Source organism: Taudactylus pleione, unplaced genomic scaffold (genome assembly GCF_031769625.1).
Source record: "Taudactylus pleione unplaced genomic scaffold, aTauple2 ptg000148l, whole genome shotgun sequence".
Taxonomy (NCBI): Eukaryota; Metazoa; Chordata; class Amphibia; order Anura; family Myobatrachidae; genus Taudactylus; species Taudactylus pleione.
In genome coordinates this window covers 2909181-3053359 of record NW_028284550.1, presented here as the reverse complement: position 1 = coordinate 3053359, position 144179 = coordinate 2909181, and the positions used below count along the sequence as shown (strand labels likewise).

Sequence of the window (144179 nt, the reverse complement as noted above, 5' to 3'; positions counted from 1 at the left end):
TCACCAAGTGTGTAGGCACCTTAACTGGCGATCTGCCTGGTTCTCCATTACATGTGTAGCAATATCCTTTCTTGGCTATAATTTCACTGTAGCAAAACTCTCTCAACTAGTTAACAGTATTGATTCCAGGTACAGTATGCTGGCTGTTTTTCTCACTCTCAGATTACTGTAAGTGCAGCTGACTGTCTCTACTGTTTAATAATTTGACCCAAGTCACTTGCCCGGAGAGGTTTTAAAGCAATAGTTAATCAGGCAAACAAAGTAGGCTTTATACCCAAGTATTATTCAGGAGAGATATTCCTGTAATGCCTGTCTGTAATCACAGTGACATTAGGTAATCAAAGTGTTTCCTTCTGACTGTACTGTAATTGGCTGCTTCTAATAACTAGTATCTGGTGCAACACTCAAGGGACCTGTCCATTACCTGACTTTGTGAACAATCCGACCAAAACTAGGAGGTTTTGGTCGCATTGTTCACAAAGTCGGGTAATGGATAGCCGGCAAGGACCAGCGATGCGCGTGCACGCTGGGTCCTTACTGTCTCCGACTGTCTACTGAACATGCCCGTCAACCATTATCACATATTTCATGTGACCCAATAAACTAAAACATCTTGTAATCATACATTAGTTATATATTAACCTTACTTAACACAAATAAAAATTTGGGGGTATCACATTTGACTTCTTGAAGATCTCTAGTACCTAGGCAGATTGTAGCTAGGTGAGGAACACTTGATGGACTCTGGAATACTTTTCTGTAGTCAGCGTACGCTGTATCCCAGATAGTTGTATGGATCCAGCTGAAAGTGCACCAGTCTGAACATAATAAGATCAGGAGACATAGACAAGCTCAGGGAAATATTGGGTTTTATCTCATAGTGCTACCCCTATATCCGAGACTTCTCCACCATTGCTCTGTGAATTATAATCAGTAGAGCCAGTACTTGCTCTGGCTATTATACAGTGTAACCCAGAGCCATATTAAGGGCCACATGGGCCTGGGACTGAAAATAATCAAGAGCCTATTATGAGGAGCAGAGGAGGTGTTATCAGAGCTGTGTGGGTGTGGCCAGTACCATGTGGGTGTGACAAGTGTTGTGTGGGTGTGGCCAGAGCTGTGTGGACAGTACCATGTGGGTGTGGCCAGTGCTGTGTGGGTATACATCACATATCTTTCAATAAACCATCCTACTGGGCAGTCTGTAGTGATCATGCATCCGCTGGTGTGTACATAACTTTTCCATACACACGCATTCCCAACGCACTCCACTCCAAAGCATCGATAGTCTCTCCTTCACTGCACGCACAGGCTGAGCAGGTAAGTACATCTCTGCTCCTTGGCAGCCTATCTCTGCTTCCTCCAATACAAGTTACCATGACACTGCCAGTCATGTCACGCTGTCCAGGCTTTCTCTCTCCCAGACTGCTCCATAGCTCAGACCACTGCACATGCTAAATTGCTATATCGGAGATGTACTCTGTAATGGAATAGTTGGATCGTCCATAATGCCAGGGGCGTCTTGTGAGGGGCGGGATCCCATGTGCAGTGTTTAAGGAAGCCCCCCCATCATGCTGACATATGTGCATGGTACACTCTGGCACTGTGGTAGAGTCTACCGCGCATGCCCATACCTTCTGGAAAGTGGCACTGGTGCCAATATCCTGGTGTTTTTTCTTTAGCTCATGGGCATTTATCCAGCGCCATTTCACTGGAGGATACTACCAAGGCAGCCACAGGCGGCGGACAAGATAAGTATACGGATTGGGTGCAGGGTGTTGGTACCACACACCCTGCACCCATTAGAGGTACGCCACTGTCCGTAGTGAAGTTGCACTGTGAGTAATGAAATCCAGTCAGTGAAGTTGTTCTGTGCACAGTCAAATTGCATGCAGGTGAGTTGTACTGTGTGCACTGAAACTGTGGTGGGAGATATTGTAGTCAGTGAAGTTGTACTGTGCACAGTAGTATTTTGGAAGCATGAGTATCAGATGAGAAAAGAAAAAAAAATGGAAATTACATATGGGAAGATTTGTAGTGAATAAATATCTGCGTATGTACTGTAATAATGTAATGATGTATTACTTATACATGGGAATAGTACAAATACACTTGGCAAAGAGAATCTAATAGGCGACACAATATGAAGACATTACACTTCCTGGAGATGACGTATCTTACTAAGGGAAAATGGGCAACTTGTGTCAGGCTGGGGGGCATCTAAATACATACCGCGAACGCACGGCAAGATATAGTGGGCGTGCTAATGTCTTGCTATGGATTTGCATAATTTGGCTTCCTAGCGAACGTGTCTGAATCAGGCCCTGGGCGCAATGTTTAGGAGTGCCTCTGTTTCAGGTTCAGATTACAGTAAGGTAAGTAGTCACCAATGTGTGGACTGATCAATGGGAAAAATGGAGCATGTGCAGATGGTAGCTAAGTCTCTGGCACTGCGTCAGCCTCTCACAGCTTCTGTGCATGCACCCTATTCCAGCGGGGAAAAGGGGTCTCAAACATTTCCACACAGGCCTCCTCAGGTCTTAAAATGCCCTTGGTAGACAGACGAGGAGCACCTAGTTTTGCCGATTGATGCAGAAAAAATATTATTAAGATAAGGGGTAGGAACTGCACGTTGTTCTGGGCATTGCATGCTTTGTGGAAGGACACATCAATTTTCACCATGCAAAAAATTTTGATCGTACTTTAGGGTAAAATGTCTGAAGAATATCTGAAAAAAATAAATGTTTAAGCGCGCGCAGGTGCAATGAAGACTCGCTGTCCCCTCCTCATCCTCATGCAGTTTCGGATGGGACATAAAGGGCCCTCTGGGAAAATAGGGGCTCATACTTAGGTATATATATATATATATATATATAATGTTCCAGATTAATAACATCAATGCATTGCAGAAAATACACCATAGTCCTGTGCAGTGTAATGTAACATATGTATAATGTATAATTCCAGTCTGTAACCTGATCCCTAGAGGAAGGGGTGGGCCCTCAGGCAGTGGGCCCACTGGGGTTTTTCCCTGTACCCCTGCGGGCCAGTCCATCCTGTCCTCATGATTCATTTAAGTAATCAATGAGAACAAACAAAGCGGTGTGATGTAAGACAAAAATGGAAATGTTTCTATGTTAGTGCAAGTGATGATTGTATGGTCTTTGATGTGTCATTTACACTTCCCATTATGTGCCTCTTGTGAATTTTCCATCTCTTCAGAGACCGGACAGTGGGTGTGCACTGTGAAACGCGCTGTGGATTCCATATAGCTACATACAAAGCCATGTGTGGTGTGGAACCAGCACGCTTTGTAACTGAATATCTAAAACAGAAATAGCTCTGCGCTCTGCTCTCATCTGTACTCATATAATTAGCTGCAGCAACTTCACCGCACAGAGGACAATAATTAGTCACATAAAGCTACAGGTACGTGGCCTACAGAGCAGATGACCATACACATTCGTGCAAAGTGCTGTCTGGTGCATATGGTAAAACCCACAACACTGTGTTACTTAGAAGAGGGCTACAATGTATTTTCTCTGTATGTGGGCTGTGGAACCCATATATACACTTACTGGTAACCAGTTCTGGTGAGTGTATCACACCAGTTTCATAAAATAGTTTATGTACAATCCCTGTGCATAGCTAAGTCTTTTGGGCCTCGGTGCTATAATATTAGTTGTATAATAATATATAGTAATAACAGCATGATTTATATATAATACTATTTACAGAGACACCCACTCAGTAGTGGTATGTATGTAGTTATCTATATGTAGTGTTGTTTTATCTCTATTACATGTCCTAGACACAATGACTCTACCAAGTAAGAACGTGCAGGGAGATTTCATGTATTGTATATAATTATTTGCGTTAGGTGTGCTATGTTGATTTCCACAATGCCAGCAATGACATAATGTCGACATGTCAGAATGTCGACAGCCACAGTGTCAAGAGTAATGTTTATGATAAAATGAACCCTAATATGCCTAAATATAACCCAACCCACAGCCTAACTCTAACCACTCCCTAGCCCTACTGGTTGCCTAACCCTTACCCTAATTCCATACGCTGACATTCACGATGTCGATATCATCATTGTGGATGTAGACATAGTATATGTCATCACCCTGTCAACAATCAAAACACGTCGACAAGCTGGTGTCGACATTTTGATGGTCGACATTCTGAAAGTTGACTGGATGCCTAGTTATTCATAGCCGTGAGGAGGATATGGTATATGTTTTGGCTCTTTTTGCCCGAAGATGTTGTATCTGCCATCTGAGCGTGTCAGTTACCTGTGTGAGCTCGGAATCATTTAGGAAAACAAACTGACAAGATATGTCCCTAGTATCCCCATTCTATCTCCTTCAGGGCCTATTTCACATATGGTCACCTCGTGTTTCCCAGCCCAGTATTCTGCATGCAAGCATCATGTGCAGGAACACCAAGGACTGTAGAAGTGGCTGCAGTAGCATCTGCTAATGTGGGCAGTTACCAAGAGGCCTTTGCACACCAGAGGAGACAGACTGGGTCAGTGTTCTAAGTAAGCAATACAGTATTTCCTTCCACACTCAGCATTGCCCTCATGGAAAACCGAGGCCTAACTGCAATGGTCAGTACCCAATAAGCAGGAAGATAAATCTGGTTCTGTACAGGTTACGTCCACAACCTTCCTTCCGGACTCACCCCTTCTGAATCCATTGCTTAAGTACCAAGAAGTATAAGAAGATGGTGTTTGGATTTTTGTCTATCTTCTTTATCTCATCCAAATGTCCAGTATTCAATTTCTTTGTTTCCCGGTGCAGATCCATAGGTACAGAGTGTAACCCCTAATGTGACATGATATTGCTATTGGAGATGAGCGGTTAGGTTTTGGCTCGGATCTTCCTGACAAGTTTGGATCTCAGAATGGGGGCAATTGAATTCAACGCGAATTGAATAGCGCCGGGAGCGATCTCCCGGAGCTATTCAATTCAGAGCGGCATGTGGTCGGAGAATGTCAGTCCTGGCGCCTTAACAAGGGTGTTAAGGCGCGGTAACCGGCATTCTCTGACCAAAGTGCTGGGCGCGCGGCTGTTAGCGCCGCGCTATGCAGAATAACAGCTGTGCGCCTGGCACTTTGGTCATATTTCTCCTCCGCTCCCCAGCGGGGTGCGAGAAGAAATCCTTAGCCCGCCCCAAACAGCGCAGTGTATTAAATAGCTTCGGGAGCTCCCTCCAGCGGCTGTTCAATATCGCACTGAATTGGAGTCAAAACATCATCTTTCATGGGCAAAGATGATGTTTTGTCCGTGAAAGATGACATGTTGCCTTGGTTCAGGGTTTTCCGTTTGGTTTTGTTATCTGCAGATTTACTAAAGCCCAAACAGATGGGAAACCGCAGACATACCACACTTTAGAATGGAATTGAACATCGGTTCACCATCAGTGGTTTTAACATTACAGTACAAGTATAGAAATGACGAGGGCAACATTAATTATTTTATGGCTATATAAATGGTGCGCAGCATTGCTTATAAATGTCCTTGTCCTGCATTGTTTTGTACTGTAAGTCGCTGTTTTCTTATTTGCCCATTTGTTTATGTACTTTGTGAGGTGCTGCTGAACCCTTTTGGCACCATATAAATTAAGGATAATAATAATAAATAATAATAATGGTAACTACATCACTAAACAATAAATGCATCCTTCATCATTAAAAACATTTTTAAACACCTTTTAACAATTAATTAATATTACCCCTTTAATATAATTAATAAATAATATTGCTCTTGTAATAAAATTAAACAATAATGTTCCCACTAATATACTGTATTAATGGGAATGAGATAGTGTTCCCCTATAATTGCCATCATTGTAAAGTGTATTGTGATTCCTCTGCTTCTGATTGGCCAGTTACATGTTGTAAAGGGTTGTAAAACAGATGGAAATTAATGGTGGTTTATAAAACTCCATCAAAATTGCTGTAAAGTAGATACAGTGGTTTGGTGCTTTAATTTGCCCACCATGTGCAGGAGTTTCAAGACCTAAGCAAAACTGACAATTAGTAAATTTACCCCACAGTGTAAGGGCTGTCTTAATTGCATTGTAGGCCCTGGGCAAAGCAAGGCACTGGGCATACTTGCCGACTTTAGATGCCTGGGACATCTTTAGGGGATGGGGACATCATTAGGCCACACCCCTGTCACAGGAAAATGCTGCGATTCGCTGTTTGCGAGGAGGGGGCAGGGCTAAATTACAAGATTTGCATAATTTTATCCTCGCCCCCTCCATATGGACCCGACCCGCTAATTACCTGTACAATCTACCTATCGTCACAGACAAATCAACAAAACCTGTCTTGTCATCACTGAATATTTAATGTAAGGCTTTTTTTAGTTGTAGCTAAAATGGCGTTTTGTGACCAGTCGCAAAATGGCGTCTTGCAGATCTTGGTTTTAAACAGATTCTGTCTCAGCCAATCATCCGGCTTCGACATAACAAATAAGAAGTTTGTTTTCACTTAGCATTTTACTTAATCCCCAACCTTCCAAACAGTAGATACTTTGATGACCTAACATTTACAAATAGCCAGGACCTCTGCTTTCTCCAGATCCGGCGGATTGGCTCTTAAACCCAAATGTAATAGCCTCCGATTTGCTGATCCCGGTGCAATGCCAGTGATATAGCTGCTAGATTTAAAGCTAAATACAACACAGGGTGGGCATTACAGAGCAGGGACCCTCTGCAACGCGCTATTACTTGTGCTATTAAGTGGGCAAGATGTGGGAGGCCCACCTACTCTTCCAGGGGGTGCAGGGTCTACCCGAAAAATTATGAGCCTCCCACAACTTCCCAGAGAGTAGGCAAGGAAGGAGGTGATTATTTGGGAGGGGGGGCTCTTCTCATCATTAGGTCACACGCCCCTTCACACCGTAATGCAGAAAATTGACAGTCAATGAAGTGGGGGTGAGGCCAAAATGTCTAGTCCGTTGGAATTTTGTAAGACCTCTGGATGTTCTGGGGGAGTAGGTAAGCCTGAAGTACGAGGGGAGTTGTGGTAATGCATTTTGTGTCATCTTAGATGTATGAGAGTCACTAGATAAGTTATAGAAATAAACTTACCTATGAAGCAATGAATCAAAGTATAAATAAAGCAATAAAATCCTTAGCTTCACGTATTTTTGTAACGTGTATAAAAGAACATGATCCTGTACATGCCCTTGTTCTCATCTACAATGCCTAATTGCTAGGACCACGGCTCGCTTGTTAAACAGATCCAAAGGTGTAGCATTAGCTATTGCAGATAAAATTAAATGAAAGGGTTACATTAGAGAGGTCAGAAAGACAGATTTGTTTATTTTTTTTTATTTTTTTTATGCAAGTGAAATTTTATTAGAAAATTTTCAGTGCACCAGAAAATATCAAACAACAGTACGCCATAGCAAAAGTATAAAATAGAAAGTGCAAACAACACAATCAAATACATCAGTAGAAACTAAAATACCTAAAATAGTATAAAACATAAAAAAGCCATGGCATAATAATCAGATTAATAGAAAAAAACATAATACACATCTAGAAAAATATAATAGAAAATATCAATATTAAAAAGAAGAACATAAAAGAAAGCAGAGAGAAAAAAAACAGTTGTGAAAGAAAGGGTAGGGGGAGGCAGAGGGGGCAGGAGAGGGGAGGGGAATTATCACCTGGATCTAGGAAATAGGAGACTGAATCACAACAGAGAGTTAGGACTTAAGTTACACGTGTTAGGGATTTATACTTTTCTGATTCGCAGAATTCCAACCAGCTATACCAAATCGTGAAGTAGATATGAAATTTAACGGGAGATGATATAATAATATCATCCATGAACCTATACATTTCAATTATTTGAAACCAGTCCACAAGGGTTTGGGGTGAAGTAGATTTCCAGCGCACGGGGATTACAGCCTTAGCTGCACTATTAAGGTACTTCAATAGTGATTTTTTTTTTGTACACAGGTAACAGTGAGTTATGTAAGTTTAGAAGCTAAAAATTCTGGTCCATCCGGTATGTCTGAACACGATATCTCACGTGTCACCGAAATTACCTCATCCCAAAACACCTTCAGAACAGGGCAGGATCACCATATGTGGAGGGGGGTTCCTGAGTCCGCCCCAAATCTCCAGTAACAAGCCGACACACCAGAGTACATTTTGGTCAAGATGGATGGACATCGGTAACCTCCTTAAGATGGGTCTCAAGGGTAAGGATACTGGTGGAACTACTCCAAGATTTCTCAAATATAAACTTCCACTGGGGCAGGCTGATATCCATGCCAAGATCCCACTCCCAGTTTTTAGTAAACTTTGGTAATGAAGAAAAAAGGTTCTCAATTAAAAATGTATATATTATTGATAGTATATGCGAGGAAGAGGTCTGAGACACCACCAAAAATGGAAGGAAGAGGTCTGAGACACCAGCAACGACTCAAAAGGTGTCAAGTCCCGGGTACCTGCTGAACGGAGATCTTTTGTCATAAGAAAATGTTTAATCTGAAGATAGCGCAATATCTCATTATTTGAGAGACCACTTAGTCTGGATGTCAGAAAATGGCAAAACACCAGAGGAGTCGTATAACTGCACAATCCGAGAGATGCCAGCTCGTGACCAAAGAGTAAAGGCCTGGCTCGAGATCCCTGGAGGGAATATGGGATTGTTGAGCAGTGTGAGGGTCGGCCCAATGGTTGGACGTGAGATCCCAGGTGGCCTGGAAAACCAAGGCAAAGCATTTAATGGACACTTTATAAAAGGAGCCCTCAATAGATACCCATTGTTTCACAGAGTTTGGCCTTGACCAATCATACACTCTACTCAACATAACTACATCATGGTAGATGCCAAAAATTGGGAAGTTGGAGACCACCCAAATGTCTCCTCCTAAACAGAATTATTATTCATATTTATCCATATACCCAAGGTCAATACACAAATGTGTTTAATGATTTGTTCATACAGATGTGCCCTCATACACAGTGGTCGCAGTTGCCCCCGTGTTACTCGGTCGTGCCAAGCATCTTACCCGCTCAAAATATGCATCTTATTCACACTATGAAAGTGGAAGTGACACAACTACATTGCTAGACTACACTGATCAATTTGATGAGCGACACCTGTACATCTGTGTGTGAATAATGCTGAATCTGCATACAAAGTGCTACGGTGCGGCGGCCGCGACAAGTTTCATTGTGCTTCATCTGTGACTTTGTACGCGTCATTTTTGTGCGGTTATAAGTCACAGCCCCTCATCTCCTAGAACAGACTGAGTGGTGATTGGCTGCAACTGTGATGAAAATAAGCAGCAGAATGGAAAGAAAATATCACTACGTTACACCGATCGGTGCGTCTTAGTCGTGCCGGGCATCTTGCGCCATATGGTGTACTGAGGCTGGAGTATGAGGAAACATCTGTACCAAATACCATGCAGTAGACAAGGCGCTATCGGTTGCAAATGGAAGGAAGGCGATGTCAAGGCTACAGAAGGCATTTTATTATATACCTGTTGTAATTAAACCTTGGGTGAGCCGCGGGGGTCTGTAATTGCGCACACGTACAGGATCTCAATCCCGCGCATGTGCACACATTAATAAGCCAAACAGCTGCTAGGGACTGCACCAGCTGCAGCCCCTAGAGGCCAGGTAGGGCTGCTGCAGTAGCATGGCTATCACCAGAGCTGGATTAAGACCTCATGGGGGCCTAGGCAGGATACCAGTTTGGGGTCTCACTCCTTCAAACTACGCCTCAATCCCCCTCATTATAGTCACCTCCATCACAGCTCCTCATATCCCCTCTTCACAGCGGACCTTCATCCTAGCTCACTCATTCCCCCCCCATGGAGCCTCTCACAGCCCAGCACCCCTCATCACAGCCCCTCACCACAGCCCCCCCTCACTCCCCTTATCACAGCCCCTCCATCACAGCCTCTCCTCATAGCCCCCTCCATCAGTCCCTCCTCATAGCCCCCTCCATCACAGCCACCTCATAGCCCCCTCCATCACAGCCATCTCATAGCCCCCTCCTTCACAGCCCCCTCCTTTGCAGCCCCTCCTCATAGCCCCCTCCATCACAGCCCCCTCCTTTGCAGCCCCTCCTCATAGCCTCTCCATCACACCCTCTCCTCATAGCACCCTCCATCACAGCCTCACCTCATAGCCCCCTCCTTCACAGCCCCTCCTCATAGCCCCCTCCATCACAGCCTCTCCTCATAGCCCCCTCCATCACAGCCCCTCCTCATAGCACCCTCCATCACACCCTCTCCTCATAGCACCCTCCATCACAGCCCCTCCTCATAGCCCCCTCCATCACAGCCCCTCACTTAGACTAACCTGGTCGTGGTGGCTCAAACAGCGGCAGTAGAAGACTGGCAGCGGGGGACAGGTCTCGCAGCGACGCCGGCGGGAACCCTCCTGAGCGCTGCGGCGCACCTGCGCAGGCAGCTGTATCACAGTGATACAGTCTGCCCGAAGGCTCTCTGGGAGTGGAGGCGGGACCGTGGGGTGGGACCGTGGGTTGGGGAGTTTGACTTGGGCGGTACACCTGTCAAACCCGTAACGCAGAGTCCTAAGGCGAGCTCCGGGAGGACAGAAACCTCCCGTGGATCAGAAGGGCACGTCACATGGTACTCGCGCAGTGCTCCTCTGGGAGCGCTGTGAACATGTAATTTCTTCGGGCAAAGTGGCCCGTCCACGGGCCCCTTAGGTCCCGCCGGGCCCTAGGCGAGTGCCTAGGATGCATAACGGGAAATCGGGCCCTGGCTATCACAGTCTGGACTGGCAGTCCCAGGGGGAAAAACACCTTCCCCAGGGATTGACTATCCAGCATGTAACTAGCAGGGAGGGCTTCCAGTGGGAAATCCCTGCCACTGCTAGACAGTGCCTGAGGGTGATGGATTTTACTGGGCGGGGGGGGGGGGGGGGGTGCTTGCCCTACTTTCCCTTTGTAAAATCCAACAAAGGGGTTAAATTACTGTAGGGGTTGTGTATTTAGTGATGTGTTTAGGGTATTGTCCTATCAGGAATTTGTGTGTGTTTCGTTGGCGTGTTTAGTATATTCTATTATGGTTTCTGTTGCTGGGGAGGGGGGGGTCTCTTGCATCTTGAACATGTCCCACCCTCCCATCCTGATATTTTTTAGTTGGTTTCAGCTTTGTTTGCAGGAAAGACTGGTAGTTGTGGAAGTCTTCATTTATATCCTGAGGTGCTCTCCCCAGACATAAATGAGTTAGGCACCAAGTGGGCTTCTTGTGCCATAGGGAGGAGAGTTTGGATACTTTACAGTAAGTTGTATGTGATGGGCTGACAGTTAGCCCCCATCTAAAGCTGGGTACACTCTATACCAGGCATGTCAAACTCAATATAACCACAGGACCGAAAATTCAAGGTGTACATGTGTGTGGGCTTCAACAAAAAAAAAAATTCTTATATGCAATTTTGACCGTTTTATTAATAAAAACCAATGCAGTGCCCCCTGTAGTAGTGCCCCTTATGCAATTCCATGCTGTATTAGAGCCCCTTTTACAATGCCCGCTGAATTTGTGCCCATTTTGCAATGCCCCTTATGCAGTGCCCTAATAGCGCAAATTATGCAGTGCTCCAGCAGTGCCACTTATGCAGTGCCCCCAGTAATGTCCCTTATGCAGTGCCCCCAGTAATGTCCCTTATGCAGAGGCCCCAGTAATGTCCTTAGTAGTGCCCCTTATGCAGAGCCCCCAGTAATGTCCTTAGTAGTGCCCCTTATGCACAGCCCCCAGTAATACCCCTTATGCAGAGCCCCCAGTAATGCCCCTTATGCAGAGCGCCCAGTAATGCCCCTTATGTTGTGCCCCCAGCAATGCCTCTTATGTTGTACCCCCAGTAAAGTCCTTAGTAGTGCCCCGAGTAATGCCCCTTATGTTGAGCCCCCAGTAATGCCCCTTATGCAGAGCGCCCAGTAATGCCCCTTATGCAAAGCCCCCAGTAATGCCCCTTATGTTGTGCCCCCAGTAATGTCCTTAGATGTGTCCCTTATGCAGAGCCCCCAGTAATGCCCCTTTATGCAGAGCCCCCAGTAATGCCCTTAGTTGTGCCCCCAGTAATGCCCCTTATGTTGTGCCCCCAGTAATGCCTCTTATGTTGTGCCCCCAGTAATGTCCTTAGACGTGCCCCTTATGCAGAGCCCCTAGTAATGCCCCTTATGCAGAGCCCCCAGTAATGTCCTTAATAGTGCCCCTTATGCAGAGCCCCCAGTAATGTCCTTAGTAGTGCCCCTTATGCAGAGCCCCCAGTAATACCCCTTATGCAGAGCCCCCAGTAATGCTATTAGTAGTGCCCCCCATAATGCCCCTTATGCAGAGCCCCCAGTAATGCCCCTTATGTTGTGCCCCCAGTAATGCCTCTTATGTTGTGCCACCAGTAATGTCCTTAGTAGTGCCCCTTATGCAGAACCCCGAGTAATGCCCTTATGTTGAGCCCGCAGTAATGCCCCTTATGCAGAGCCCCCAATAATGCCCCTTTATGCAAAGCCCCCAGTAATGCCCCTTATGTTGTGCCCCCAGTAATGTCCTTAGATGTGTCCCTTATGCAGAGCCCCCAGTAATGCCCCTTTATGCAGAGCCCCCAGTAATGCCCTTAGTTGTGCCCCCAGTAATGCCCCTTATGTTGTGCCCCCAGTAATGTTTCTTATGTTGTGCCCCCAGTAATGTCCTTAGACGTGCCCCTTATGCAGAGCCCCTAGTAATGCCCCTTATGCAGAGCCCCCAGTAATGTCCTTAATAGTGCCCCTTATGCAGAGCCCCCAGTAATATCCTTAGTAGTGCCCCTTATGCAGAGCCCCCAGTAATACCCCTTATGCAGAGCCCCCAGTAATGCCATTAGTAGTGCCCCCCGTAATGCCCCTTATGCAGAGCCCCCAGTAATGCCACTTATGTTGTGCCCCCAGTAATGCCTCTTATGTTGTGCCACCAGTAATGTCCTTAGTAGTGCCCCTTATGCAGAACCCCGAGTAATGCCCTTATGTTGAGCCCGCAGTAATGCCCCTTATGCAGAGCCCCCAGTAATGCCCCTTTATGCAGAGCCCCCAGTAATGCCCCTTATGCAGAGCCCCCAGTAATGCCCCTTATGCAAAGCCCCCAGTAATGCCCCTTATGTTGTGCCCCCAGTAATGTCCTTAGACGTGCCCCTTATGCAGAGCCCCCATTAATGCCCCTTATGCAGAACCCCCAGTAATGCCCCTTATGTTGTGCCCCCAGTATAGAACAGACCCTACTCACCTGTCTATGCAGTATCAACCTTTCTTCACGATGGCCGCTGGGCACCACTCCAGTCCACGCCGTCCCGCGTAGACGCTGCTGCTGACTAGATCTAATTAGATCCAGAGCGGCAGGCGTAGACTCCGCTCGTCCCAGGCGACGCAGGTGACATCATGACGTCACCCACGAAGCACTGGGAACGCTGGCCTCTGAAGCGATCATAGGCTTCTGATCGCTTCAGAGACCACTGTTGCCAGCTTGTAATAGTAAACATTGCCCGATCAGAGCTGTGCTCCGATCGGGGCAGGGGTGTGGGCCGCACAGTGGCGTAACTAGGGTATTTGGAGCCCAGGGCCAATTTGAAAAGGGAGCCCCCCCCCGATGTGCGCGCGTCGAAGGCGTGCGCTGCAAAAAAATGGGCGTGGTCACTTAAAAATGGGGCGTGTCAACATGACACACCCCTTTATTTTCACACTGAACAATCCTATCCATATGCACCTTAACCCCAGTAGTACCCCTTATACAGTATGCAGTTGTGGTCCCTCTTATGCAGGCCCATAGTAGTGCCCCGTATACAGTATCCCCAGTAGTGGTCCCCCTTATACAGCCCCCAATTAGTTCCCCTTACTCAGTACCCCCAGTAGTGGCCCCCCCAAATGCAGTGCCCCATGTAGTGTTCCCCCTTATGCAGTGCCCCCAGTAGCAGTCCCCACAATGCAGTGCGCCCAGTAGCGGTATCCCCTTATGCAGTGCCCTTTATATGGTGCCCCCAGTAGTAGTCCCCCACCCTATGCAGTGCCCTTTACATAGTGACCCCAGCAGTAGTCCCCCCCATGCAGTTTTCCCAGTAGTGGTCCCCTTATGCAGGCACCCAGTAGTGATCCCCCCTATCCAGTGCCCCCTGTAGTGGCCCTTCCTATTATTGCCCCCAGTAGTGGCCCTTCTTATTATTGCCCCCAGTAGTAGTCCCCCGAGTGCAGTGCCTCTAGTAGTAGGCCCCTTTTATAATGCCCCCAGTGGTTGTTCCCCCCCAAGTAGTAGTCCCCAGTAGAGGTTCCCCCTCCCGATTAAGTGCCCCCAGTAGTAGCCCCCCCCAGTAGAGGTCCTCCCAATAATGGTGCCCCCAGTAGTAGCCACCCCTCCCCCGTTGTACCCCCACCCCCAGTAGAGGTCCCCCCAGTAGTAGCCACCCCCCTCCCCCGTTGTGCAGATAGGTTAAAAAAAAAATGTATATATAAAAATATACTTACCTGAATCCATGCTGCTCCTGTGGTCCGCGACGCCGCTCCCGCCGCCGCCGCCCGCCAGTCCTCCCGGGCTGGCGCGCTCAGCATTATGGGACAGACGTCCCATTACCCACTGCAGGAGCCGGACGGAAGTCCGGCTTTTGCAGTGGGTGCTGCAGCAGTCAATGAGAGTCTATCTGACTCTCATTGGCTGCTGTTTAACACACGCATCGCTGCCAGCGCTGGCGGCGATGCGTGTGTTATGCACAGCCTGAGCCTGCCTCCTAGCGCTATTGGGCAAGCGCTCAGGGGGAGGGAGCGGGCTCAGGTGTGCAGCACAGGACCGGCGTTGGAAGCCTAGCGCCGGTCCTGTGTAAATGTGTAGCGCTGACCGCACTCACTGCGGTCGGTGCTACACTGGCTAACTAGGGCGGGTGGGCCGGTACCGTGACCGGCAGTACCCCCCCGCGCCGCCGGTCCAACGGCGCCCAGGGCACGCACCCTGCCCGATCCCCCCTAGTTACGCCACTGGGGCCGCATGTTATATATATCTGAGCCAGAACTCTGGGGCCGCAAATGTTTATTCGGGACGCATAATTGACATGCCTGGTCTGTACGATGGATCGTACAATATATCGTTCTGACGTGGATCGGAACAATATTCTATAAACATCATATACAGTAGCGTGTACTCCTGATCCGTCATTCTTCGAATTGTCCAATCTGTTGTTCATTGCATCATTGTACAGCTGGGTGGCACAGTCATATGGTGTGTACCCAGCTTAAGTTCTGTAGCTGTAACTAATAGAGAACATTTTTGGAACATTGTACTTCTCCCACTTATCAGACTTTCTACACTGTATATCACAGACAGGACTCATTAATATCAGAGCAGATCTTTGCCCTAGAGGTGTGTACAGTGCCATGTCCTTCAGTAACAGAACATCTCCGCGAGTGATATATATATATATCCCTCGTTATATAGAAGCCATAAATCAGTAGCACACCCCTGTATGCAGTACCGGAATGCTGGGAGGGTTTCGGTGTGCACTGCTGCTTGTCCTGTATACTCTGCCCCTTCTCAGCCCTTCAGTAACCAATGACATAATGCATTGGGCTCAGCTGGGAGAGAATGATTAGTGGAGCGCAGGACGAGTGCATCTCCAGAACCTCCAGCACATCTCTGGCGTACCGCAGTGTATCTTTACTAGCAATGGCGGAGATGTACCAAACCTTCTAAAGATGACAGGTGGTGTTGCTTATTGTAACCACTCAAATTATAGCTATTATTTTATAGAATGTACTAGCAGTATCTGCAGGACTTCCCTGCGACCAGCACTGTCCTGTGCTTAACTGCCATGCCTCTTCCCTCCCACTGAGCGTTTACCCAATAACTCCAGCGGAAGGGCGGGGGGCGGGCTTTCCCCAGGAGCCAGCCAATGGTGAGCTCAGGCAGGCGCTCCAGGCGACAGCCCTGCTAGCTCATGCCTAGAACCTCCACTGAGTATCTGATTGGTTGCTATGGTCAACACCTCCAGTTGTCCTCTTTAGAATGATTGATACATCTCCCCCTAGGTCTCATATACCTATAAGGGGGAGATTTATCAAATCTTGGAGAGAGATAAAACGGTTGTCCATACCAACCAATCAGCTTCTAGCTGTTATATTACAGGCTGTGCTTGACAAATGACAGTTAGAAGTTGATCGGTTGCTAACAGCAACCTTTCACTATGGGCAGGCTGTACTAAGCATCGCATCCGTGAAGCCGTACATACCGCCCATTATCGGGTACATACCGGCAAATATATCACTTGTATGTATCTAGAATATCGCAATGGACAGCTGTCTTGGTAAGCGCTGTCCTTTGCGATAAGAGATACTTTAAGGTTTATGACTTAGAAGTTCCTCTGTTGTCCATCTGCGCATGAGCAGAAGGACACGTGCACTGCGGGGTGGGTTGAGAACACTGGCATCACAAGGGGGGTGCGGGCCGCACTGGGTGACACCATCCGAAGGGAGTGACACCAAAATAGCAGAGCTGCTCTGCTATTTTGGTGTCACCCCATCGGATGGTGTCACCATGACGCCAGGACGTGGAGAGAGGCAGGGAGAGACTGCGGGCTGCCCCAGCAGCTGCAGGAGCACTGGAGAAGCCCACTGTGTGCCTAGAACGGCAGGCGGTAACGCCCACAAGATCAGCACACATAAGGGGCGTGGCTTTGCTGGCGAGACCATGCCCCCTTACAGCAAAACCATGCCCCCTTTCAGGAGCGTGGGCCTACGGTACGCAGAAGGACTCAGAGCGCCCGCACCAGGTGTCACCAAGGTAGGTGACACCTCTGGTTGAGAAGGACCCATTTGGACGGTCCCCTTTTAGAGGGAATCCCAAAAAGAAACCCATAGGCTTTTATTGGGTAATGCCATCTAAATATTGCTTCACACACAGGAGGAAGTGATGCATTCCAGTGCTTAGCACATATGTTTGGGGGTTTTACCGCATTTCTGCCCTTAGTACATCCCGCCCTATTGCCCAGATTTATCAATGAGTGATATTCTTGTTATCACAAAGGGAACACGACAGTTAGGAGCTGATTGGTGGAGCACCATTTAAGATTATTTACAAGCGATAACAAGAATATCACTCTTTGATAAATCTAGGCCTATATCTTTCTCCAGGATCTGATCAATCTCCCCCTAAGATACACTTATACTATGAAATGAATAATAAGGACTAGAGAGAGATTTTAAATGTATTTCATTCTATACACATACAATACATATAGTAGGTCACTCATTCTCTACAAGTAACATGAGGAGGAAACAAGACAACCACATTGGGGAGAAGCGTTAACCAATTCACATGTGCAATTGCTTCAGACAGGCTCTCACACCGCCCTTTGGATCCCAAAAAGCAGAACTGCTACACAATGTTTTTCTCTGCTTCTCATGCTATAATACTTGTCACGGGAACAAGCTGATAAGATTACATGAAATATAATTTATCATTATAACAGTCTGTCACTGTAATGAGTGAACTGAGAAAGGCTGTAATAATCTGGAAAACAGCAGAGGCTCAAGATCAACGCAAAGGACCGCTCTGTCCAGGTGCGTTTCTAGAGAGGAGGGGGCCCGTGTGCAGTCTCCAACATGGGCCCCCTCCTCTCTGTCCGGCGGCCGGCAGCGCACTGAGCTGTGCGCGGCCAGCGCCGGAGTTACAGAGTGCGCCCAGAGTCTATAGAGTATGCGCTGGTCACCGGTAAAATTGGCGCGGCGGCCATTTTCCCTGTACTGCGCATGCGCAAACGATGGGAAAATGGCCGCTGTGGGTATTTTCCAGTCATTTTTACAGCGCCGACCCCCTGGCTAACGAGGTAAGTCATTCTATGGGTGCAGGGTGTGCGGTGCGGGGCCCCCCTGGATCCCGCACACCCTGCACCCATTATAGATGTGCCCCTGGCAAGAGCTTCCCTTTGCTGTGGAGGGGCTTCCGGGTCTATGACCCAGAAGTCCCTCCGGTGTCCTTCTGCGCATGCCGCAGGGAGTGCTGGGAGGGATCTGATTGGAACCCTCATTCAGCACTCTGTGGAAAGAAGCCCATAGGCTTCTATGGGTAATGCCATCAGGAAGATGGCGTTACCCACCACAACCAAGACCCAGAATGCATCGCACTCTGGAGCTTGGTACATATGAGAAATGTGCTCAAACCCGTACTTTCGGGGTTTGACCGCATTTCTCGGCTTGGTGCATCCCGCCCCAGGGCTGTAACTAGGGGTGTGAGAGCAGTGCAGCCGCACAGAGCCCTGTGGGCGGCACCGCTGCTCACCCACGGCTCCTGTATCTGGCTAGCAGGGTGCCTGGAACGGCACCCTGCAGCCAGAATCTATGCAGCAGTGCCGCCTGGAGCGTCCCTAAGACGCTTCAGACATGCACATTGCTGCCCTAACAGAGGATGCTCCGGGCATTGCTCAGTGTTCGTAGCCCCGCCCCCTCCACGTGACGTCACATGGATGGGGCGTGGCCTGCATCGGGCGAAGGGAGCCGTAGTTACGCCTCTGCTCAAGATAACAACGCAGTTCAGCCAGGAATGTTTGCTAGTCCTAACTTGTGGAATGCAGAGGCCTCATTAATCATGTGGTATGTTATGTCCACAGTTATCATATCGACATGAGAATGACAACATGATAAAAATGTTGGCATGCTTAGGATGTCGACAATGACCATGTTACGTTTCATCATGTCCACACGAATGACATGTCGACATGATAGAATGTCAATCTAAAGTCCATACTGACCCGGCGGTCATTTACTTGGTCTCGACGCCTGCAGCGCAGTTTCCAGTGGCCATGTGACCGGCACTTCCGGCGCAGACCTCTGATGGTGTACTCAGGGCAGTAGGGATCCAGGCCCAGGTAATGACAGGGGGTGTGGCCTAATGTAAAGAGATGTGGCCATGCCCCCTGCAAAAAATGCTAAAATATTATCTATGGTGATAACGCGCTAATAGTTCTGGATTACTTACAAACCTTACTTGTAACAAAGAGCACTGAAATAATTCCACACAAATACAGATTCTAATATAAATGACAATGCTTTTACTTAAAGACAGCTTAATCATACATACATTTTGCCACAGCAGACTTACAACAAAAAACATAGGTTATACCAACAGCAGCAGGGAATACTTCTAAAATAAATGTATGACACCCAGTACAGAATAGCAGGATAGCAGTCAGTCAATACTTCATACTTACGTAACGGCACCCCCGACCCTCGTTCTGCGCTCTCCTCTGTTCTCCGACTGCTTCCCCCCTCCCTCTTTCTCAGCTCATATTTATACCTTAATTTTGTTTATACCTTCAATTAATCTAATTAATATTTGTACGTACTAGGTCTTCATTAGTCATCTGTGCTTTAGACATAATATTGACATAATTCCGTATTATCTTTTTGTTACCATGTAGAAATCTGACATGGTCACCCACTTAGCCTTCATTTCTGCTTATTGCAGTTAAATGCTATCTCAGTTAATACTTCATTTGAGATCTGCTACTGTCAGCTGTTCTGTGTGTGTTAAAACGTATACATTTTAAACCTATTATTCTTATTGCTAAAACAATATATATAGCAGTTCAGGCTATGCATTTCTCCGCAGTTAATCACACCTGTAGAGAAATAAATCAATAATCTCTACACACTTTTTAATATATAATTTAACATGCTTTTAGCTAAGACATAAAAAACAAAATGGCTGCCCCATCAGACACTCACTTGCCTACTTTAGAGAGGAAAGGGAAGGCCTTATCCTCTCTAGGCCTTTGTCGAATGCAAATGTGGCCTTCCGGAACGCGCACTATATGTACTAAATTGCAGTGCAGGAAAATAAAGTAACATGAGCATGCACATATTTATGAGTTGCTGAATGAATATGTACGTCCATATAGTCCGGTTTTATCAGTGGCGTCGCATAGCCACACACTCCCTAGGGGGGCGCCATTTTGCCTATCAACCAGGGTCAGATTCAGGAGGGGGGGGTGCGATCAGTGGGAGCTGGCAGATGGGGAATGTGCCCCGAGTGACGGACAGGCAGAGACACCAGCAGGAGATCCTGGGCCATGATCTAGCTCCCAGAGCCGGATAGGATAGATGATAAAGAGAACGTCTGCCTGGAGCAAGGGGAGGTAGTTGGCACTATGCTCTTATCCCCTAACAGGCGGTACCGTGGGTCAGGATGGCATCTGTCCACTGTTTGTACAATTATAATGCTCTGGGGCCAGCTGTCGGCTGGCTGCCTGCATGATGGTGGCTGGCAGGCAAAAGGCAGGAAAAAGACCCAAGCAGCTTCCTCTGCTATACTGTTCCCTCCTCTTATATCATTGGCCAGTGCTTCTATCCAGTCTGTCTCCTGGTGATTGGCATGTTTTGAGATAGCCTGCAGTAGGCTTGCCCATTGGTCACCGATGATTAACAATGGTTAACCACCGATAGTTTTGTCTTCGATGGCGTTAATCCAATGGTTCACCGCTATCGATGGGGCCGAGCCAAATTATGTATTTTTCTTTTACCCTCCATGTGCCAGGACATGGAGCTTAGCCCCACCCCACTCCCTGATTGGCCTGCTGCCAAGCCAGTATTAAAACAGGGATGATCATTGGTGGATGAAACCATCGATGGTTCACAATCTATTGTTTCATGCAATCAATGTATTTTACCAATGGTACCATCGATGGGTAACCTACCGATGACCATCCCTAGCCTGAAGACGATTGGTCTGTAGTTTTCTGCTCAGCTACTGGCCACAGGAAGCGTAACAGGATGAAGTAACGTGTCCTGGAGGCTACCGCCCTCTGCTGTCAACCAGAGCCTCTCGCCTCATGACCCCGGCAAATGGCCCCCTCCACAGCGAGTGTGACAGGTAGGCAGACTGTAGTAGCATAAAGGTAGATAAGCATGTATTTATTTATAAGCGCATGTGCACCAGATATTTTTTTATTGGGACTCATATCAATATTATTGTAGAGATTTATATAAAGCAAGAAAGAATCCTGAACATCAGCCTATTTTCCACCCCCGTCTTTCAGTATCCCCGGCCGAGCAGAGAGCTCAGAGGCCGGGGCTTGAGACCAGAAGTGCCAGATGGAGGGCTTGCTTCAGAGGTGCACGCAATAGAGTGAGCGCACGTTATGTGCTATAATCAGTACAATACACATGCAACGAAAATGAAAAGGCCGCAATGCACACACGAGCAAAGTATCCTCACATGTTCATGGCCGCAGCACTGTGAAGCCGGAACACGCAGTAGAGGATCGGAAGGTGGAAAGTGGGTGTGCAGCGGGCGTGAGCTAAGGGGGCGCATGCTAAATGTCCAGACTGTGAGCGTGTTATGGGTGGGACATGAACATGTGCACGGAACACAGTGGAGCTGCAACCAGTGCAGACTCTCTTCTATCTCGGCTTCTTAGACATTTTGCTGCACCTAGGTCAGGGCTGGTGCCATGCATGATATTAATGATGCCGGATCTTCCGGTCCATCGATAATCGGACCTCAGCAAGCTCCATCTGTGCCAGGTACAGACCCACCAACATGACCCCTTCCATCAGGTGCAAAATGCTCTGCACCCGGACTTCCCTCTCAATTCCTGATTGCCGTCACCTGTGCTGAGCTAGTTAATTGATAAAAAAAGATGTCTCACCACAGGTGTCTGCAATCATACATTAGGAGGGAAGTCCAGGAGCAGAGCATTATGTACCTGACGGAAGGGGTCATGTTAGAGGCTCTGCAGGTGAGATCATTCCTAATGCTATTATTAGCTCTTTAGCAGTTTCTGCATCATTTTATGAATTGTTCGGTACTTCCTCATCTTTGCGGCCCCCTGCTGGAGACGCTGGTTACGCCACTTACGTATCTTCACTAGTCAGTGAACATACGTAAGTAGTGTAAAGATCAGCCAGTGTCCAACGTCATTCCCTACCATCCAAGAGGACATGGAGGGGGAATATAGCCTTGTGGCGAATGAAGCGAGCCACCGTGCCAGCAGCATGGCGAGCGAAGCGAGCCCGCAATGGGCCGAATGGTATTTCCTCATCTTTACGCTACTTACGTATCTTCACTGACTAGTGAAGATACGTAAGTAGTATAACCAGTGCCTCCAGCAGGGGACCGCAAAGATGAGGAAGTACCCATTGTTGCTATGTACAGACATCCCCTGCAGGGTGCTAACCACAGTCCTCATTATTAATGGGGACTACAGTCTGGTCCCTATGTACCAAACTAATACAAATACATAGGCCCCTAATATATTAACATTAATATAACGGAGGTTAGGAATAGAGCCGACGGCACATAAACTTCTAGTCAGGGATAGAGGGGTTAATAAAGTTAAAAATGTTTGTTGACAGTAGTAGGCAGATGTGATAGGACGTTAGGTTAGGGGCGGGGTGAGTGAGAGGGTGTAGTGAATCTACTGTGGAAAATCTGCCTCTTTGAATTGATCTGCGACCAGGAAAGTACAGTTCCTTTATTAACAGATCTGTCTGTTGGGATAATCGTTTTTATTCATCCCTACTTTCTCTTTCCCTACTTTATATCTTTCCCTACTCTATTCTCTATACTTTCCCTTTATATACACTCTCTCTTTTCTTATCTAACTTTTCTTTCTCTTTCTTTACCTGTCCTATCTTGCTTCCCTGCACTATGAGCCGCCCCCAGCGCGCGCGCTCGGTACCCGCCCGTCTGTCAGACGGTGTCGGGCCCGGCGCGCTTTATCCCCCTCAGGTCCTACCCTCCCGGCGTTCGGGAGGGTCAGGTACAGCGGCCCCCTTCTCTGGCGACGCTGCGGTCCCGCGCACGCGGACGCGGCGGTCCCGCGAAACGCCGCGGTTGCTGCCTCCGCCTGCCCCTGGTTCCCCGCTGGTCGCCAGTACTAGTGCGACGGGGGACCAGGGCAGGCGGGGATCGGCGGCCGGGCATAATACAGCGCCCGCGCATGTAGCGGGTGCGCGCTCCGGCCGTTCACGCGGCCAGCAGCGGGCAGTTACACCGCCCGGCCCTTCTCCCCCAATGGCCGCTCGGAGTGAGCCGGCTGAAGTCTGGGGGGAAGGGCGGCGGAAGCGGCCACATAAGCGTGCAGGCCGGATGCCTGTCATGGCGCCGGCTTGCACGCAGGCCAATATTCCTACAGGCGGGGGGCGGAGATGAAGGGGGCGGAGCCAACACCTGCATAGTGACAGGCAGGTTAATCCGCCCCCTCTTCTGCTGCCCTCTGTTCATGATGATGCAGACATGGGGTCCCCCATGTCTGCAGTTGCCAGCTCCCCCAGGCCTACGGGGGTGGCAGCTGCTCAGGCGCCTGCTATGCCTGCAGGGCCTGCGACACCAGGGAATGCTCCGTTGCTGGATGCTGGTGCCATAGCCGGACTGCTGGTGTCTGTGGTGGGTGCACTGACACCGCTTTTGACCCAGCAGCCTGGAAACGCTGACACTGGAGGCCCTTCTGCGTCAGCGGTGTCCGCCGTGCAGACGCAGCTTGGCCCTCTGGTGCAGCAATTAGGCAGGATTTGCGGTCTTCCCCTCGCTCCCATGCCCGCAGCTCCTTCCGTTTCTTTCTCTCCCTCTGCCATCTCCCTTCCACAGCCCAATCAGGCTACGGACACAGACAATGCGCACGATGCCGCCTCAGTCTCTTCTTTTACAGACGACAGTCTGGAGGAGTTAACAGTGGTCGCAGCCCCGACCAGAAGCGCGACGGCGGAAGTCGGAGCTAACGCAGGCGCTGGAGTTACCAATGCCCTTGCCAGTGCTTCTGGTGAGTGTGACAGTACATCTGACTGCGGGTCTACTTCCATTTCCTCCTCCTCTTCAAGCGATAGTTCGCGGAAGGCTAGGCGTAAAAGGGCAAGGAGGTCTCGCAGACGTCGCTCACGTCGTCACAGGCATTCTAGCGAACGGTCCTCTGGCAGTAGTACCAGTGTAGATCGCGGAGCGGGTTCGGAGGATGTTGTACACTGCGCTAATACAGCTGTCACTCGAGGTATGCGTACCAGGGTTAAGCAGCGGATCAAAAAAGGGCGCTACGTAGATATGTTCACCCTTACAGCTACGGCGAAGAAAGCTGCTGCGACCGCAAAGGAAAAAGGGGGTATTGGTCTGGAGGCCTTTAAGTCTTACACGAATTGGTTATCTGGGTTCTGCGTGTTCTCAACTTGCTATCTCAAAACCAGGCCTTCCGAGTACCTTAATGTGATAAGATATTTACACCTGATACATGGCCTATTCAAGGCCTCACGCAGTACGGCGTGGCGCCAATACGACGAAGAGTTTCGTCGAAAGCAAGATCGGGTTAAGGTCATGGAATTGGGTTGTAAAGATGTTGAAGTGTGGATGGAGGTGACTCAGCCTACACACGTCCTTGTTGATCAGTCCCCTGGGCGGCCAGTTCAGCCCTCGTCCCCCTCGGCACCAAGGACAGTCAATGGATGGCAAAACAAGCGGAAGTGTTACGCATACAACAATGGGAATTGTACCCTTGGTAACAGGTGTCGCTTTCGACACCAGTGCCTCCGCTGCGGCGCGGCACACCCCAGTAAGGACTGCTCCCGCGGTCCAGGGGGAGCTCAGGCCTCCTCTGCAGCACCCTCTGCCAAACGGTCGGGGGCTGGGACTTCGAAGTAAAGCGTCGACTCCCATTCGTCTGGATGCCATGGCAAAATGGTTAGACTGGTATCCTGTGCGGGACAACGCCGCCTTTTTGCGTAAGTGTTTTTGCAGAGGGATTTTCGCTTCCAATAATACGGCCTGTCGGTTCCGGGTCCCCTAGGAATTTACGCTCGGCCTGCGATTTACCTCACGTGCTAAAGGATAAGGTTATGAAGGAGGTCGGGCTGGGTCGCATGATGGGACCTTTCCCGCAGCCTCCGATACCCGATCTGGTCCTTTCCCCGGTGGGTGTTGTCCCCAAGAAGGCCCCCGGGAGTTACCGTTTAATTCAGCACCTGTCACATCCGTCAGGCACGTCGGTTAACGACGCCATAGATGTTGAGGTCTGCCGCGTACAGTACCAGTCATTCGAATCTGCGTTAGCATTGGTTCGCGCAGCGGGTCCGGGTTCTTTCATGGCGAAAGTGGACATTGAGTCCGCCTTCAGATTGTTGCCCCTGCATCCTGAATCATTTCGCTTCATGGGGTTTCGGTTGACGGATGGCTATTACCTGGACAAAATGTCTTCCGATGGGCTGTTCTATTTCCTGCGCGTTCTTCGAGCGTTTCAGTCCCTTTCTCCATTGGTGTGTCGCGGTGGGGTCTGGGGAGACGATCATAGCCCATTACTTGGATGACTTCTTGTGCGTAGGTCCAGCTGGTTCGCGTCGCTGCAATCGTCTCCTTTTTTCATTGCAAGCACTCTTCTCGGAATTTGGAGTACCTATCGCGCACAATAAAACTGAGGGCCAGTCACTAAGCTGGTTTTCTTGGGTATTGAAATTGATACCTTGGAGGGTCTTTGCCGGCTGCCGCCGGACAAGATTCGTCATTTGCAGGATACTATACTCCTAGCGGTGGCAGGAGGAAAGGTAACTCTTCGTCAAGGTCAATCCCTGCTCGGGCTGTTTAACTTCGCGTGTCGAGTTATCCCGATGGGGAAGATTTTCTGTCGGAAGCTACAGAGGGCTTTGGTAGGGCTGCGTCACCCGCACCATTTTCTGCGACTGTCGTCTGAACTAAAGCTGGACCTGGCGGTTTGGAACGCATTTTTGGTCGATTTTAATGGAGTGCGCGTCTGGCCTGCGGATCCTCAGCCTAATGCTTGCCTGCAGCTCTTCACGGATGCTGCTGGATCATCAGGTTTCGGATCCTTTTTGGGAGGAGATTGGTGTTTTTTCAGTTTGGCCGGCTGAATGGGTACAGGCAGGATTGACCAAGAACTTGCTCCTACTGGAGCTGTTTCCCATAGTGGTGGCATTAGAGCTATGGTGTCAGCGGTTGCGCGACCGTTCCATAGTTTTTTGGTGCGATAACCTGGGGGTAGTACATGCGATCAATAACCAAAGATCGTCGTCGCTGCCAGTGTTGCGGCTGCTTGCTTGGCTGGTTCTGCGCGCTTTGCAGTTTAACATATTGTTCACAGCTCGTCATGTGCCGGGTACTGATAATTCCATTGCTGATGCGCTCTCCAGACAGGATTGGCGAAGGTTCCGTGAATTGGACCCGTACGCGGCATTAAAAGGTGAGCTTTGTCCATTTCATTGTTGGCAGATCATCAAACCAGAATGGAAGATCTCGCACGCCGGTCCGTGGCCCCACGGCCGTTGACGGCCTACCAGACATCTTGGCAACAGTGGGAGAAGTTTTTGCAAGGACGGAGTTCGTCAGGTAACTCTCGTGATACTAATATGGTTGCTTTTGTTGTTTCTTGTTCGATTCCGGCAGGTCGCGGGCTTATGTTGCCCAGAGGCTTGCTGGGATTTTCGTTCTTTTTGCGCCTAGCGGGGCGGAGGGACATAACTAAGGGTTTTTTAATACAAAGGGCCCTTAGGGGTTGGTCTCGCGTCAGGCCTGCCGCGGATGACCAGCGTCGTCCTATTGGTCCTGATTTGTTAGCGCGTCTAGGTGAAAGTTTGACGGGCATTTGTTCTTCGCAATTCGAGGTTCTGTTATTCCGCCTCGCTTTTGCGATGGCCTTTCATGGCTTTTCGCATCAGCGAGCTGGTAGCGTCTTCACGCCGCGCTCAGCCCCCTCTGCTTCGTTGTCACATTTTGCTGCGTGATACGCGGTGGTGCCGTGTTCAGCGTTCCAAGACCGATCAGTTGGGTAGAGGTCGCGGGGTTTTCCTGAAGTCCTGTCCTGATGACGGGATTTGTCCGGTTCACTTGGCCTCCCAATATACTCTTTGCAGGCCAATGCGGCCGGGGGCTTGGCTTATGCACGAGGACGGAAGTCCTTTGACTAAATTCCAATTTAGATCGGTCTTCCATCGCGGCATACGGCACCTCGGGCTTTCCCCTTCGGATTACGGCACCCATTCTTTTAGAATGGGTGCCGCCACTTTTGCGGCCTCCTCGGGTCTTTCTTCACAGGAGATCCAGGCTCTCGGAAGATGGAAGTCCAATGCCTACAGAAATTATGTTCGTCTGGAATCATAAATTGTTATACTTTATTCGTTTGGACTTGAGTGCCTTGGCCAACTCGCTGCCTTTCCGGTGGGTGTCCCGAGAGATTTTGCCCTGTTTTTTTGCCCTGCTCTGGACATTGATCGTTTAGCTTAATATAATATTAATGTGAACGAATGAAATATAGAAAAGATCCAGCAGGTTTTTTTTGTAGGTTTTCACCTCGGGTCAAGTCTTCCTCCCCCCCTCCCATCCTCCCACTCCTCCTTTGTGATTTACATGCTGCATATATGCTTATCTATTTTATTTCTGTATATTTGCAGGTGTCCAGTACGCTAGGCCCATTTGGCTCATTGGTCACTCTTTTTTTTTTTTTTTTGGGAAGCTTTGTTGCGCAACTTGCACAGGTCAGTGGCTGAATTTGGTTCCCCTTTAGTGTTAATTATACATCTCGGGGGCAATGATTTGGGCCAGCAAACTTCCTTAGAGTTGCGCCATGCGATTGTTCGTGACTTGAGAAAGGTGGTTCGGTTATTGCCTAACTGCCTTTTGGTGTGGTCCCCTATCATCGCCAGGCTTTCATGGCGATATTGCTATAATAGTGTGGCTTGGGACAGGCAAATGGGTGGCTAGGCACGTGCTGGAAGTGGGAGGGTTGGTGGTGCACCATCCTTTAATTCGGATTCAGGATGCCCACCTTTTCCGCAGGGATGGAGTTCATCTTACTGAGGAGGGTAATTTTTTGTTTCTAGAAGATATTTTTGCAGTTTTTAAGGGTTTGGTTTGTTAGCATGGTGGCGGGCTGCTTCTCTCCTGAGAGCCGCTGTGGCGGGAAAGACCGGCAATATTGAAGTGTCCATCTTGCAGCAGTAATAGCGGTGCGCACCCCTTCAATGCACTGATAGGCTGATTTCACCCTATTGGGGTCAGCGGCACCTCTCGACCGAGCAGGATGTATGGTGCATTGGCATGGGTGTTGGGGCCGCATCACTTGCTCTGAAAGGGATAGTTGGCCCTTGCAAGTTTTAAGATCACCCTACCCTTGTCTGGGATAGTTGGCCCTCACAAGTTGTGATCTACTTCCGGCCTAAGACAAGTGGACGCTGGTTAGTTGCCGTTCTTTCTCCTGCCACCATGTCTACCTTGTAACCAAATAAAGCTGACCAATTAATTTAAAGGCATAACTTGGTCTCCTGTGTTTATTTTAGTTAAGTTTAGTTTAAGTTTATGGGTCACATCTATCATCTGACGATAGAAAGTTTATTCAATGCATTTATAAAACACATCAGTTACATTTAGATTAAATGAAGCATCATGTATCATGCTAATTGTTACAATTATTACTTACTTTTCACTCTATTCCAGGTTCTCAAACTCGGTGTTCAGGACCCCAAACAGTGCATGTTTTCCAGGTCTCACAGAATCACAAATGAGATAATTAACTGCCCCTGTGGATCATTTAAAATGTGTCAGCGAGTAAAGACTACACCTGTGCACTTGCTGGGTGACCTGTGTCAGTGAGTAATGACTACACCTGTGCATCTGCTGGGTGACCTGTGTCAGTGAGTAATGACTACACCTGTGCACCTGCTGGGTGACCTGTGTCAGTGAGTAATGACTACACCTGTGCACCTGCTGGGTGATCTGTGTCAGTGAGTAATGACTACACTTGTGCACCTGCTGGGTGACCCGTGTCAGTGAGTAATGACTACACCTGTGCACCTGCTGGGTGACCTGTGTCAGTGAGTAATGACTACACCTGTGCACCTGCTGGGTGACCTGTGTCAGTAATGACTACACCTGTGCAGCTGCTGGGTGACCCGTGTCAGTGAGTAATGACTACACCTGTGCACCTGCTGGGTGACCTGTGTCAGTAATGACTACACCTGTGCACCTGCTGGGTGACCTGTGTCAGTGAGTAATGACTACACCTGTGCACCTGCTGGGTGACCTGTGTCAGTGAGTAATGACTACACCTGTGCACCTGCTGGGTGACCCGTGTCAGTGAGTAATGACTACACCTGTGCACCTGCTGGGTGACCTGTGTCAGTGAGTAATGACTACACCTGTGCACCTGCTGGGTGACCTGTGTCAGTGAGTAATGACTACACCTGTGCACCTGCTGGGTGACCTGTGTCAGTGAGTAATGACTACACCTGTGCACCTGCTGGGTGACCTGTGTCAGTGAGTAATGATTACACCTGTACACCTGCTGGGTGATCTGTGTCAGTGAGTAATGACTACACTTGTGCACCTGCTGGGTGACCCGTGTCAGTGAGTAGTGACTACACCTGTGCACCTGCTGGGTGACCTGTGTCAGTAATGACTACACCTGTGCACCTGCTGGGTGACCCGTGTCAGTGAGTAATGACTACACCTGTGCACCTGCTGGGTGACCTGTGTCAGTAATGACTACACCTGTGCACCTGCTGGGTGACCTGTGTCAGTGAGTAATGACTACACCTGTGCACCTGCTGGGTGACCTGTGTCAGTGAGTAATGACTACACCTGTGCACCTGCTGGGTGACCCGTGTCAGTGAGTAATGACTACACCTGTGCACCTGCTGGGTCACCTGTGTCAGTAATGACTACACATGTGCACCTGCTGGGTGACCTGTGTCAGTGAGTAATGACTAAACCTGTGCACCTGCTGGGTGACCTGTGTCAGTGAGTAATGACTACACCTGTGCACCTGCTGGTTGTCCAGGAAAATGGGAACTGTTTGACATCCTGAGGACAGAGATTGAAAAGCACTGCGCTATTCACAAGTTTAAATAACACTCCTACTCCTTGCAGCAACAATACTTAATTTGCTCAGGTTGCTGTAATTATCCCTCAATTACTTTTTACTCTGTATGAAACTATTTTCACCTTTTTTTCTCTAAAACCTTGCCAATATGAAGCAGGGCTGATGGTCTCTGGGTTGGTTTGAAGGAGGACGGAAGCACCCGATGCCGCGAGGACAGGTCCCCATGACTCGTGGCACATCCCCTTTAAACTAAACCACACCCCTTTCGTGAGAGTGCGCGCGTACACAGGGCGGACTGCCAGGGCTGATGTACAACCCCAGTCCGTCCCTGATATGAAGTAAGGATTCACATTTCATATACATTTTGGATGGTTTATATTTATTTGTCTTGATCATGTACAAGTACACAAATGCAGTTTCACATTAACTTTTTTTATTTTTAAATAAAAAAAGGTTTATTTGTTTGTGAGCAAGGTGTTGCAAACATAAATATACAATACAAATACATTACTTTACATCAATTAAGAAGTAAAACAATTACATAATAAAAAAATACATAATAAAAAAAATTTGAAAAATATTAATCTGTGTATACACTCTGGGGGAAATGTAATAGAGTGCGCCAAAAAACATGCGACTTTGCATTCGCCGGATGTAATAGATTGTGAGAAGTCGCATGAAACTTGCATCAAGCCTTCTCGTTTCGTACAAAGTCGCATCCAGATGTTTTCCCATTCCAAGTATATAACTCGCACAATGTAATAGGGTGTGAGCTGTAAACTCGCATAGAACTAGTAAAAATAATCAACCAGCTTCAGGCTAGCAAGTTTAGCCTGAGCAGCAGTAAGTATAGCAGAAGCTTACACGGATCAGTGAGATCTGTGCAGGCTTCTGTGTGTTAAAAGGAATTTAAAGTGTTAAAAATGTTATTAAAAAAAAAAAATGATGTGAGGTCCCCCCAAAAGCATAACCAGCCCCAGGCTCTGTGCTCCGTTCCTGGTTGTGAAAATATGGGGGACATAATAAAAGGGGTAGTATCCACAACCAGCACCAGGCTTCACGGTGTCCTCCAGCCACAGCATTAATCACCCCACACTTGTCAGTCCAGGCCAGGGATCCCTGGGAAGACGGGGACCCTCCATTAAAATAATGACATGACACGCACACCACGGTAGATTCTAATATTTTATTACACATACACTCACCGCAATTCACACTACATAATTACCTTGTCCCTTGCACTGGTCTGTCCCCATGTCCAATAGAATCCCCGTTCCTTGTAAAAAAAAAAACATACTCGCCCACCCTTTGGTTCTGCACTTCTTTGGTCTATGTAGGCATCTATGGTTTTGGTAAAATATAAAAAATTAAACGTGGAGCTCACGGACACAGTACTGTCCTCTAAGGTCAGTACTTACCGAATGATGAGTCAGCCGCCATAGGGCCGTATTCAATTAGGCTGCGAAAACGGGTTATCGGCGATAATTTTTTGCCGATGACGTCATTTTCACCATTTTCACTTGTCCCCATATCCATTTTCAAAGACTTTTCGCAGGTGCGAAAAGTTTTTTGTCAAAAACCGGGGATAAGTTTTCACCACTGAATAGGTGGCGAAAAAAAGTGCAGAATTGGGGTTTCGGGGTGCAGACTTAAAAAAAGTACCCTGTACCCCTTGGAATGTCCCTCAAAGGTATTCTGTGTCAAAAAATATATAAAAAGTTGCTCAGGACACCCCAAAAAAGGTACTTTCATTTTGGGTAGCGAAAAAAAAATATTGGGGGACAAACTTCTAAACTAGCAAAATCGATCCGGGGGGGCTCCCAAGTATGCGGCAGGTGTTTTCTAGAATGTGGGTGGTTGCGGCAGCTGGATTTTTGAAGAATTTTTGAAGTTCAATTTTAAAAAAATGAAGCTAAATGCTAGTCTTCACCACTCTTCTAAACACGCATAAAAGCACCTAGCGCTGCCATTTAAAACCCCCAAATTGCAGACCAATTCGGGGGTACCCATAGTGATCCCCCACGTCACACCATCTTTTGCGGGGGGTGACAGGCTGATTTCCCGAAAAGTGACAGAAATTTTCGATACTTATATTCCTAATTCAATACGGGAATAAGCGGGCACGCGCCCGATACCTTATCCCCAGGAGAAACCTTCGATGACGGCGAAAAGTCCGACCTCAGACTTTTCACCTCAAAATGAATATGGACCATAGAATAGTATGGCCTGACCACTCATAACTGCGGGGCTGTTCTAGTCCATTCAGGTTGTTGCCAAAACATCTGATTTGCCACAAGGTAATTCAGACATCATGAGCTGGACACATATTTATTTTCATAGAACATATTTGTTTTGTATACATGTGAAAAATAAACATTAAACTCTGACCGCTCCCAGTCTAATACTTAGCAAATATGTGCTAATTATATTTGTACATAATGTAGAAGATTGCTTACTAGAACAGAAAGGTTATTTATACTATAATGTGTTTGATCTATTTTCTAAGTTGTATATAATTTTTCAATCAGAATACTGAAATAAGATGGTACACTGTAATGTTGAGTGTTGTTGTAAAGAACCGTATAGTGTTCAATTTATGTACCCAGCATATTCTACACATATTCTCCATTTTTAGGAAGATCAGAGTTCCGTACCAGGGGGAGGTCTCCTGCGTCTGTGTCAGCCAATAACAGTGCAGCAGTCCCTTTATGTACCACTGTGGAAACCAATAGACATGAATCACTGTTATGAAAGCTGTCAGCTTTAGCCACCAGCAGCTGCGAGTCCTCCTTGAGGCTATGGATAGTAGGCTGGGGCTGGCGGTCCCGTATGTCACAAATGCTGTGAAAATCGTGGCATACAGAGAAGTCCGCAGACAGCTCCGCCAGGATCCCAGTTAGAGCGACGCTGGAGCGACCTCCGGCGCAGGCAGTCACAAGTCCTCGCTAGGCTTCCGTTAATCTGCTATAAGAGTATTATTTGTGTGTAATCTAACAATGGCCCTGATTCAGAGCCGGACGCTCTGAAAGAGCGCTCGCTCTGAATCAGGGCGTTTGTTTTTTGTGCGGCCTCCTGGCCGCTCGCATAGCTGTGGGTGACCACCCACAGCTATAGCGAGCGGCCAGGTTGATGGTCACGATGGTCAAGACCATCGGGCTTGCGACGAGACCCTTGTGGTAGGGTCTCGTGGCCGCAAGCCCCAGAGAGATTTCGGCTCTAACAGAGCCGGAATCTCTCCACTGACATCACTGGTGATGTCAGTGGGGCCGACCCAAATGGCAGGCGTTCTCATGGGAACGCCTCCGTTTGGGCAGCCACCCCCCGGCCCGCCCACCAAAGGGGGCGAGCTGTCACTAACAGTTAGATAACAGAGAAATCAAAAATTCAACAAAACCACTGCACTTGTCCAGCCCACTAATTACACTCATATTAGATGCAACTGCACCCAAGAGTCTGGTTATATAGAACAAGGCAGGAAAATGAAGGAACAGTTCATAGCCAAACAGTATGACCCCACACTGGTGGAAACTGCTTTCCAGAAAGCACTCACATTAGATAGAGAACCCCTACTGATCCCAAAACAGAATAAACAAAAATAAAAATTGGATAGTAAATACCTTACTTGTATGGTCACTCAATACAGCAAGGGCTCAAACTCATTAAGGAAAACACTACAGAGACATTGGCATGTCCTCTTGCAGGACGAACAATTAAAGGACCTCCTTCCCAATAAACCGAACCTTGTATTCCGGAAGGCACACAATCTCAATCGCACACTCAACAAGAACCATATCCCACAGAAAATACAAGTACAGAAAACCTTGACTAACTCACAGCCACAGGGGGGATTCTTCCCCTGTGGACATTGTCAAACATGTAAAACTTGTCCAATGACTACAAAACGTATAACTCCCTTCACATCAGCAACAACAAAGAAAAGCATTCAGTATCAGGGAACACATCACATGTGACAGTGTAATGGTCACCTACCTGGTGGAGTACCCCTGCGGTCTCCAATATGTAGGGAGGACCACCAGGAAATTATGGGTGAGGAGTGCTGAACACATTAGGAACATCCACAGTTTGTCGAACCACTTAAGAGTGGCACATAGTAATAATCCTGTAGGTCGAAGAATAATAAGCAATAAAACAATCACACCGCATTGGAGGGGGGGGTGACCTAGAATCCAGTTTAAATAAAGAAGAGTTAAATTGGATTTTCACACAGAGCCCGTGGGGCCTCAACATCGACAATGAGGTCAAGTCTATTATCACCCAATAAACAACATAAAAACATCGGACTTATGTAATACTGACCATACGATTATCTTGGCATAGTAACTTAATATTAGTTATCATTCTGTCCATTAGATGAAGGGTACTTATATACATATTGTAACAAGAACTACACTGTACTAATTACATTTGCTTCATTTATGCACAGCACTAACTTGAACGTGGCTGACTTAGGACGCAGCCAATTAAGGATTACACCATACTTCCCATGTTACTTCCAAAATACCAAGCTCTAATACAGCGTTCATGCAATCTGCAACTATAAAGAATAAGATAAATAAACAGTAACCTGGGTTACTAATCACTCCTACGGGCATCACGTGACATCGAGTCCCCCTATGCGAGCCTGTGCAATCCCATACACACACGCCTGAGTGTTGATACATCACTTATGACCATCCTATATAAAACATCCCCAGCAGACCCGTGCATGTCCCTATGTCCCTGAAGAAAACAGAGAAGCCGATACGCGTCAGACACATAAGGACTTAATTTCCCAGCATACCCTTTGATTTCCGCTTCCGCTCCTACTGCATGCGTCTTACCACTCTCAGCCAACACTGAGCATCCGTACGGAGGGCGTAACAAGGCAGCACACGGATCAGTCTCCTCATTCAGTGTAGGCACTACAGGGGATGGGGAACGACGGTACGATTACGATGTCGTAATCATACTGTCGTGCCGCTATCTACTAGTGGATACATGGCTTTACCTCAAGCCCAGTGACCCCATGTCCCATCTCACAAACCTCACCCATCCCAGTGTCTCCCCCTTCTCCAGCCCAGTATCCCCCATCTCAATGACCCACTCATCCTAGTGTCTCCCACCCAGTCCAGTGTCTTCCCCATTCACTCCTTAACCAGCCCACTGCCCCATCTCGCTGCCTGTGCCCCCCCACCTAGAACCTCCCTACCAGCCCAGTCAGTGCCCCCCCATTCAGCCCTGTATCCCCCCTTCCCATTAGCCCAGGGCCCACTCCATCCAGCTCAGTCCCCCTCATATATCACCTCCAGCTTTCCCCCCTCATCCAACCCAGCACCCCCCCACCAATGGCACTGCTTCATTAACTGGGAGCAATGCAACCACCACTTAACCCTCTTCATCATTATGGAAACTGGGGACACAGGAGATGGCGCAGGGTGAGAGGAGATGGCACTGGGAAATATAAGATGGATCTGGGAGCACAGGTGATGGGGGTAGGGGGGCACAGGAGATGGGGCTGGGGAGACACAGGAGATGGGGCTGGGGGGACACAGGAGATGGGGCTGGGGGGCACAGGAGATGGGGCTGGGGGGACAGAGGAGATGGGGCTGGGGGGACACAGGAGATGGGCCTGGGGGGACACAGGAGATGGGCTGTGTCCCCCCCAGGTGTACAGGTACAGGTGTACCTGTAAGCAAATCACTACGTTAAAGTGTTATAGTCGCTATTAGTGTAACGTAACGTTTCGCGTGTAGATACACCGAACCAGCTCACTGAATATAGGCATGCTGCATGTCATTTTAATCAGCAGAAGCTGCTTGTGCTATCAATTTAATTCCCTGTATAATTCAGAGGGATTTGAAGGTAACAAGTCACATAAAAGATGCTTGCGCTGGGAAATATAAGATGGATCTGGGAGCACAGGTGATGGGGGTAGGGGGGCACAGGAGATGGGGCTGGGGAGACACAGGAGATGGGGCTGGGGGGACACAGGAGATGGGGCTGGGGGGCACAGGAGATGGGGCTGGGGGGACACAGGAGATGGCGCTGGGGGGACACAGGAGATGGGGCTGGGGGGCACAGGAGATGGGTCTGGGGAGACACAGGAGATGGGGCTGGGGGGACACAGGAGATGGGGCTGGGGGGACACAGGAGATGGGGCTGGGGGGCACAGGCGATGGGGCTGGGGGGACACAGGAGATGGGGCTAGGGGGACACAGGAGATGGGGCTGGGGGACACAGGCGATGAGGCTGGGGGGACACAGGAGATGGGGCTGGGGGGACACAGGAGATGGGCCTGGGAGGACACAGGAGATGGGCTGGGGGGACACAGGAGATGGGGCTGGGCGGACACAGGAGATGGGGCTGGGGGACACAGGAGATGGGGCTGGGGGGACACAGGAGATGGGGCTGGGGGGACACAGGCGATGGGGCTGGTGGGACACAGGAGATGGGGCTGGGGGGACACAGGAGATGGGCTGGGGGGACACAGGAGATGGGGCTGGGCGGACACAGGGGATGGGGCTGGGGGGACACAGGTGATGGGGCTGGGGGGACACAGGAGATGGGGCTGGGGGGCACAGGAGATGGGTCTGGGGAGACACAGGAGATGGGGCTGGGGGGACACAGGTGATGGGGCTGGGGGGACACAGGAGATGGGGCTGGGGGGCACAGGAGATGGGTCTGGGGAGACACAGGAGATGGGGCTGGGGGGACACAGGAGATGGGCTGGGGGGACACAGGAGATGGGGCTGGGGGGACACAGGAGATGGGGCTGGGGGGACACAGGCGATGGGGCTGGGGGGACACAGGAGATGGGACTGGGCGGACACAGGAGATGGGGCTGGGCGGACACAGGGGATGGGGCTGGGGGGACACAGGAGATGGCACTAGAGGGAATCGTGAATACTGACTGACCCAAGACACTGCCTGTCCAGGGTGGATCAATTTCTTTAGAGTTCCCCATTGCAGAAAAGACTCATTCACATGCACGTGGCTATTCATAAGAGAGAGGGACTGGGGGCATGTCCAGCAGCTCCCAGAGCGCTGGGAATGCACCCAGCTTGATGGAAATGGGGGAAAGTTGCTTGCGGGCATGGCATTTCCTGGCAGGCACAAAGGTCCCAGTCTCCCCAAAGAGAAAGTATACAGTGTACAACATAGCGCAGCCCTCCCTGACATGCTCCTCTACTGGGTTCATCTACAGCTGTGCCCAGCTAGTTTGTTGCTCATAGCGCGCCATTCAGGCCTCCTGTGTCGCGCCATGGAACGTTACGTGATGGCTGCACTGTGGCGTACCGTGGTATTCTACAACGAAAAATAAGCCATTGCATGTAATACACTGCTTAACCTCTAGGTGGTGAGTGTATGTACTGCGGTGGGATGTTGAGAGAAATGCTTTCAGCTCAGTAGAGTTCTTTAAAATAACTGAACTTCAGTTGCTCTGTCATTATGTAATGCTTAGTGTGCGTCTTCTGGTCAATGTTAGCTACTATACGGCTGCTTTATTGGGACTCGGTATAGTAATATGCATCTACATCTATCCTTTGTGCACTACAAGTTGCTCCACACATACTGCAGGAGTGCTGTGTGACTTGGTAGCGCCGAACATCTTTTATGCGTCTTTTAACCCTAAACTGCGTCCTATTAGTACAAGCAGCTTCTGCTGATTAAAATGATATGCAGCATGCCTATGTTCTGTGAGCCAGTACAGGTGTACCTGTAAGCAAATCACTACGTTAAAGTGTTATAGTCGCTATTAGTGTAACGTAACGTTTCGCGTGTAGATACACCGAACCAGCTCACTGAATATAGGCATGCTGCATGTCATTTTAATCAGCAGAAGCTGCTTGTGCTATCAATTTAATTCCCTGTATAATTCAGAGGGATTTGAAGGTAACAAGTCACATAAAAGATGCTTGCGCTACCGAGTCACGCCATGCCATAACAATTCACAAACACCACCAAGTGATTTATTTTTAATCTAGTAATGAAGATTCAAAAGAAGAAAAAAAAAATACTCTTCCATGATTCGAACCCTGGATGCCAAAGTGCAAGGCGCAGACTTTACCGACTAACCTACACACTCTAGCCTTGTTGAGAGGTGCACCTGTCATTTATGTGATGTGAAGTGTGCAAATTAAAGCAGGCAATGTGTACAATGTCAATAGCGGGCTCAGCATGTGGCAGCCTTGAATAGAAGCGAATGATGGTGAGGGGGGGTGAGCCATACAATGAGCTCAATGGAGTTGAATAGTAATTGTTCGATGGTGGGGGGAGGTGGTAAGGAACTTGGGTGGCCATACACAGAGAGGAAGGGAGAAGAGAAGTGCAAAGTAGTGTATTTTAAAAGTATTGAACCCGACATCTCTCTTAACGAAAAACTTGCCCCCCTGTTATGTGTACAATACAATGTCTACTGTATAGCAGAAATGCCAAGTGGTGGGATGTCGAGAGAAATGTTTTGAGTCTAAAGGGACAGGAGTGCTGTGTGACTCGGTAGCGCCGATCGTCTTTTATGCATAATTTTACACTAAATGCGTCTTATTAGCACAAGCAGCTTCTGCTGATTAAAATGATATGTAGCATGCCTATGTTCTGTGAGCCAGTACGGGTGTATCTGCAAGCAAATCACTACGTTAAAGTGTTATAGTCACTATTAGTGTAACGTAACGTTTCGCGTGCAGATACACCCGAACTGGCTTATATAATATAGGCATACTGCATATAATTTTAATCAGCAGAAGCTGCTTGTGCTATCAATTCGATTCGCTGTATAATTCAGATGCATTTGAAGGTAAAAAGTCGCATAAAAGACGCTTGCACTACCGAGTCACCATGTCTTAGTGAAAGCTGTGCATGCCTGAGACCCCTGTCTGAGCCCATGAGACAAATATATATATATATATATATATATATTTTTTTTTAAAGTACAGGACTCACACACATACTGTACTGTTATTGTTTAATACTTTATTACACATTCTTCTACAGCCCTGACTCCATGACCAAAGTGCTATACTATAGTGTACCCAATCACATCTTCTGTCAGCCAATCATCGGGCGGTGATACAGAAAATGCATCGGAACTCTGGGTCTGATTCAGAGCCAGACGCTATTTGCGGTCGTTCGTTCTGGAAAAAGGGGTGGCTATTCAAATGAACCGTTTGCTCTTTGCGGTCTGTTCACGCCTCTGAGTCTGAACAAGCGAACAAAACTTGCGGTCGTAATTTTGAAAAAAACGCCCCCCCCTGGCCGCTCGCACCATACGTCATGTCCGCTATTTAATAGATTAATCGAGTACATTGAACAGCGTATGAACTGCTCGCTATTCTTGTGGTTGGTTTTTCCTACCGCTATTTTGCGAGCAGTTCTGACTATAAAACAACCAAGTGACGTGGTCAATGACGCTGCTGTATTAATTATGCACACCCTTAAAATGCCCGTTTTTACCTTTAAGCACGCCTGCGTTCTGAATTCCACTCCCCATTTTCAAACACCTTCCCCTGTTACCACCCACATATGCCTCCTCCTGTCACTCAAAATAGCAGGCATTCGCTATTTAGCGAACAAACGATTTTCAGCCGCACTGACTGGTTCGCGCATGCGTATTAAAATCCGTACGCATGCGCAGATGAGCGAACATCACTCATAACGAACGAGCGGCCGCTTACGAGCGGCTCTGAATGAGGGCCTCTGACGCATGCGCTGTGTAGTTTAGGAAAAGTGACACCTGGTGAACAAAAAGTTGTATTACACGATATTACTTTTTTCCAGTGTTACGCTTGATGAAGTCCCCAAGTAGATGAAACGCATTGGGAAACTGCCTTTTATGACTGAATGAACTATTACAGATAAGTATCTCATTTTGTAGAAACTTCCTATATATTTTTAAAACAAGTTTTGAACCATTTTTAAAAAATACCTTTTTACTTGTTCTTATCCACTGATCCCTTTGTGTAACTGGCTTTTTTAAATATTTAAACATATGAACTCCATTCGTTTTTAAGATGTATTTAAATGTATGAATTGCATTTTTAATGTCATCTTAAATATTTATTAGCACTATTTGCACACTGGGAAATTCAATCAATTTATTTGTATTATGTGTGCTTGTATGCACAGGACTTAGATATATCTATACCTTTTTTAAATATTAAATTGTGATTTTTATTTTTTACACTTTGTATAATATATTTGTTGGTTTATGTTTACACATTCCACAACCATTGTAGAATATACGTAAGTCGCTGATCACCTAACATATTTGCAATATATATATATATATATATATATATATATATTTATTTTAAAAGTACAGGACTCACACACATACTGTACTGTTATTAATTAATACTTTATTACACATTCTTCTACAGCCCTGATTCCATGACCAAAATGCTATACTATAGTGTACCCAATCACACCTTCTGTCAGCCAATCATCGGGCGGTGACACAGAAAATGCATCGGAACTCTGACGCATGCGCTGTGTAGTTTAGGAAAAGTGACACCTGGTGGACAAAAAGTTGTATTACACGATATTACTTTTTTCCAGTGCTACGCTACGTTCTGTTAAAAAACATTCTGTGTGGCGCGACTCAAGGCTTCTGTGTGGCACGAGATGCATGGCGTGCTACATGTCTGTATGGAGCAACAAACTAGCTGGGCACATCTGTATGTGTGTGTGTAACTCTGGCTCTAATACTAGCCAGCGCCTCTTCAGTCATTGACCTCACTGCACGTCACTGCCTTTAAGGATTCTTAATATTTGGGGGCTTGCCGCAATTTATGATAAATGTGCCCCTATATGCCTTGTTTTTACATTCACTTCATAAGTATCGCTGGTGCACAGTGAGAAGGGCGTGGTTTGCGTAGTGAAGAGGGAGACACAGATGGGAGGGGATGTTGTGGAATAGAGTATGCAGCAGCTGTTCTGCAGTTACAGTCTCACTTGCAGGCTGTAAGAACAAAGGAAGTTCATGTAACATGGGACATTGCTGTGTTAGGTTTAGCACCTGAAATGGACACAGATCATATTACTCATATAACAATGAAGGAGGAGAAAAGAAAGAACGTGCTGGGTTCAGGATTAGTGTAAAAGACCAGCACTTGGGAGAATTAATTTCCTGAAATAACTTGGAGATAGACCCGATTCCTAACATGCTGAGGCTCATCGCTCTTCAGTCTGTTTTCCTAACGGCAAAGCTTCTCCTCTCAGAAGGTGCGTATACTCTTACTGTAAGGCGCAAGTTTATTTGCTGCTGAAGTACCTGTTTTATTCACAGTGTGTTCTAGAGGTCTGTTCGTTAAGCAGTGAAAAATCCTGTTTAGCTAAAAACAGGGGCTGTCACATGTTCTCATGTTTCCAGTTAGATATCTGCATTGCATTGATTTAGGGCAGCGTTTCCCAACCTCGGTCCTCAAGGCACACTAGCAGTCCAGGTTTTAGTGATATCCATGCTTGAATACAGATGGACAAATTAAAATAACTGCAGTACTAATTAAAACACTATTGCTCAAGTATGGCTATCCTTAAAACCTGGCCTTGAGGACCGTGGTTGGGAACCCCTGATTTAGGGTGTTGGGGTTTTGGGAAAACGGTGGGTTACATTGTGTTATTAGAGATATACAGTATAAGGAAATTGGATTACAAACTAAACTAAGTGATTTTATAATCTGTTATTGGGGCAGGTTTACCAAGGGGCACACCTGCTAAATCTCGCAGAAGGTCCGGGAGAGAGTCACAAATGTAGGGGGGGCTCTCCCGGCCTCCTGGCAGAGTTGTCCAGTCTCCCTCTGCCGTTCGCTTCGCAACTGAAGTGCACGTCCCAGAGGTTGGATGATTCAAACTGAATTGCATTGAAAACAGGAGAGTATCTCTGGCGATGAGAAGGGTGCTTTATAGATCAAACCTTCATTGTGACACTTCTGCTTTGCAAAACTAGTCCCTTACTAGTTCTTATAAATGGGAGCCGAGCATTACAGAACTGTTACAGGCAGTGTCAGCATATAAGTGGTCAAACAAAATATAGATAGACAATAATCAAATGATTTATTAGTTAAATTAATATCATCATAATACAACATACTATTGTCATGGATAAACTAAATATAACAATAACAATCATGTTTCACAATTGTAGACAATGGTTAAAGGAATAATTAAAATACAAATAATTTAAGAATAATGTAAAAACTCGAATCACAGGTTAAAAATCAGGCTTAAAAAAATAAAGCATAAAAAAAAAATGAAATTTTCACATAAACTTGCAATTTAACTAATAAATCATTTGATTATTGTTCATCTATTTTTTTTTTTGTTGGGTCATCCCTTAATTGCCAATAGCAGCCCATGTTTCAGGGTGTTTGTCCACTTATATCTGAAGTGCGGACACTACCTGTATCAGCCCTATATTGCTAGGTCCCGTTTATGGAGAGTAAGGGACTAATTTTGCCGTCCCTACATTCATTTTAACACCGCACTGAATTCCACCCCACCCCGGTTTTACAAGACTTCGAATCGTGGCTTTGAACAGACAGGGGGCATATCTATAATGGGTGCGGGGCACAAGGGCCCCTGGGGTGCCCCGCACCGCACACCCTGCACCCATAGTATTACTTACTTCTCCGGAGTCCCACGTCGGCCCCTGGACAGAGCTGGGTGGGGTCATGATAACGTTTAGCCCTGCCCCTGCTATAAATGCATAGCTGGGGGCGGGGCATGATAAAGCTAGCACTACTCTATGCCCTTCATACCTTGCCCAACGGAGTGCTGTTGCCCCCCCCCCCTTGATTCTCCTGGAGGGGGTTCTAAAAAAAAGTCGGTAAGCATGCCCAGGGACAAAAAGCTCCCATTTTTGCCAGTGGTAGGGTTGTTGCATTTGTGCATGAGTTTCCTGGACACTATATACCGGGTGCAGAGTTACATGGAGGTGGCCTGCAGCCGATGCAGCATTCAGGGGCCTATTAATCAATTATTATATACAGGATATCCCCTCAAACACACATTTTTGGGGCGTACCCACAAATAATAAGTATACCCAGATTATATTATCTACTGGGGACCGCAGCAGATATTGAAGGTATACTACACAAAAGGGATCTGGAAGTGAATAATGCACCTGTATCACTGTACGTAAGCCACACTTGCCTACTTTTGAAAAAGCATTTCAGGGAGATTGTAACAGCACCACCTATGAGCGCGACGGTAAAGTGGGCGTGTACTGCTACATCTGAGAGGCGTATCATAAAATGGACTTGCATCCAAATGTAAATGAGCCCCAAAGCCGCAGTGGCAGGGCCGCCGGGGCTCTGCCCTGGGCGGCGTGGGACCGGCAGCATGGGGGGGTTCCGCCAACCACGGTACAGGCCCGTCCTAGTTAGCCAGTGTAGTGCAGACCGCATTGGGGACCCGATTCAGACCCGGTCGATAGGCTGCGTTCGCTCATAGCCTGATTTTTCTTTTCTGCACATGTATCGCGCGTGTGCGATCCAGTCATAGAGATCAGCACACAGACTGCCCGCTACTTTGAATGACAGATAGTGCCGTTTGTGGGTGGTGACAGGGGCTGGTCTTTGAAAACGGGGGTGTGGATGTGTGAACGCAGTCGTGTCTGTGCATTCTAACGGCGTTTAATAGGCGTGCATAATTAACATGGAAGCATCATGGTACACGTCACCTGGTTGTATTTCAGACTGCAGTGATCGCAGTGCTTGCGGCAGGGTAGGGTCTACCTCAAGGGCTGCGAGCATATCCGATGGCTCTCGATGTTACTGATATTGCATACACTTCCTGGAGATGACGTGTACTGCGAAGCTAAAGGTGGCGTCTTTAGACTGGTGTGCGTTCGCTCTGCCGTCGCTCTTTAAGACATAGAGGACGTTTTTATGCTTTGCCGTGCGGTCGCCTGCCTTGCCGTCACTTAGCCGAATTTGCATACTCTGAGAACGTGCGTTCACATCTAGCGAGTGGGTCTGAATCGAGCCCTGAGTGCGGTCAGCACTACACATTTACACACACATCGGCGGCACCTGCAGTGGGTGATGACATCTCTCCCCAAGCGCGAGGACGAAGATGGAGGAGCATCGGCAGGCACGGGGATTCAGGTAAGTGTTTTTGTTTTGTGTGTGTGTGATCACTACCGGGGGCCTGCATAAGGGGACCACTACTGGGGGCACTATGTAAGGGGCACTAATGGGGGCCTGCATAACGGGGGGCCACCACTTGGGGGGCACTGTGTAAGGGGCACTAATGGAGGCCTGCTTAACAGGGACCACTACTTGGGGGCACTGTGTAAGGGGCACTAGTGGGGGCCTGCATAAGCGGGACCACTACCAGAGGCGCCGAGAGGGGGGGGAGTGGGTACAATTTACCCGGGCTTCCAGAGGGGCCCGGTGGGGGCCCTGGTCCAGTGCCGCCCCCCCTCCCTTCCTCTCTCGCAGCAGCCGATGCAGTGGGAGATTGCTGTGGCTGCTGCTTGGCAGCCGCGAGCAACCTCCTATGCCAAAGGGGGAGAGCGATCACACTGATAGCTCCCCCCCGGCTTTGCGCCGGGCTGAGGGGCCCACAGCGCCCGACGCTGCAAAAGTATGTTTTTTGGGGGGGGTTCCCAAGGGGGCGTGGCCTCACCTCCCACGATTAGGCCACACCCCCTCTTTACTTGGGTCCGGTGGTGCTCTCTACGGCCCTGACCAGTACTGGTGGGGCACTGTATAAGGGGCACTAATGGGGGCCTGCATAAGATGGACCACTACTGGGTGCACTGTATAAGGGGCACTAATGGGGGCCTGCATAAGAGGGACCACTACTGGGGGTACTGTATAAGGGGCACTACTAGGGGCCTGCATAAGAGGGACCACTACTGGGGGCATTGCATACTGGAGGTACTGTACAATGGGCACTACTGGGGGCATGCATAAGGGGGACCATTAATGGGGGCACTGCATAGGGGGGGACTGTATAAGGGCACTGCATTAAGGTGCATATGGAATGGAAAGGAATGTTCCCAGAGTGACGAAAAAGGGGTGTGTCATGTTCACATGCCCCATTTTTCAGTGGGGGGGTGGGCTCCTTTTTACAATTTGCCCTGGGCTCCAAATACCCTAGTTATGCCACTGCAAAGCAGTTAGTAAGATCTATTTGTTGATAAAAACACACTGATACTGTACAGAAAATACATGTATAAGTAGGAATCATTGTGCCTTATACCCAATGCAGAGAAATGATACTAATGATCCATATTGAATGTATATATCTGTTTTTTTTTTTTTAATAACAGCTTCATATTGGGGGTAAGGTGCAATCAGGGAGATTGCTGGACTCTTCAGGGAGACAGGGAGATTGTTACTATGTCAGGGAATCATGGAGATTGTTACTATGTCAGGGAGATTGCTGCTATGTCAGGTAGACAGGGAGATTGCTGCTATGTCAGGGAGACAGGGAGATTGCTGCTATGTCAGGGAGACAGGGAGATTGCTGCTATGTCAGGGAGATTGCTGCTATGTCAGGGAGTCGGGGAGATTGCTGCTATGTCAGGGAGACAGGGAGATTGCTGCTATGTCGGGGAGACTGGGAGATTGCTGCTATGTCAGGCAGTCAGGGAGATTGCTGCTATGTCAGGGAGTTTTCTTCTATATCAGGGAGACAGGGAGATTGTTACTCTATCAGGGAGACAGGGAGATTGCTGCTATGTCAGTTAGATTGCTGCTATGTCAGGGAGGTTGCTGCTATGTCAGGGCGACAGGGTGATTTCTGCTATGTCAGGGAGACAGGGTGATTGCTGCTATGTCAGGGAGTCAGGGAGACTGCTGCTACTGTATGTCAGGGAGACAGGGAGATTGCTGCTATGTCAGGGAGACAGGGAGATTGCTGCTATGTCAGGCAGACAGGGAGATTGCGGCTATGTCAGGGAGGCAGGGAGACTGCTGCTATGTCAGGGAGACAGGGAGATTTCTGCTATGTCAGGGAGATTGCTGCTATGTCAGGGAGACAGGGACATTGCTGCTATGTCAGGGAGTCAGGGAGATTGCTGCTATGTCAGGGAGACAGGGAGATTGTTACTCTATCAGGGAGTCTCCCTAACAATGAGGGAGAGTTTGCAAGTATGAGTACGGTCATTTTTCTTTTATACAAATGTTTATGGCAGTTCTGTATATATAATAATGAGATGAAGGCCGTAGCAGCTATCTTCTAAGAAAGAAGAATTGTTAGACACACAGTTGGGTACAGAATTACATATTATTCTATAAATGGTTACTGTACACCAAGGGATACTCTGGGATCTTGTTTCGGCAATTTGTAAGCGTCAGTTTAATATAAGAATATCCTGTGTCACTGATAACGTACAGGCAGCACAGGGGCCATAGTAACTTCCTCTTAATAAATTGATGTCAGAGAGCAGAGTGTGGTCACACAGCCTATATCGCCGGCCATTACATTATTACATTTCCATCATGGACAACAAATGTAGAAATGTAATTTTGTGATAACTGGTGAATACCTCCCAAAACCTGTACTTACTGTAGATGAGTTGGAACTTGCTTTTCTTTTTACTTATGACATGGAGTTACGGTATGAAGCAGAGATTATCACAGCTATTTATACATACACATGTCCTCATACACCTAGGGGTATATTTAGTTTATTTACTAAAGTGCAGGTTTTTAGAATCAGATCCTACTTATCATTTATGTAACACCTTCTAGAAGATAATAGCTAGAATCTGATTGGTTGCTATGAACACTTCTAAAAACTGCACTTTAGTAAATATTAGAGATGAGCACCGAGCCCAGTGTTCTGGTTTTGGATCCAAATTCATCTTTGTGTTTTGGATCTGTATTTTTTTTAAAAAATAAATATATATATATATATATAAAAAAAACGCTAAAATGATGTAATTTTGACCTGTTTACATACAAAACCCCAAGTTTGGTATTTAAATCTGAGTTCCAAACCGCAGGAAGATCTAAACCGGGACTCCGTTCAACTCCGAACTAAAACTAAATTTGGTTGATGTCAGTTCTCCGGGAACCAAGCCCGCACATCTCTAGTAAATATACCCCTAGAATCAATCCGCCATACGGCGCAAGACGCCCAGCGTGACTGAAGTGACTGCGTACTCAAACGCTCACTTAGGAGGTGTAGAAGCTTCACCTGCCATGGAGCTGGAGCAAGTTTGGATGGTGCGAGCGATGACGGCATTTAAACATGCACCAGGCGGTATTACCGCGTGTACAGGCGCTGACAGCGGGCGTCTCAGTCCATTCACATTCATTTCATACACGCGGATGTCAGCCGGGGAAGGCGTCTATAGCGGCATTTGGATAACGTCGCATACAGGCGACCACCAATAGATGCAGACACCTATACGTCCATCTCTGAATCAGCCACAATGTACTGTAGTTACTGTTAATAATCTATGTAAGTTTTGTCTGTGCTGATGAAGAAATGACTCTTATTACTCACTAGAACGCTATCCACAGACACAAAAGGCTAGTTTATATTTTACGTTGTGCTAAGTTTCTTTGAGGGAAAAAATACAGTATTCCTTTAAGAAATGTTATTGCAGGTGCAATGGGTGGCACTCAAGTCATGGCCGGCCGGCATCGTGGTTCCATCACACATTTAATAAACACATCTCATGGCTGTTTATTGTGCTATACTATACATCACCAGCTTTCGGTTGCAAAATATCTTAGTGACCGATTGCATGAAACTCTGGATTATGTCATCAGTGCTGTTAGTGGGATGAAGACTTCCCTACTGGGTTCCCATTACCGTGCCAAGAAAATGAGGAAGAATCTGAACACAGAAGTGGGGAGGCTTTCTAATAATCTGTGTGTAAAAGACAGTGCAGTCCCAGCAGGCTGCAAGCAGTCATTAGCCTAACAGCAGGGCCGGCGCCACCAGGGGAGCCGGCCGCTGCTCGCCTCCCTGTTGTGTTAGTGACAGTCTACACACAGTGACGGCCTGTGTAAAGTCCGAGCAGCGGTCGCGGCACTAGTAAAGCCAGCCGCGGCCACTGGCTGACCTGACTGAGACACTGTGCAGCGGCAGTGCTGTACACTGTCTCCTCATTTCCCTGTCCCCGCAGCCACAGCGCCTGGCAGGTTCAGGCTGCCTGTGTCACAGTGTCAGCGCTGATGTAACGTGCCGCCCAGCCGCAGCACTTTCTTTCACTTGTTTGTGAAAGCAAGCCAATCGCCTGCCCCCTAGCTCTTTATACTTCACCTTATGCTCTTCCTCTCAGGGAGGAGGAGCAGGGAATGGATGCCGCCCGAGCTGAGAGCCTGGGAGTGGGACTGTCACCGAGCAGGTGCAGTGGACCGACTGTGCAATCAGAATGTACAGTATGTAATATAAGGGCCCATTTATCAAAGGGAATTTGAGGTAAATTCCCCGAAAACACCTGTTTTCGGGGGTTTACCTCAAATACTAAGTATCCCCCGAATGTATGAAGGAAGGACCGCAGCAGGTATCTCCGATACTTGCTGCGATCCCTCCATTGCCGCCGGCAGCCGCCTCCCCCATAGATTTCTATGGGGCATGCGATGCTGCAAAATTTATCAATATCGGGAATGCGAAGCATTCCCGATATTGGCCCCAGCAGCTAACACTATCTAAAGATAGCGTTAGCAGCGCCGTAGCTAGACGGCAGTGCGCCCTGTGCAGCACTGCCGCCCCTCTCACTCCCTCTCCGCCCCCCTTCTCCTCCTCCCCCCCCCCCTGAGCTCTTACCCTAACTTCCAAGAGGAGGAGGGAGGGCGGGATCTTACGCCGATTTTCAGTGTCCGGCGTGCACCACTGCCGGAGGTCTCTATCTGCAGACCTCCGGCACAGAGAAGTGTGTGGCCGTTGCCGCTGGAGGATGGCGCCCGGTGCACATGACCCCTCAGCCCCCCCCTAGTTGCGGCCCTGGCATTAGCCGCTGTAGCCTATGGGGACTTACCGCATATCAGCCGGCGGAGGGATCTGCCAGATCCCTCCGCCGGCAATGGGCGCCGCTCATGTGCAGTCCGCGGGACTGCGCATGCGCAGAAGCCCCGACTGCCCTCCGGAGATATCGCAGGGACGGGCTCTTTTCGGAGCCCGTCTCCCTGCATGTCCCGGATAATACATCCGGCAGATAGGATCGCATTTTGCAATGCGATCAGGGGCGGTACTGCATGCCCTGATCGCATTGCAAAATGCGATCATTAATAAATGGGCCCCATAATATTATTCATAACAAGCAATGTGTGTCAGTAAGTGTAATGGCTCTGTAGACAGTATACAGCACCATTACACTTACTGCCACACATACATACATATACATTTGAGGGGGGCGGAGCAATAGGCTGAAGTTTTGCCTAGGGCGCCAGGAGACCTCGCACCAGCCCTGCCTAACGGTGGTTATGTTTTTAATAAAGCTACTTTTTTTGTGTTCACAGAATAATGGAATATAGACAGACTAATAGAATAACAGGCGTCCATGCCGCACGCAAGCAGACGATGTTTCCAGTCTGTGCATGCGTCCGAGTCGCGATGCTCATTCGTCCCCGATGGTTAACGCTGAAAGCCACAGAACTAAGTAGGACACAGATGGATGCGATTTCGGTGGGCGTTTGTGGGTGGCTGACCAGACCTGGGCGTTTGTGGGTGGCTGACCAGACGTGGGCGTGTCGCAGTCACTTGCACTGAGCCCATCGGCCATGTTTAGATGGAGGTTCTGCGCCTCCAAAGGGCTGGTGCAATGTTCGATGGTGCGTCTTACTACACACAGAGGTGGATTAGTGCCGAAGCCAGTTGGAGTCTCTGACTAATCCCATCAGCAGCATTAGCATAAAGACGCAGTTGCAGCTGCAGGTCCTTAGTATCCAACCCATTGATCAGCAGACAAGCAGTTATACTCTTTACCTCTGCTGCAATTTGTGCATGTCCCGGCATGTGTTGGTGCTTGGTCACATCCCTCTGACTCCATTTTATTTTTTAGCTTTATAATAATAATAATAATTATTATTATTATATTATTATTATTTAAATATTTTATATGATCACTATTAGCGTTGACCAGTCTATTGTGTTGTTTTTGGTTTTATATCTTCAAAGCCACCCAGGGCTATAGTAGTTAGCAGCAGTCTGATGTTTTTATAAAATTCACAGTATTTGGGGGAGCTGGGTCCATCTTTTGTTTTCCGACACCTTTATGTGACCATCTCCATTTGCAGACACCAAAACAAGATTATTGGACCTATTTATTATAAACAGGCGACAGAGACTGTTGTCTGTCTCCTCATATGGCTGTGATAGAGAACCTCCTATGGACATCGTTTATTAATAAATAATTCCCAGGGCAATTGCGCAATGCTGAACTTCCATTGGGATAATGACCACTAGCGGTACTGCTTCATCGGGCCGGGGACATGCACGTGCGTGACTCAGCCAGCCAGCGGAACCGAGAGACAGGATTGTGGCTTTCACTTCCCCATGTTGGAGGTGGGGGAACGTTCTGCTATTGCAGCTGCCATGCAAATAACACAAAGGCTGCCTTGCTGCTTGCTAGGTCATAGGGAAGCCTCCAACAGGTGCTGTCACTGGCCATGACTCTTTCTGTTTAATAATCAGGCACATGTTCGGTTTATGTAATAGGGAGAAGTTCCAGCTTAGGCAGCAGGTGGAACCCAGCTTTCTCTGTCGTTATCATTTATGGTGCACCTGTTTGGTTAAACATTTATTATACGGAGCAGATGGTCACCGCAGATCCTGTATTATGTATCTAATGCACAATTAGGGGAATGATTCTGAGTTGGGAGCAAATGCAAAAAAAAAATAAACATTCTGCAATGCAAGGGTAGCAGATACATTATTATGTTTGCATGCGGGGTAAATACTAAATGTAAGAGGGGGGAGGGGTACTGCACTTGTATGAACTTGCAATACTGCATATATGAATGACAATCACACTGTGTGTATTGGTGGTAACTTATGTTTATTAGGAGTCACACTGCTCCTGCAAAGTTAAATGTATGTGTATCCGTAAGTGGATACTAGTTCTTGTTCGTTCTAAATTGATAGTAATAATAACCTCAGGTGTTTTTAAATGAGGTGTCCGACTTAGTGGGGGTGGATAAGTTCCAGGTGGATAATAGTGTACTTGAGTCAGGGAATGTAATATTGTCCAATACTAATTAGTACGTTGATGAATGGTATCAGACTGAATGGTGTAGAAACAAATGTCAATACGCAAGGTGTTGTAAGCAGTGTCTGGCGGGGCGGCGTCCCGTAACCCCCAGGTGCACTTACTTACCCTCCGCGACCTTTCTGTACACCTTCGGGTGTACTCGCAGTCTTCCTCTGTGTCCTCCTGGTCTCCGATGTCCTGCGTCTCGTGGATGCAGTCCACACTGGGTTCCGCGAGACTTCCGGGTGTCACGTGTGTAGCGATCTCGCGGCACCCAGGTTCAGCAGGTTCTCCAGCGGCTCTACTCGCTTCTGGCGCGAGGAGACTTCCGGATTCCTATGAGGCGTCAGATGGATCTGCGGTGAATAGAGTGTCTCTTAGATTCGTGACTCCGACGCGTATCGGCCTTCCAGGCCTTTCTCAAGGAGTGCTGGTGTGTGCCATCTTGTATGTGGCATCCCCATATATAGAGGAGGTGTCTGTGGACGCCATCTTGGTTGTGGCGTGTGTGTCATATTAGTCAATTCCCATACACGGTGGCCATCTTTATTGAGGGGATTGTTTTATAATGATGATGGTCGGCGGTCATCTTAATTAAGGGAAAGGCAGATATATGGTAGTAGTAATGTTAATTCAAATGTGGTTTATTCTTTAGTAATGACTGCTTTTATATCATTATCTACATTTAGGCCCAGTGGTTTAAAGGTCTTCATGGTAAATATCCATTTTAATTCTCTGTTCATTGTTTTAACAAAATCCCCACCTCTCCAGTTTTTCTTGATTGTGCAAATCCCTACAAATTTCAATCCCTTGGGGTCTCTATTATGTGTCTCTTTGAAGTGTAATGACAGATTGTGTGTGTCAAGACCTCTTTTTACATTCCTGATGTGTTCGGACAGTCTTGTACTTAATTTTCTGGTGGTTCGTCCTATGGGCATTCTGCCATGTATATCACCCCAATGCTGTTGCAGGTGATATGTTGCTTGATTTTATGTATTGTTTTAGTTTGGTATGATTGAAATGTCTCTACTCTTTTGGTGGTGGTATGGCTCTTGTTACAGTATTGGCAGTTCCCGCATTGGTAGAAGCCTGCTCTTAGTGTAGTGCGTTCCAGAGTAATTTGGGTTTATGTATCTTTCTTATTGTGATTTCTCACTAGTTTTTGTTTTAAATCTTTTGCTTTTTTATATATTATTTTTGGGCGATGTGGTAATATGTCTGCAAGGACCTCATCTTCAAGTAGTATATGCCAGTGTTTCCCTAGGATGTTCTTCAATTTGTTAGTGTCCCTATTGTACTGGGTTATAAATGCGGTTTTGTAGGGATTTGTTTCCTCTTCCTCTTTCCGTGTGTATTCGAGTAGTGTCTCTCTCTCTACCTCTTCTATCTTCCGGAATGCTGTGTCCACTGTGTTTGGATCATATTTTTTCTCTAAGAATTTATTTCTCAGTTCCTGCCCTTGTCTCTGATACTGTTCTATTTGTGAGCAGTTCCGTCTTACCCTTGTGAATTGCCCTAATGGTATGCTCTGTAACCAATGTTTATGGTGCCCACTAACTGACTGGATAAAACTGTTAACGTCTACAGGTTTATTAAATGTTTTTGTGTGTATTTCATTCTCGTCTATGTAAAGTGTGATGTCTAGGAAATTGACATGGACCTTGCTGTATTCTGTAGTGAATGCTAAGTGGCGGTCATTGTTGTAAAAATTATTTTAATGATGTTTCATCCCCCTTCCATATGAATATGACATCATCTATGAACCTTTTCCAGAGGACTAGATTTGCGCCGTACTCGTGGCCTGACCAGATGTTTTTGACTTCCCATAAGCTTACGAAAAGATTTGCGTAGCTCTGCGCAAATCTAGTCCCCATCGCGGTTCCGGTAATTTGTCTGTAGTATTTCCCTTCGAACCAGAAGTAGTTGTGTTTTAAGATGTATTTGATAGCTTGTAGGATGAATTCAATTTGTTCTGGTTGTAACGTGTCGTCTTTATCTAAATAATGTTTCGTGGATTCTAACCCTTGCTCGTGATTGATTATCGTGCATAATGAGCTAACATCGGTTGTGCATAACCATTGGTCCTCTTCCCATGTGACATTCTTAAGTGTCCTTAGTATATCTGTAGTATCCCTAAGATGTGATTTTTGTTTCGAGACAAGTGGCTGTAAGAAGGTGTCTATGTACCTCGATAGATTAGATGATATGGAATCTATCCCTGAAATGATGGGGCGTCCTGGCGGTTCCTCCTTGTTTTTGTGTACTTTTGGTAAGTGATAGAATACAGGAATGACCGGATGTTTGTTATTGAGGTATTCATGTTCTTTTTTTGATAATATGCCCTTGTCTAGTCCCTCTTGTAATAATTTGATTAGAATGGTTTGATATCGTGTTGTTGGATCATGTGTCAGTTGTTCATAGGTTGTATTGTCTCTTAGAATTCTTAGTGACTCAGTATTATAATCTGTAGTGTTGAGTAGTACGATGCTCCCTCCCTTGTCTGCCGGTTTGATTACTAATTGTCTATTCTCACTCAATTCCTTGAGTGCCTGTCTCTCAGCTTTGGTTATATTCATTCTCCTATTTATATGGGTATCTTCTATCCTGTCTATGTCTCTAGTAACTAATCTCTCAAATATATCTATTAGATGGCCTTTCATGTGCTGTGGATAAAATTGTGATTTTGGTTTTAGATCTGTGTGTTTGAACTTCTGTTCCTCCATGTTTTTTACATTTGGTTGATTGTGATAATATTTCGCAAGAGTAAGTTTCCTTATGAATTTATGTGTGTCTAGATAGACTTGAAATTTGGCTATCTTGGCTGTGGGGGCGAATTTAAGTCCTTTGTTGAGAACTTTCTCATGAGTGTCACTGTGTAATGTTACTTAGATTAATAATTCCACTTTTGTGGGTGTTTGTCTGTGTCTCTTGGATTTCTTTGTTGTTTCTTCTCCCTCCTCTGACTCCCCTTCTGACATGTCCAGCTTTCTTTTATGTGTGTTGTTTAGTTCGCAGGGCTGGTGACCTGCTTCCTGCTCTAAAAAAATCTTCCCCCATTGTGTGCTCTCTGCGTTGGTATTGTCTGTTTGTTCTATTGTGTTGTTGATGGCTGTCCCTATTGATTGGCGTGCTAATGATTCATACACATTGTCTTCTTCTAGTATGGATACATACTAATTAGTATTGGACAATATTACATTCCCTGACTCAAGTACACTATTATCCACCTGGAACTTATCCACCCCCACTAAGTCGGACACCTCATTTAAAAACACCTGAGGTTATTATTACTATCATTTTAGAACGAACAAGAACTAGTATCCACTTACGGATACACATACATTTAACTTTGCAGGAGCAGTGTGACTCCTAATAAACATAAGTTACCACCAATACACACAGTGTGATTGTCATTCATATATGCAGTATTGCAAGTTCATACAAGCGCAGTACCCCTCCCCCCTCTTTCAGTTTATTGTATATAAAGGTTTGGGTGACCTTTAAGGTACCGCTGCTGCATGAACACACAACCCCTATCAATTTAGTGAGAGCGCAGGTAGACACCTATAATTATATCAAGTATCATACCCAGTTTATCAGCTGCTCTTAAATATATGGGGTTATTAGACTCACGGACACATCGCCACACGAAGGCAGAAGTCCTTTTTACAGAACTGAGCACTACATTACAAGCATACAAGGATGGCCAGAGGTCTTGTGATAATTTCCTGCAATTAGAGAAATTGATTAACAAGGAAATCAAACTCTGGTGGGACAAACAAACACTAGCATGGTACAAACAGAACAAGGTAGTCCCAAAAGGTCTGAGGATAAAGAAAACACCTGCACACAACGTGGACAACACTCAGTTCATGTCAAAATGGAATGAGATATTGCAAGATTGTTCCATGAATTTAATTCAGTTAATAATTGACACACAGCACAGAATTAGATACCATTGCCAATGACATCAACTCACGATATACAGATCTAGAAATATACAAAGGGGATGAGGAATTCCAAGTACTAGAGAGCTTAGCGGCAACGAGGTTGAACAAGAACGAAGAAGAAATTATAGCTAAAAAAAAGATCCAAGATAATTAGAGATAGATCACCACACCAGATAAAGAAACAAAAGCACAAGCACAACACAACAACCCCACCCCCGACAAGTAGAACAGAAGGGAGGAAGACCACAGTAGACACAAAAGTACATGGAAAACAATACAATAGAACTCCCATATACAAGAAGTTGAAATTAACTTACCAAGAATATATGAAAAAATTACACACACAGAAAGTGCAAACAAAATATACTAGTGGACAAATCTCAAAGGCAGACTTAATACAGAGAGAGGAAGAACAACAAGAAGAGGATCTGGACTACAGTACACATACCACATTTTCAACATACAGCCTAGAAGACAATGTGTATGAATCATTAGCATGCCAATCAATACTGACAGCCATCAACAACACAATAGAACAAACAGACAATACCAACGCAGAGAACACACAATGGGGGGAGATTTTTTTAGAGCAGGAAGCAGGTCACCAGCCCTGTGAACTAAACAACACACAAAAAAGAAAGCTGGACATGTCAGAAGGGGAGTCAGAGGAGGGAGAAGAAACAACAAAGAAATCCAAGAGACACAGACAAACACCCACAAAAGTGGATTTATTTATCTAAGTAACATTACACTTAGTGACACTCATGAGAAAGTTCTCAACAAAGGACTTAAATTCGCCCCCACAGCCAAGATAGCCAAATTTCAAGTCTATCTAGACACACATAAATTCATAAGGAAACTTACTCTTGCTAAATATTATCACAATCAACCAAATGTAAAAAACATGGAGGAACAGAAGTTCAAACACACAGATCTAAAACCAAAATCACAATTTTATCCACAGCACATGAAAGGCCATCTAATAGATACATTTGAGAGATTAGTTACTAGAGACATAGGCCCTCATTCAGAGCCGTACGCTCTGAGCAGAGCGCACGTTCTGAATGAGGGCCGTCCTCCATAACTATGGAGCGTCCTCCTGGACGCTCATATAGCTGTGGGTCACCACCCACAGCCTATACGAGCGTGCAGTTTGATGGCCGCGATGGTCTTGACCATCGCGACCATCGAAATGCGAGCTGGAGCCTGCGGTTGAGGTTTTCAACCGCAAGGCCCGGAGTGATTTTGGCTCTATCAGAGCCAAAATCACTCCCACTGACATCACTAGTGATGTCAGTGGGCCGGCTTCTGACGGGAGGAGTTCCCTTGGGAACGCCCCCGTCAGGGAGGCATGCCCCCGGCACACCCATCAAAGGGGGCGTGCTGTCAATCAACATCGACAGCATGCCCCCTTTGATCAGACACAACGAGCGAAGGAAAGTCCTTCGCTCGTCGCGTCTGGCGCTTGCGCACGACGGAGCTCCCTCCGTCGTGCGCATGCTCAGTGCAGAACATCGACCCACTTGCGAGCGGACATCCGCTCGCGAGTGGGTCTGAATCAGGCCCATAGACAGGATAGAAGATACCCATATAAATAGGAGAATGAATATAACCAAAGCTGAGAGACAGGCACTCAAGGAATTGAGTGAGAATAGACAATTAGTAATCAAACCGGCAGACAAGGGAGGGAGCATCGTACTACTCAACACTACAGATTATAATACTGAGTCACTAAGAATTCTAAGAGACAATACAACCTATGAACAACTGACACATGATCCAACAACACGATATCAAACCATTCTAATCAAATTATTACAAGAGGGACTAGACAAGGGCATATTATCAAAAAAAGAACATGAATACCTCAATAACAAACATCCGGTCATTCCTGTATTCTATCACTTACCAAAAGTACACAAAAACAAGGAGAAACCGCCAGGACGCCCCATCATTTCAGGGATAGATTCCATATCATCTAATCTATCGAGGTACATAGACACCTTCTTACAGCCACTTGTCTCGAAACAAAAATCACATCTTAGGGATACTACAGATATACTAAGGACACTTAAGACTGTCACATGGGAAGAGGACCAATGGTTATGCACAAGCGATGTTACCTCATCATACACGATAATCAATCACGAGCAAGGGTTAGAATCCACGAAACATTATTTAGATAAAGACGACACGTTACAACCAGAACAAATTGAATTCATCCTACAAGCTATCAAATACATCTTAAAACACAACTACTTCTAGTTCGAAGGGCAATACTACAGACAAATTACCGGAACCGCGATGGGGACTAGATTTGCGCAGAGCTACGCAAATCTTTTCGTAAGCTTATGGGAAGACGAAAACATCTGGTCAGGCCACGAGTACGGCGCAAATCTAGTCCTCTGGAAAAGGTTCATAGATTATGTCATATTCATATGGAACATCATTAAAATAATTTTTGCAACACATAAACAACAATGACCGCCACTTAGCATTCACTACAGAATACAGCAAGGTCCATGTCAATTTCCTAGACATCACACTTTACATAGACGAGAATGAAATACACACAAAAACATTTAATAAACCTGTAGACGTTAACAGTTTTATCCAGTCAGATAGTGGGCACCATAAACATTGGTTGCAGAGCATACCATTAGGGCAAATCACAAGGGTAAGACGGAACTGCTCACAAATAGAACAGTATCAGAGACAAGGGCAGGAACTGAGAAATAAATTCTTAGAGAAAAAATATGATCCAAACACAGTGGACACAGCATTCCGGAAGATAGAAGAGGTAGAGAGAGAGACACTACTCGAATACACACGGAAAGAGGAAGAGGAAACAAATCCCTACAAAACCGCATTTATAACCCAGTACAATAGGGACACTAACAAATTGAAGAACATCCTAGGGAAACACTGGCATATACTACTTGAAGATGAGGTCCTTGCAGACATATTACCACATCGCCCAAAAATAATATATAAAAAAGCAAAAGATTTAAAACAAAAACTAGTGAGAAATCACAATAAGAAAGATACATTAACCCAAATTACTCTGGAACGCACTACGCTAAGAGCAGGCTTCTACCAATGCGGAAACTGCCAATACTGTAACAAGAGCCATACCACCACCAAAAGAGTAGAGACATTTCAATCATACCAAACTAAAACAATACATAAAATCAAGCAACATATCACCTGCAACAGCATTGGGGTGATATACATGGCAGGAATGTAAAAAGAGGTCTTGACACACACAATCTGTCATTACACTTCAAAGAGACACATAATAGAGACCCCAAGGGATTGAAATTTATAGGGATTTGCACAATCAAGAAAAACTGGAGAGGTGAGGATTTTGTTAAAACAATGAACAGAGAATTAAAATGGATATTTACCATGAAGACCTTTAAACCACTGGGACTAAATGTAGATAATGATATAAAAGCAGTCATTACTAAAGAATAAACCACATTTGAATTAACATTACTACTACCATATATCTGCCTTTCCCTTAATTAAGATGACTGCCGAACATCATCATTATAAAACAATCCCCTCAATAAAGATGGCCACCGTGTATGGGAATTGACTAATATGACACACACGCCACAACCAAGATGGCGTCCACAGACACTTCCTCTATATATGGGGATGCCACATACAAGATGGCACACACCAGCACTCCTTGAGAAAGGCCTGGAAGGCCGATACGCGTCGGAGTCACGAATCTAAGAGACACTCTATTCACCGCAGATCCATCTGACGCCTAATAGGAATCCGGAAGTCTCCTCGCGCCAGAAGCGAGTAGAGCCGCTGGAGAACCTGCTGAACCTGGGTGCCGCGAGATCGCTACACACGTGACACCCGGAAGTCTCGCGGAACCCAGTGTGGACTGCATCCTCGAGACGCAGGACATCGGAGACCAGGAGGACACAGAGGAAGAAGGCGAGTACACCCGAAGGTGTACAGAAAGGACGCGGAGGGTAAGTAAGTGCACCTGGGGGAAACGGGACGCCGCCCCGCCAGACACTGCTTACAACACCTTGCGTATTGACATTTGTTTCTACACCATTCAGTCTGATACCATTCATCAACATACTAATTAGTATTGGACAATATTACATTCCCTGACTCAAGTACACTATTATCCACCTGGAACTTATCCACCCCCACTAAGTCGGACACCTCATTTAAAAACACCTGAGGTTATTATTACTATCATTTTAGAACGAACAAGAACTAGTATCCACTTACGGATACACATACATTTAACTTTGCAGGAGCAGTGTGACTCCTAATAAACATAAGTTACCACCAATACACACAGTGTGATTGTCATTCATATATGCAGTATTGCAAGTTCATACAAGCGCAGTACCCCTCCCCCCTCTTTCAGTTTATTGTATATAAAGGTTTGGGTGACCTTTAAGGTACCGCTGCTGCCTAAATACTAAATGTATCCAGCTGGGTATAACAAAAAAAAAAAACAATGGCCCCTGCATTTGGCTTACAGGGTGCCTGGCCAGTAACGCTGTTGTAGAGCTGCCACAGCTCTGGACACGCATCCTACAAATTGTACAGCCGCCCGGAGCTTCCTGAAGATGCTTCGGTCAGTGGTGTAGTTCCCGGGGCTGATGACCCCACCTCTTCAGCCATAGGCGAACTAGTGATCTGGAAATGGGTGGTCCCAGTTTTAGCACCATGTCAGATATTGTGCTACTGTTTCTTGGAAAAAAAATTAAAATCTATGACACACACATCAGTCTATAAAACGCTAATGGCTGCTATGGAAACTAATAGAGCTGTTTCCATTAAATCCAAACTAGATGCATCTAATTTTCGTCCTGGTTATCTCTAAAGGCTTGGGCCCCTATTTATCACAGCCCGCATCTCAGATGTGATGAATTCACCAGGATTCGCAATGCAATATTTGAATACATCCTAAGAATGTATCAAGTATCGCATGCAGGGACAGAGCTTGTGAGAAAGCTCTGTCCCTGCAAATCCTCTCCGAACACTGGACCTGATTCAGACCCGCTTGCTAGGATGCGTTCGCTCGTAAACGGCCTATGCTCGCATTGTGCGCATGCGTGACCTGCAGCGAAAGATCGGGAAGCGTTCGCTCGCTGCGCATAGACAGCCCAGCAGAGTGAGTGACAGGAGAGGCCGTTTATGGGTGGTGACAGGGGCTGGCTTCTAGAAATGGGGGAGTGGAGATGCGAAAGCAGGCGTGCCTGAGCGTCTCAACGCTGTTTCAGAGGCGTGCATAAATTATAGGCAGCGTCATAGTACACACCACCTGGCTGGTTAATACACTGAAGTGTTCGCAGTGCTTGCGGTAGGGTATGGTCAGCCTCAAGCCCTGCGATCGCATCCGATGTACCGATGGTTGCATAACTTCCTATAGATGACGTGTGCAAGTGGGCGTCTTAAGACAGGCTGGTGGGCATCTGCTTACACAAAGCGATCGCCTGCCTTCCCAAATTTGCATATGCTGGATGCGAGTGTACGCATCTAGCGAGCAGGTCTGAATCGAGCCCACTATTCAAAAAAATTCCCTGAGTGGTTCTGCGCATGTATGGTCACTGGGCCTGATTCAATACGGATCTCAGATGCGACTGCAATAGCGATTACACACGCAGTTTTACTGCGTCCATATGCTAATCCATTGTGATCGCTATGCCATCGCAGCATAATATAAGGACGCCCACCTTACCTTACACACATCCGTAATACTTAGCAGAATAGCAAAACCATTGGACACACAGAGTACCATCGCAGCCTCATGCACACTTGCACAAGGTCCGACCTTGCTCAGATATTGCTAACATGATTGCACGCTATGGGAGCTGAAGCTGCATATGCCGTCGCAGTTGATAATTTATGCACGCCCCTGCAACGGTGTTGAAACGCACTGGCACGCCTGCGTTTTTCCGACCACCCCCCCATCGCCACCCACAAACTGCACTTCCTGTCAATCACTCAGCGATGGCTTTACATGGTCACTGCAATCGCAGTGGCCGGTTCACGCACGTGCACTGCATGCGCAGAACGCAACAATCATCCGATTGTGTGCGTATCAGCAGATGCGATCCTTGCTGAATCAGGCCCATTGTTAGTTACGGTTCAGGGTTAATTTTCTGTACTTGAATCGCTATGCACTTACGTAATAAAAATGACCCACAATTTGGCATAACCTGACCTCTAAAATGCTTTGTGTCGCACAAATAGGAAAACAACACAGACACCCATCTGTCTAGGGGCCTGATTCAGACTCGCGAGCGAGAGCATAGTGCTCGCAATCGGGTCGATGGCCGGGCAGTGCGCATGCGCGGCGTGTGCACTGCGCGAGCCCCGTAGCGAGTGAATGTTCACTCGCTGCGGGACTCACTACAAGACGGGGTGGCTGTCGATTGTGATTGACAGCTCGCCCCGTTTTGTAGGCGTGCAGGGGGGGTGGCTGGACAAACGGAGGCGTTCCTGAAGGAACTAGAAAAAGTTAGGTGGAGAGCGCTGCTCAAACATACATAAAATCAAACAAGTGTAATAAATAAATAAGTCACTTTTTAATACACAATAAAACACAATGATATGTCTACAGCATACTGTTGCTATAAGGTAAATGTGCAGAATAACATGATAAACCACTAACAAAGATATATATATAGTGTCACTGTGGTTGATAAAATGACTCGTTAGTCCCTCCTACACAAAAATAAAGTCACTAATGGGACCGTCTGTCCATAGGAGAAAATGATGGATGCTGTGTAGGTAAAGCGTATAATAGCTCTGCTAAATGGATCTGCCAGAACAAAAATGATGGCTATTGTTAGCTGATACAGTGTCCGCATGTAATGCACATACCCGAAGCACTTCCTCAGGTGGACAGGTCTGTCACTGCCGCACTTGGTGTATCCTCCGGCAGCACAGTGGGATCGCTGTTCCTACCAGCTGGAAAGTGACCCTGCGGTCAGTTGTAGGGCCCGTCCTCTGCTATAGATGTGCCCGTGCCGCACTGGTGTGAGCCGTGTCCTTGCAGCCGAAATCTGGTGTATTGTGTGGGGGAAAAGTCCTGCACTACACGGGGAGAGTAGGTCACATCAGAGGAATAGACTGTCCGGCTGTTCAAAGCTAAAACTGCTTGTACGGTATGTGCGGCTCCACGGGACAGCAGGTGATGACTCCAGAGATGTGGGAGTGCACAGGTGGAGCAATCGCGACCATCGCCAGGCCGCCCACTTAGCAAGCGGCATGGAGGCCGGTGAAAAAAAAAAACCTGTCCCGCCCTGATTCAGAGCGAGTGCTCGCAAATAGCGAGCGCCTCTGAATCAGGGCCTAAGTGTCATCTTCTGCAACAAAGTCTCTTTACTGGTTGAATAAATGCTGTAATGCTGTACAGGAGTCACATCCTGCTGCCTGTATACAGTCTTTGTTTGCCTGTATATTACTGGATCACTGTGGAGTGTACATTGTTGTTCTCTTTACATAATGTTCCAGGATATATTGTTCCATTTCCATAAGGTTCCAGGATTGTGAGGGTCTATGTGCTAAGCCTCGGTGAGAGACAAAGTACCAACCAATAAGCTCCTGTCACGTTACAGGCTGTGTTTGAAAAATGACAGGAGCTGATTGGTTGGTTCTTTAACTCCATCCACTTTCTCTCTCTCCACAGCTTAGTACATCTACCCCATATCATTGTTGTATTTCCATAATGACGCTTAAAAACTCCACCACATAGAGAAGGGTAACACAGCAACCTTTTCTATTCATTACACGGAAACCGCGCTTTGAACACCAAAACTGTTTAGTACGCTTAATAATTCTTAGATTTGTTTGCAAAGTATGACAAAGAGTAGTAATGCTGAAATACTTATGGTTAGTAATTATTTTAGTCTGCCTTTCTAGAATACTTTGATTTTGGATGCCAATTTAGGACTGAGCATGTGACTATGACTGAGGAAAAATCTGCTTCCCTCTCCCCCAAGTCTTGTGCAAAAACATTTCCTGTTATTTCCAGGAAATTCAAATATAATGGAAAGCACTCATTCCGAGACGATCCATCCATCCGCAGCATGTCATAACAAGACTCTCGGAATGTTCATTACTGGGCTGTTTATACCATACTATACATGCTTAGTGACCACATATCTACGGTAGTACTACATAGTTGTCAACCTTTTAGAGGAGGCAGCCAGGTCGGCACTGCGGGGGCGGCAATGGGTGGGACCTGGCGGAGGTGGGCGGGCCCGGGTCTTGACGACGCAATTGCGTAATTGTAGCCACACCCCCTGCTATGCAATGTTGATTGCCAGCATTGTGGGGCGGAGCCTAGATGACGCAATTCAACTCGAAGATTTCCATCGGCCAACTGTGCAGCCCACTTCACTGGGGAAGTGGAAGGCCGCGACCGGGTGGCCCCAGCCCCTGTAGAGACTAGTCCACCTTTCTGGGTGGTTGGGGGTGTCACCCGATTTTCCGGAGCCTCCTGGCCATCTCGGGAGGGTAAGTATACTGTACTGTTCAGCAGGAAAGGGATTTATGTTACAGGTTTAGTCTCCTATATCCAGATATTCCCGAAATACGGAGTTTTAAGAGCGTGACTGAGATAGTGACACCTTTTGCTTTCTGATGGTTTAATGTACACAAACACAGTGACGTGCGGTGAGGTCAATGGCTGGGGAGGCACACATGGAGATGGGTCTGAGTGTTGGGAGCCTGTCTCACCCCCTACTCACTGTAACTCTCTCCTCACTACACTAAGCTTCAGTGTCCATTGATTCTCCTACCTGCATCACTGGGCCTTACTTGGACCAGCTAGCAAGCGATATGCGCGCGTGACCGTGAAATTACTCGCTACGGGGCTCGCAGCAAAGCGGGGCAGCTGTCGATGTTGACAGCTCACCCCGTTTTGTAGGTGGGGAGGGGTGGGTGGCTGGCTGGCTAAACCGAGGCGTTCCAGAAGGAACGCCTGCCGTTTGAGGGCGGCCCTACTGACATCACGAGTGATGTCAGTAGTGAGCTTCCTGCTCTATTAGAGCAGGAAGCTCACTGGGACTTGCGGGAATGAGACCCTACCACAAGGGTCTCGTCGCAAACCCGATGGTCGCGACCATCACCTGGCCGCTCGCAAAAGCTGTGGGTGGTCGCTTTTTGCGAGCGGCTCTGAATCAGGGCCACTGTGTATTCTCTTGCTGCTGCTGAGTGAGCTCTGATATCTAAACACTGCAGTGCACTTCCTGGTCACATGACACACCCAAGGTGTCCATCAGTGCTCAAGGTACGCCCCCCATACTCAGAGGCATGCCTCTATTAGCTCTCTTTCTGTGCAGCTTACTGCCCGTGGTGTGGCCCCGCCCCCACCTCTGCAAGCAATGTCTATACAGAAACGAGGCTGAACTGGTGCTGCCTCATCTCTCGTCTCCCTGCAGTCCCAGGGAGCTCCACAAAGCTGGTTAGTGTTAACTATAAAAATGATTACAATAAACATAAATATCTTCTTTGTATTATTCTAATAATTTTTATATCAAATCTCAGGAGTATTACAGGGGAGGCTCTGTCTCCCCTGCCTACCCTGACTGCACGTTCCTACACAAACTTGCACAAAAATTATTAAAAATATTGTATAAAATTACCTGCAGGCTGCGTGTAAGGTGTATATGAAACATAAATTAATTTTGTCTACATGATGTACACAAGCTTTGTTTGATTAACTAAATTATTAAAAATATTATATAAAATTACCTTCAGACTGTGTGTATACGGTTACAGCAGTTGAGAATTGAATCTCAGGGAATGCTATTATAAGGCTTGCCGACTTTCTGGCTGCCCCTTCCGGGAGGGAGCAGCCAGATCGGCATTACAGGGGGGGGCGTGGCCATTGCAAGGAGGCAGGGCCGGCCAGGTGATGCGCGTTTGTGGGCGGAGCAGGGGCGGGGCCACACGATTGCATCTTTTTGGCCACGCCCCCGCTACACAATGCTGATGCTACAGGCATTGTGAAGCAGGGGGCGGTGCCAAAATGACGCAATTCGGCGTGAATCGCGTCACGGCCCCCCCGGCTGCGGGAGTTTCTAAGGTAAGTGCGGGGGGGTTAAGAGGGGTGGGCGGCAGCCGGGAGGATTGCCTGCCTTCCCGGGAGGTCGGGAGCGGCACCCGATTTTCGGGAGGCTCCCGACCAAATCGGGAGGGTTGGCAAGTATGGCTATTATATTAATAAGACACACAGAATAACATAAAATATATATTGTATTTAATAGAGTATCATTAATAACACCTATATCATTTAAAATAAATTAAAGAATTGTAACTAATTAACAGTGTTTCACTGGGGCATGAAGAGCCCACCGGGGGAATGCAGTGGTAGGGGGGTGGATACTTAGGGGTGTGGCCAGCATCCACAGAGCCTTGGCTAACAATTAGAGAGTGCATGGTCAGGGCCCCTTTAAAAATGTATATATAGTGAATACTGCTAGTGCATGCATGATAATGTACCAGAATAATAACACTAATGCATTGAAGAAAATGCACCATAGTCCTGTGCAGTACAATGTAACACATGTATAATGTATAGTTCAAGTGCACAATCTGAAACCTGATTCCTATAGGAGGGGGTGGGGTCCACCGAGGGTTTCCTAGTCCCCCCCTGGTACCTGCATGTGTATTTTAATACATTTTGGTGATCCTTACTCTCTTATCGCTATGATTAGCACCAAAAATAATGCTTAATTCTGACATAGCATTTGAGGGAGAGTGCGTCAGCCACACCTCCGCGCGCTGCGCTGGAGAGGACGGGTACTGCTACGCCTGAGAGGCGTCATAGAAATGACTCCCATCCAACTGTAAATGAGACAGAAAGCAGTTACCTAGTTATATAACAGCTACGTAATGGGGTAAGACATTGTTACAGACTTTCTGGCTGCTCCCTCCAGGAGAGCACAACCAGGTCGACATAGCGATAGAAGGTGCTCGATATGGGGGATACGGGGGCGTGGAGAACGTGATCGCACTGATAGTGCCTTCCCCTGGCTGAGAGGGTCACAGCACCCTCCTTGCTCGTCGGCACGCAGCCTTATGTTGTTGTTTTTTCTGAGAGGGACATGGCTACGCCTCCTGCAATTAGGCCACCCCCACACCCCTGAGTGTAATGGGGCCTGGGTCGGCTCTGAGTATGTGGTAAGGTGCAAATGTGAAAGAAGTCTGCGCTTTAAGCCAACTATATAAGGTTTGCTGTCACAGCATACAGTACTTACCGACTTTGTAGTCCTCTTTTGCGGGAGCAGCTGGGAGAACTGCTGCTGCTGGATTGGCGGGTGTGGAGTAATTAGGCCCCGCCTCTTTCCTTGGAAAAGTCCACGATGCATGGGTCCGCAACGAGGGGGCGTGTCTTAATGACACAAAGCGCTACTTTTAGCTCCTCCCCCTCCTTGCGGACCAGCAAATTCACCATTAAATCTCCTCATCCTGCCCGCTTCAATAGGAAGTGGGCAGGATGCGGGAGATCTGCTTACACTTCCGGAGGTGCGGGGGGCTACCCGAAAAATCGTGAGCCTCCCACAACTTCCAGGAGTGTAGGCAAGTATGTGTCACAGTAGAAAAAAATCTGCAAAGGTTTTATAAAAATAAAAAAAGCCTACACACAGGGGGACCATGGGGTAAAGGTACTAATTACTTATTGGAGGGGCCACCTCCTTCTTACCTGTCATCGGCAGCAGCTTGGTTTTGCCTTTAAAATGATTGCCGCTTTAAAAATATGGGAAGACTGGCAGGAGTTCCCTTAGCGACTGCAGCTCGTACCCTATTACATAAGCCCCATAGCATCTATATGACAAACTGATAAAAGACACAAGTAATAGGCAGGCAGCTGACTATATACAGTATTTTCTTATCACATTACTTTTTCTTTCAATACACACTGTCAATTTATACAAATTATTTCTAATAATATTCATTGTTTATTAACAGTGATAGTTTCATTCCCAGTGCACCATTCCCAGACACTTTCTCTTTTATTTTTACAATTACTAAGTACGTAGGCTTCTCCTTTGTCTGTATCGTGGGTGTAATTCTCAGTTCCTAGTAATAGTCTGCACGCATGAACAGCTGCAGTTTACACTTTCTTTCACTGGTGTTGGGATCCTGGCATTGTGAGGTGGCCATACTCACTGGTGTGGAATCCCGGCATTGTGAGGTGGCCATACTCACTGGTGTTGGAACCCCGGCATTGTGAGATGGCCATACTCACTGGTGTTGGAACCCCGGCATTGTGAGATGGCCATAATCACTGGTGTTGGGATCCCGGCATTGTGAGGTGGCCATACTCACTGGTGTTGGGATCCCGGCATTGTGAGGTTGCCATACTCACTGGTGTTGGAACCCCGGCATTGTGAGGTGGCCATACTCACTGGTGTTGGCACCCCGGCATTGTGAGGTGGCCATACTCAATGGCAACACACTGTAGTGACTGTTGGCCTCCCATACGGGCACATAGAGGCTTAATAAATAGAGGCTTACGTGAGGGGGGAAGAGGGAGAGTGATTCTGCACAAGACTAGACACTATTATTTTTGGTGCTAATCATAGCAATAAGAAATTAAATATCACCCAAATGTATTAAAATACACATACAGGGACTCGGATAGAAGCCCATCCCTGCCGTGTGTTAGAAGTGAAGTAATTGCACTAACGTGATCTAAAATCATTTATCAACACAATTTAACAAACAAATAGCACTGTGGCACCTGAGTGACATTCATTCACCATGGCAATACTGGCATGGAGCAGTAAGGGTGATCCATGGGCATTCAGCTCCAATTTTTTCATAAACAACATAGAGTGTAAAAATCTATACAATTTTATACAGCAAAATAAATTTTTTTTATAAAACTTTTACACATTAAAATGTTTTATCCTCACTTGCCAGAATGCCAGAACATCCGGGAGGCCCCCGGATATTTGTGTGGCGCTCCCAGCCGCCCGGAAAAGTGGGCAAGTCTCCCGCACCCCCTCTAACCACCCATTAGTCTGCTCTGCTTTTTTATTAGAACTGAAGGACCCAATACTTAATGTTTGTCAGTGTCCCACCTGAGCTAAAGCAAGCCTTGATGACAGGTGTAACATAATGATGAGGAAGGGGGTCAGGGAGCTCGTTAGGTAGTGGATGGAGCTGGTTCCCTCCTGCACTACAGAGTAATCATGTGAGGCTCCTGCCTCCTGTCACACTGGTGTGTGTAATAAATATCAGTCATGTCATCATAATCTGTCAGCTGCAAAGCATCACATCTGTTGTGTACACATTGCCGGTATAGACCAAATGGAGCCCGGGGCAAAAATTTCCTTTAGCGAACAAACAAAATAAACACACGAGAAGCAAAACATCGATGGTTCCAAGTTTCATTATTTTATTCTCATCCCTAATCAACTGTGCCCCTTATATTCTCCTCCTTATAACTGTACCCCCAAATAAAAAAGGCTTCATTACTGATAGTTAATATATATGATCATTAATATGCTATTACTACACTTAGCACCCCCCCCCCCTTTACTGGGCACACTTCGCTCCCCCATCCTCTCACTGGAAACACCTACCACCCCACCCAACCTTGTCCGGCTGACTTAGCACCGTCCTCCCTGGGCACACTTAGGGTCTGATTCAGAGCCGGACGCTATTTGCGGACGGTCGTTCAGGAAAAGGGGGTGGCTATTCAAATGAACCATTCGCTCTTTGCGGTCTGTTGACGCCTCCATGTCTGAATGAGCGAACAAAACATGCGGTTGTTTTTTTGAAAAATACGCCGCCTGGCCGCTTGCACCATACGTCATGTCCGCTATTTAATAGATTAATCGAGTACATCGAACAGCGTATGAACTGCTCGCTATTCTTGTGGCTGGTTTTTCCTACCACAATCTTGCGAGCAGTTCTGGCTATAAAATAACCAAGTGACGTGTTCGAGGACGCTGCTATTTTAATTATGCACACCCTAAAAACGCCCGTTTTGACCTTTAAGCACGCCTGCGTTCTGATTTACACTCCCCGTTTTCAAGCACCTTCCCCTGTTACCACCCACATATGCCTCCTCCTGTCACTCAAAATAGCAGGCATTCGCTATATATTGCGAACAAACGATTTCTGGCCGCACTGACTGGTAGGTGCATGCGTATTACCATCCGTACGCATGCGCAGATGTGCTAACATCGCTCCGAACGAGCGAATGGCCACTTACGAGCGGCTCTGAATGAGACCCTTAGCACGAACAACCTCCCTCTACTTTCTGGGCGCACCACAGATGCTTACAATTGTGCAGCTGGAAAGCCACCTGGTGTTGGCTGCATCTCTCCTAGGGTCCACCAGCACCACAGAGCCACCCCACAGCATGGACAACCCAGGGGAGCACCATCGATTTTCTATCCTCTCCATTGGCGGTTGTGATGGTGAGGCTGCAGCGCAGTCCAAAACTAATAGAGAGGAGCAGGATAATGAAAACACCTAATCTGTATCTGTAAACGCTTCTTCGTATTACCGGGACTCTACCAGAACGGTGACATTACCGGCGAGGATCAGCGGCGTGTATCACAGCCACAGGAAGACCGATCATCGGCCTCTCTGGTGTATCTGACCGTCCCCAGACTCCCATTGGTTAGCTGACACAGGAGTCTGGGTGGTGGGAAGGCAGATACAAACAAAGGGCCTTATTCACTACGGATCGCAACTGCGATTACGCTCACAGTCTGGCTGCAATGATATGCTAACCCATTGAGATCGCTGTGCTGTTGCATCACTACATAGGGACGCCCACATTACCTTACACACATCAATAAGCCTTAGCAAGACTGCGAAACCATCGGTAACATCGACAATTGGAGCCTCACGCACACTTGCACTCAAGCTGCGTATGGCATCGCAGTGGATAAATTATGCACGCCCCTGTACTGGCGTTCGAACACACTAGCACGCCTGCGTTTCGCCGACCACCTCCCGGTCACCTCCCACAAAAGGCACTTCCTGTCAGTTGCTCTGCGATGGGCCTGCATAGTCACTGCGATCGCAGTCCCGATCACAATGGCCGGATCACGCACGCGAACTGCGATGCATACGCAGAGGGCAACAATCGGCCGATTGCGTGCGTAATCGCAGTTGCGATCGGTAGTGAATCAGGCCCAATGTGAACTTTAAAAATAATTTGCTCATTCTGATGAGCCAATTGCATGTTTATAAATGAAGTTGTGTTTTTATTTTCAGTGTAGTCTCCCTGCTGTCAGTTAATTGGTGCTAACTGTGTGTCAGCATCCAGCAGCTGGGTAATGTTTGCTTGCTATAAAAGGTTAGGACAAGCCTGCAATGGCGTAAACTTCTATAAAGTTTTTTGACAAGAGTTTCAGTAAGATGGAGGAAATGTGGTCATACAGTACATGTTTCAACTTGCGTATGACATATAGCCATCTTACTCATACCACCCAACATTTAGACATGCAACATACATGCCGACTATCTGGCTGCCCCTTCCGGGAGGGAGCAGCCAGATCGGCATTACTGGGGGGGCGTGGCCAGCAGACGGGGGCGGGGCCGACAAGACAAGGTTTTTTTCCGGGCGGGGGCGGAGTCAAGCGAGCGTGTCATTTTGGTCCCGCCCCCGCTACACACTGCCGATAATACAGGCAGTGTGAAGCGGGGGGCGGTGCCAAAATGACGCGAATCGCGTCACCAACCCCCTTCGCTGCCGGGAGATTTGCGGTGGGACAGGAGGGGTCGGCGGCAGCCGGGAGACTTGCCTGCCATCCCGGGAGGTCGGGAGCGGCACCCGATTTTCGGGAGGGTAGGCAAGTATGACATGCAATATTGGTGACAAATAATACCCACGCCTAACGCATCAAAACCCTGCCCAGAAATAGCCACTTTTGAATGTAACTGCCCATTTCAAAATCCACAAATCAGGACTTTCCTTCTGAAAATCGGGAGATATCTTTTGACAATGCAACAGAACAAGCATCTTCTACGTCACACTCTTACCTAGGGCCAGATTACCAATAGGGTGGGTGGGACTGCAGACCCACATAAAAATAGGCCCATCATCATGACAGCATAATGATGACCGGCCACCCAGCTTGCCATAAATCAGACATATTAAAATACTATTTCTATTTCCTCACTACGGGATATATTAATCAGGCTTTTTTAGGGGGACATTACACATGCGGAAACGCTAGTTTCTGTATGTTTTCAGTAACGAGCCCATTCATAATCAGCCTAATGTTCAGCAAACTCCAAAAACTGAAAGTTTTCAGAACTAGCCTGTGGGAGCCAATGCCATCTTCAGATGGCGTTGTTTACTGGTGCCCTGCTCTTTTCTAGGGTAAGGAGGTCTGGAGTTGCCAGGAGGGATCCGTGTGCCGCCTACACACTGCGAGACTGGCTGCCGTGCGCATGCATGATCATCAGGCCGGCTCCATGTCACTCTTTAGCAGTGATACTGAACGACGGGACAGCTGTGTTTTTTTATATGTTTGCATAAACTTATAAGATGGGCGACTCCCAGTAGAGGCTGCTGCTGTGTGCGCTGTTGCGTGTGGCTCGGAATGAGGCCCATAAGGAAGAGGGTGAAAGAAAGATATGAGAGGAGAAAATAGAGTGAAGAAGGAACAGGGGGAGAGATAGATAGAAGAAGGGAGAGAGAGGATGGGAAGAGGAGAGGAGGAGGGAAATGAGATAGAGGGGCCTATTATCATCTCGCTGCTAGGAATACTTAAGTATCCAACTCGCAGCGGGGGAAGCGTGACACCGGAGTAATTCGTCATTGCTCCAGTGCAGCTGGAAAAGCAGCTGTCCTCTCGGTTAGTATCGCAGCTACAGAAGTCGCTGCGTTACATACCTCCTCCCCATCGTCCCAGCTACACATGCGTGACCTCGGGTCACGTATGTACACAGCCGCAGGGGAGGTAGTGAGGTGTTGGCAGTGGGATGCGCTCGGATCCCTCTTCGCATCCCCGGAACTCCTTCCCATAGGAAAGAGCGGGGATCCGAGAACAAGCGCTGTCTGAAGATGGCGCTTGTTCTGGGAAGCAAACTCCGAAAACTTTCAGTTTTCAGAGTTTGCTGAATATCAGGGGGTCTTTTTCGGACCCCTGATGATGAATGGCCCAGTAGGCTTAAATATGCGGAAACTAACGTTTCCGCATGGTGACCGGGTCATTTCATTTTGATGAATAGGCTCCAGAGAGAGAGATGGGAAGACAGGGGGAGAGATATTGGAGGGACACGGGGTGGGAGATAAATGGGAGGAAGAGGGGGATTGAGATGTGGGAGGATGAGGAGGAAAGACAGAGATGAGAGGATGGGGAGAGTTAGATTGGAGGAAGAGTAGGAAAGAGGTGGGATTAAGGGGGAGAGAGAAATATGGGATTAAGATGGGAGACACAGAGGTGGAAGGAAGGAAAGATAAATAGATGGAATAAAGGAGAGGGAGAGTACCAGCATGTGGGGGAGACTTGCTGGGACCTCTAGTTCTACTGTAAAAATTATATTAATTTATCTATTTTTTGACACAATCAACCCGGCACGCACTGCCCAGGGATGCCAGGGATAGCCCTGGGCTATCAACCCAGGCCTGGGGTGCCCTGGGTCCCCACCTCCACAGGGATCACCAGCCTGGGCTGACTAGCGGTCAGGTAATAATGATTTGTCCAGGGGACTGGTGAAAGGTTCCCACAGCTGCGGCATTACACCCTTGCTAGAAAGAGTCCTGTGCTGGTTTTGGAAAATACGGAAGACCCTTACTCATTTTGTATTTCCAAACCAGGGCTGGCTAAATAAGCTTGGTGCTGGTTGATGAAAATACGGGAGAACCCTACGTCTTTTTTTCCCCTGTACTTTCTCAACCAGGCCGGCTCAGAAAAGCCTGGTGCTGGTTGTGCATTTAGGGGGGGACCCCACATCGTTTTTTTTAATATTACACTTTTAATAGATTTTTTTCACACAGGAGCATGCACGGATCTCACTGATCTGTGCATGTTTCTATGTAACTGGCACCTGCTCATGCTAAAATCGCCAGCATGATGCAGCTCTATTGTTTTTGGGATTTTGAGTTCGATTACAAATCGAATATTAGTAAATCAGGGGATCCCATGTTGGTCTATGTAAAAGTACAGTTGTCTTGATGATAGACATGAAGGGGATTCGGTTTTATAATTGATTTTGACTTTAGTACATTTCTGATGCTCAAATCAAATGCAAAATCACCCAAAATCAACTTTGATAAATATACCCCTTAAAGTTTAGTAACTTTAGTGCTTCTCACAATGCATAATCATCTATTGTAATATATACATGGGAATTAGCCGAAGGGCACTTCTCAAAGACATACAACCAGAAGTCACACAACAATTTTTCTCCTGTGGAGTTGAATTACTCTGCTTAGCATTTGTAATGTTTATTTATCCCAAATAGGAGTATGGCATTCTATAGATAAATCAACATATTGGTAAATTTGGTGGTTTCTGGCCACATGGTCGACAGTGACCATGTCTGTGAGATGGTTTAACATGTCGTCAGACACCAAGGACTAAATGTAATAGGATGCGATTTGTAATAAATGTGAGTTTAGCGATAGAATGCGAGTTTTAAACTCTCACAAAATTACCTACCTAAACCTCGCAAACAGCAGTACATGTTGGTAGCTGCTCAATCACTTCAGTAATATCACTCAGGTGCATGAAAGGGAGGGGTTATTCTATACAAGAAACAGCAAGGGGTATTCCTCAGCACTCGGAAAGATATAGCAGCAATAAAATTGAATAAACTACATGGTGGTAGATAATTCAGAGATCTCAGTTGCATATATTTGCAAAAGTACGGCTAAGCCTCTAAGCCACGTCACAGCTTCTCTGATACTGGAGGTCCCTAATACTTAGTCATAGTCTGGGGAGCGGAACCGCAAAAAGCAGATGAAGGCCAGCCACCCCAGGGCAGCACCTGTGAGAGGCTAAGGTTTTAATGAGTGTTAATAAGAATAAATAAGGCAAAAGCTATGTGTTAAAGGGTGATACATAGGTGAAAGGTGTAATTAAAATGCAGAGAGGAGCCCCTTGAGGGGATGATGCAAGGAAATTAAACTGTTTACTTGGACACAGTATTTATAAATTGTCAGTAACAACATACCGACATCCAAACAGTATATTTTACCATATGCTAATATAAATTACATAACTAAGGCCCTCATTCAGAGCCACTCGCTATTTGTGGTCGTTCGTTCTAAAACAAGGGGTGGCTATTCAAATGAACCGTTCGCTGTTTGCGGTCTGTTCACGCCTCTATGTCTGAACGAGCGAACAAAACTTGCAGTCGTTTTTTGGAAAAATACGCCCCCTGGCCGCTCGCATCCTACGTCATGTCCGCTATTTATTAGATTAAACTAGTACATCGACAAGGGTATGAACTGCTCGCTATTCTTGGGGTTGGTGTTTGCTACCACAATTTTGCGAGCAGTTCTGACTATAAAATAACCCAGTGACGTGGTCAATGACGCTGCTGTTTTAAATATGCACACCCATAAAACGCCCGTTTTGACCTTTAAGCACGCCTGCGTTCGGATCTCCACTCCCCGTTTTCAAGCACCTTCCCCCGTTACCACCCACATACGCCTCATTCTGTCACTCAAAATAGCAGGCATTCGCTATTTTGCGAGCACACGATTTTCGGCCGCACTGACTGGTTCGCGCATGCGTATTACGATCCATATGCATGCGCAGTTGTGCAAACATCGCTCGGAACGAACGAGCGGCTGCTTACGAGCGGCTCTGAATCAGGCCCTAAGTTACACACCAAGGGCCTGATTCAGAGATGAACGCAACTGCAACTCGCACGCAGATTGAGCGATTATTTGCCATTGCGCATGCATCGCAGCGTGCGTGCGCGAAGGTAGCAGTGTGTTCGCTGTGCGTTCACGCAGACCACGGAGGCCCACTGCAGATTGATTGACAGGAAGTGACCGTTTGGGGGTGTTGATGGGGTGGTTAGCGAAATGCAGGCGTGCCTGGCCGTTTGAACGCCGTTACGTGGGCGTGCATAAATTAGCCACTACAATGGCATACGCAGATGGTACCGATATTTAAGTAGGTATGCGTAGTTTTCACGCAGGTGAGAAGGCAGTAGTGGGCGTCTTTATGCTCGGGTGATCTTTGCTAACATTAACATATTTTTTAAACTGCGTTGTGTACGGAGACGTAGTTGCGGTCGCATTAGCGTCCGGCTCTGAATCAGGACCCAAGATCGTTGTACAGTGCAGGGTCGGAGGTACACTCACAGGAGGAGGCAGCACTTTATGGGATGTGCTGTTTATATCTATTCCTTCCTACTCACACATTAGGGGGCCCATTTATTCAATTTGCAATGTGATCTTGGCATGGTATTACAACCCCCATGATCACAATGCAAGATGCGATCATATCACTAGAATGTATTACCCGGTACCCACAGGGCCAGGGGCTCTGAAAGGAGCCTGTCCCTGCGATGTGCCAGGAGTGCTGCTGCACATGTGCCGCCACCACTGCCGAGGAGGGTTCCAGGAGAACCCTCTGTCGGCTAATTATGCGAAGTGCAGCTCATAGGCTACAACAGCTAATGATATCTTCAGATGGCGTTAGCTGGGGGGGGGGCAAGCTCCTGAATGCTTCACATTCTGGATGTTGGCAAATCTGGCAGCATCGCACCCCCCACAGAAACCTACGGGGGAGGCGGCTGCAGGCGGGAATGAAGGGATCGCAGCAGGTATCGGATATCTGCTGCTGTCCCTCCTTCATACATGGGGGTGATACTACATATTCGCGGTTACCCCCCAATATTGGGTGTTTCCGGGGAATAAGCTGCAAATATTTAATGACAACTGGACCCCTAGACCATTCTGATACAATAAACAAAATATGCAGAACAGTTAGAATACTGTGGCTTTATGTAGTGCATGCTTCTGGAAAGCAACATTTGATGGAAGACTGATGACTGCTAAAGGAATCATAGATGTATGTGTGTTACACCTATTCTTAAATCAAATGCAGACATGATAAAGGGCTTTTTACATCTCTACAAATCGAGCTTACAGAGTGAACAAAATAGTTATTACATTATATGGATACAGTTTAAATAATTTTATTTGTAGGAGATACTGTATGTATAAGACACTGCGTATGTAAATACTGACCGACCTATACTCCCATTTATATACTGTGTACAGGAGAACAGGACGTCCCTCTACATGTGACTGGTGTGATGAACCTGTCCGTGGATCTGTCACAGTCTGTGGATGGGACATGTTCTGTATCTGGAGTCTACTGGAATTTCCAAACCTACATAATGGCCAGTTACATCAATCTTCATCTCAACATAATAAAGGAGCAATTTCATAAGAGGCTGGAGATGCTGCACAATGGGACCTCACTGAGGATCAGACACCTGAGAATGGAGGACAGTGGCCTCTACACTGTATCCATAACATGTACAGATGGAGAACAGCATCACTCAGCATATAATGTCACTGTGTTTGGTACGTATCCCTCAGTCATTGGGTCTAATACTATAGACTTTCAACTAATTATTTGCAGCAAGAATAAATGAACATAAAGGGGAGATGTATTAAGCCTTGGAGAGATAAAGTGGAGAAGTTGCTCAAATCTACCCTTAGGGCCTGACTGAGTCGGACGGATCTCTGTGCACAGGCACAAATGGCGAGTTTTTGCATACTGCTTCTGCAGCTGCCGGCGAATACAGCCACTTTGCGTCAGACTCAAAATTAGCACGGTAATGGTTAATAATTTATCCAGAAGACCTTGATATGTAAATAATCAAAAAGTTTAACTTTTTTGGAATGACTAAAAATGTCCTCACTTCTTTCATACTACTCACATTATTGTCAGTTATAGCACAGCTAACACTTTTCCTCTTCCAGTCTTCTCTAGGGCGTCACATAAGAACCTACTGTCATACTGTGCTGTCTGTCTGTTTATCTTCCCTTTCAGCACCTCCATAACAAGTGTAACCTGGCTGAGACATTGGACCTTATTCAGAGTCGGTCGCGAGCGCCGATGCGCTCGCAATCGACTCGATGGTAAGTTCTGCGCTCGCGCAGTGGGCGCACTGCGCGTGCGCAAGCCCCAGAGCAAAAGAGAAGCTCTCTCGCTTCGGAGCTCGCTACCAAAGGGGTGGCTGTTGATGTTGATCAACAACTCGCCCCATTTGGTAGGCGGCGGGCCGGGGGGGTTGGCAGCACAAATGGAGGTGTTCCCATGCGAACGCCTGCCGTTTGTGGGCGGCCCCACTGACATCATCAATGATGTCAGTGGGGAGCTTCCTGCTCAAACAGAGCAGGAAGCTCCCTGGGGCTTACGAGTGCCCAGACCCAACCTAAGGGTCTCGTCGTAAGCCCCGATGGTCGCGATGGTGATGACCATCGCGACCATCACCCTGGTCACAAGCTAAGCCGTGGGTGGTAACCTACAGCTTAGCTTGCAACCAGGAGGCCACACTTTAAAAAAGGCAGCGCACGCCCTCATTCATAGAGAGTGATCGCTTCTTGCGAACGCCTCTGAATGAGGGCCATTATCCCAATGCTTATGAGTCCTTCTCCCCTCAGGTTTATCCATCCATCTGCAGAACACACGGACCTGCATATTCATGTCTGCCCTTTTGCGGCGATGACTAATACTTTATTACTACAGTAGATAAAGAAAAGACATAGTGGGGCTGATGTATCCAGCAGTGAAAAGAGATGAGAAATGGACCAGTGGAGAAGTTGCCCATAGCAACCAATCAGCTTGTACAGATGTGTCCACATATATCAATCCTCTGTGCGCTACAAGTCGTGTTACCACATAACGCGTGAGAGCCGCGTGACTCGGTAGAGCCGAGCATCTTTTTTGTACGACTTTTTCCCTGGAAATGCGTCTGTTAACATAGCGTTTTGCATGCAGATACAGCCGCAGTCACACACAGAATATAGACAAGCTGCATCTCTCTTTATCAGCAGAAGCTGCTGTGCGGATAAGACACATTTGAAAGGAAAAAGTCGCACAATAAGACGCTCTGCGCTATCAAGTCACGTCACGGAGCAACTAGAAAAACTGTTTAAGGAGGCTAGATGTTTGAGGACACATCTGTATCTAAACGGTACTCGATAAGTGCTACCTCAAAGCTGATTGGATGCTATGAGCGGTCCAGTTGTTTCACTGCTTGATACCACCAACCCCACTACTGTGACGCATGTTATTTATCGAGTCTGTTCTCCTCTTGCCAAGCTTTATCAATGCCCAACTGATTGATAGGCGCTGTCTGTCCCTAATCACTAATCCTCGTCCTTAAAGGCTGGTAAATGTGTAGAAAGGAAAAATGTAATCTCATTAAGTTAAACATTTTACTTCTGAATAATATGTGGATTTTGTTTATGATACACAAAAAACAAAAATATAATTACCAATGGTAACTATGTGCAGCCTTTCATGTATAGAGAAAAATAAAATAATAACCACAGTTCTTACTGATTTACTCTTTGGACAGATAGCATTCCGTGTGCATATTATGGGGTCTGCTTTCCAAAGTCTCCCCAATTTCATACGCTTACTAAAGTTATTGCACCAACAATATATTTCCTTTAGTTTGCTGCAATTTGTGAAGTTATGTTGGGATAGTGTTACCGATAAAGGATTGGCCAGAAATAACTCGGCAACTGTCTCCACGGCTTCTAGAGTACATTACACATGCGTTACGACAAAAATAGCTGGATATTTTTTTATTAAGATTATATGATTAACTACGGTACATCCAAAGATGACTTTAGCTTCAAGAGACACAACGGCCAAATGTTAATCTTCTCGCTGTACGATAAATTGTCAGTTTTTGCCATTCCCATAGAGATTTATGGGGGTGCTGTTACTGGAAGAAAATGGGTGTCACGCCTGAAACTGGAGAAGAGGACGTGGTGGGCCTCAGTTGGGGAAAGAAACGGAGACGAGGGGCCTGGATGTACGTTCTCCTCATCCACAGGTCTTGAATGTTGGCGAGACCTGGGCAAAGATGCGGAGTCTAACCCACAGGATGGTTTTTGCCAGTGACCCCCCCCAATTGGGATATGGGCTTAGCTGCACCCCGTGAGCAGGTCGCGGTCCTTTGACCAGGTACCCAAGCCCTGCAGGGATAGAGACACTACACCCGTGGCCCAGCGAAGATATGCCTGTTAGGCACAACACAGTCCCTGAAAAATACTGTATAGACAACAACTTGACACGAGGATCAAATACGTCAGTAAGGCTTTCAAAGTGGGAAGCGACTCATGGTTACTTGAGACGTCACCAGAGATAGAAGGCACATGGGTAGAGGTGGTAAATGTTGTAGCACGGATGTCCACGGGAGACGTGAAGCACACAGGTGGGGATGATCACGCTGCTGCACGGGTATTCACCAGAGATGTTAAGGCACACAGGTAAAGGTGGTATCACTGCTGCACGGGTATTCACCAGAGACGTAAAGGCACACAGGAAAAGGTGGTATCACTGCTGCACGGGTATTCACCGGAGATGTTAAGGCACACAGGTAAAGGTGGTATCACTGCTGCACGGGTATTCACCGGAGATGTTAAGGCACACAGGTAAAGGTGGTATCACTGCTGCACGGGTATTCACCAGAGACGTAAAGGCACACAGGAAAAGGTGGTATCACTGCTGCACAGGTATTCACCGGAGATGTTAAGGCACACAGGTAAAGGTGGTATCACTGCTGCACGGGTATTCACCAGAGACGTAAAGGCACACAGGAAAAGGTGGTATCACTGCTGCACGGGTATTCACCGGAAATGTTAAGGCACACAGGTAAGGTAGTAACACTGCTGCTGTACGATGAATAGGAACCTGGACCGGGAACTCACTAAGGCACGCTAGGAGACAACCGTTGTTCAGGCAATTTCCCATAGCCTGTGGGACAGTTTTATACCCAGGGGAACCCTTAGACAGGTGCACAGCATCAGCTGGAAATGAACCAATCAGGAGGGAGGATCCAGTCACATGGGCCGACTGTCATGGCGGCGCCCATGTCCGGGTTAGAGATGCCGGACACCAGCCCTCCAGGAAGCCACAGCAAGCGGGGAGAATCCTCAGCTTCTCCCCCCGCCGTCGCGCAGGCCGACCGACCACCCAGGAAGAAAGGGGAAGCCGGCGGTGCGGTAAGCGGGCGCCGATCCCCGGCTGAGCCCTGACAGTACCCCCTCCTTTAAGGGTGGGCACTGAACACCCACCAGGCTTATCTGGGAATCGCCTATGAAAACTCTGGATTAGTCGCGGAGCGTGTACATCAGAGGCTCTGATCCAGGCCCTTTCCTCGTGGCCGTAGCCCTTCCAATCAATGAGATATTGAAGGGTGTGGAATCTGTGCCGGGAATCCAAGATCTTTTCCACCTCAAATTCAGTGCCTTGAAATGTCTTGACTTGAGGCAATTTAGGGGAACACTTCTGAAAACGATTGAGCACCAGGGGCCGTAAAAGAGAGACGTGAAAAGTATTTGAAATCTTCATTTGAGAGGGAAGTTCCAATTTATAAGTTACTGGACTGATTATCTTAATGATACGATATGGACCGATAAAACGCGGAGCAAGTTTCATGGACGGGACTCTTAAGCGGATATTTTTGGAAGATAACCAGACCCTGTCCCCGACTCTCAACAGGGGAACCGCCAAACGTTTCCTGTCCGCAAATTTTTTGTAATTCCTAGAAGATTGCTTTAGAGATAAGTGAATTTTATTCCAAAGAACTGAGAAGGATTGAATCTTTTGATTCACAGCTGGAACATCTATAGACGGAAGCTTCTGGAAATCTGGAACTCGTGGATGTCTACCAAAAACCGTAAAAAAAGGAGTGGATTTAGAGGAAGAATGAAATTTAAAGTTATGCGAAAACTCTGCCCATGGCAGGAGGTCCACCCAATCATCCTGGGAAGAAGACACAAAGAGCCTAATGAAGGTCTCCAGCTCTTGATTGACCCTTTCCGTTTGGCCATTTGACTGTGGGTGGTAGGCTGAGGAAAAGTTCAGTTTGATTCCACAGGAACTACACAGGGCTCTCCAGAATTTGGCTGTAAATTGAACACCTCGATCAGAAACTATTTCCCTGGGGAGACAGTGTAATCTAAAGATGTCTCGAATAAAAAATTTTGCCAATTGAGGAGCAGAAGGAAGGCCAACGAGCAGGATAAAGTGTGCCATTTTAGAAAAGCGATCCACGACCACCCATACCGTGTTATGTCCCTTGCACCGAGGTAATTCGGAAATAAAATCCATTGAGATGTGGGTCCAAGGAGCAGTTGGGATAGACAAGGGACGAAGAGGACCAACCATCTGTCTACGTGGAGTTTTATGTTGGGCGCATTTGATACAGGAGCGGACAAACTCCGTGACATCCTTCTTCATGGTTGGCCACCAGTTCGATCGAAGTAAAAACTGGCAGGTCTTGGTGATTCCAGTGTGACCTGCGAATAAGGATGCATGAGCCCAAACCAGCAATTTTTTACGTAAATTAGGAGGTACAAAAATTTTCCCAGGTGGCAAGGACACTACTTGAGTAGGAGCAAATACAATTGGGTCAAAAATGGAACGAACTTGAGAACACTCCTCCTCCTCCAAATTAGTCATGAAGGAGCGAGATAATGCATCAGCCTTCTTGTTTAACACACCAGGACGAAACTGGAGTTTTAAATCAAACCTAGAAAAAAAAAGTGACTATCGCGCCTGTCTGGCATTCAACCGATGTGCAGTTTGTAGATAGATCAGATTCTTATGGTCTGTAATAATTGTGACGGGAAATTTGGCCCCCTCCAGAAGAAACCGCCATTCCTCTAAGGCTAGGCGCATGGCTAGAAGTTCTTGGTCGCCAATAATATAATTTCTCTCGGCGGGGGAAAATTTACGGGAGAAAAATCCACAAGGATGCATCTTCCCATCTTCAGCAGACTGAGATAATACCGCGCCTACTCCAACGGAGGATGCATCCACCTCCACAATGAATGGTTTGTCTATTTGAGGCTGACAGAGAATAGGAGCTCGAGAAAAGGCATCTTTTAGGTTTTGAAAGGCTTGTACTGCTGGAACAGACCATTTAGAAGGATTGGCTCCTTTCCTTGTGAGGGAGGTAATGGGTGCTACCAGTGTAGAAAAGTGTGGAATAAACCTCCTGTAAGTTTGCGAATCCTAGAAAACGCTGAGTACCTTTTAATGACGTAGGCAGGGGCCATTCAGAGATTGCCTTTAGTTTATCAGGGTCCATCTGGAGAGTCCCCCCGGAGATAATATGGCCTAAAAAAGGTACTGAAGTTTGGTGAAACATACATTTGGAAAGTTTCCCGAAGAGGTGATGAGTGCGAAGGCGGAACAATACCTCCCGTACATGAAGACAATGACTCTGTAAATCTCTGGAAAAGATTAAAATATCATCGAGATAAATCACGACAAATTTATGAAGAATATCCCGGAAGACCTCGTTGACGTAACCTTGAAAAATAGCTGGTGCATTACAAAGACCGAAGGGCATTACGAGGTACTCAAAGTGTCCGTCTCTGGTATTGAACGCGGTCTTCCACTCGTCCCCGGTCTTAATTCGAATCAGATTATAGGCACCACGTAGATCCAACTTCGTGAAAACCTGAGCCCCTTGAACCTTGTCAAACAGTTCTGAAATTAAAGGCAGCGGGTACCGATTTTTTATGGTGATTTGATTCAACCCTCGATAATCTATACAGGGCCGGAGTCCACCATCCTTCTTCCCTACAAAAAAGAAACCTGCCCCTGCAGGAGAAGAAGAAGGCCGAATGAATCCTTTAGCAAGGTTTTCCTTAATGTATTCCTCCATGGCCGTGTTCTCAGGTACGGACAAAGGGTAAACACGGCCACGTGGAGGACTTTTCCCCGGAAGCAAATCAATGGCACAATCCCAAGGTCGATGCGGAGGCAGTTTATCTGCGGCTTGTTCACAAAATACGTCAGCGAAGTCTTGATAAGCCTCGGGCAAGCTTGGCTGGGGGGAATGTTTAGAAGACTCTGGTCGAAGGGACTTCTTAGCCGAGTTGGCAAACAACGCTTGGTTACATACCGGAACGACCTTGGTCAAACAATCTTGGAAACACTGTGAACCCCAGGATAGAATTTGCATAGCATCCCAGTTGAACACAGGATTGTGTTTTCTCAACCAGGGCAGCCCTATTACCAGCTCATAGGAGGATTCGGGTAACACAAAAAATTCCAGCATTTCATGATGTAGGCACCCAATTTGGACAGACACCGGATGAGAGAGTGAAGAAATGGGTAACCCCACCAGAGTTTTACCATCTATACCAGACAGTAACAATTTATTAGGTAGGGAAACGACTGGGATACCCAAGGTGTGAATCAGTCTCTCTGCAATAAAATTACCAGCAGCACCAGAATCAAAGCGTGAACCTTTCTTGTCCTGGACTTATGGGAAAGGGACACTACTAAAAGACTTTCGGATAATTGGGATGGCTTGAGAATAACCCCCAACTGAATGCTCCCTACTTCAGTCAGGGTTTCGCATTTCCCGCAAGTAAAGGACAATTCCTCAGAATGTGGTTAGGTGCAGCACAGTAGATACACAATTTATTTTGGAAGCGTCTATTGCGCTCTGCCTGGGTGAGTTTGGCTCTGTTGACCTGCATTGGTTCGTCTTCACTAGCTAGGGTGGGTATAGGCGGACTAACAGCTGAAGAGCGGACTGGTAGACGTTCACCTCTCCCCCTACTAGCCCATCTTTCCCGATGGTGAAGGTCAATTTTGATACAGAGAGAGATAACGTCAGCGAAGGATTCCGGCAAATCTCTGGAGGCAAGCTCATCCTTCATCCTCTCAGAGAGTCCATGAAGGAAGGACGCTTTAAGAGCTTCCTCGTTCCATTTTAATTCAGATGCCAGGGTCTGAAATTAGACTACGTACTGCCCCACGGACCGTGTGCCCTGTCGCACTCGGAGGAGGTCAGAGGATGCAGAAGCAGACCGGCCTGGCTCGTCAAAAATTCTCTTAAATGCGGAAACAAATTCCTCGTAGGTAGATACGATGGGGTCGGCCCGTTCCCATAAAGGGGAGACCCAGTCTAATGCTGCTCCTGTTAATAATGAAATCACATATGCTACTTTGGCCCGAGACGTGGGAAAGTTCTGGGGAAGGCATTCGAATTGGATTTCACATTGGTAGACGAACCCGCGGCACCGCCTGGGGCCGCCATCAAACCTTTCTGGAGTGGCAAGCTGTAGTCGGTGTTTGGGAGTAGGAACCACCGGTGGAGGACCTGATGGAGAAGGTACAGGAACCGCAGGCGGGGGAACCGGGAGAATAGAAGCCAAAGTGGTTTGGATCGAAACCAGTTGCCTCGAGAGCTCCTGTAAGTACTGAGCCACTTGTTGTTGTTGCGCCTCCTGGTTGTCCATCCGAGAGGTCAACTCTTGCAGAGACCCAGTACCTTGGGATCCTGCAGCTTCCATTGGGCCTGAACAAACTGTCACGCCTGAAACTGGAGAAGAGGACATGGTGGGCCTCAGTTGGGGAAAGAAACGGAGACGAGGGGCCTGGATGTACGTTCTCCTCATCCACAGGTCTTGAGTGTTGGCGAGACCTGGGCAAAGGTGCGGAGTCTAACCCACAGGATGGTTTTCGCCAGTGACCCCCCAATTGGGATATGGGCTTAGCTGCACCCCGTGAGCAGGTCGCGGTCCTTTGACCAGGTACCCAAGCCCTGCAGGGATAGAGACACTACACCCGTGGCCCAGCGAAGATATGCCTGTTAGGCACAACACAGTCCCTGAAAAATACTGTATAGACAACAACTTGACACGAGGATCAAATACGTCAGTAAGGCTTTCAAAGTGGGAAGCGACTCACGGTTACTTGAGACGTCACCAGAGATAGAAGGCACACGGGTAGAGGTGGTAAATGTTGTAGCACGGATGTCCACGGGAGACGTGAGGCACACAGGTGGGGATGATCACGCTGCTGCACGGGTATTCACCAGAGATGTTAAGGCACACAGGTAAAGGTGGTATCACTGCTGCACGGGTATTCACCAGAGACGTAAAGGCACACAGGAAAAGGTGGTATCACTGCTGCACGGGTATTCACCGGAGATGTTAAGGCACACAGGTAAAGGTGGTATCACTGCTGCACGGGTATTCACCGGAGATGTTAAGGCACACAGGTAAAGGTGGTATCACTGCTGCACGGGTATTCACCAGAGACGTAAAGGCACACAGGAAAAGGTGGTATCACTGCTGCACAGGTATTCACCGGAGATGTTAAGGCACACAGGTAAAGGTGGTATCACTGCTGCACGGGTATTCACCAGAGACGTAAAGGCACACAGGAAAAGGTGGTATCACTGTTGCACGGGTATTCACCGGAAATGTTAAGGCACACAGGTAAGGTAGTAACACTGCTGCTGTACGATGAATAGGAACCTGGACCGGGAACTCACTAAGGCACGCTAGGAGACAACCGTTGTTCAGGCAATTTCCCATAGCCTGTGGGACAGTTTTATACCCAGGGGAACCCTTAGACAGGTGCACAGCATCAGCTGGAAATGAACCAATCAGGAGGGAGGATCCAGTCACATGGGCCGACTGTCATGGCGGCGCCCATGTCCGGGTTAGAGATGCCGGACACCAGCCCTCCAGGAAGCCACAGCAAGCGGGGAGAATCCTCAGCTTCTCCCCCCGCCGTCGCGCAGGCCGACCGACCACCCAGGAAGAAAGGGGAAGCCGGCGGTGCGGTAAGCGGGCGCCGATCCCCGGCTGAGCCCTGACAGTACCCCCTCCTTTAAGGGTGGGCACTGAACACCCACCAGGCTTATCTGGGAATCGCCTATGAAAACTCTGGATTAGTCGCGGAGCGTGTACATCAGAGGCTCTGATCCAGGCCCTTTCCTCGTGGCCGTAGCCCTTCCAATCAATGAGATATTGAAGGGTGTGGAATCTGTGCCGGGAATCCAAGATCTTTTCCACCTCAAATTCAGTGCCTTGAAATGTCTTGACTTGAGGCAATTTAGGGGAACACTTCTGAAAACGATTGAGCACCAGGGGCCGTAAAAGAGAGACGTGAAAAGTATTTGAAATCTTCATTTGAGAGGGAAGTTCCAATTTATAAGTTACTGGACTGATTATCTTAATGATACGATATGGACCGATAAAACGCGGAGCAAGTTTCATGGACGGGACTCTTAAGCGGATATTTTTGGAAGATAACCAGACCCTGTCCCCGACTCTCAACAGGGGAACCGCCAAACGTTTCCTGTCCGCAAATTTTTTGTAATTCCTAGAAGATTGCTTTAGAGATAAGTGAATTTTATTCCAAAGAACTGAGAAGGATTGAATCTTTTGATTCACAGCTGGAACATCTATAGACGGAAGCTTCTGGAAATCTGGAACTCGTGGATGTCTACCAAAAACCGTAAAAAAAGGAGTGGATTTAGAGGAAGAATGAAATTTAAAGTTATGCGAAAACTCTGCCCATGGCAGGAGGTCCACCCAATCATCCTGGGAAGAAGACACAAAGAGCCTAATGAAGGTCTCCAGCTCTTGATTGACCCTTTCCGTTTGGCCATTTGACTGTGGGTGGTAGGCTGAGGAAAAGTTCAGTTTGATTCCACAGGAACTACACAGGGCTCTCCAGAATTTGGCTGTAAATTGAACACCTCGATCAGAAACTATTTCCCTGGGGAGACAGTGTAATCTAAAGATGTCTCGAATAAAAAATTTTGCCAATTGAGGAGCAGAAGGAAGGCCAACGAGCAGGATAAAGTGTGCCATTTTAGAAAAGCGATCCACGACCACCCATACCGTGTTATGTCCCTTGCACCGAGGTAATTCGGAAATAAAATCCATTGAGATGTGGGTCCAAGGAGCAGTTGGGATAGACAAGGGACGAAGAGGACCAACCATCTGTCTACGTGGAGTTTTATGTTGGGCGCATTTGATACAGGAGCGGACAAACTCAGTGACATCCTTCTTCATGGTTGGCCACCAGTTCGATCGAAGTAAAAACTGGCAGGTCTTGGTGATTCCAGTGTGACCTGCGAATAAGGATGCATGAGCCCAAACCAGCAATTTTTTACGTAAATTAGGAGGTACAAAAATTTTCCCAGGTGGCAAGGACACTACTTGAGTAGGAGCAAATACAATTGGGTCAAAAATGGAACGAACTTGAGAACACTCCTCCTCCTCCAAATTAGTCATGAAGGAGCGAGATAATGCATCAGCCTTCTTGTTTAACACACCAGGACGAAACTGGAGTTTTAAATCAAACCTAGAAAAAAAAAGTGACTATCGCGCCTGTCTGGCATTCAACCGATGTGCAGTTTGTAGATAGATCAGATTCTTATGGTCTGTAATAATTGTGACGGGAAATTTGGCCCCCTCCAGAAGAAACCGCCATTCCTCTAAGGCTAGGCGCATGGCTAGAAGTTCTTGGTCGCCAATAATATAATTTCTCTCGGCGGGGGAAAATTTACGGGAGAAAAATCCACAAGGATGCATCTTCCCATCTTCAGCAGACTGAGATAATACCGCGCCTACTCCAACGGAGGATGCATCCACCTCCACAATGAATGGTTTGTCTATTTGAGGCTGACAGAGAATAGGAGCTCGAGAAAAGGCATCTTTTAGGTTTTGAAAGGCTTGTACTGCTGGAACAGACCATTTAGAAGGATTGGCTCCTTTCCTTGTGAGGGAGGTAATGGGTGCTACCAGTGTAGAAAAGTGTGGAATAAACCTCCTGTAAGTTTGCGAATCCTAGAAAACGCTGAGTACCTTTTAATGACGTAGGCAGGGGCCATTCAGAGATTGCCTTTAGTTTATCAGGGTCCATCTGGAGAGTCCCCCCGGAGATAATATGGCCTAAAAAAGGTACTGAAGTTTGGTGAAACATACATTTGGAAAGTTTCCCGAAGAGGTGATGAGTGCGAAGGCGGAACAATACCTCCCGTACATGAAGACAATGACTCTGTAAATCTCTGGAAAAGATTAAAATATCATCGAGATAAATCACGACAAATTTATGAAGAATATCCCGGAAGACCTCGTTGACGTAACCTTGAAAAATAGCTGGTGCATTACAAAGACCGAAGGGCATTACGAGGTACTCAAAGTGTCCGTCTCTGGTATTGAACGCGGTCTTCCACTCGTCCCCGGTCTTAATTCGAATCAGATTATAGGCACCACGTAGATCCAACTTCGTGAAAACCTGAGCCCCTTGAACCTTGTCAAACAGTTCTGAAATTAAAGGCAGCGGGTACCGATTTTTTATGGTGATTTGATTCAACCCTCGATAATCTATACAGGGCCGGAGTCCACCATCCTTCTTCCCTACAAAAAAGAAACCTGCCCCTGCAGGAGAAGAAGAAGGCCGAATGAATCCTTTAGCAAGGTTTTCCTTAATGTATTCCTCCATGGCCGTGTTCTCAGGTACGGACAAAGGGTAAACACGGCCACGTGGAGGACTTTTCCCCGGAAGCAAATCAATGGCACAATCCCAAGGTCGATGCGGAGGCAGTTTATCTGCGGCTTGTTCACAAAATACGTCAGCGAAGTCTTGATAAGCCTCGGGCAAGCTTGGCTGGGGGGAATGTTTAGAAGACTCTGGTCGAAGGGACTTCTTAGCCGAGTTGGCAAACAACGCTTGGTTACATACCGGAACGACCTTGGTCAAACAATCTTGGAAACACTGTGAACCCCAGGATAGAATTTGCATAGCATCCCAGTTGAACACAGGATTGTGTTTTCTCAACCAGGGCAGCCCTATTACCAGCTCATAGGAGGATTCGGGTAACACAAAAAATTCCAGCATTTCATGATGTAGGCACCCAATTTGGACAGACACCGGATGAGAGAGTGAAGAAATGGGTAACCCCACCAGAGTTTTACCATCTATACCAGACAGTAACAATTTATTAGGTAGGGAAACGACTGGGATACCCAAGGTGTGAATCAGTCTCTCTGCAATAAAATTACCAGCAGCACCAGAATCAAAGCGTGAACCTTTCTTGTCCTGGACTTATGGGAAAGGGACACTACTAAAAGACTTTCGGATAATTGGGATGGCTTGAGAATAACCCCCAACTGAATGCTCCCTACTTCAGTCAGGGTTTCGCATTTCCCGCAAGTAAAGGACAATTCCTCAGAATGTGGTTAGGTGCAGCACAGTAGATACACAATTTATTTTGGAAGCGTCTATTGCGCTCTGCCTGGGTGAGTTTGGCTCTGTTGACCTGCATTGGTTCGTCTTCACTAGCTAGGGTGGGTATAGGCGGACTAACAGCTGAAGAGCGGACTGGTAGACGTTCACCTCTCCCCCTACTAGCCCATCTTTCCCGATGGTGAAGGTCAATTTTGATACAGAGAGAGATAACGTCAGCGAAGGATTCCGGCAAATCTCTGGAGGCAAGCTCATCCTTCATCCTCTCAGAGAGTCCATGAAGGAAGGACGCTTTAAGAGCTTCCTCGTTCCATTTTAATTCAGATGCCAGGGTCTGAAATTAGACTACGTACTGCCCCACGGACCGTGTGCCCTGTCGCACTCGGAGGAGGTCAGAGGATGCAGAAGCAGACCGGCCTGGCTCGTCAAAAATTCTCTTAAATGCGGAAACAAATTCCTCGTAGGTAGATACGATGGGGTCGGCCCGTTCCCATAAAGGGGAGACCCAGTCTAATGCTGCTCCTGTTAATAATGAAATCACATATGCTACTTTGGCCCGAGACGTGGGAAAGTTCTGGGGAAGGCATTCGAATTGGATTTCACATTGGTAGACGAACCCGCGGCACCGCCTGGGGCCGCCATCAAACCTTTCTGGAGTGGCAAGCTGTAGTCGGTGTTTGGGAGTAGGAACCACCGGTGGAGGACCTGATGGAGAAGGTACAGGAACCGCAGGCGGGGGAACCGGGAGAATAGAAGCCAAAGTGGTTTGGATCGAAACCAGTTGCCTCGAGAGCTCCTGTAAGTACTGAGCCACTTGTTGTTGTTGCGCCTCCTGGTTGTCCATCCGAGAGGTCAACTCTTGCAGAGACCCAGTACCTTGGGATCCTGCAGCTTCCATTGGGCCTGAACAAACTGTCACGCCTGAAACTGGAGAAGAGGACATGGTGGGCCTCAGTTGGGGAAAGAAACGGAGACGAGGGGCCTGGATGTACGTTCTCCTCATCCACAGGTCTTGAGTGTTGGCGAGACCTGGGCAAAGGTGCGGAGTCTAACCCACAGGATGGTTTTCGCCAGTGACCCCCCAATTGGGATATGGGCTTAGCTGCACCCCGTGAGCAGGTCGCGGTCCTTTGACCAGGTACCCAAGCCCTGCAGGGATAGAGACACTACACCCGTGGCCCAGCAAAGATATGCCTGTTAGGCACAACACAGTCCCTGAAAAATACTGTATAGACAACAACTTGACACGAGGATCAAATACGTCAGTAAGGCTTTCAAAGTGGGAAGCGACTCATGGTTACTTGAGACGTCACCAGAGATAGAAGGCACATGGGTAGAGGTGGTAAATGTTGTAGCACGGATGTCCACGGGAGACGTGAAGCACACAGGTGGGGATGATCACGCTGCTGCACGGGTATTCACCAGAGATGTTAAGGCACACAGGTAAAGGTGGTATCACTGCTGCACGGGTATTCACCAGAGACGTAAAGGCACACAGGAAAAGGTGGTATCACTGCTGCACGGGTATTCACCGGAGATGTTAAGGCACACAGGTAAAGGTGGTATCACTGCTGCACGGGTATTCACCGGAGATGTTAAGGCACACAGGTAAAGGTGGTATCACTGCTGCACGGGTATTCACCAGAGACGTAAAGGCACACAGGAAAAGGTGGTATCACTGCTGCACAGGTATTCACCAGAGATGTTAAGGCACACAGGTAAAGGTGGTATCACTGCTGCACGGGTATTCACCAGAGACGTAAAGGCACACAGGAAAAGGTGGTATCACTGCTGCACGGGTATTCACCGGAAATGTTAAGGCACACAGGTAAGGTAGTAACACTGCTGCTGTACGATGAATAGGAACCTGGACCGGGAACTCACTAAGGCACGCTAGGAGACAACCGTTGTTCAGGCAATTTCCCATAGCCTGTGGGACAGTTTTATACCCAGGGGAACCCTTAGACAGGTGCACAGCATCAGCTGGAAATGAACCAATCAGGAGGGAGGATCCAGTCACATGGGCCGACTGTCATGGCGGCGCCCATGTCCGGGTTAGAGATGCCGGACACCAGCCCTCCAGGAAGCCACAGCAAGCGGGGAGAATCCTCAGCTTCTCCCCCCGCCGTCGCGCAGGCCGACCGACCACCCAGGAAGAAAGGGGAAGCCGGCGGTGCGGTAAGCGGGCGCCGATCCCCGGCTGAGCCCTGACAGTACCCCCTCCTTTAAGGGTGGGCACTGAACACCCACCAGGCTTATCTGGGAATCGCCTATGAAAACTCTGGATTAGTCGCGGAGCGTGTACATCAGAGGCTCTGATCCAGGCCCTTTCCTCGTGGCCGTAGCCCTTCCAATCAATGAGATATTGAAGGGTGTGGAATCTGTGCCGGGAATCCAAGATCTTTTCCACCTCAAATTCAGTGCCTTGAAATGTCTTGACTTGAGGCAATTTAGGGGAACACTTCTGAAAACGATTGAGCACCAGGGGCCGTAAAAGAGAGACGTGAAAAGTATTTGAAATCTTCATTTGAGAGGGAAGTTCCAATTTATAAGTTACTGGACTGATTATCTTAATGATACGATATGGACCGATAAAACGCGGAGCAAGTTTCATGGACGGGACTCTTAAGCGGATATTTTTGGAAGATAACCAGACCCTGTCCCCGACTCTCAACAGGGGAACCGCCAAACGTTTCCTGTCCGCAAATTTTTTGTAATTCCTAGAAGATTGCTTTAGAGATAAGTGAATTTTATTCCAAAGAACTGAGAAGGATTGAATCTTTTGATTCACAGCTGGAACATCTATAGACGGAAGCTTCTGGAAATCTGGAACTCGTGGATGTCTACCAAAAACCGTAAAAAAAGGAGTGGATTTAGAGGAAGAATGAAATTTAAAGTTATGCGAAAACTCTGCCCATGGCAGGAGGTCCACCCAATCATCCTGGGAAGAAGACACAAAGAGCCTAATGAAGGTCTCCAGCTCTTGATTGACCCTTTCCGTTTGGCCATTTGACTGTGGGTGGTAGGCTGAGGAAAAGTTCAGTTTGATTCCACAGGAACTACACAGGGCTCTCCAGAATTTGGCTGTAAATTGAACACCTCGATCAGAAACTATTTCCCTGGGGAGACAGTGTAATCTAAAGATGTCTCGAATAAAAAATTTTGCCAATTGAGGAGCAGAAGGAAGGCCAACGAGCAGGATAAAGTGTGCCATTTTAGAAAAGCGATCCACGACCACCCATACCGTGTTATGTCCCTTGCACCGAGGTAATTCGGAAATAAAATCCATTGAGATGTGGGTCCAAGGAGCAGTTGGGATAGACAAGGGACGAAGAGGACCAACCATCTGTCTACGTGGAGTTTTATGTTGGGCGCATTTGATACAGGAGCGGACAAACTCCGTGACATCCTTCTTCATGGTTGGCCACCAGTTCGATCGAAGTAAAAACTGGCAGGTCTTGGTGATTCCAGTGTGACCTGCGAATAAGGATGCATGAGCCCAAACCAGCAATTTTTTACGTAAATTAGGAGGTACAAAAATGTTCCCAGGTGGCAAGGACACTACTTGAGTAGGAGCAAATACAATTGGGTCAAAAATGGAACGAACTTGAGAACACTCCTCCTCCTCCAAATTAGTCATGAAGGAGCGAGATAATGCATCAGCCTTCTTGTTTAACACACCAGGACGAAACTGGAGTTTTAAATCAAACCTAGAAAAAAAAAGTGACTATCGCGCCTGTCTGGCATTCAACCGATGTGCAGTTTGTAGATAGATCAGATTCTTATGGTCTGTAATAATTGTGACGGGAAATTTGGCCCCCTCCAGAAGAAACCGCCATTCCTCTAAGGCTAGGCGCATGGCTAGAAGTTCTTGGTCGCCAATAATATAATTTCTCTCGGCGGGGGAAAATTTACGGGAGAAAAATCCACAAGGATGCATCTTCCCATCTTCAGCAGACTGAGATAATACCGCGCCTACTCCAACGGAGGATGCATCCACCTCCACAATGAATGGTTTGTCTATTTGAGGCTGACAGAGAATAGGAGCTCGAGAAAAGGCATCTTTTAGGTTTTGAAAGGCTTGTACTGCTGGAACAGACCATTTAGAAGGATTGGCTCCTTTCCTTGTGAGGGAGGTAATGGGTGCTACCAGTGTAGAAAAGTGTGGAATAAACCTCCTGTAAGTTTGCGAATCCTAGAAAACGCTGAGTACCTTTTAATGACGTAGGCAGGGGCCATTCAGAGATTGCCTTTAGATTATCAGGGTCCATCTGGAGAGTCCCCCCGGAGATAATATGGCCTAAAAAAGGTACTGAAGTTTGGTGAAACATACATTTGGAAAGTTTCCCGAAGAGGTGATGAGTGCGAAGGCGGAACAATACCTCCCGTACATGAAGACAATGACTCTGTAAATCTCTGGAAAAGATTAAAATATCATCGAGATAAATCACGACAAATTTATGAAGAATATCCCGGAAGACCTCGTTGACGTAACCTTGAAAAATAGCTGGTGCATTACAAAGACCGAAGGGCATTACGAGGTACTCAAAGTGTCCGTCTCTGGTATTGAACGCGGTCTTCCACTCGTCCCCGGTCTTAATTCGAATCAGATTATAGGCACCACGTAGATCCAACTTCGTGAAAACCTGAGCCCCTTGAACCTTGTCAAACAGTTCTGAAATTAAAGGCAGCGGGTACCGATTTTTTATGGTGATTTGATTCAACCCTCGATAATCTATACAGGGCCGGAGTCCACCATCCTTCTTCCCTACAAAAAAGAAACCTGCCCCTGCAGGAGAAGAAGAAGGCCGAATGAATCCTTTAGCAAGGTTTTCCTTAATGTATTCCTCCATGGCCGTGTTCTCAGGTACGGACAAAGGGTAAACACGGCCACGTGGAGGACTTTTCCCCGGAAGCAAATCAATGGCACAATCCCAAGGTCGATGCGGAGGCAGTTTATCTGCGGCTTGTTCACAAAATACGTCAGCGAAGTCTTGATAAGCCTCGGGCAAGCTTGGCTGGGGGGAATGTTTAGAAGACTCTGGTCGAAGGGACTTCTTAGCCGAGTTGGCAAACAACGCTTGGTTACATACCGGAACGACCTTGGTCAAACAATCTTGGAAACACTGTGAACCCCAGGATAGAATTTGCATAGCATCCCAGTTGAACACAGGATTGTGTTTTCTCAACCAGGGCAGCCCTATTACCAGCTCATAGGAGGATTCAGGTAACACAAAAAATTCCAGCATTTCATGATGTAGGCACCCAATTTGGACAGACACCGGATGAGAGAGTGAAGAAATGGGTAACCCCACCAGAGTTTTACCATCTATACCAGACAGTAACAATTTATTAGGTAGGGAAACGACTGGGATACCCAAGGTGTGAATCAGTCTCTCTGCAATAAAATTACCAGCAGCACCAGAATCAAAGCGTGAACCTTTCTTGTCCTGGACTTATGGGAAAGGGACACTACTAAAAGACTTTCGGATAATTGGGATGGCTTGAGAATAACCCCCAACTGAATGCTCCCTACTTCAGTCAGGGTTTCGCATTTCCCGCAAGTAAAGGACAATTCCTCAGAATGTGGTTAGGTGCAGCACAGTAGATACACAATTTATTTTGGAAGCGTCTATTGCGCTCTGCCTGGGTGAGTTTGGCTCTGTTGACCTGCATTGGTTCGTCTTCACTAGCTAGGGTGGGTATAGGCGGACTAACAGCTGAAGAGCGGACTGGTAGACGTTCACCTCTCCCCCTACTAGCCCATCTTTCCCGATGGTGAAGGTCAATTTTGATACAGAGAGAGATAACGTCAGCGAAGGATTCCGGCAAATCTCTGGAGGCAAGCTCATCCTTCATCCTCTCAGAGAGTCCATGAAGGAAGGACGCTTTAAGAGCTTCCTCGTTCCATTTTAATTCAGATGCCAGGGTCTGAAATTAGACTACGTACTGCCCCACGGACCGTGTGCCCTGTCGCACTCGGAGGAGGTCAGAGGATGCAGAAGCAGACCGGCCTGGCTCGTCAAAAATTCTCTTAAATGCGGAAACAAATTCCTCGTAGGTAGATACGATGGGGTCGGCCCGTTCCCATAAAGGGGAGACCCAGTCTAATGCTGCTCCTGTTAATAATGAAATCACATATGCTACTTTGGCCCGAGACGTGGGAAAGTTCTGGGGAAGGCATTCGAATTGGATTTCACATTGGTAGACGAACCCGCGGCACCGCCTGGGGCCGCCATCAAACCTTTCTGGAGTGGCAAGCTGTAGTCGGTGTTTGGGAGTAGGAACCACCGGTGGAGGACCTGATGGAGAAGGTACAGGAACCGCAGGCGGGGGAACCGGGAGAATAGAAGCCAAAGTGGTTTGGATCGAAACCAGTTGCCTCGAGAGCTCCTGTAAGTACTGAGCCACTTGTTGTTGTTGCGCCTCCTGGTTGTCCATCCGAGAGGTCAACTCTTGCAGAGACCCAGTACCTTGGGATCCTGCAGCTTCCATTGGGCCTGAACAAACTGTCACGCCTGAAACTGGAGAAGAGGACATGGTGGGCCTCAGTTGGGGAAAGAAACGGAGACGAGGGGCCTGGATGTACGTTCTCCTCATCCACAGGTCTTGAGTGTTGGCGAGACCTGGGCAAAGGTGCGGAGTCTAACCCACAGGATGGTTTTCGCCAGTGACCCCCCAATTGGGATATGGGCTTAGCTGCACCCCGTGAGCAGGTCGCGGTCCTTTGACCAGGTACCCAAGCCCTGCAGGGATAGAGACACTACACCCGTGGCCCAGCAAAGATATGCCTGTTAGGCACAACACAGTCCCTGAAAAATACTGTATAGACAACAACTTGACACGAGGATCAAATACGTCAGTAAGGCTTTCAAAGTGGGAAGCGACTCACGGTTACTTGAGACGTCACCAGAGATAGAAGGCACACGGGTAGAGGTGGTAAATGTTGTAGCACGGATGTCCACGGGAGACGTGAGGCACACAGGTGGGGATGATCACGCTGCTGCACGGGTATTCACCAGAGATGTTAAGGCACACAGGTAAAGGTGGTATCACTGCTGCACGGGTATTCACCAGAGACGTAAAGGCACACAGGAAAAGGTGGTATCACTGCTGCACGGGTATTCACCGGAGATGTTAAGGCACACAGGTAAAGGTGGTATCACTGCTGCACGGGTATTCACCAGAGACGTAAAGGCACATAGGAAAAGGTGGTATCACTGCTGCACGGGTATTCACCGGAGATGTTAAGGCACACAGGTAAGGTAGTAACACTGCTGCTGTACGATGAATAGGAACCTGGACCGGGAACTCACTAAGGCACGCTAGGAGACAACCGTTGTTCAGGCAATTTCCCATAGCCTGTGGGACAGTTTTATACCCAGGGGAACCCTTAGACAGGTGCACAGCATCAGCTGGAAATGAACCAATCAGGAGGGAGGATCCAGTCACATGGGCCGACTGTCATGGCGGCGCCCATGTCCGGGTTAGAGATGCCGGACACCAGCCCTCCAGGAAGCCACAGCAAGCGGGGAGAATCCTCAGCTTCTCCCCCGCCGTCGCGCAGGCCGACGGACCACCCAGGAAGAAAGGGGAAGCCGGCGGTGCGGTAAGCGGGCGGGCTGAGCCCTGACAATGGGGTTGGCACCACAGAAATTCCTTTCTTCTGTGTTAACCCTTTAATGCAGTGTTTCCCAACCTTGGTCCCCAAGGCATGTTAGCAGTCCTCTATTATCAGCCCCATGCGCTTCTATGGGGGTTGCTTTATTGATGATTTTACCAAGCTTTGCATTTCGGAGCTTGTCCCTGGTAGCTAATGCCATCTGAAGATAGCCTATAGGCTACAGATCGCAAAAAGGTTCTGGGAGACCCTCCCTGGTACTCACCACCATAGGCAAACGCAGGGGGGGTTTCCGTCTGACTGGAAACCCCCCTCCCCAGCCCACACCATGACCACAATAGAAATAGTAATATAATGGAATTTTACTAGCGCTGTATGTTCTTCTCAGTATCATAAATGAAATAATTAGCACCACCTATGGATCTTTTAACATGTATCAGCCAGTAATAAATAACCTGTACACCAATTAGGGGATTTGGAAAACATGCACTGTTAGAGATGCACTGTTATAGAGCCCAATATTTACATATATGTCCAGGGCAGTGCTAGGTTCTTCTTCTGCTCCCCCAGATTCCCGGACTTGCTCCCATGCCCTGGAATGGTGCCCACATCTAAAATAAAAACATTCAGCTCAGGCAGGATGGCCCTACTGCCGCATTTAATGGCTTACTGTGATTGCTGGTCCTGTATATGCTGGAATTATGACACAATACACTATGTATGACACATTTAATGGGTTACTTTGATCTCTGGTCCTGTATATCCTGGAATTATGACACACAATACACTTTGTATGACTCATATTAAAGCTGGATAAGTGGTAATTATACCCTCTTCATGGACTGGCCACACTCACTCTAAAATCAAACATTTGGAAACCCCCCTCTAGAAATCCTGCATTTGCCACTGACCACCTGCGCATGCATGGTCAGGAGACCGCACATGTACAGTAGCATGCTAATGTGGTCACTTGACTAATACACATCTCAGGGACGGGCTCCTATTGGAGTCCCTGATCCTACATGTGTTTGATGGTACATGCCGGCAGTGCATAATTTATTTTTGATGGGATAATTATTGAATAGGGTTCTAAAGCTGGCCACACACTTAACCAACTTTCATCCAACTAATCAACTGTTCAACTTGTCTGACCAACTAAGTGACCATGAAGTGTGCTCATACACCTAACCAACTTAATCACACCAGCCAACTTCTCTCCAACTGAGCAATTCTGACGTCACAGAACTAGGCGTATACTGCTACTTCTGCAGTATGATACTTATAAATCCGGCAAGCTTAAAATATGAATGATTGCAAAGTCTTTTCTAAACTATTAGCAGCAATGAACAAGTTTTATGTACCATGTGAAGGAACCCGTAAGCTCAATGTACAGAGAAGATTTATCGCACAAACAGTATCGGGAATGACACAATTGTAATGGACTGTTCACTTGATAGACAGTGAAGCAGTACAAGCATCACAGAGTGAATAGTGGGCCTGATTCAGAGGCGCTCGCAAAAAGCGAGTCCTCGCTCTGAATCAGGGCGGGCCTGTGGTTTTTTTTACACCGGCCTCTTGGCCGCTCGCTAAGCTGTGGGTGACCACCCACAGCTTTTGTGAACGGCTAGGTGATGGTCGCGATTGTAGCGACCATTGGGGCTTGCTACGAGACCCTTGTGGTAGGGTCTCGTCCGTCGCAAGCTCCAGAGAGCTTCCTGCTCTACCAGAGCAGGAAGCTCTCCACTGACTTCACTGGTGATGTCAGTGGTGCCTCTCACTAACGGCAGGCGTTCCTTCGGGAACGCCTCCGTTTGTGTTGCCACCCCCCCTCCCCGCCTACAAAACGGGGCGAGCTGTCGATCAACATTGACAGCCGCCCCGTTTGTAGCGAGCCCCGGAGCAAGAGAATTTCTCTCTTGCTCCGGGGCTTGCGCACTGCCTAACAATCAACCCGCTTGCGAGCGGGTCTGAATCAGGCCCAGTGTACATGCAGGGATCTTCAGTTATTAGTGTATGTTGTCCAAGGTGATTTGAGCCAATCAACTGTCGCATTTCGCCAGCCTTTAGAGCGGTTTCATCATCTGCAATTGCCATAGCATAGTCGCCACTGTCACATGATGTAAGGAAAAAGTTACAGTATGTCTTTCTCAATCTTACTTTTTTCTTTACTTCCCTTTTTTCCTCAATGTTTCCCACCTTCAGCTCACTCCTTTCTGTATAATTGTCTCATGTAAATTATACTTGCACTATGTTATCCGTCTTGTATTACTACAAGTTATCCGAGTAATTCACTTCTTGCAACTGTACATTATGCTGTAGTTTATGCTATACGTACAGTAGATTATGCAGTACTTTGTGGTGCCCTATAGATAATAGTATTTACTATTTACACTGCGCAACAGTTTACTAGTGTTTTTCTTATATTGCTTTGTGTAATACATTTCACATCCATTTGTGGCGCTATAATTGTAAGTGTTGGTAATTGTCTAGACAATCATACACAGAGCAACAATATAAGTGGTCATCTGTGAGGATGTGTGGGACGCCCAAAGATAGAGCTTAATATCCCTATACCCTTACGTGGGGCTATACCTGGTCATGTTGAAGAGAGCGCCATTAGAGAGAATAGGCGATTACTGTATCAGCAAAGGTTAATACTGTATCAGAATATTATGGTTAGGTTAACACTTCATTAAACTTATGTAATGTCTGTTTCCCCTAACAGAGCCTGTACCGGTTCCAGCTATAAGAATTGAATTAGTACAGAACACAACTAACTGGTGTAATGTGACTCTCCATTGTTCTGTCCCAACAAACACATCAGCGTTGTCCTATACCTGGAGATACAAAGACTCTGAGTACCAGCTGTATAATAATGGTCCCACCATCCAGGTGTCACTGCAGCCAGCATACTGGAATATGGAGCTCCTGTGTTTAGTACATAACCCAGCAGATCAGAAGAACAGCTCTATCCATGTACAGAAGATCTGCCCCGATCTTGCTGTCAGTATTCCGAATAAAACAGGTGAGGACTGGCGTATTTGTAGTCGTTGTGTAACCTAAGGCAGAAACTTCTTCACCCCTTATCAGGTTACTAATGCAAAGTGCAGTTTTGACCATGAACATAAACATAAAGGTTTGACTTTCACCATTGCAACTGCCTATATCCACCCCCTACCAATGGCATAACTATAAATTTTGCTCCCACTGGCAAAAAAGTTTCTGGCGCCCTGTTCCCCCCCTCCCCATGGCATTTTGATATAACTAATACAGGGCCATATCAAGGTAATTTGGCTCCCAGTGCGAACAGTTAAAAATGCGCCCCCACCCCCCATAGCCAGGTTACATTATTTTTAATTTTTTCTCCTTATAGTAATGCTCATTACACGTTAGGCCACACACCATAATGCCCCTTACACATTATGCCACACACCGTAATGCTCCTTACATGTTATGCCACACCGTAATGCCCCTTACACGTTATGCCACACACCGTAATGCCCCTTACACATTATGCCACACACCATAATGCCCCTTACACGTTATGAAACACACCGTAATGCCCCTTACACGTTATGCCACACACCGTAATACCCCTTACACATTATGACACACACCGTAATACCCCTTACATGTTATGCCACACACCGTAATGCCCCTTACACGTTATGCCACACACCGTAATGCCCCTTACACATTATGCCACACATCATAATGCTCCTTACACATTATGCCACACACCGTATTGCCTTTACACAGTATGCCACACAATGTAATGGTCATTACACAATATGACACATATAATGCCCATTACACATTATGCCACACCGTAATGCCCATTACACATTATACCACACCGTAATGCCCATTACGCCACACAAAATAATAATACCCATTACACAATATGCCACACACCATAATGCCCATTACACATTAATGGGTGGCCATTTTTGGAGGGCCATTATCAGCAGATTCAAATGCGGACTGCTAGACCGCATGGAATCTACATAAATGCTGCCCCCAAGCCACCTCAGGGTCTGCGGGGGCTATTGTATGCCCCTTTCCCCTACCCCTAAGCCAGAACCCCTTGCCTACTTATTCACCTTTCCTACCTATCCTAACTGCCCATCGTAGCTTGATATAACAAACGCAGGCTGCAGATGGTCCCAACCCAAATTAAAATGCAAGCCAGCTGACCAAACTACCATTGTTCAGTGTATGGACCTGTATGATAATTGCTCGGTCTGGAAAATGGTCTGGATTGTTTGGTTTGGTTATGGAACCTGCCTGATCCACCCGACTGTCATTCAGCCAACTTCATGGTGTAAATTTATGCGCTGATTATTGGGATGTCACTCCTCCCCTCATCAGTGTTGTCTGGTCGGCTGGACTATCATGCAGTCTATGGCCATCATACCATTCGTACCTTAGTAAAGCTGTAATTAGGTGAAGGCTACCACCTGCTTGTGCCAGCTGGTTGCTCAGGGAATCAGTGTGCTGGAGTGCAGGCTCTGGAACGTATAGGCACTTCTGAGTTACAGGATTCCTCAAGGTCCAAAAAGAATTGAAACACATAGCAGCTTATTCATTCTGTAGATGGACAGGGGAGGAGTGTGCTGGACAAATAAGGAGGACGGGAGCAGGAGGGGAGTGACTGCCTTGAAATTAACCCTGTTCATTGGTTGCTGGATCTTGCAGAGTGGCCAGTCACCAGGAGGGAAGCAGGACCACCCAGACTAAGGCTCCAGGTATGCACAGCCCCTGCTAGAACTTAAAACCTGGTGGCCAACTCAGAATGAGTGAGGGCCTCATCTAAATATGAGAAATAAAAGCAGAGGCAGATGCATTCCAGAGTGTATTTTCTGAACAGTTAAAAAACAGTTGAACAAACATTGAACAACAACTAAACCCAGGTACTTACAATAGTAGTTTGTGTTTTGTATATTTTTGAATGTTTTGAAAAAAAAAACAATGTATCAAAAAATTATTTTAATAATCTTACCCCATGGAATCATCTCTAAGACTACTACATCCTTTACTCTCCCTGCAGCTCATCCTTATGTACATATTGCTACCTCATTAATCTACTCTCCTCTTACAAACACATGAGCTTTTAACTTATCTATACACATTGACAATAACATCCACATCCTGCTGCTTCTATTAGTTGGTGACATATCACCAAATCCAGGCCCAACCCACATGCCACACAATGAACTATAAATCCAGCTAACCTCCCTTCACTCTCCAAGTCACAAAAATGTGCCTTATGGAATGCATGCTCTGTCTGCAACAAACTAAGGGGGTCATTCAGACCCGGTCACAAGCACCAATGTGCTCGCAACCGGGTCGATGGGTAGCCCTGTGCATGCGCAGCGGCCGCACTGCGCGTGCGCAAGCCCCGGAGCGAGAGAGAAACTCTCTTGCTCCGGAGCTCGCTACAAAAGGGGCAGCTGTCGATGTTGATCGACACTTCGCACCTTTTTGTAGGCGGGCCAGGGGTGTGGTTTGCAAAACGGATGCGTTCCTTAAGGAACGCCTACCGTTTCGTGGGCGGCCGCACTGACATCATCAGTGATGTCAGTGGGGAGCATCCTGCTCCATCAGAGCAGAAAGCTCCCTGGGGCTTGCGAGTGCCCAGACCCATCCTTAGGGTCTGGTCGCAAGCCCCGATGGTCGCGATGGTGATCACCATCGCGACCATTACCCTGGTCGCTAGCTAAGCTGTGGGTGGTAACCCACAGCTTAGCTAGCGACCAGGAGGCCGCGGAGGCCGCACCAAAAAAAAAGAAGCGCCCGCCCTCATTCAGAGAGAGCGATCGCTTCTTGCGACCGCCTCTGAATGAGGTCCAAACATCCATCCATGACCTCTTTACTTCAACTAACCTCAACCTTCTGGCAATAACAGAAACATGGCTAACACAATCAGACACTGTCTCCCCTGCTGCATTTTCACATGGTGACCTACACTTCTCACACACCTCCAGGCCTGGTACTGTAATTGTAAAGGAGGTGGGGTAGGAATATTACTCTCCCAATCTTTCACGTATACAGTACTCCCACAGGTACCTTCACTCACATTTACACTCACATTTACATCATTTGAAGTACATTCTATCAGGACTTTCAGCCCTTTCTCTCTGCGAGTTGCTGCCATCTATAGCCCACCTGGATCACACCAACAATTTCTGGAACATTTTTCTGCCTGGCTCCCTCACTTCTTATCCTTAGACATCTCCACCATCATTATGGGTGATTTCTTTTTTTTTTCTTTTTAATTCAATACATTTTTATTTGTTTTCAAGAAAAAACATTAACATAAACAGTAATAAAAATTGTTTTACAGCACAGTAAACAGTCTATGTGTGGTCATATTACACATATTCTATACAATAGTATAAATCAAACAGGACATACTACAATATGGGTTCCCATTCAGGACATACACTCTAGGCATAACTTATATAGCGAGATTGAAGCAATTACACAACTTCTTTATGCAAATATATATCCCTGTTCACATACATATCACCTCGACTACATTACTTTAAATACGAGGAATCTCTGTACTACGCACAACTCTATCCCCAGTGGTTATCTGCATCACATCAAGTCTAGTCTCACCCAATCTCCGCACATATGATGAAGCCATCTATCCCAAATAAGATGAAATTTCTTTTCTGCCCTTCTAGCTAAGTACACAAATGTCTCATGCGCCAAGGTCTCATTTACCAGTGCTATCCATTGTCCTATCATTGGACCTTCAGGGGCCATCCATGTTGTAGCTATGCAAACCTTGGCGAGCATACATAAATTAACAACATATTGTGCAAAATATTTATCTAATGTATCTTCTCCAATAACAGCTAAAGTGCACACCATTGGACTTAGCACATCCCGGGGAACACCAGTGGACACCAATATACAATTAACCTCTTCCCAAAAGGAACTGACAGTAGAGCATGTCCATAATAAGTGCCAAAAACTACCATTAGGGGAATTACATTTTGGGCATTTTGAATCAGATCTACCACCGAATTTAAACAAGCGATCTGGCGTTAAATATATTCTATGTAACAGGAACATCTGACTTTGTTGAAACCGAATTGTTGTAGTAGCCATTTTTGGACTACCCAGTGCTCCTATCCACACATCATCTGGCAATGGTCCAAGGTCAGCTTCCCATTTTTGCCTAATGGATGGTAAATCTGTACCATGATATTCTCTCATCAAGGTTGCATACATAACAGACATCAAATGTCTTGGTCCAGCAGCCTGTAATAAGATTTTAACAGGGGAATCTCGGAACACTGGAGGGGCATCCACAAATTGTGCGTCTATAGCATGACGAAGCTGAAGATATCTATAAAAATATTGTCTTGGGATATTAAACTCACTTTGCAGCTGTTCAAACGTCTTAAACACCCCAGACGCATATAATTGTCCTAACGCGTTCACATCCCATTTCCCCCAGGCCTTATTAATCTGCAGCAAAGCAAGTTCCTCAAGCCCACTGGTATTAAGGGGGTATCAGGATCCCATCCCTGTCCCTGAAAAATCTGCGTGACCTGTCTCCAAATCAAAATAGCTTGTCTAACCAATGGAGCTCTAACACCCTTCAGGTTGCTACTAAGTAGTATTTGAAGTGGAGTATGCCCCCTAGATTCCTGTCCCACCAGAAGAACAGATAATTCATCTACCTCCGAAACCTGTGTCCATGTCCACAATTGCGCCAATTGTGACACATAGTAATAAAACTTAAAATGGGGTAGTGCCAGTCCCCCAGCATCTCGTGATCTAGTAAGTGTATTCAGTTGAATACGGGCTCTACATTTAACCCAAATCAGGGAGGATAACAAGTCGTCTATTTGTCTAAACACACTCTGAGGGAGATAAATTGGGGAATGTTGCACCACATAAAGGAGTTTGGGTTGTAGAACCATTTTTATAAGATTTACTCTGCCAGTGAGCGTTAATGGCAATTTCCCCCATGTATCTACCTGGGAACTTAAATATTCTATTTACGGCTTAATATTTAAAGACACATACCTATGAGGATCATTAGTTATCCATACACCTAAATATTTGAACGAGTCTACCCATTTTAATGGGAGTGTTATAAGCGGGACAGCAGGACACGCTCCTCTAATGGGAAGTACACATGATTTGTCCCAATTTATCGACAGACCCGAACACTTTCCAAAAGAATTAATAATTGCAAGAGCATTAGGCATGGAAGTGTCATACTCTGAGACAAAGAACAGTATGTCGTCAGCATATAATGCTATTTTATCCAATCTAGTTCCCATGGAAAATCCCTGAACAGCAGGACTAGCCCTAATCAAACAAGCCAATGGCTCAATGACCATAGCAAATAGAATGGGTGATGAGGGGCAGCCCTGCCGTGTACCCCTCGAAAGAGGGAAAGAAGATGAAGTATATCCATTAACCGATACCCTGGCCACAGGCACCGAGTACAGCAATTTAACCCATTTAGTGAAACCAGAGCCTATCCCAAAGCCACTCATTGTCTCCCATAGAAATGGCCATTCTACAGAGTCAAACGCCTTAGCGTTATCTAGTGACACTATTATTTTAGAAGTGGGGTCCTCATGTGAGATCTGCAATTGGGTAAAAAGGCGTCGAAGATTAATCGAGGTTGACTTTCCTGGCATGAATCCAGTTTGATCCGAGTGTATCAGCTGGGCAATCACCTGATTCAACCTAATGGCCAGAACTTTAGCAAGGATTTTGATGTCTGTAGGGAGGAGAGAAATAGGCCGATATGACTCCGTCTGTTTAGGGTCTTTTCCCGGCTTTGATAACACTACTATAAGGGCTTCTGACATGGACTGAGGGAGAGTAATACATTCATACAATTGATTGAATATCTCTAGTAGGCGGGGCACATAAAACTGGCTATGTTTTTTATATAGCTCCAAGGGGATCCCGTCTAACCCCGGGGCCTTGCCGTTTGGGAAGGATCTTATAGCTATATCAATTTCCTCCATAGTTAAAGGAGAATCGAGGAAATCTTTAGCCCCAGAGGATAATTTAGGAAGAACTATAGTCATAAGATAGTGGCGTAGTTCTTCAAAACTATATGACACGCCAGAACTATATAGTCGCTGATAGTATCTAACAAACTCCTGTGTGATATCTGGTGTTTGGTCATAAATTATACCCCCTGGACCCACAATCTCTACTATAGTTATTGAAGGACGTTCCAATCTTGCCAAATTGGCCAAATAGCTTTCAGGTCTGTCACCTATTGCATATCTAGAGTGTGAATTGAATAGCAATTTATATCTAGCCTTATCTGTCAAACAGTCGATGATGAGTGACAGCACGCCCCCTTTGGTGGGCGTGCCTGCCCAGATGGAGGCGTTCCCATGACCAGTGATTTTCAGTAAGGGAATATACAAAAATCGTTTGTAGTTCAAAAAAATCGTTCATTACATTTAGTAAATGAACGATTTAAGTAAACGATTTTCGTTAATTTTTCCCTTGAAAAAATTAACGAAAATCGTTTACTAAATCATTGTGTGTGTATGTAGCTTAACTCCTAATTCTTCTAGATCTCTCTGCTGCTTTTGACACGGTTGACCACTCTCCTCATTGAAACACTACAATCCCTAGGTCTTAAGGAGACAGCTCTTTCTTGGTTCTCTTCCTACCTATCTGATCGCTCTTTTACTGTTCGTTTTTCTGCCTCCTCTTCGCTACCTCTATCAGTTGGAGTATCGCAAGGCTCTGTCTTAGGTCCTCTGCTATTCTCAATCTATACCACCTCTCTTGGAAAACTAATCTGCTCTTTTGGATTTCAGTACCATCTGTATGCGAATGATACTCAAATCTACCTATCCTCTCCAGATTTATCACCATCTGTATTGGTCCGTGTCACTGAATGTCTTTCTGTCATTTCATCTTGGATGTCATCTCGCCACCTGAAACTTAATATTTCTAAAACAGAATTAATTATATTTCCACTGGCCAATAACAGTTACCAACCTGATCTCTCTATCACTGTTGATAACTCAACAATCCACCCTGCCCCACAAACTCGCTGCCTTGGTGTCATCCTTGACTCTGAATGTGGGAAACAAAGGACAGTTCAATCTGTCTCAAAATCATGTTACATACATCTAAAAAACATATACAAAATTCGACCATATCTCACACAAGACACTGCAAAAACTCTAATCCATGCACTCATTATTTCCCGCATTGACTATTGCAATAGTCTCCTTACTGGTCTTCCCAAAAACAGGCTATCGCCATTACAATCCATTATGAATGCAGCTGCGAGGCTTATCTTCCTTGCCAAACGTTCATCGTCTGCTTCCCCACTCTGTCAGTCCGTCCATTGGTTGCTGGTTTTCTACCATATTCAATACAAAATACTTTTACTAAGGGGGATGTGCATGTGCAAAATGTCAAAATGAACACTTTATGCACGATATCGTTTGTCCAGGACTGCCAGGGAGCTGCCGGGGGAGTTCAATCGGTAATGACATTACACCATTTGCGAGTCGTTTAGTGTGTGGGCACCTTTACTCAAATTACTTTTGAATTGGTCCAATCTATGATACACACTTCCAGACAGAGGCCTTCCAATGGCCCCTACACTTTTATATTTTAGTTATGTTACTTTACAAGACAAATACTGTAGCTTGAAGAATACAGGATTTTGGATTCCACCATATTTATTAAAGAAGCTCACCGACTACAGTACAATCTATTATTTTTTCCATTTTTGTCTTGCCTGTGGATGTTACATAATAATTCCCCCCAAAACATTTTGAGTGGAATATTAGAAGTTATTGCACTCATGGAAAGTTTACTTACCTGGGTCCAGTGGGTAACATGATGCACTGTGCGCACCAACAGCTGCCCTCTTGTCTCCTTCTCTCTCCTGCAGGCAGTGTGTTGTCAGTGCCTCAGTTGCCTGATATAAGATTGATGAGCATAGATGTCTGCTGCGCTCTCTCCACTCCGGCCAAGGAGTGTGTTCTGTACCTGCAAACGCTCCATGCGCAGGAGCCATGACAGCGTCAGGCATGTGCACGACTCACGGGCCTAGCGAATGGTGAAACATTTGCATGTAAACTTTGGGGCGGGGCAAAATGTGCATTGTTACACCCAAAACAAAACACTCCAGATTGGATGGAGCACTTAATTGAGCAGTCTGCCGCTTCCCTGTACCAATGTATCTCCTTGCATCAGGTACAGTAGCTCTCACACACTGCAGCTGGTAATAAGGAGCAAGATGGAGTTTGGATTTGGACACGGGCACAAATTCAATTGAGTTCTTGTCCCCGATCTCCTGTCTAAAGTGATGGGAGATCGCGGGGCGATATTGATGCAGAATATCACACCCAATGAGGTCAGGTTTAGCCATGTAAAACGGCTAAACTCAACCAAAGTGCTGGGCGCGATTGTGAAAAATGCCACTTGGGCGCCCAAATGGGGCACTTTACACGCATTTCAGCTCACCACCCCCTGGGAGGTGTGAGCTGAAATGCTAGCGCCAGCAGTTGATCGCGCCCGGCAGGAGCAACAATTGAATAGCTCCGTCGGGCGTGATGGGGGAACGGCTGCCGGCGGAAACAATTTAATTCCGTCCACACCCTGTTCTGTGGCTTGACCTGTGCTACTGAAAAAAAGGAATCTTCTTGATACAGTAGAACCGGAAAAAAAAAAAAACATACTGTTCATGGAATTGGTGAAATGCTTTTGTAATAAACGTCAGCGCTACTTGAGATGCAGTTTATATGCCAGCAGTCGAAATACCAACCGCCGGAATCTTGTACGTCCAGAAGGCAGTAAGTATGCACGGTCAGCCCGGGATGGGGAGGTTGGGATTAGGCAGCCCTCGGGAGGGTTAGGCTACAGGAAGTGGGGGGTTAGGCACCATCGGGGGAAGGTTAGGCTTCCCCGGGTGGGTTAGGTTTAGGGTGCGGGAAGGGGGGTAGGTTAGGCACCACTAGGGGAGGGATAGGGGTGGAGAGGGGAGGGTTAGGGTACTTACCTGCCGCTGTCAGGATTTTGTACCATTCGGGCTTCCAGACTTGGTATTTGAACCGGCGCCTATTCAGCCGCCAGCATCTCATACAGATTCCTATCTACTCACCTATTACGGTGAACAAATGTCACGGGGCGGAGGCACTTACACACTGATGGTAACTTGCATATGCTCATCTCACTCCCTAAATAACAGCTACAGCATCACATACACCCCCAACACTTCACTCACTGAATCACTGGCTGCAGAGTCGCCAGCGCAGGTTCTGTAGTAGGTACTGGAGACCGTGTAGTCATGAACCCTTGTGGTAGTGCTGTATCTTGCACAGTGCTCCTGATTCAGAAAGTTTCTTACTGTATATAGTATCTGCTAAATAGGGCACACAGGCTTCCGTGGTCCCCTAGATGGATATCTGGGCCATCCTTCCTGCTAAAAAGTATTAAACAAAACAGAAGATGGCCCTAGGGTCAAATTAAGCAGACGGTAATACAGTACTAGGGAAGAGAGGTCATTCCTATTTGTTCTACAATTTATTAGACTACTACTGAAGTTGCAGTATTAGTCTACTTGTGTATTACAATGTTTTGTACAATATACATTTTATTTTGTTTTCTTCATTATAGGTATTGGACGCGAATATTATGCAACGCTCTCCATATTTATAATGATAATACTAGTACTTCTTCTTGGATGGTTTCTATATAAAAAGAAAAAAAGAAAGAAAGGTAATTTTTACTATTGATGTAGTGTAATGAGTATAAAAAATTATGCAGTATAAAAATTCTGGTGCACATCGCAGGGCTGCAGCTTCTAAACACTTCTGTAAAGGTTTGTACCTTACCAATTGTCTACCCCTCTCATTTAGGGGTCTACTTAAGTGCCATTGATCAGGACCATAACTAGGGGTGTGCGACCTGTGCCGTCCCACACCCCTAGTTAGCTTTTTGCTAATTGTTTTGCGAGTGCACACGCACTCAGATGTGAAGTTTGCAGCTATAATAATTTTTTTTATCCAATTTAGTTACATTCACTTTTGTGAAGTTTATTTATTTCACCTACATCAGTCTATTATCAGTGCATATCAACACCTCGAATGTCGGCATTCAAAACATATCAACAATCTAAATGTCGACATGTTAACTGGAACCCACAAAAGATATATATGTATAACAAGCACTACAGCACAGCCTTCTCTATAGTCCTTGCTCAAGCAGAGCACGAATCAGCCAAAATCATTTACTGTCCATTGTGAGCAGAGGTCCTATATAATACACCATGCCAGCAGACTGAATATCCAAGCATATACTGTATTTAGGGCCAGCTTCAGTACTGGACGGAATTGCAAAGCTGCACACAAGCTGCTTTGCAATTCTGCCCTTGCAAACATGCAAATGCAGCAGGAGGTACCTGACAGCCCCCGCTGCATTTGTGATCCCAGCACTGCGACGAGGTCACAGGCTGGGATAACCATTGTGACCAATGGACAGCGCCGGGTCGCTGAAGAGGCTCAGCTTACTCAGGCTGGCCAGCTTGCCAGCCCAGGAAGCTGCGTCTGTGGACGCGCCGCGTTTCAGGAGATGCCGGCCGCCCCGCCCCTTAAATGCCTCTGTTTGTCAATCAGGCAGAGGCATAGAAGGGACTGCGTGTGATCACGCAGGACCCGTTCTGCACATATGCACACGTGCATATTCCCGATAATCCCTTAGTGCATAACGTCTACCACCACTGTCCTCTGTTACCTACAATCCCCATTTGCAACTTGTAAAAGATCTACAATTCTTCCTATTTTAAAATAAATCTTGGTTGTGATTTGCTTATATTATTATTATTAATATTATAAGATTCCATTTCATTTTGTGTACCTTTTACAGCAACATCGTTCTACTGTCTCTCTGCTTTACATCTAGAAAATACTGCTGCTTAGTTCTTATAGAGTTAAAAGATATGTCTTTTTTTTTCTTCCTCAGAGCCAATAGTAGACCCTCCTGAAGACATTCATTATGCTGATCTCACGTTGAGGTCACAAACTCTATGTAGTCAGGTGAGAGTACAGTATGTTTCCATGTGCCTCAGGTACCGTGGGACAGTCTTGGTATAAGAATAACATCTTATACCATGTTATATGTTTAGGTCTGAGTGTCTATGTTGCTGAAATTCACCTGTTTTACATCTTTAAATGAAAATAACATTTTGGGTGGGAAATCCTAACTTAAACCCTGTCCCAAGGATTAATTACTTATGTTACTAATGAACTATAATAATATAATAATAGTCCAATGTTCGGGACCACTCGCAGCAATCTACGGTCCGGTCTGACTTGTAAACACCTAACTCAAGAGTAACGGTTTATATCATTGTTCTAAAGATTGCCTGTTATCTAAATAAATCTACACAGAGGGCCTGATTCAGACCCGCTCGCAAGCGCTGAGCGCTTCGCAAGCAGGTCGAGGTTGCCCAAGTGCGCATGTGCACGACGGAGGCTGCTCCGTCGTGCGCATGCGCAAGACCCGGATAGCGACGGGGAAGCCGTCGCTCCGGTTCTCGCACCAAAGGGGGCGTGCTGTCGATGGTGAGTGACAGCACGCCCCCTTTGGTGGGCGTGCCGGGGGCGTGGCTGCCCAGACGGAGGCGTTCCCATGGGAACGCCTACCGTCTGGGTCCGGCCCCACTGACATCACTAGTGATGTCAGTGGGAGTGTTTTTGGCTCTGATAGAGCTGAAAGCACTCCAGGGCTTGCGGCCAGCGAGACCCTGCCGCAAGGGTCTCGTCGCAAGCCCGATGGTCGCGATGGTCTTGACCTTCGCTACCATCTTTTTGGCCGCTCGCATAAGCTGTGGGTAGTCACCCACAGCTATGCGAGCGGCCAGGAGGCCGCTCCAATATTAGGTAGGACGGCCCTGATTCAGAGCGAGCGCTCTTGTCAGGGCGTCCGGCTCTGAATCAGGCCCACAGTGCTATCACCTGCACACATCTTCACAGAGTACCTGACACCTAGATACTGTAGAATTACACAGAGTACCTCTTGCCTACACACAATTGCAGAGTACCTGACACCTACATAGGATTACACAGAGCACCTCTTGCCTACACACAATTGCACAGAGGGTCTATTTCAGAGATGTACGCTAATGCCACTGATGTGAATTTGTACGCAGCGGCATTTGTATTCAGATACCCACTGGCGGCTTTGCCAATCCAATCGACTGCATACCAAGATGCAGCATTGGTTGCAGTTCAGTCAATATTCCGCCTTTGGAGTAAAGCTGGCCACACACTAGAGCAACTTACATCCAACCAGCCAACTAGTTGATTGGTTTGGAATGAAAATCTGGTAAGGTATGAAAGCAAATGACAATCAGCAATTTGCTCCCAAACGCCGGAAAATGGACAGAAACTGTTGTTTGAACAAATTGTTTAGATCACACATTTAACAAACTTATCTGACCGACCATTTTCATCTGTTTTCTGGCATTTAGGAGCAAATTGCTGATCATCAGTTACTCCCATACGTTACCAGATTTTCATTCCAACCAACTAGTTGGATGGTTGGATGAAAGTTGGTCTAGTGTGTGGCCAGCTTGTCTATGGTTACTCAGAATGGTCACAGATACAGCAGTCATTTTGAATTTGTATGGGATCGCAGTCTGTGGCACTCCCCCCAAATGGCAGCAACACACCTGCGTTTGAGCCGCCCCTCTCCACCAGTACCTCCCCCAAATGGTCGCTGCCTGTCACTCACTTTGCAAATAAATCCTTTCTGTAACAGGCGACTCCAATGCATGCACAGACCATCAATAAGCGCTCAACTGCAGGAACATCGGAATAACGTCCATCTCTGTATCAGGCCTAGAGTACCTGTCACCTATATAGAACTGCACAGAGTATTTGTCACCTATATAGAACTGCACAGAGTACTTGTCACCTATATAGAACTCCCCAGCACCTGGAATTAACTTACACCGCTGTATGTTGCTGCAGTTTGGTTAATGGCCTAATGTAAATGATATCGAAGGGAAAAGGGATTGGGAAATGGGACCCTGCACAAGATAATAATTGTGAAAATAATCTATAAACCAACTATACCGCGTTATTCTTCTGAGTTTGAATCATATAAATAACAGTGTGTTGGTGGTGCTCCCAGGAATAAAAATGTATATATTATTGTGTTTTGCAAGAGCAAAGAAGAAAAAATCCTTTTTTGGGGCACTCTTAAATTTTACAGTAGTAATGATTATAATATTAAAACTTAACTTTTATTACCTACTAATGTATAATATGAAATAATATAATGTGAAATAATGTGAATGATATAAAATATAAAATATATAAATGATCGTATGTCTTAGGCAAATATAATCATCTATAATCTCCTAGACAGTGTGAATCCTTTGTCTAGGTATTCCCCTCCTGATGTTTGATCAGTAATCTGTTATTCTGAAAATGCAGCATGTGCTATTCAGCCAAAATAACATAAATTGCAACATTGTTGTCAAATCATGATTTGAAAAGGCAGGCACCTGTAAAAAAGAAAAATGTGTCCTACTATATTGGTGATTTAAAGGGTAATGAGTCTGTACACATAAATACGTCACTTAAGGAAATCCAATCAGATCAAGTGATTGGTATCGCACACCTGATAACCTTAAAAAATCTACGGTTTGCTAAATCGTACCATGCATGTGTCAGATTATTATCGGGCTCCAAGATTAAATGTCAAACAATATAGTTAACCACATCAAGTGAGACAATTGAATTGCAATCCAATGTCTGCATCAAGATAGATATTATAATCATACAGTCATATAAAAAGTATGTAATTGAAAAAGTTTTATGACAGCAAGAATTGGTTGTTTGTATTGCATATAGTTCTCACAATATATCATAGCACATGCGGATTATAGATGCGACATCAAGAATTAGTCGCCTTCTTATAGTATATCATAACCTCAGCAGGTTTATAGAACATAACCCACACGATTAATTTGCATAGTATAGTGTTGTCAGCAGTAGTAAGCAACTTAAAATTTTTAAACATTAACATCAATCAGTATTTCTCAGTTTAATCTAAATATAGGCGACACAGTAACCATAATATTTACCACCAGTGTGATCGTTTTATCAGAAATAAACACATATTACATTAGACCAGCTGAAGTATCTATATATTAGAAGGGTTAATATCCTCATTTGAATATCAGATAATTAGTTAGGGTAAATGCTTGAGCAACAGTAGTTTAAACCAAACAAAAATGAAATAATAATTAGAAAATCTGTGTGCGAATTCTCATGATAATTGCCATCAAAGCATAATATCAAAATAAAACACAAGCCACTTATATCACTGTATATGTTAGTTATAAGGGTAAAGAATTAGTAAGACATTTTAAGTGTTCCTCACTTCTACTTTTACCTGTTGTTCGATTCCTACGTAGTGAACAGGTAATGAGAGAGTGAGAAATTTAATGTCTATAGAAAGAAAGAAATAGTGGTATTGTGTTAAAGGTCTTGATATTGGGAGTTAGATAATCCCTGGTGCCTGCCGGTATTGCAGGGGTTAAATTCACCCAGACCAGTCAGAAAGACCACTAGAAAAAAGTTTAAAGAGAATATAACAGTGTGACCTGTAGCTGATATAAGATCTAATAAATGAGCATGATGAATTTCTCACATACAATGTACACTGTGCTTAAGAGCTGCATAAGGCAGATAGTATCCCTATATAACAAATAGAATCAGAGCATTGCTCTTGATTACCAGATCCATATGGCGCTGTTTGACCGCTTGTGATGAGGGGTCAACACGGGGACGGAAAACAGTATGTCCGTGGGACTCGTCAGCCTGTCTGCCAGTAAGCTGATCAGGCCGGCCGGTCCGTATGATGTTAAATAGCCATGTACAATTGAACAGCGTGGGCTGGAGTCAGCGTGCTGAGGGAAGATGGCCGCCTGTCTGCCAGTGAGCCGATCAGTCCGGCAGGTCCGTATGGTGTAGAATAGCCGCGTGCAGTGGAACAGCGCGGACTCAAGTCAGCGTGCTGGAAAGGCTTGCCGTCTATCTGCTGGTCAGCTGGTCATAGCAAACATCAGGAGGGGAATAATGAAAGGAATTGACGTGCGTTTCACCGTTCAGGCTTGTTCACAATAGATTTTATATTTTATATCATTCACATTATTTCACATTATATTATTTCATATTATACATTAGTAGGTAATAAAAGTTAAGTTTTAATATTATAATAATTACTACTGTAAAATTTAAGAGTGCCCCAAAAGAGGAATTTTTCTTCTTTGCTCTTGCAAAACACAATAATAATGGCCTAATGTGTAAGCAAAAGTCCTTTTATTAATATGGAGCTCTAGGGACCAGTTACACTACTGAGACCTATCTCCCAGCATTCCCAAGAGAAAAATAAGACACAAATAAGCGCCATTCAAGGCTTCTACCAAACCACCCACTGATACTCCCTAAAGACCCATAAATCTGCCCAGGCCGGGCCACTTGTACTTCATAAGTTCCAGCAGCCCATAGCCCAGTCCGGATTGGGGAGGCTCTGACACTCTGGGCCTGATTCAGACCCGGTCGCAAGCGCTGTGCGCTCGCAACCGGGTCGATGGTGGGCCAGTGCGCATGCGCACGACGGAGTCGGCTCCGTCGTGCGCATGTGCGAGACCCGGATAGCGACGGGCAAGCCGTTGCTCCGGGTCTTGCAACAAAGGGGGCGAGCTGTCGATGTTGAGTGGCAGCTCGCCGCCTTTGGTGAGCGGGCCAGGGGAGTGGCTGCCCAAACGGAGGCGTTCCCATGTGAACGCCTCCGTTTGGGGGCGGCCCCACTGACATCACGAGTGATGTCAGTGGGAGAGATTTCGGCTCTGTTAGAGCCGAAATCTCTCTGGGGTTTGCGGCAACGAGACCCTACCACAAGGGTCTCGTCGCAAGCCCGATGGTCGCGATGGTCAAGACCATCTTCCTGGCCGCTCGCTATAGCTGTGGGTGGTCACCCACAGCTATGCGAGCAGCAAGGAGGCCGTTCTTAAAAAAAAATTGCCCGGCCCTGATTCAGAGCGAGCGCTCTGTCAGAGCGTCCGGCTCTGAATCAGGGCCTCTGTCTGAGCTCTGGTGTGTTTCACGTCTTTCAAAATATACAGCTAGTAATAAAATAGTTAAAATATTGGCAAACGCTTATGAACACAATTAATTATAATAATCTTTGTAACATAACGTCATTGTAAAATATTTCACAGATAACAAACATTATCTAATGTGACTCATGAACTGTAATACATGTATGAAAGTGTCTATTATTGTTCTTTTCTGTATAAGTTCCAAGTTCTCCTTGGGATAAACTGTCATTGTATTAATAAATCCACTTTGGTATGTGTGAAGACAAAAAAGAAGACAATCATTGTATAGTGTAGAAGGTTTTATAACAATTGGTAATAATATTTCTTATCGCCACATAAATACTTAATATGGTTTAAAAGATTTACCGTACATAACCCCCCAGCCACCAAAACAATACAGTACAAAGTGTGTGTGACCATCTTAGACAATTCTGTTATAAAGATCACACTCTGAGTGAATGGGATGATGTTGACATTGTTGAAATGTCAAAAAGCAACATGTCTACACCCTCAAAATGTCGAAATGTTCACAATTTTGACATCCAAAATGTCGACATGTGAAATCCCAATTCTCAGAATGTCAATGGTTGGGCACCAGGGGGTTAGGCTGCGGGGGTGTTTAGAGTTAGGCACTAGGGGGTGTTAGGCACTAGGAGGAGGGGTAAGGATTAGGGGGAGAATACCTACTGGAACCGCTGCTCTATCAGGTGTTTGACATGCTAAGCATTTCCACATTTTGACCATGTCGTCATTTTCACGTCGACAATATGAATGTTGACATGATAAATATATTGAACTTATATACCACCCCGAGTGAACACCTTTGTGATTGCACACCATTATTTGCAGCATATTTTCTTCAAATGTATAAAAATCCATACAGGTGTCAGAACGGGATGAGAACCGTGCAACAAAAAGACAGGACAACCAACTCTGGCATTTTACACTTTTTTGAAAAGGATTCATTATGTCTAAAAGATTTGCACCGACATAAATAAAAGCCAATACATGTATAGTAAATAACACCAAACTGCTCCGATCTCTGGGCCTGATTCAGAGCCGGACGCTCTGAACGAGCGCCCGCTCTGAATCAGGGCGGTTTTTTTTTTTAATGGTGCGGCCTCTTGGTTGCTCGCATAGCTGTGGGTGACCACCCACAGCTTATGCGAGCGTCCATGATAATGGTCGCGATGGTGAAGACCATCGCGACCATCGGGCTTGCGACGAAACCCTTGCGGCAGGGTCTTGTTGCCGCAAGCCCAAGAGTGCTTTTGGCTCTATCAGAGCCAAAAGCACTCCCACTGACATCACTTGAGATGTAATTGGGCCCGGCCCCAGACGGTAGGCGTTCCCATGGGAACGCCTCCATCTGGGCAGACACGCCCCCGGCCCGCCCACCAAAGGGGGCGTGCTGTCACTCAACATCGACAGCACGCCCCCTTTGTAGCTAGACCCGGAGCGACGGCTTCCCCGTCGTTATCCGGGTCTTGCGCATGCTTGCGAGCGAATTGCGCTCGCGAGCGGGTCTGAATCAGGCCCTCTGTCTAAGCCTAGCAGGAGAGTCACCTGTCACATCAATGCGTTTCCACCATCTGGCAGTAGAAGAATGGAAAACTCCAACCTGCCAATTTAATGCTGCAGAGCACATATCAGCCATATAAGTAGATATAGTGTACGAGGAAAAACAAGCCATGTAACTGGTCATGATGTGCTGGTCTGGTACGGCAAATTGTGACCATCGTGGCTAATTTAGATGCCCTCCTAATGTTTTATAGTTGCATTATCCAATCATCATTAAGGGCCTGATTTAGAGTTTCTTAGTCGTTGCACTACATATGCATCAAGGTACATTTCCGTAGTTCGCTGTGACTATTTATTCGCAGTGTGATTGACAGTCAGGGAGTGTGTTGGACGTAATGGAAAGTGACAGCGAAGAACGCAGGTGTGCCACCACTGTTTCGTGGGCGTGTCGCATCCTGCATCTGCGATTCTGTGCGAGAAATATGGCTCCAGAGTTTCAGTTTTCACGGCCAATATACAGGACCATAGGCTCACTCAGGACTGCGATAATCAAATGATTTGTGACCGATGCCGCGTCTTTGTATGCAGATGCTTGGATGTGCAAAGACGCCAGTGGCTGTGTCATTTGCATATTTTCGCATCGCAGCTGCATACAAAGATGCGGCAGCATTAGTGTACAGCTCTGAATCAGGGGTAAATTACCAATCGGCAATGTAAGAGATAAATAAAAATAGAATACCACTCTGTAATAATCTTCCTCCTACTGTATTTGTTTTGTCCAAGAAATTACTCTAGGCTCATACCATATAGGTAAAAATGACCATAAATGAATGACCGATATTTTCAGAACTGAACATTACACAGAAACAGGACATAAGTTATCATGTAAACCAAAGGAGCGTCTGCACAGAACAGTCACTTCATATAGGCGAGACCTGTTGTTTAGCGACCAGGATCATTTGCATATTCAAATGAGAGACTCATAAGCGATGTGTCTGCCTATCTTGTATGCGCTTCCATAGGGCAGACTGCTAGAGACTGCTCTGAAATGTTACTTATGTCATGTCTCTTAGGAGAGGACACGTAACAGGAGAAATGATCCATTTTACATACTGACATCGTGATCTACTTGGATTGGTTAAGAATTATAAGGGGTGTGGCCAGCATCAGATAGAGACACAAAAGGACCCACCAGGAAAATGAAACCATAGGGGCCCATTAAAGGGCTTGGCATGTCACCAGAGGGGGTGTGGCCAACCACCAGAGGGGAATGGCATTGGCCAGCCATTAAAAAGGGCCAGTTAAGCCCATATAGTATATAAGGGAAAAGTGTACATTCCACGTAATCATGTAACTGACTGTATAGCAGTGTAACCTATGGCTCTCTAGCCCACTTGGAACTACAAGTTCCAGCCTACACGTTGTGCTTTGAAGGGCCTTAGATACTGATAAAAATAATGACATTGATTAAGGGTCCACTTACCATGCAGCTTGTATTCTGGGTGGTCTGCTTCGCCTATGTCTCTTCTACAGAGCACTGAAGGGAGCGGAATCCATCCACGTGGGAAGCTGGTATTGCTATACAAAGTAAATATATATATATATATATATATAAATGTTGAATTGCAAGTCTGATATTTTGAGGGCTCTCAGAATATAAAATAGACCCCTGTCATATAAACTCTCCTCTCAGTCTATAAAAGTCCCTACTGAAAATGCATCTGTCACCCACACAAAACAAATGCAGCTATTGTGTGAGCTCAACCAGTATTTATGAGAATGTAACATTCCAAGTCATTAAAAGGATGGGCGTTTCTAGAGAGGAGGGGGCCCGTGTGCAGTCTCCGTCACGGGCCCCCTCCTCTCAGTCCGGCAGCCGGTAGCGCACTAAGCGCAGCGTGGCCAGCGCCGCACTTATAGACTACAGTGTGCCCAGAGTCTATAGCGCATGAGCAGGCCACCGGGAAAATGGCCGCTGTGGCCATTTTCCCTGTACTGCGAATGCGAAAAACGACAGGAAAATGGCCGCCACCGCCATTTTCCAGTTGTTTTTAAAGCGCTGACACCGGCGCCGACCTGGGCCTCTGGAGAGGTACTATAAATACGCCCCTGAGAAAGGATTCAGAGACATTGTGTGGACACAGCCGTGTTGCGCCAATCAGGAAAATTAAATCTCTGACAATATATATAACAGTATATGTTCTGCAGTGTTTGGCAATTAAATCATTCGTTTTCATACGCTTAGAACAGTAAATTTTTGATATACATGATATCTTTATAGATTCATTCTAATCCCGAATAATGACCATATTTTCTTAGGGTACAAACAGAATTGTAATATCACTATAATAAGTTCCAAGATGGTTTATGCATAGCAATTTTATCTCACTAAAACTACCACATAAAGATAAAAATAAGCAGTTATTTTGCTGCAAACCGAACACACCAGAACTTTGGGGTTCCGAGTTGAAGAGCCCTAGCTCGGATCACTTTGGGGTTCAGCGTGTAATTGAGTTCCGACTCGGATATTCTCACCACGTTTGGAACCCTGATCTAAAAACCGAATATAGCGTGTATTGGATTGCATTTAAGCCCCTCCCTCGTGATTTCAGGTGCTGTGAGATGGTCAAAATTGACTGAAAGTGACTGGATGTAAAAGTTATTGTTGCTATAGGAACAAAAACAGGTCCAAATAATATGATTTCAGCTGGTTTTATCAATTTTTAAAGAGATCCAAAACCGAAAGTGTACTAAAACACTTGAGGGTGGTTTTGCCAAAACCAAAGCACAATGGTGATTTAGAACCAAAACCAAAACACAGAGGTCTGCACACATGTCTACTTCATTATGGTTTTAGCTATTATTTTGCTGGCATTATTATTCTAGTGGCATTCTATTTGTTATCCTTACTTCATATAGGAGCTAAAAAAAAATCCTCTCAATAGACTGTACTGCCTCTAGTGCATTGTTTTGGAGATTATGAGAGTACAGTATTCATTCTGTAAAAATTACACTACCTTATGTGTGCAGTACCTAATTATCAGTACAATTCCTTTATCCTTTAAAATGGCCAATCAGGATATTGTAAACCAATTATGGGGATGGCTGATGGCATGATAAATGAATTGCAGTCAGCAGGTTTTGGGGGGACTTTTTGGCATGAATCTTATCCCCAACATAAATGTGAGGTCCAAGACACTCACCATTGTTTTATTACAGTAACAGTAAAGAGAAACATTGATGGAGTTATTACTTAAACAGACACAGGAGTCTAAAATCTCTTTGTAATCCTTAGAGACAAAAAAAACATCATCAATGTATCTGACCCATGACACAAGTATTTTTCTTTTTAAATTACCTTTCCAGAAATAAATGACTCCCCAGATGATTCTTGAACACATTAGAATAAGAATGGGAAAATATTAATTTGTGCCGTATGTTGGCTTTTATAGTAAGTTAACTAAAAATATATATTTTTATATATATATTTCAGACGCCTGATCGTAAAAGTGCTGAAAATGATTTCCCACTGAAAACGAGTGAAGCAACCATCTATAGTGTTCTGAGAGAGGGGGGAGTCTGAAAAGGTACCGAGTATACAGTATTAGTATAGACCACCACGTCAGTATGGAAGACGGACTATTTTTCGTGTCTACTAGGAGATTATAGACAGACGTACACATTACTCTTCCTTTTGAATGTGCAAATTATCCTGGTTTCCAAACAATGGACCTCGCCTAGCCTGGCTATTCTTTGCGGACTCACCAACTTATTTATATATTTATATGATTTATAGCTTGTTTCAGTGTAGATTTCAACTATGAAAAATATAGTTAATTTATTTATTATAATAAACTCTGTATGAACTAATGAAAACATATACTGTATGTGGAATAGTATTATCATTTTATGGCTGAAATTGTCAATAAAAAATTAATGGTTATTGGATAATGCTACTATAAAACTCGTGTTTTCAGTCCTCCACCTGCCTTTTAAGTCAATGTAGGAATCATGTCATGTATTTATGTGATTTATCTGTATATTTGATATTTTACAATGATTCTTGTGTTCATAAGCGATAATATTTATGCTGTTTTATTAATAACTGTCTATTTTGTTGGGAGGTGGCACCCATTGTATAAATAAGGCAGTACTCATTGTATAAATAAGGCAGTACTCATTGTATAAATAAGGCAGCACTCATTGTATAAATAAGGCAGCACTCATTGTATAAATAAGGCAGCACTCATTGTATAAATTAGGCAGCACTCATTGTATAAATAAGGCAGCACTCATTGTATAAATAAGGCAGCACTCATTTGGAGCTTTGGGAAGCTTTCTGTGTTAATTTCTCCACTTTCTTTAACTTTAATGCAATGTTAACCACTTTGAGTAAAACTAAACAAAAAAAATATTATCCTTAGGGGGAGATGTACCAAGCCTTAGAGAGAGATAAAATTAAGAAGTTGCCCATAGCAACCAATCAGCTTCTGTCATTTTTCTAGCAGAGCCTGTAAAATGACAGCTCTGAGGGTCACACATCTATGGCCCAATTCTCCATTCTGCCGATCCGCGGACATCGGTCAAAATGGCAGATCCGCAGACATTGATAATCATTGATCAGTTGGCGGATTGGGGAAATGCAACATGTTTAAAAATCCCCAACTCGCCGATTCCGACCATTTTCGGATCGGAATTGGGGAATCGAGAATGCCCAACATGTTGGAATTCCCCGACATTGGCAGAATGAGAAATTGGGGCAAACCATCGCAGATGTATGGGCCCCATCAGAAGCTGATTGGTTGGTGTGGGCAACTTTTCCATATCTCTCTCTCCAAGATTTGATAAATCTCCCCATTAATATTTTAAACTACATCCTAACCCTGGACCTAGTCCCATGCCCAACCTAGTTCTACAACAAACTCAAATCCTAAAAGATCTTGGGGTTTCCTTCCTAAATTCTATTTACAGTTCGTTATAAAGCACTTAGACTTATCCGTACCAGTGGAAGCAACGGCACTCCCAATAATAACTTGGTACATTGTTTTTGTGCAGTCACAGATTTCACCCGTCAGTGATGTCAGTAGATCCTAAGGAATTAAAACTCTGTCTTCTTGTCCACAGCCCAAAAATATTTTCGAAGCAGGCATACAATGCTACAAAGCTGCCAGTCAGTTTATGACATACTGTTAACTGGTAAATACTGGCAGTAATCTATATCCAGTCGCTTGTAACTGAGCTCTAGATTACCTGGCAATTTGTCCTACCACATGTTATAGACCGCAGATACTGTGAGTCGCACACAAAGTGCATGTATTTGCCGGCAGCCGCAGATGCCTCATTTATTAACTTATGCTAATGCGAGATTCTGTTCAGCTAATGGGCGGATCATTTCGGAAAAGTTGTGCTGCTCACTGATTGCACGCCAGCTCCCGCAACTATTATCATTAGTATCGGCACATGGACCTGCCCCATCCTAGGTGTAAAAGACCCGTCAGGGACGAGCTTCCCTTCCATGTATGCATGGAGATTAGACACACGCCCACTACACTCCCATGTCACTCCCACAACTTTCCCACAAGTCAGGGTGGTTCTGTGTGATTGCATTGTCACCACCCATGTCCCGCCACCAAACGCCCTATTTCACGGAATGACAGACCCGGGCAAGTTCCTTCTAACTCAGATTAGGATAGACATATGCTAAACTGGGTAAATAAGCACCTGCGCATGTATGTATGCAAAATCTCCATATGCAAAATAAGCACCTGAGCATGCTCTATATGCAAAATCTCCACATGCAAAATAAGCACCTGAGCATGCTCTGTATGCAAAATATCCATATGCAAAATAAGCACCTGAGCATGCTCTATATGCAAAATAAGCACCTGAGCATGCTCTATATGCAAAATAAGCACCTGAGCATGCTCTATATGCAAAATCTCCATATGCAATATAAGCACCTGAGCATGCGCTATATGCAAAATAAGCACCTGAGCATGCTCTATATGCAAAATCTCCATATGCAATATAAGCACCTGAGCATGCTCTGTATGCAAAATAAGCACCTGAGCATGCTCTATATGCAAAATCTCCATATGCAAAATAAGCACCTGAGCATGCTCTGTATGCAAAATCTCCATATGCAAAATAAGCACCTGAGCATGCGCTATATGCAAAATCTCCATATGCAAAATAAGCACCTGAGCATGCGCTATATGCAAAATAAGCACCTGAGCATGCTCTGTATGTAAAATACCGGCGATCCGTCCCACTCAGAATAAGCCCCAGTATTTTAATTTAGAAATAACAAATTATTTTGCCCAATTTGAATTTATTTTGATTTCTATCTATATCACACATCTAGCAAAGATAGAAATAAAATAAATGGTCGGCAGGTCTGCATAGGGGATGTAGTAAGCATCTTAAGGGATGCGGAGGGGCTAATTACCGGCGCCGGCACTGTGGCTCCAGTATACCGATCGCCGGCACCCCAAAGGTATCGGGGGGTTAGGTTTAGGCACTAGGGGGAGGGTTGCGCACTAGCGGGGGAGTTTAGGGTTAGGCCCTGAGAAAGGAGGGTTAGGATAGGGAGAGGGCTAGCATCCCTGAACAACAAGTGACGGTATGCTAGCCCTTTCAGGATGCCGGCATCAGGATTATGACAGCCAGGATCCCGAGCACTGGCATCCCATACCCAACCACTGCATAGCCATGTATTTTATGGCACTGTGATAATTTAGATATTACATTTGTGCATTTCCTTTACTGTAAGTTGATATAATGAATTCACTAAAAAAAAATGTGTATATATAATATATGTATGTATATTGCAGGTGTCTGATTCTGGGATTTCTGGAAGTGATTCCTCTGTGAAACCAAGTGATGCAATCATCTACATTCTTTTGAGTCATGGGAAAGACTGAAAAGGCACAGATGTACATACCATACAGTACTATTATATATGGTATTACCCCACCTGCCTATGACTAGGTGCTTGCTAACATTACATGAACCTACTGTAGGTGGTCATCTAGAGCACCTAGAATCAGTATATGGTCAATCATCATTTCAATGCCTCCACAGCAGCACCACACCACACCGGTCACGGAAGGAGAAACATACGGCAGCTTCTTACCTGCGATGCTGCTCCTCAGTGTGAGTGGTACGCTGGGAATATGTCGCTTGGATATGGCGTCACAGTCTAGCACCACAACCCCAGTCGAAGGAGCAGACCAACAAATGCCTTCTAATTTAAGAAACAGGGGCGATAGGGGCGGGTGGCTGGGCGCGGTGCCCGAGTGGAGGGAACCACTTCCGTGGAGTAAGAGTACCACCTAGGGCAGGGGTCTTCAACCTTGGCAACCGCAGAACCCTGCCTGTATCTAATTTACATTCTGAACTCACCACAGTATATGTAGCAGCTTCAATCACTGCCAAATGACTGTGCTTTGGGCTTGGCTCCTGGCTGTGCCTATTTTGTGTTTTGAACTCCTGGTCCCGGCCACAGCTTATTTACCAAACTGTAGAATCCTGAGGTCTGGTTGTGTATTGGTGTGGGCCGCTGCTATTCTCTATATGGCATCCAGCCTTCACAGCTCTTTTGTATCATTGACCTCTCACAGCTGAATCTTGCAAGACCAGACGGCCTCGACTACTGTAGGAAAAGGGGCATATTTATCATTATTTTTTTTGTTACTAAAATAATGTGAAAATGGGTGTTTTCACATCTTTTTCACATTATTTTAGAATTACTTAAATATACGAAAGGGATTTTGGAGGAGAATTTGTAAAATTCTCCTCTATGCCCTAGAATTTGTGTTTGTTTAGTATTCAGATCGCTTTTCCCATACCTGTAATGGTATGTTCAGATTTACTAAAGGCAAATTGATAAATAAAAATACCAGAGGGAGCCTCTTGAATATAATGGCATCTTCAGATGGCGTTAAAGAGGTTTCCATCCATTCAGCAGGACAGAGAGGGGGGAATCCCTCCCCCATTCTACTGCTCTATTGTGCCGAAAACACCGGCAGAAGTGATGGCACTGACAGTGAGTGATAAGTGGGCTGCACGGAGGTCCGTCCAGCAACTCACTCATCCCTCACACAACAGAACGGGACACCCGGCTCCATGTAGAGAGAAAATAGATGTTTGTGATAGAAAATAAATAACACAAAGCTTCCCTGCACCCAGGGATCGGGGAGCTCCTTCTGTGACCCAATCAGCTGAGCTGTGCGGTCAGCTTAGGTGCAGTGAAAGTTTTGGCCTGCAGCTCAGCTGACCGCACAAATCAGCATGCACAGAAGGAGCTGACCGATCACTGGGTGCAGGTAAGCTATTATTTTATTTATTTTCTATTACAAGTTGCATGCTCATCTCCATGTTCATTTTGCGAAAGCCTGACACGGATACATCGTCAGGACAGAGCTTTCTCGCAATCTCTGTCCCGGCATGCAATTTTTAATACATTCATGCAATATTTCCTAATATCGCAATGGGAATTTAGGTGAAATGATAGCCTCGCAACCGCATCTGATCTGTGGATTGTGATAAATATGCCCCGTAATCGTATAAAGTGAGGAAGCAATGACCCCAGACCTGCCTGCAACTACAGTGTATTGTCATCCGTTCCTCTAAGAGCTGCCTCCCTCTGGGTGGTCGGTGTTATTATATATATATACAGTCACCTCCACCCTTTGGGTCCAGTCTTTCTGGAGTGAAGCTGCCATCATGATACGGGCATGTAATGTAGGTACAGTATTCTGCGACACGACATGTATGGAGGCCATGTGTACCAGTATTGGACTACAGTATAATACTCTGTATGTTTTAGTTATACTGTCACAACTGTAACACGCTGATGCCTGGTCTTCTCCACTATGGTAAACGATATGAATGCAGGAAGCAGAATTAGGATGGGTGATAGGTTGGGGTCTGAGTTATCTAATGGCCAGCTAATGCCCAGCTGTATACTGACGTGTCCAGATTGTATAGCAGTGTGAGATATAACATTATAACATTATGCTTTCCTACACGCAGCAACACTGTGGTTAGTTTACTTTTAGATACGAGATAGTGAATAATCTAAAAGTTACACGTCACAAGGTTACATGAGAGACTAGCACATAACATTGCAAGCTTTAGGCTGAGGTGTTTTGGTCAGATACATTTACAAATGAACGTAAGGGATGTAGTCAGCATATCGACACATGAAGTCAGGATTAGGCTGCAGCGGGTTCCAGTCAATACATCTACATTAAAAAGGTTGACAATGTCTATATAGACAACAATTATTAGACCGACAATAGGTCGACAGGTACAAAAGGTCAACACAAAAATGGTCCACATGTCTGTTTTTGTTTATTTTTTAGGGTTAGGCACTTACTGGAGGGTTAGGCTGTAGGAGGGACGGTTAGGTATGTACCCCGACTGTTAGGATTAGTCACCAGGAGGGAGGGTTAGGGTGAAGATTAGGGTTAGAAAACACTGTCAACATTCATCCATGGCAACCTTTTCTGTGTCAACCTTTTTCCCATTGACCTATTGCCGGCCTAAGGCTGGGTACACATTTGTACCCAGCCTACCTGTCGTGCGATGGGATCCGCTGGTGGGTCCCGGCATCGGCAAGTGCATACACACTTGCCGATGTCGGGAACGACATCGCGGCAGCGGGGACCATGCTGTATCTGGCAGCAAGGCCCTCGCCGACGATGTCGCCCGTCGTACCTGCATGCGGGAGCTCGCATCGTCAGTGACATTGAGTGTACACACTGGACGATGTTGCCGACATGTCGTCCAGATCGGACAAAATATTGTCTAGTGTGTACCATACTTGCCGAAAATCAGCTCCCTCCTTCCGGGAGGGAGCTGATTGTCGACTAACAGCAGGGGGCGTGGCCGGTCACTGACATCACATTGGGGGCGAGGCCACACGATTGCGTCACCGTGGCCCCGCCCCCTCTTCACAATGCCGCTATTTTCGGCATTGTGAAGCAGGGGGCGGAGCCACGATGACGCGATTCAGCGCGAATCGCGTCACCGGCCCCCGTGCTGCGGGGGTTTCAAGTTTATCTGGGGGGAGGTCGGGAGGGCTGGGGGACTCCGGGAGGCTTGCCAGCCTTTCCGGGGGGGCCGGGAGCGGCACCCGAAAATCGTGAGGCTCCCGGCCAAATCGGGAGGGTAGGCAAGCCTGGTGTGTACCGGCCTTAACATCTGGGGATATATTTACTGAAGTGTGGGTTTATAGAAGTGGAGATGTTGCCCATAGCAACCAGTCAGATTCTACTTATTTATCTAGCACCTTCTATAATAGCTAGAATCTGATTGGTTGCTATGGGCAACATCTCCACTTCTATAAACCAGCACCTTAGTAAATATAACACCTGGTGTCTATCTATTTCTTGTCAATCTTTTCTAACAAACCCAGGTGCAATTAGGGGTAGGCTGCAGTTAGAGTTAGCTTGCAGTTAGGCGTAGGGTTATGCTAAACGATGTGTCAACATCTTCACATGTTAAATGGCGACATTCTGACCACACATGAATGTAAAATGACATAGTAGGCCTACCTACTCTGTAAATGCACTGAATAAAGTTTCTCACTGAGAAGACTGAAAAGCGAAGTTGCCCACTTTCATGTTACTTTCAAATATGAACTCTGCTGCAAACTTTACTACATGCAATACTTTTGCTACCCTACAGTACTTCTATACTTTTTAGCCATGTATGTATATCATCAGGTAGAGTTGTTTACCATCATTGTCCAACATTCATTATTCTTATCATTTGTGGTACTAAAGCACCAACATAGTTATTGTACATCAGGGGAATTGTGATACAAACAAAAAAACAGAAAACAGAAAGAATAAAGATGGCCCCTGCCCGAGTGATCATACAGTCTTAGAGGTTGGGGATACACTATGGGGGTCATTCAGACCCACTCTTAAGCGGCAGTACGCTCGCAAGTGGGTCGATGTTCCCCACTGCGCATGCGCACGACGGAGGGAGCTCCGTCGTGCGCATGCGCGAGACCCGGCGAGCGACGGGCTTTCCATCGCTCGGGGTCTCGCACCAAAGGGGGCGTGCTGTCGATGTTGATTGACAGCACGCCCCCTTTGGTGGGCGTGCCTGCCAGACGGAGGCGTTCCCATGGGAACGCCTACCGTCTGAAGCCGGCCCCACTGACATCCCTAGTGATGTCAGTGGGAGTGATTTTGGCTCTGATAGAGCCAAAATCACTCCTGGGCTTGCGGCTGGGAAACCCGACCGCAGGGTTTCCCTCGCAAATCCGATGGTCGCGATGGAAGACCATCGCGACCATCTTTTTGCACGCTCGTATATGCTGTGGGTGGTGACCCACAGCTATACGAGCGTCCAGGAGGACGCTCCATTTTAATGGAGGAGGGCCCTGATTCAGAGCGAGCGCTCTGGTCAGAGCGTCCGGCTCTGAATCAGGGCCTATGTCCGGTAATGGCATAACAGTTTGTAGCTGTTGGTAGTGCCAGGGTGCTAATTCTTGACTCCAGGCAGTTGGCAGATGCAGGTTCTATGCTAGCTTTATGTGCCCAAGATGGCTGCCTAGCCTGGTTACTTCATGTGGGATGAACATTCGGGGAGCTGATGATTCTATGGGTGTCTTGTCTTTGAACTTCATATTTTGTATTCATCCATTCTAACTATTGTAGTCTGCCCAGGATGGCTGCAAATAGTGTCTATACTGCAAATGTAAAGCGCTTGTACAAAAGTGCTATATAAATAATATTATTATGGGTCTGGGCAGTTGGTAATCACCGGCTAACACTGCCATGTCGGGCCTGCTGACTGATTACTTGCTGCAATATCACGGTGTATCTTGCAGCCTCTGGTAAACGTGGAGATCCAGTTGAAGTGACACTTGATAAAGAATACCTTAAAGAATTTCGCGGTTACCTCAGCCTTTGTGCTTGTTGCACTTTTATAGAGTAATTCCGCTGGTCACCAGCAGTAGTAGTAGAATGTATGGGACTCAATGCCTCAGAGAAGTTCCTCTGTTGCAAGTTGCTGTTTTTTGTATAAAGATGATTAGGGCACTGCAACATCATTCACACGACTAGGAGTACTTGTGTTTGTGGAAATTAATATGTTGCTGTTCCTGGCAGGGCCGTAACTAGTATAGTGCGACCTGTGCCATGGCACAGGGCATCGCAGGGCAGGGGGCGCTGTTTGGGCCTGTCAATTTTCTGTTTATCATTCTCACTTGTAGCTTCCTCTTCTTTTATCCCCAGCATCTCCTGGCCTCCTCTATCTCTTCCCTGGCCCTTCCCCATGAGGTCATAGCCCTTTTTCGGGTGTGTTATCTCCTTATTTAATAAATAGGGGGGGCGAAAATGCTCATTCTGACACAGGGCACTAAAAAGTCTAGTTACGGCTCTGGTTCCTGGAGTAACATATCTGACAATTTGTAAATGAAGGTTATTTGAAGATGGTGACTCCTGGCACGTCTGGGGGCAGGGCACCCTAATGATTTTTATATTTGGAAAAACTTATTTGAGGAGTTGCAAACGCAGGATTTCTGGAGAAAATGACTGCAGTTTTTAAATCAATATAATTCTGTAGATGTTATAAATTAGCTTGAGAATGCTCATTTGTTATTAGTACAGTAGGAGTAGAGCAGTATTTGCCAACCTTGGTCCTCCAGGCACATTGATAGTACAGATTTGAAGGCTAGCCATACTTAAACACAGGTGATTTAATTAGAACCTTAGTTATTTTGATTTAACCATCTGTTCTCAAGCATGGATAATCTTAAATCCTGGACTGTTAGGGGTATATTTACTAAAGTGTGGGTTTGTAGAAGTGGAGTTGTTGCCCATGGCAATCAATCAGATTCTACTTATCATTTCTCTAGCACCTTCTAGAACTGGGGTGTCCAACCTTTCACCTTCCCTGGGCCACATTAGAAGATGAAAACTTGGTTTGGGCCACACATAAAATAAAATAACAGTAACGTAGTAGTCCCCCCCTTGTAGTGCCCCCAGTAGTAGTAGTCCCCCCCCTTGTAGTGCCCCCATAGTAATCCACCCCCCTGGTAGTGCCCCCAGTAGTAATCCCCCCCTGGTAGTGCCACCATAGAAATCCCCCCCCTGGTAGTGCCCCCATAGTAATTCCCCCCCTGGTAGTGCCCCCATAGTAATCCCCCCTGGTAGTGCCCCCATAGTAATCCCCCCCTTGGTAGTGCCCCCATAGTAATCCCCCCCCCTTGGTAGTGCCCCCATAGTAATCCCCCCCCTTGGTAGTGCCCCCATAGTAATCCCCCCCCTTGGTAGTGCCCCCATAGTAAACCCCCCTTGGTAGTGCCCCCATAGTAATACCCCCCCTTGGTAGTGCCCCCATAGTAACCCCCCCTTGGTAGTGCCCCCATAGTAATCCCCCCCTTGGTAGTGCCCCCACAGTAACCCCCCCCTTGGTAGTGCCCCCACAGTAATCCCCCCCTTGGTAGTGCCCCATAGTAATCCCCCCCCTTGGTAGTGCCCCCATAGTAATCCCCCCCCTTGGTAGTGCCCCCATAGTAAACCCCCCTTGGTAGTGCCCCCATAGTAATACCCCCCCTTGGTAGTGCCCCCATAGTAACCCCCCCTTGGTAGTGCCCCCATAGTAATCCCCCCCTTGGTAGTGCCCCCACAGTAACCCCCCCCTTGGTAGTGCCCCCACAGTAATCCCCCCCTTGGTAGTGCCCCCATAGTAATCCCCCCCCTTGGTAGTGCCCCCATAGTAATCCCCCCCCTTGGTAGTGCCCCCATAGTAATCCCCCCCCTAGTAGAGAGAGACTTAATAAAAAAAAAAAACACTTACCTGAAACTCCCGCTCCTGGTCCCGACGCTTCCACCGGCTCCTCTGGCCGCTTTGCATTATGGGAGAGACGTCGTCATGACGACGGCTCTCCCATTACCCACTGCGGGAGCCGGAAGATGGCTCCCGCAGTGGGAGCAGCGGCAGCCGCTGAGAGTCTGACAGACTCTCAGCGGCTGCTGATTACAGCAAACACAAAGCTGCCGGCTCCGGCGGCTGTGTGTTTGTGCTGTGTAGCGCTGACCGGACTCCGTCCGGTCAGCGCTACACACGCGGTGCAGTCTGTGTCACAGTGACACAGACTGCACCGGCCCACGGCCCGCATGACGCTGCGGCCCGGGGGGCACATGGCACCCTGCCCCCCGGCCCAGCCCGCCACTGATGACTACGCTGGCGGCACAGTGAATGAAGGAGAGCGTGGGGGCGTGGTCTGGGGGCGTCGGGACTACAGTGAGCAATCCCGGAACAGCGGGACATATCGTGAATGTCCCGCTGAATCCGGGACACTTGAGAGGTATGCGGGCCGCATTATGAGCCGACCTGGGCCGCATGCGGCCCGCGGGCCGCGGGTTGGACAAGCCTGTTCTAGAAGATAATAGCTAGCATTGATAGCTATGGGAAACAACTCCATTTCTAAAAACCTGCACTGTAGTAAATATACCGCTTGACGTCCAAGGTTGGGAAACACTGGTGTAAAACTTCAGTCTGTGCCAGGAATAATACACGCCTTTAAAATGGATTGAGACTTTCCTCTAGTCTCCAAAACCTTCAAGCGTTCCCTGAAATCTCACCTGTTCAGACAGTTTATCAAATCCCAGAACCACTTACATAATCTCCATAAGCAATTCTACCCATTTACCTCCCCTCTATACAGCCCACACATAACTTTACACATTTTCTCTCTACATACACACAGTTCCCGCTGAATCCAGGTCAACATTCCTGTGTGACTGGATCATACAGCCCACCCAAAACTCGGCAATCTGGCTGGACTAATATGCAATATGTAGCACTTATCTTCATGTACAGTAACTATCTAATGCCTATTTCCCTACCGTATCTCTCGGTCAGTTATGACCCACAGTGTCATTTTATTACTGTTTTGTTACAAATTGTTAAGTGCAATGTAATATGCTGGTGCTATACCATAAGTAAATGTTAATAAATAAATAATGTACCACAAATTATAAATAGAGCCCTAACCCTTATAAGCTAGGCTGGTATAAAGACTATATATAAGAATATTTACCAGATGCTGCGCACAACCTCTATACTAAATGGTCTGTAATATATAATGTGAATGAATCTGAGTAGGCAGAATAGTATGGTAAAAATGGTATTTATTTTTAAAATAATAGATTGTAATAGATAGGGAGTGTGCTAGTGTGTCTTGTACACATGTGAACCATGTGATGGTGTACCCACACTAACACCTTATCCCCCTCTATATTATTGCGTGTTTCAATTTTCAGCGTGAAAACTTGCTGCTACACTTGCATGGATTGCTACTGTCAATCACAACAGATGGGAAACAATCCAGGGGAAGAAAAAAGTAATGGAGTTTTTCCAATCCTATTAAATGAATGGGTCACATGTGCCGTGTAGCCACCAGTGTCAATATACATATAAGTCTGTAGGTATCAAAAACAGTCTGGATGTGAGAGATATGCAGCGGCGTCCCGCTGATCTCAATTACAGTACCTTGATTAATGTTCTATGTGAGATGTAGCCGTTGCCCGGGGTGAATCTTCTCGTGATCCGGGGACGACCAGCTTGAGCCTATAGCAGGGATCACTCTGAGCTGTGGCGCACTATGCCGCACGAGCACGGACACTGACCCTGTTTCCAGGGTCAGGGCCGGGGCGCGCTCGAGTGCACAAGCAAGCGGGCGAGGTGCCGACGGTCCTGGCTCTGGTCGAGCCGGGGGCCGTGGACGTCACCCTGACCAGAGGATACTTACCCGGATGGGCTCAGCTGACTGTCCGTCTTCTTCCTCCGTAGCGAGCTCGTGGTTGTCTTCTCTTTCTTGCCGGTAGTTGATGTTGATTGATGCAGTGATGAGTGGGTAAAGGTGGTTCGGCACAGAGGTGAAAGGGTTTTTTGTGAGGTGTCCGACTCCAACGCGTTTCGACCTGTTCGGTCTTCCTCTGGGAGCAATTAGTCAGTCTGTGTGGTTCATGGATCTTAAATTTCACTGTCTTCCCTGTGATTGGTTTGTGAGATGACATCATCATGTCCTGATTGGCTTAGATTCACTGTAGAATATAGACGGCTCGTGTTTGCCCAGTCTATATTCTACAGTCAATCTAAGCTCGCTACGGAGGAAGAAGACGGACAGTCAGCTGAGCCCATCCGGGTAAGTATCCTCTGGTCAGGGTGACATCCACGGCCCCCGGCTCGACCAGAGCCAGGACCGTCGGCACCTCGCCCACTTGCTGGTGCACTTGAGCGCGCCCCTGCCCTGACCCTGGAAACAAGGTCAGTGTCCGTGCTCGTGCGGCATAGTGCACCGCAGCTCAGAGTGATCCCCGCTATAGGCTCAAGCTGGTTGTCCCCGGATCACGAGAAGATTCACCCCGGGCAACGGCTATATCTTACATAGAACATTAATCAAGGTACTGTAATTGAGATCAGCGGGACGCCGCTGCATAACTCTCACATCCAGACTGTTTTTGATACCTACAGACTTATATGTACATTGACACTGGTGGCTACACGGCACATGTGACCCATTCATTTAATAGGATTGGAAAAACTCCAATACTTTTTTCTTCCCCTGGATTGCTTCCCATCTGTTGTGATTGACAGTAGCAATCCATGCAAGTGTAGCAGCAATTTTTCACGCTGAAAATTGAAACACGCAATAATATAGAGGGGGATAAGGTGTTAGTGTGGGTACACCATCACATGGTTCACATGTGTACAAGACACACTAGCACACTCCCTATCTATTACAATCTATTATTTTAAAAATAAATACCATTTTTACCATACTATTCTGCCTACTCCGATTCATTCACATTATATATTACAGACCATTTAGTATAGAGGTTGTGCGCAGCATCTGGTAAATATTCTTATATACAGTCTTCTACTGGATGAAGTCAGGCATCCTCCAGAGTAGCAGCAAACCATCTTTTAAAGTCCCTACCTTTTACGAAGTTGCGCTAGACCATCTACCCTTATTCTATATATGGTATAAAGACTAGATGCCAATATTATTAAGAAATAAAACCCGATACAGGAAGGCCACTATTTTTTTCCCCATAAATGCAACCTGCCCATATTCTAAGCCTCTTGCTGAAAGCTGCATTATGCCATATTAATATGTGGAATAGCAGGTTGCCTGCTTACCTGTACTTCACTTTCTATTTTATTCACTACAAACATCTTTATAATGGAAAAAGTAATGTTTTATGGCAAATAGCATAAAAATGGGTCTTCCCCATTCCTTCTCTATAATAGCATGTTCCTGATGGTCCCACATCTCCATTTTCTCTATCTAGTTAGGTCCTGGCACCCACATGTAGCTGCGACTTCTGTCAATCACGCGTGCCACTTCGCTCCATTGCAGGAGAGCTCGGACAAAGCTGCCCTATGACTTTCTACTAGAGCCGCAGTGTCAGATCTCTCCTGCTGCAAAGAGCTGTGCAGCTCGTACAGTGGGTGGAAGGCCACCATTAAACCCATCAATGCTCGCTGCCAGGTATTGCTCCTACTGTATACCGTGGAGTAAAGATTTGGCACAATGGCTATGCTGCCTTTATTCTGGCGATAATGGCTACAATGTGCTCCATCCCACAGTCAGCCATTCTTGTCAAGACCTGTGCTTCTTTACAAACATCCTGGTGCCACTGCTCACTCCACCACTATCCTGTCTGCAGCTCTCTTCTCAACGTCCTCATCTTCCTTGCACCAATGACAAACTATGGCCACCTTCTCGCTTACACATCCTTTTTCTGCCCATATGCTGATTTGGATGTCATACAATACCGCTCACAATGGCATTCACATACCATTGGGTGCATATTCTCACTCCTGACTTACCCACAAACCATGCCCAAGGTCTGCATGCCTCATTGCACACTCTTGCCTCTGAACCACCCATGCAGCCGGCCTACACTATAAACCGCTCATATAAATATTCATACAAATTCATCATATACAGTACACACAGATTGATACAAATGGGTCAGGAGGGAAGTCGTTCCTCTCCCTCTGAAATTAGTGCCCCCACCGTCAGCCTAAAATGCCTATTAGAGAGAGAGTAGCACTCTAGAGCAGCACATAATGGGAGTAATTTATTTTGAATGCACTTTTTTGGAATTAATATAGCTGGTACTAAGTGAATGTAATCTTATAAGGGGGCGGGGACAGGGGAACCAGAGTTTTCACACATCCGCCTGAATAACCTGTAAACCGCGACGTTCCTGTGAATCACTATTGATGTACAGGAAAACCATATTTAGAGATTAATTTTGTGTTCATGAACAATTATGTTTGATGTGGACTTTGTGGTTTCACATATTGTAACTAATGAGCGCACCTTCTCATAATAGGTTTGTAAATTAGAAACACGATCATTCACAGTTGCTATCACGATTATATTCTAAAGTCAAACTTACAATGGATGAGGTAACCAAACACAGTTTGGTGTACACAGCACCATGGCCATGAAATAATTACATGGAGAACAGCTGCTCTCTTGTGCTAGAATTACATAACTAGAGATGTAGTGTTCACTCTACCTCCAGCGACAGGCAGGGCGCCGGAGCTAGAGAAGGCATTTCTGCGACCGCACACCCGAAAAGGGGGCGTGGGCATTGAAAAGGGGGCGCTTTTTGCCCTCCAGAAGGAGGGCAGGCCGCACCACCCCGCCCCGCTAAAACAGCCTAGTGGGAACGCTAGAGATGAGCGGTTTGGTTTTCCTGAATACTGAACACACCCGAACTTTGGGTTCCGAGTCGAACAGAATCCCAGTTCGGGTCAATTTTGGGGTTCTGAGTAGAATTCAGTCCTGGCTTGGGTGTACCTGTAAGTTCGGATCTCAAAACTGGATCTCTGGATTTGGATTGCATGTAAACAGGCATTACATGGTTTTAGCTGTTTTTATCACTGTTAAAGAAACCAAAAACTAAAACACTTGAGGGTGATTTTACTAACTCCAAAACACGGGGGTCCGCCTCACATCTCTAATAACAACCAAAAACAAGCATTCAGTACCATAGTGCATTATTCACTGAAATAATGAATACACTACTCAGAACCGCACAGAGCTGTACATACACGGCCAGGACACTCCTAGTCACGTCAGGGCGGTTTCCTCGATAGCATCGTCACCACCCCGTTTCCGCCCTGAATCAGATCAAAATCCATCCAACGCAAAAGAGGTCATATGCATAAATCTGCTTCTACACGTGCGCTAAAACTCACCACATGCTCATGGACAGAGATGAAGATATGCTGATTGCACACACCACGGTTTAGTAAATGTCCCCTTAAGTCTATATTATTCAACAATTTATATTTCAGAAAGGAATTTCTTTCATCAGTAAAATATACTGGAAATCCTCAGGATATGATTCATTCAGATACCGATGCTTATTGAACCATGATCTGACAGTACTATTTGCCATAGGCTGCTCACAGGTTTCAACTAGTGAAAGCACTGTGTAATCAGTCCCCCTCATTGCCTCATGCAGAGATAAGGAGCACATTTCCCAGGGCTCCAGCTTGCTCGCTGTGCTTTCAGCCATGACTTTAATGTCCCCTGTCACTATTATCTTTAATTAGTAACTTATACAACCATGTATGTCAGTATAACCGTGGTTATCCTCCATTCAAAACAAAACCGTTGGAACAATGGGGTTGTTATTCTAAGCAATAAGAAAAGCATTTCCTTTGTTATTATATAACTGATGCACATCTCACCTAATGCTGGATATTTAGCTGAAAGTGTGATCTATGCTGACATAGCAATAAAGTTGTTGTAACTAAAGGGGAGGGGGGTATCAAACCTTATAAAGAGGACAAGCAGAGGTGTTGCCCATAACAGCCAATCAGCTTATAGCTATCATTTATCTAATACATTCTATAAAATTATATGTCGTAGCTGATTGGTTGTTGTGGGCAACTTCTCCATCTGTCATCTTTAGGCTTTATACATCTCCCACCTAATAGTTAAGCAATGATATGTCCGATGGCCAACGCTGTGACCATTATCCCGCTGTATTGCTCACCAATACACTATGGGCGGGGAAGTACTAACACTGAAATGCGGTCAAAACGCAGAAACCGCAGTTTCTAATATGTTCTGTATCAAGCTCCGGTCTTATTAACTCGCAATGTGAATAAACCAAAACACTGATCAGAACCAGTTGCACAAAAAGGTTTATTTAACATAAGCACACATGAATGCAAATTTTTAAACGAAGCCCTTGCAGGCTGCAGAATTCAAAAACAAAAATCAGGGTACAGCTCATCGCAGGCAAGCAGGATAGCAAAAATGTAAATATGAACTGGGTCAAAAGCAGGCAGCAGGTAAATATATTGTCCAAGTTTCTAGCAGAGAACTGGGGCAGGATGCAAATAGACAAAGCCAGAATCCAGACAGAGGGCTCTGATAGAAGACAAAGTCATACAAATTACTGACAGGATCTGTGGCAGGCTGGAAAGAAAGGCAAGGTGTAAACAGTAATAGGGCCATCAGAAGACCACAAGTCCAGCACAGGAATCCTTAATGACCCAGCAAAGAGTGCAGGGATCAGGCAGATTAAATAGGCAGGTGGCAGGTGTTGTCCATGCTGGCAATGAGTGAATCATTATTCACCTGACACCTGGCTGTAGAACAAAGTCAGAAGAGCAGCCCCTCTGGCAGGATCCAGAACGGCAGCTCACATATTAGGAGGCTTGGTGACCCCTAGTGGCGGGGAAACTTAGTGCCGGGAAACATGGCAAAACAGAACAGAGGGCCTGATTTAGAACCACTCGCTAGATGCGATCGCTCGCACGATGTGTATGCAAATTGCGTAGGCAGTGCTACCACACAACAATGCATTAGCACGCCCAGTATTTCTTATAGAGCGATCACATAGTGTATGCAGACAGTCACCAGTCTGTTTTAAGATGCCCTCTTGTGCTCGTCATGTCCAGGAAGTGTATGCAGCCATCGGTACATTGGAAGCTATCACAGCACTTGAGGTTGACCATACCTTGCCGCAAGCACTGTGAGCACTTCAGTGTAACAACAAGCCAGGTGACGTGTACTATGATGTTGTCTTATAATTATGCACACCTCTAACATGCCGTTGAGATGTTCAGGCACGCCTGCGGTTGCACCTCCACTCCCCCGTTTTTAATCGCCAGCCCGTTACCACCTACAAACGGCTTCCCCTGTCACTCACTCTGCTGGGCTGTCTATGCGCAGCGAGCAAGTGCATTGTGAACTTTCGCTAAGGTATGCGCATGCACACTGCGATGCATGCGTACCATGCATATACACTACATACCATCGGCAGCAGTGAGAGTATGCATCTTAGCGAGCGGGTCTGCATCAGGCCCAGAGTTCTTTCATCCAGAAAGGAAAGCTATATATCTGTAGATGGCGTTGCCTAATAGAAACCTATGGGCGTCTTTTTGCATAACTCCCCAACAATGATCCAATAGGATCCCTCCCAATGTCCTCATGCGGCTATCACACCTCACACCGCAAAGGATAGCTCTTATCAGAAGAGCTGTCCTTTGCGGTCTTAATCACAAAACTATATGCATACAGCGTTACTAAACACCGCTATGCATGCGGTAAGTGGCTGGATTTCAAAATACAGTGCTTGTCCTATGACTTTTTGATTTTGGTATAGACGTACCCATCTTCTCCAACCATACTAATTTTCTTTATCATGTCAGATTTTTTAATGAGGTCATATGACATGATTATAACAAACTGGATGAACAGCAATAAAAGCTCCCTTTTACATGTCTTTTACATGTCTTTTCACATGTCTGTGGGAACAAATGATCACATCCACCCGCTGGGTGAATAGAGAGGAAAAAAAAGTCTGTTTTTTTCGGTCTTCTCAACTTTCCAGTTCTTCACCAGATTATTTTCAGCACAGGCTCTCATTCTGTCTCTCTAGCCTGTGCATTATTATTCTATTATACTTTTTACAGATAATTACAGATATACTGTATAATGGTTTGGATCCTCAAATTATATTGTTATCTTAAAGCTCTAATAACGAGCTTCCTCTAGGCATCAGGCAGGTCCAGAGACTGACATCATGGAGCTGTATGTAGGAGTTAAGAGAGTGACCCTATTCATTCATGTCTCTGTATAAAATATCTAGAAGAGAGCATACAACAGTGGATAAAAAATAATTTATTCTAAAGCCACAAAACCCTCTGGATGAGATAAATTTTGTAGCAAGAGCTGCAATAACGCAGCACTTCAGGTGACTGACTTGATGTATAAGGCACCAAGTTTAAATAATACAAGAGTATATCCACTGACAAATCAGCAGAAAGAAGGTGTAAGCCAGGCAGCCAATTCAATTCAATTAAATTCAGCTTTATTTGGCCAAGTATACATAAATACATAAAAATACAAGGAATTTGTTCCGGTTTAACACACTCCCATAAAACTCACAACAAAAATGCCACTCAACCATACCACACTAACAGCCCACCCTGCCCCCTCAGCTATTCAATTCAGCTATTTAATATCATAATAAAATGCAAAGCTGAAATAATCAATGAAAAGATAGTAATTAGAATAATACAACATTTCTCATATATTTGTTGCAGAAAGCTGTAAAAAATGGAGGGATAGGCAAGCAAGAACTTATCAACATTTCAAGCAATTCCAGTCCACATTTCTCTAGAAGCATGACCAGTGACTGTGACGTAATCCCCTTGGTAAGCACGCCAGCAGGATTCTTCTCACTACGTGATCACAACAACAGATCCTTTCTCCACTAGCTCGACTATTGTCACACTCAATGTTGATGGTGTCTTCCTTGTTTATGATGCTCAATTCACTCAAATTCTCTTTGAGACGAGGAACTTTCTTAACTTTTTGGATTTCTCTATTCTATTTTTCACTTTCCCTTTTAGGGTATTTTGAGGCTCACAGACTGTAATATTTGCAAACTCCTCATAATATCTCTTTGGTGGTTTTCCACTGTTTTACCTTGCAGAGGTTCTTTTGTGTGGTTAGATGTCCATGCTGGTAGCCTCTGGGACAGGTAAGTCTTCAGCTGCTGGCATATCCAGTAACACATACTAGTTCTGCAAATCCAATTCCACCTTATCCTTAAGTGGTGCTGTCTCTTGGAAATCTGACATCCCTTGACTTGGTGTTTGGATTCCACAGTCTGTAACCTTTACTCTTTTGGCAATATCCAAGCATATTGCATGTCATGGACTTTGAATCCAGCTTATGTCTTCTCTCTTTGGGTATGTTTATATAGGCAGTACACCCAACAACCCTGAGATGTTTGACACTTGGTTTCCTTCCAGACTATGCCTTTATTGGTGTCTTCAAAGCAACTGTGGGAGCATGACAGGGCCAGATTAACAATGGGGCGTATGGAGCTCCAGCTCCAGGCCTCAACATAAAAATAACCTAGCTGGCCACACAGTCAGCCATAAATCATAAGTATTACAATTGTATTTCTAATTTTCTCAAAAGATTATGCAATTTTTCACTTTTTATGTATTTAGAGAGGCAGTGGGGCTGATAGTGTAGTGGTATACACACCCACATGGCTCTGGCCACACCCACACAGCTCTTCCTCTTCTCAGTATTGGCCCTTGAACATTTTCAGCCCCAGATCCATGTGGCCCTTAATCCGGCCTTGCTGGCAGTAGTGGATGCAAAGCTTTAATTTTGCAGCAGGCTGAAGTTAAACCATACTTTCCAAGTTTTAGTTGCTCCTGTCCAGGAAAGGAGATGCAGCTGTCCATTATTGTGGCAGGATCTTCGCATCATCTCAGCTCCATCTCCTCTAGTGTACCCGAGATTCCCGGTATTATCTCCCCATCCTGCCCACTTCAATAGGAAGTGGGCGGCATGTTGGAGAGCCACCCTCTTCATAGGGTAGGCAAGAATGTTGTAAACATTGAGAAAAGTACTGTATCTCAAGTCAGACACAATGCAAGTTGGATCAATTACCTAAAAATGTATATGGATCTCTGGAGCTGATCAAAAAAAGCTTAGATAGAAAAGAGCATATAAACACTAATAGGGTGGGAAACGAAAATGAAATGAATTATCGTGACAAGTAGCTGCGGTAAGGAGGATGCTGCCACCTGAGAAGGAAAAACTACTAGATGAAACTACAGCGCTCTGCCGCAATAATTTTACTTATATGCTGAAATCAAGATGTAACCAAATAAAATAAATCTCTATTTAATATTATAAGAAAAAAATGATATAAACAGGCACATGTTAAAATGACACATAAACTTTGTTACAATAGATAAAAATATTCAGAGTTTCATAATATCCTCAGAGAGGATTGTAAACGAGTAAAATGTAAGTCAAGCAACAAATAAGTTATATATTCTATATAAATAAAGTTGTTCTCCAGTGTTTAGTTGTCAGTGACCTAAGTGCCATGTACTCTATATGAAGCATAGTGAGGACTCTATGTCACGTGTGGGGTTAGTGAGATCAGAGTTAGGTGCCGTGGTAAATGCCTGGTGCTTTCAGAGAAGTTAGTGACACCTGGAAGGTTCCCTGTCTGTCCTTGGAACCAACTGAGTGGAACTCAACCCCTTACCCTGAATACAGGGATAAAGGGCCGGAACCAGTGTTTGAGAACTCAGGGAACAGAGCAGAGAGTAATACAGGTAATCGGTAGCCTGTCTGGAATCTGCTGACAGATGCTTTAAATCATTTACCAGAGCTGGGTCACTGGAGCCTGGACCCTCAAAGAGGAATTCAAATCCAGCACCCAGTCCCCAGCAACTGGAGAGAATGCTGGAGCAGAAACTCAGCATGAACCCCAATACTCTTAGAAAGGACCCTCAGGGTAACAACCAACATTGATAGAAGTACCATGGTATAGTGAGTAGAGGGACTCAGAGTATGTCAGGAGCTGTGATGCTAAGAGGAAGCAATGTAATTTAAAGAGCAGAAGTACAGTGAAAGAACAGTCAACTTGAACCTGCAATGAGCAGGACTTGCTTATAGTCAGGATAACTGTAGGCAGTAGGCTTGGCACTTGGAAAGTCCTTAGGATGTCCAGGAGAGTTTAGACTACAATGCAGGCTGGGAATAGGAGTAAGTCACCTTAGTTGAACAGGATGAAGCAGATGTAGAACCGGACTATATCCGGAGACTTGAACCAGACTGGGTGGTAACAGCTGCTGAGCCAGAGTGGAACTGCAGGCTTGAACCGCAATGGTACCGGAGAGTGCAGCAGCCAGCCGGTGTGGGGCTGCAGGCTTGAACTGGATTGCGACCAGAGAGAACAGCAGCCAGCCCCAGTGGAACCGCAGGCTTGAACCGGAATAGGACCAGAGGTAGCTTAGCTGGACTGAGACCGGTGCTTGAACACATGCTGGTAGGTACAGGCTGGAAGCAGGATAACGCACAGTGTTACAGAAATGATGGAGAAGACTCATGCAGAAACTTGCAGGAATCCACTAGCACAGGTTCAGGTAGAGGATCGGAGATAGTGCATCCTCACCAGCGCTGTAGCAGGACGGCAGTGCACTCTGTGCTGCACTGCCGCCCCTCTCGCTCCCCCCCGCCCCCTCCTTCCAGTAAGCGCATACCCTTCCACCCATCCGTCGGAGGGCAGGGATTTCTTTACAGTTGCTCTGTCGCGTAGCACTCCAGGAAGTCTCTTCCTGCAGACCCCCGAGCCTGGCAGGTAGCGTCCCGTGACCTTGCAGGATTCCGCCCTGTGCGGAGGCACCGGCCGCACCACCCTCCCTACGGCCCTGATCCTCACTAGTGAGTGATATCAATGGAAGGTAAAGAACCACACAGGAGTAATAAACTACACATTGTTCCGATAAGGTGCCAGTCTGAGGTGCAGGCTTAAATAGGGCGCTCTTGTCAGGGATAGAATGAGGTGGTCATGTGAGCGCAGGAGACAGGTAGAGACAGGATACTAGTGCTCACCTGATCAGAGCCAACATGGCTGCGCCCATGACCCTCAGGATAAAAGTGGCAGAGCTCTGGGACAAAGTGACCCACTTCAATGCAGCTCCGCTGGACACGATAAGAGTCACGGTTTTGAGACATCATGGTTTGAAAAGGTGGTCACGCCAAATATTGATTTGCTATAGATTTCTCTCCTGTTCATTTACTTTGCATTTTGTTAATTGATAAAAATAAACTATTAATACTTCTATTTTTGATAGCATTTTTGAAAGCATTCTTACTTTGCAGTCCACATCTGCCTTAAACTTTTGCACCGTACTGTATATATGTCAACATCTATTTTGCAGGAAAATCCAACTATATATTAAGCACTAATCAGACATCTTATCATGACTCATATCAATCCAGTAGATGGCGCACCAAGACAAATACTACATATCATAGAGTTACTGCTCATGTTACTTGCAACCTTACAGTGTTACTGTGGGTTAAGTGGCGTGCTCAAGAATTAGTAGCCCAAAGCATCTTTTTGTGTTAATCCCTGAAGGAAAAACGGCAAATATTGTTTACAAAGACATTTTGTGATCAATGTGTACAATATAAAATATACATCACAATATTAAATACCACTACTGTCTTTGTAAAATTAGTTCCGCTGAGCAATAACAGACATCCACGCGAGTGAAGCTGCAGGCAAACACTAGTTCACATAATATGACAATTTAAAAATTTGGAAAATAATATTAGTTAGTGAAATGGTTAAAGTACATTGATTCTCCCATATAAAGGGGCTGATCCTCTATC

General features: G+C 46.4%; 1 protein-coding gene across 3 annotated transcripts; it reads left to right on the top strand.

Moving 5' to 3' along the window:
• The first annotated feature begins 40780 nt into the window (after window positions 1-40780).
• Window positions 40781-128047, top strand: LOC148522296 (SLAM family member 5-like). 3 transcript variants are annotated; one of them, XM_088474177.1, is made up of 7 exons: window positions 40781-41049; window positions 76163-76471; window positions 99497-99796; window positions 109420-109521; window positions 110764-110837; window positions 120933-121026; window positions 124273-124358. In XM_088474177.1, exons 1-6 carry the CDS (start codon window positions 40989-40991, stop codon window positions 121020-121022), a joined length of 936 nt encoding a protein of 311 aa, XP_088330303.1. In that variant the 5' UTR covers window positions 40781-40988; the 3' UTR covers window positions 121023-121026; window positions 124273-124358. The 3 variants fall into 3 exon arrangements, with proteins under 3 accessions (XP_088330303.1, XP_088330304.1, XP_088330302.1); XM_088474178.1 differs by lacking the exon at window positions 120933-121026 and having other exon boundaries at window positions 124273-128047; XM_088474176.1 differs by lacking the exon at window positions 124273-124358 and having other exon boundaries at window positions 120933-121368.
• Window positions 128048-144179: the final 16132 nt, after the last annotated feature.

Coding starts and splice junctions, on each gene's coding strand:
- LOC148522296 (XM_088474178.1), top strand. CDS start 40,989: ATGCTGAGGCTCATCGCTCTTCAGTCTGTTTTCCTAACGGCAAAGCTT. Junction 41,050..76,162: donor AAAGCTTCTCCTCTCAGAAG/GTGCGTATACTC, acceptor TACTGTGTACAG/GAGAACAGGACGTCCCTCTA. Junction 109,522..110,763: donor AAAGAAAAAAAGAAAGAAAG/GTAATTTTTACT, acceptor TTTCTTCCTCAG/AGCCAATAGTAGACCCTCCT.